Below are 136,225 nucleotides of genomic sequence, written 5' to 3'. Positions count from 1 at the left end.
CTCAGGCCTCACCAACTCTCCTTTCTCTCTCTCTCTCTCTCTTTCTCCTTGTTAGTTTTACCCAAGTTTGAGCTGTGGATCGAGCCACCACGCTACATCCGTGACCTCAGTACGTGCGAGAAGGGGATGGTCCACGCCAGGTACAGGCTGCAGTGCTGGTGTCCCCCGTGGCTTTTCCCACGTGGGCCGTTTGTCACCCCAGAGCCATCTCTGGCAAATGTCACGGTTTTCCAGCCCTGTGGGTGGAAGAGTCGTGGCCAGGACTGCCGTGGCCACCAGTGGGGAGGCCCACAGAGAAAGGACACGCCAGCCGTGGCCTCCTTGAGCTGTTTCAGTAGTCGCTGCTGTCTCCTGCCTTCTGCTTGAGGCCGTGAGGGAAGCGACGGCCATGCTTAGGATCTCTGCTGCATCCTTCTTGGCCCAGCTTTGCTGCTTTTGGGGTTCAGAAACAAGCACAAACCAGTCCTTTGATCCTCACCCAGAAGGGAAGCAAAGCAGATGTGTTCGGACAGCACTCAGGGTGAGGGAACTGTACAGTCAGCAGAAGGTTGGCAGAATTGCAGACTGTGTCTGCTCAGAGGCAGGCCACTGGTGTCGAACCTCACAAGGCTCCCAATACCTTGGGGCTGCGGGCCCAGTTATCGGAGTGGATGCTTTCCCAGCAGCAGCAGTGTGCGTAGTAACCCCTCCTTTGGTGTAGAACAGCTTTCCCAGGGCCTGGTCTGATGGAAGAGGGAGAAAAAGCTTGTGGTCCAGTTTTTCCACTGCTTTCATGGCTTCCTACCCCCTTAAGTGTCTTTTTGCCCACCCTGATTGGAAAAGGACAACTGGAAGTGTTTTTTACGGTTTACTTGCTTCTGTTTCAGATACACGTTTGGGAAACCCGTGGCAGGGAGGCTGACGGTCAACATGACAGTAAACGGGGTGGGATACTACCGGCATGAAGTAGGGACCCCTGTCCTCAAAACCAGTGAAGTGAGTGAGGGGGGTGAGCCCCCAGCGGGCACTGGGAACTTCTCACAGAGGCCTTTGGTGTCTCCTTCTGTCCTCATACTTGTCCACGTTCACCTTTGTGTCTGCTATTCGCATTCTCCTCCTCTGGTTGTCCTTCCTTCTTTTCTACTGTCTCCTTTAAAACTTTAAAAGGGGGAGAGATGGTCCCTGAGAATGAGGGTGGCCCCAGTGGGGCTTCATCTTCGTGGTTTCTGTGCAGTCCCACGTGGGATCTGTGCCTTCGCAGGCCTGCCATGGAGAAGAACTCGCTAACTTCTATACATAAAATTCTAGAAGTTCCCAAGAGTGGTCACCCCCCCCCCCCCGAAGGTGACTTTCCCCTCAGTTCTTTTCTGCCACTGCTGAGAGAGGACCGTTCAGCAAGCTAACAGACTAGTTGCCTCAGATGATGGATAAACAACTTATAATTTTATAGGTTTGCCCACAGCTGGTAAAAAAGTGGCCTTTACTTAGATAAATGATCAACTCCTTTAATAAATAAATAAAAGGAATCACTGAGTTTATATCCTCAGTCTGTCAGAGCAGGGGTACTCAGCCTGTGGTCCTCCAGATGTCCATGGACTACAATTCCCAGGGAATTGTAGTCCATGGGAATTGTAGTCCATGGACATCTGGAGGACCACAGGTTGACCACCCCTGTGTCAGAGGATCTTGATGATACTCAATCTCACTGCCAGAATTACCTCAGAGTTCGAGGGAAGAACCAGTGGCTTTCCAGCAAACTATTATGGTCTGGTGACTCTGAATCACAATAACCGAGAGCCCAAGTGGCTGTTACCCATCCAGTAGCCATTTTGGGGAACTCCCTGTCATTCCCAGAAAGGAAGCTACCCTACCATTAGAGTCCAGGGGGCACCTTTAAGACCAACAAGGTTTTTATTTAAAGCTGAGGATGCAAGAAGTATCACTGAGGGGCACTGCTGGTCTGAGGCATTGTGCATGTCTGCTGCAGAAGTGGAATGTGGACCGGGGGCCTTCCCTGAATCTCACTTCAGTCACCCATCCAGAGTATGTCAGAGTCAGGCCCTCAAGAAAGCGGAAAAGGGCCCGGATCATCCCCTCCAGAGTTAGACGTGGGGCCTGGGCCTAGTGCTTCCCACAAGTAGGAAGTGGCCATTAGCGTCAGAGACCATATGGCCAGCCCTGAGTAGGCAGAGACGGTGTGTGCCGGCCAGCACTTCCTGCTGCTTCTCTTGTCCCAGGGAAAGTGGGAGGGTCTTTGGTTCCCTGCCTTGTGGGTCACAGCAGGGCAGCTCTCCTGAGGCATATTCCCTGCCCCCCTCCCACCCCTCGTGCTTCTTACCCCCTCCCCTTAATTCTCTCTCTCTCGTGGCACCATGGCAGATTGATGGCTCTGCACGTTTTGATGTGTGCGTGGGGGACATGATGCCCGTGGACATCCCGGAGCATTTCAGAGGCGTTGTGAGCATCTGGGCCACGGTGACTGGTGCTGATGGGACCAAGCAGGCCACCTTCGATGACTCCACCCCTGTCCAGAAGCAACTGGTGGACATAAAGTACACAAAAGACACCCGCAAGCAGTTCAAGCCAGGCTTGCCCTACAAAGGGAAGGTGAGAGGGGACGTCTGCAGCCGTTGGGTCTTAGAACGCGGCAAGAGGGTTGGTTAGTTGGCCAGCCCTGGATCATGTGCAGGTCAGCAGATAGGTTTTTCCATTTGCTATTTCACCCCCCTCTACGAAAAGATCATGGGGGGGGGGGAAGTGAGCAAATTGTTTTCTGCCCAAGAGAGGCCTGGGCAGTCAGAGATGGGCCTGGGAGACATGTTGTTTTGAGTTTTTAGGCCTCAGGGATGGGCAAACTGTGGCCCTCCAGATGTCCATGGACTACAATTCCCATGAGCTGGCAGGGGCTCCTGGGAATTGTAGTCCATGGACATCTGGAGGGCCACAGTTTGCTCACCCGTGATCTAGAAGGTTTCTATTTGGGCTTTCCTCCAAGGAGATCTGGGTGTGCCTCTCCCCCGTGTTGTCTGCGTGGGAGCCCCGTGGGATGGGTGAAGCGGGGACAGGTTGGCTGGCCGCCCAGTGAATTTGCTCACCCAGAGTGAGGGCTTGAAGGTGACTTTGCCTGCTGGCGGTTTGAGGCTCTAATGGTTACACCATATGGGCAGTCCTCACGGGCCCTGTGCTCGCGTTCTTCCCATGACACTGTCCACCTCTAGCCGTGGCCCCAGCATACGGAGAGATCCTCTCCACACACACACACACACACACACACACACACACACACACACACCCCTGTTAATGAGTCCCTGTATCACCTGGCTCTTCAGGTGGAAGTCACGTATCCTGACGGGAGCCCAGCAGACGGGGTGACAGTCCGGATCAAGGCGGAGCTCACACCGCAGGACAATATATATACCAGCGAGCAAATTTCCAGCCGGGGCCTGGTGGCCTTTGAGATTCCCTCCATCCCTGCAGCGGCCCAATACGTCTGGCTGGAGGTAAGAGGGATCCCTTGAGGACCCCGGCAGGACCACCGAATGCTTGGCTCTGGCCATGCAAATAACCCTTTCACTTTGGGGCTTGTGAGGCCAGGTGGACCAGGGGGGCTGGGTCCACAGAATGGGAGAATCATAGGGGGGCAAGGGGGGGTTCTCCTTGGGAGGGAGGGGAGCCTGGACCATGGGGGGGGGGCAGAAGGGGAGGTGCCTGACCGCTGTGCTTTAGCCACTGTTCCGTTTTCCAGACTAAAGTTACTGCCTTTGGTGGGAAGCCCGTGGGAGACCAGTATCTGCCCAACTACCTGTCCATCACCAGTTGGTATTCACCCAGCAAGTGCCACCTGCAGCTCCAGATGCTGAACAAGCCTTTCCTGGTAGGGGCTCTGCTGCCAGGCTGTGCCAGAATCACAAAGGGAGAGTTGCTCTGTGTGGCCAGTCCGGGGGGTGGGGGGTGAGGCTCTCTCTGTCTGTCTGTCTGGGTCCATCCAGCAGGCAGGCTGCTGTTTGGGGGCTTGGTTTCAGGAGCGCCTGCTGGCAAAAGAGGCTGGAGTGGCCGTCTTTCTCTTCCCAGGTGGACGAAGAGGCGAGCATTGCTGTGCTGTCCACGTGTCCCTGCAATTTCTCTCTCCACTACGAGGTGGTCTCCCGCGGGAACATCGTCCTCTCCGGGCTGCAGCCCCAGAACGTGACCCAGCAGAGGAGCAGAAGAGCCGTGGCAGCTTCTTCCTCCAGCAGGAGCATCCACATGGCCCACTCCCCAGGCACAGTGTTGGGGGGCTGGGGAAGTGGTGGAGGGGCTTGGGAGGAGGGGCTGGGGGAGGCGTGACTGCCGATCTTCTGCCGTGCCACCTTTCACTTGGCCAAGCAGCTGTGCCTTCTCCTGGGGCCTGCTCCGGCAGGAGTCCGTCATGTTCTGATGCCATTAGTGTTTTGTCCCTGTGATTTTCCTTTGCACCGTTTCCCATTTAGCCCCCACCGGCTCCCCTCCTGCTGCTGAGACGAATGCCTGCATGACTTCCTTACGTTTCCGGGTGACCCACAGCATGGCCCCGCTGGGCCGCCTCCTGGTCTATTATGTGCGGGAGGACGGAGAAGGGGTGACGGACAGCTTGCAGTTTGCCATCAAGCCCTCTTTTGAAAACCAGGTGGGCAGCTGCTTGGGCCGGCATCTCTGTGGACCCTGGATCATTCCAGGAGGCTCGTGGACTGATGCCGCTCTTTTGTTTGTTTGTTTGTTTATTTTCTTGCTCTTTTCTTTCCAAATGCCAGGTTTCAGTGACGTTTAGTGCAAATGAAACCAGGCCTGGGGATTCTGTGGGCATCAGGGTCAAAGCTGCCAAGGGGAGCTGTGTTTGCTTGGCTACGGTGGATAAAACTGTTTACCTCCTTAAGCCAGGCTTCCAACTGACACCTTCACAGGTAAGCAGGCCCGGGGGGAGGGGGGAGGGGGTGCCCCTGAAGCAAATCTGCAGGCAGACTAGAGGTGGTGCCCTGATTAGTGTCCAAGAGGGACCCTGTAGGCTGGACCGGGGGCGGCTCAGACGTCCCCCTTGGAGCAGAAAGGGAAGCCTAGCCTTCCACTGCTGCTCCTGCTGTTTGCTCAGCATTTCGTCCTCTCCACCCATTGCTCCCGAGGCCTTTGGGCTTTCCCCAGCCTCCCTTCTCTTTGTCGTCTTGTGCAGATCTTCCAGGAACTGGCGGATTACGACGTATCCGACGTCTTTGGGGCTGCCAAGGAAGACGGGCACTTCTGGTGGCCGGGCATGTCTGTGCGCAGGCGCAGGCGCCGGTCCTCCATCTTCCCTTGGCACTGGGACGTCACCAAGGATGCCCGCTTTGCCTTTACGGTGAGGGTTTCCCCGGCCACCTTTCCACAGGGTGCCCTACCTCTCCCTGTGTCCAAGCAGAAGGTGTCCTCACTCGGACCCTTCACACACATTGACTCTGGCGCACCTCCTTCGTTCGTTCGTTCTTTCATTCATTATATTTATATACCATCCTCCCCGAAGGCTCAGGGCAGTTTACATCAAACAGGAACAGTACAAATAATTCAGTTCATAATGTTACAGAAATAACAATAACAACATTATGGACAATAGAACATTGGGGAGAACAATAAGTGAACACTTACCGGTGGCCCAGTGGGGTGGGCGAGTCTGCACTAAGGATTGTAGAGTTATAGGATTGTAGAGTTGGGAGGGACTGTAAATGCCATCTAGTCCCACCCCCTGTTCAACACGGGAATAGCTTGAAGCATCCCTGAGAAGGATCTGTCCAGCCACTGCTTGAAAACTACCAGCTAAGGAGGTGTCCTTAGGCAGCTGATATCATGGCTAGGCTACTCTGACTGTGAAATTTTTTTACTGACATCTAGCCAATACCGTTCGACACATAGTTTAAACCCATTACTGGGGTTCCTCTCCTCTGCTTCCAACAGGGACCACTCACTGCCCTCCTCTAAGTAACAAGCTTTCACCTATTTAAAGACAGCAACCATCTCCCCCCTCAGCCTCCTCAAGTCTCTCAGCCTTCCCTCCTAGGGCCTGGTCCCCAGTTCCCGGATCAGACTCATCTCTCTCCTCTGCACCCTCCCAATTGTGTCCATTTCCTTTTTGAATTGAGGCCTCCAGAGCTGCACACAGCACTCCAGGTGTGATCGGATCAAGGCGGTATACAGTGAGACCAGGACATCTCGCGATTTTGATGCGATGCCTCTGTTGATGCATTTGCCTTCTTTACTGCTGCTCAAGGGACTGGCTGGTTTCTTTCTGTTTCCCAGGAAACCGGGTTGGTGGTGATGACGGATCTCGTCCGCTTAAACCACAGGCAACAGGGCAGCATGTACACAGACGAGGCCGGACCGGCCTTCCAGCCCCACACAGGCACCCTCATGGCGTCCACACATCGCTCCAAGACCGTGCCAAGGTAGAGGCTGCCTTTTGGTGCTCTTAACTTCTGCCCGGACCAAGGAGAGTGGCAGGAGTTGCCTGGTGGCAGGAATAGTGTTTGGCTCGCTGGCAGGAAGCCCAGTCCTGAGCAGGCAGAGGGCCAAGCAGGGGACTTGGGATCTCCCTTGCTGGGCTGGGCTTAGATTCCCCTCGAGAAGCCAGGCTCACAGCTGGGGAGTCAGGGCAGCAGTGTGGCCTGCTTTTGTCCAGCCTTGGCTGATGCCTCAGTTGCATCCAGGCTGGGTTCCTGCAGTGGGCTCCGCTTGGGGCCGCCCCTGAAGAGCGTTCCGAGGTTGCAGCCAGTGCAGAAGCGAGAGAGCTTGCGGGGGCCAAGTGCTGGGCGCAGATAACCTTCCTGCCGCAGCAATTACACCGTCCACCGAACTGTAGTCAGATGATGTCAGAGGACTGCCAGAGTCCCCCTTGCCCCCCTTGCAGGCCAGCTGAGGGGGAAGGGGGTGGCCATCCTCGCTCTGGGGGATTCTTCCATTTGAGCCGCCGGCTAGAGCAGCCCTCTGCTGCTGGGGGGTGTGTCTCCGTCCTCCTGTCCTTTCTGTTCCTGAGCCCTTTGGGGCACGGGGCTCTTGTCTTCCACAGGGCGGAGAAGAAGAAGAGGATTTTCTTCCCGGAGACATGGCTTTGGCACTGTCTGAATGTCAGGTACCTCTGGAGTCGCTGCTTCTGCCTGCCCGGGGGAGCGGGGGTAAGGGGGGGGGAGGGACGGACGGATCCAGCCTGCTCACTCCTTGCTTTGCAGCCTGGTTTGGCTTTGCTGGGCTGTGGGGACTTGACCCTTGACCCACTGACTCCACTCTCCCTCTGAGTGGGGCTCAGGCCCCCCCCCTTCTGCAACTGTTTGAGCCTTCCTGTCTAGAGCAACCCCTGTCAACTCTGCTTTGGGGAGGGCATCCCCCCAAATGACTTGAGCTCTTGATGTAGTCATTTCTGGCACAAGAGCAGCTAAAATGCGTGACTAATCCCTCCCAGATGGGGCTCAGCCCAGGAAGGAAATTTCAAGGAAATGCTTAGAAATCCCATTTGACAGAAACTCTCTCCGAGAGTGACTTTGCACCGGCTCAGCTGAGCAGGAGAGATCCGTCTTGAAAGCCGCCCAAGGGATTCCAGCCAAGGCCCTGCAGATTGTAAGCAGGGGGAGGAAGTGGCAGATGCCGCCCGCCCTCTTGTTTTGATGCTGACTCAAGCAGCCAGCCACGTTGGGCCTGCCTTTCTTCTCGGGGGGGAATGAGTGTGCATGGGCCCTTCCACACAAAAGCGATTCCATGGGAGAGGAAATCATAGCTTTGTGTGAATTTTCTGGGTCGGCCAAGCTTGCGGTGGGGTTGTGGTTCTTGGCCCTGTGCCTGGTTGATGGGGAAGTGCCATCCTGGAAGAGAATAATAGGCTGACCCTGGCCAGAGACTGAAGTCCCAGTGGAAAGAATTTCTCCTGGAGACAGTTGACTGTCAAAGAGGTCTTCTGGAACGTTGCTTTGGGCTGGTGCTTTTGAGGCCGCTTCCTCTTGCAAGAGGCAAGCAGGGCTGGAAACAAAATCTTCCTTCCTCTCTCACTCCCCCCCCCCCCAAAAAAAATCCCCTTTTGGTTCTCTTTCTTTAAATGTTTACAGCCTTCCCTTTATCCTACAATCCAGATGGATAGCAGGTCAAATGACAAAATGACAGCTCTAGAAACAATAGTATCCATGTAAGTATAATCCTATCATTAGCCAGATCTAGGGCTGTGCGTTTGGATATCTGCTCAAGCTAAAAATTTACCTGAAAAATAACTTGCCTGGGTATATTTCAGCTTCCCAAATATATCTGGGTTCTCAGGAAAACTGGGAGGGAAAATCCTGGGCCTATTTGGGAATTCCCAAGAGATCTGAAAACCTCTCCTGCCTCTCAGCTGTTTGTTGAGCTTCTTCTACAGTCCCTTCAAATGAGTAGCCCTGTTGGTCTGAAGTAGCACAATAAAATCATATATTCCTACTATTATGATGGTCAGTTCTTAGTCTGACGAAGGGTGCTTGCACTCGAAAGCTCCCGCCCTGAATAAATCTTTGTTGGTCTTAAAGGTGCCCGGCTGGACTCTGAATCCCTTCAAAGGGACAGCCCGCGGATGAGCCATCTGGGGGGATCAGACTGTTCCCGTTGGCTTGGCTCGTTTAAACCGGACAGCAGGAGAAGCAGCACAGCAGATCCTGGGGACGGCTTTTCCTGTGGTGTCGTTTAAATGGCGCTGCAGGAGAAGCCATCCTTGCCAGGACCTGTGTGCTGCAGGGGGAGACCTCCATGGAGCTGGCGGATACTGCCGTGCCATTTAAACCATGCTGCAGGAGAAGCCAAGCCAGCCCCAGGATTGGACAGGCTTTTTTCTTTTTTTATGAAGTTTTCTCCTCTGGTCTGTTGGACCCACCCTCCAAAATTGGGATTTCTGAAAAATCTCAGATTCAAATTCCATACTAGTATTGGGATCTGGGATTTTTCAGAAATCCTGAATTTTTGGGGAGATTTATTTTAAAAATTGCACAGCCCTTAAATCCATTAAGAGAGGCTATAAATAGCGATCGGGACCAACCTTCCACAGATACACAAAACCCCACACCTACATTAGAAACCAGCAATAAGCACAGAACCAGGGTGGGCAACAACCCTAGCTAAACCGCAAAACCAAGAACTAAAACCAACAGTGTCCATGGAGCCCATCATATTTGAAAGAACGGAGGAAGGGGAGAAAGCGGGGGCCCTGAAAGGGTCAGGGATCCCAACAATAAGGGGCAGAGGCAGAGACAGCGGATGGCGGCGACCAAGGGGCCCGGAAATCAACCATACACGGGCCCCCTCCAGACTCCGCCCCATCCCTCGTGACACTAGGGTGGAGGCAAAGGTGAATAACCCGCCTCTGACACTGGTGCTGTGCAACGCCAGGTCAATAAACAACAAAACCTCTACCCTGCAAAACTATTTTGCAGAGCAAAGAGTGGACCTGGCGTTCGTGACAGAAACCTGGACCAGGAAAGGCGAAACAGTCGCCCTCAAAGATCTAGCCCCTGCCGGGTTTTCTGTCCTCCACCAGTCCCGGACAGCGGGGCGGGGAGGAGGGGTGGCAATCCTGATCCGAGAGGCTTTCTCCTTCAGGGCCCTTCCTGCGCCATCAATACCAGGCATTGAATGTGTTGGCCTCGGATGGGGATCAACCGAGAGCGTGGCCATTTGGTTAGTGTACCGCGCGCCCAATGCACCACCAGATGTCCTGCCTGCCCTGCTAGAGGCGGTGGCGGCCTGGACGCTACAGTTTCCCAGTCTATTAGTCCTGGGGGACTTTAACGTCCATGCTGAGCTGCCGTCTTCTAGAACTGGGCAGGACCTAGTGTCAACCATGGCGACACTAGGGCTCTCGCAGTTTGTTGTTGGCCCCACCCACCAAGCAGGTCACACCCTGGATCTTATTTTCGGCGTAGGTCTGAATGTGGATCTGGTCACGGCAACTGCCGTGCCATGGTCAGACCACTATGCCCTGAAGGCTCGGCTATGGCTACCACTCCCACCTCAGTTGGGCGCCGAGCAAATTTTAGCTCGCCCGCGGAGACTTATGGATCCGATTGGATTCCTGAACGCTCTGCGGGAGCCAATGCCTCCTGGCACTTCTCTCAATGGCCTGGTCAACAACTGGCATGACAGACTGCTGGCTGCCATTGATGAGATAGCCCCCCGACGCCCTCTCCGGCCCCGTCTCAAGCGGGCCCCTTGGTACACCGAGGAGCTTCGCAACAAGAAACGGGAACTGAGACGGCTAGAGCGAGTTTGGAGGAAGACTCGTGACGAAGCCTCGAGAACATCTTATAGAATGCAGATGAAGGCCTATGAGATGGCGGTGAAGTCAGTGAAACGCAATTTTTACTCGGCTACCATCGCATCCGCAGACTCACGCCCGGCTCAATTGTTTAAGGTAGTTCGGTCTCTTACTGCCCTGGCTGAAGGGCAACAAAACAGTAGCAAATTGGATATCAGCTGTGAGGCATTTGCGAGTCATTTTGCGGATAAAATCTCGACACTCCGCCATGACCTCCCTCCAACCTTAGATACAGAAAGTGAACTAGAGGCCCCTTTGGCCGTCTTTGGAGAATACCTTGAGTAACTTCAGACGACTCACGCTGACCGAAGTGGACAGGATACTAGCAACAGCGAGGCCAACCACATGCCCACTAGACCCTTGCCCATCCTGGCTCCTAAGAACAGCGGACATAAGGATAAAGGGCCCCCTCCGGGAGATAATCAATCTATCTCTCACAACGGGAGAATTCCCGGAGGAACTGAAAGAGGCTGTGGTACGCCCACTGCTGAAAAAAACATCCTTAGACCCGCGAGAGCCCAACAACTATCGACCCGTCTCGCATTTAGCGTTTCTGGGGAAGATGATTGAAAGGGCTGTCGCAAACCAACTAACAGAGTACCTGGAAGAAGCTTCGGTCCTAGACCCATCCCAGTCAGGCCTCCGGCCTGGCCATGGGGTAGAGACAGCGCTAGTCGCCCTGACGGATGACCTCCGTCGCCAGTTGGACCGAGGCGGGTCGGCACTGCTGATATTACTAGACCTCTCAGCAGCGTGCCTGCCTGCCCTGGATGGAGTACAGCTCTCTACGGCTCACTCCGCCAGGAACCTAGGCGTGATTCTGGATACTTCCCTTACAATGGAAGCCCAGATCACAAAGGTAGCGCGGCTGGCATTTTACCATCTCCGCCAAGCCAAACTACTAGCGCCCTACCTGGCCCCGGAACACCTAGCCACAGTGATCCATGCGACGGTCACCTCTAGACTGGACTTCTGTAACTCGCTCTACGCAGGCCTGCCCTTAGCCTTGAACCGGAAACTACAGCTGGTCCAAAACGCAGCGGCCAGGATCCTCACAGCAACACCGTGGAGGTCCCACATCCGGCCCATTCTCCACCAACTGCAGTGGTTGCCAGTTGAATTCCGGATCAGACTAAAGGTTCTGGTAATTACCTTCAAGGCCATTCACGGTCAGGGCCCAGTGTACCTGAGGGACCGCCTCCCTGCCTATGCCCCTAAAAGAGCTCTGCGCTCCACCGCCACCAACCGGCTAATGGTCCCTGGCCCTAAAGAAGTCCGCCTGGTCTCAACCAGGGCCAGAGCATTCTCTGTACTGGCCCCCACCTGGTGGAATGAGCTCCCGGAGGAGATCAGGGCCCTGACGGAGCTTAAACAGTTCCGCAGGGCCTGCAAAAAGGAGCTCCTCCGCCAGGCATTTGGTTGAGACCAGGCACAACCAACAGCGAATGAAGGGCCCCCGCTCCCCCCCTCCCCCCATCTCCCCCCTTCCTCCCAGAACTCCACCAGAGCGCTCTGGACCTGTTGTGGTATTGCACCGTTCCATCGTTATATTATTTTATTATACTGTTATACTGTTACATTATTCTGTTATATGGTTACAACCACTGTTATTATTTACTGTATGTTTTAACGAAGACTGTTTCATGTATCGTTGATTAGTTTTAATGTAAACCGCCCTGAGCCTTCGGGGAGGGCGGTATATAAATCTAAATAAATAAATAATAAATAAATAAATAAGATTTCAGATCAATCTGTAATTCCCAATTATATCCAGGATTTTCTTGGGGCTTTTTTCTGGTTTTCCCATGAAAAGTCATATACCTTTGGGAAGTCGAAATGAATTTGAAAAATACGGATAAGTTATTTTTGGAGTCTAGATCCAAATGTACACTCCTAGATGTAACTAATGTTTCCTTGGTCTTTACATGCTCTCAGGCAGATACATATTTCAAGTGTGACTCTTAACTTTGGGTCAAAATCTCAATTTGCTTTTTCTCTTCCGCCCTCCTTGATTTTGTAGTACTATGTCTTGCATAGTGAAAATCTTTGCAGAGGCATTTTAATTTGTGCAATAATTAATATTCCACATTGTTTTTAGCGTGTTTGTTGTAAAAATCCTGAGGATCTCCTTGTACGCCCCTGTTGCCAGGGAACCGAGGCAGTATAGGAGTGATGCGTATAAGGAGAAGCTGTGGATTTGAACCTGGAACATCCCCGTCACCCTGCACACAACTGCAGACTATCGAGTGAGAATATTTCCATGCTGCCTCTTCAGAGCCTGGCTCAAAGCAGCTTGCAGCTGAGCACCACAGCAAATACAAGTCATGCTATACATTAAAGCAATCCATCCCAACTGGTTTTTTTCTTTTCCGGAAATACTTGGACTTCTTTCCTTGGAAAGTACCGTGGTGGAGTGTAAGACTCCTATAGTCCTATAGTCATCTGGAACATACGCTTAACATATATAACCTGGGGTCCTCCCTTGAAATCTAGTCAAAAGAATCCTATTATATATTCGCTTAGAAGCAGGTGCCCTGCAGCAAAGCTACACTGTCTCCCTCTGACTACCTCATTAAACGTGGTTCTTTTCCCTTTTTAAAATGTTGCACAGCTCCTGCTGCTGCTTCTCGCCTTAATTGGCTGTTTCTAGGTCACCGGGGCACTAAATTGATCCTAGGTCAGTTCACCACGATTTGCTGTTGCTTTTTCCTTTGCAGCAGAAGCCCCCTCTTATCTCTTCTTTCCTCTTCATTTTCCAGAATGTAATTGGCATAAATATTATAAAAGACAGAAAACACTAATTTCTCATTGGCGGCATGCAGAGAAGCAGCAATTGAATTGTTGGCCCAAATGAGCATAACAGATTTCTTTCCAGGAATCTCAGGTGAACAGGAAATGGCTGCTTAAGCCGCTGTGTGGCTTTAAGTACAGCAGGAAAGGAAGTCTCTGTGTTCCTCCAGGTCAACTGGGGCAGATGGCAGCTGCGTTCTTACTTTTTTCTTTAAGTGCTGCAAATGAGATCTGGAGGGGGGGGGGGGGAAGGATGGAAAACCAAAACTGAAGGATGCCAGAGAACATGCTCAGTGGTGTCATCTGGGCAAATGAAGACCTCTGCCACAACGGGGCAATCAGTTGATGTTGCCTTTTCCACTATTGGCTCATTTGGAGGCACCTTGGCTGCGTTTGGTTGGCAGCGGGTACTGTGCAGGCATTGGGGGCAGCGGACGACCACCTTAGTTTGGATGGGGAGTCCCCTCCCCTGTGACCCTTCTCCCCCCTCTCTTGCAGCCAGGGGTCTGGGGAAGCCCAGCTGCAGGTGGAAGTCCCAGACTCCATCACCACGTGGCTGACAGAGGCCGTAGGGATGTCGGAGGAGAGGGGGATGGGCGTGGCCGGGCAGGCAAGCCTGAAAACATTCAAGGCTTTCTTCATCGAGTTCACTCTCCCGTATCGTGTCATCCGTGGGGAACAGACCAAGATCCCGCTGACAGTGAACAACTACATGGCAGTGTGCTTGGAGGTAAGCCGGGCTTATCTCGCCAGGAACGTGACTTTGGACAGAAGCAGCAGCCACCCCTTGTGGCCAGGGGCGGTGGGCGGGGCAGCCTGTCTCCCTGCTGGCTCAGCTGCACCGGCCGTCTCTCCCTGCAGGTCCACGTCAAGATAGCCGTTCCCAAAGGCATAAAGTTTGTGGGGCATCCCGGGAAGCACCACCTGACCAGGAAGAAGTGTGTGGCCCCTGGGGAAGCTAAGCCCACCTCAGTGGTCCTCTCCTTCAGCAAACTGGGGCAGAACAACATCACAGGTCAGACTTCCTCTTGCGCGCGCGTGTGTGTGCGTGTGCGCGTGTGTCTCAGCATTAGGAGAACTGAGGTCCTCCTACCCCACGCTCCCATTTCCAGCTAGAGCAGGAGTTGTTGTTGTTGTTGTCATTCAATTTATTTCCTGCCACTCCCTATAAGGCTCATGGCGGGTAACAGTAGTCTTTAAAAAATTTTTTAAAGTTCTGAACCTTCCTAATGCAGGAAAGTTCTGAACCTTCCTAACCCTTTAATACAGTTCCTCATGTTGTGGTGACCCCCAACCATAAAATTAGGCAAGGGTTCTTTTGCAGAAATTAAACCAAAACTGACCCATGGCGTGGAGATCCATTGTTCAGGATTGTATATAAATTGTTTTTTTCTGGGGCTTCTCAGTTCAGTTCTCCTCTTGGCCCACCATGCTGATCTCGCTCTTTTCTGCTGCTCTAGACAGACAAACGCTCTATCTCGATCTACCCCACAAGGCTGTTGTGTGGATGGCCCCCATGGAGCTGCTTGCCCTGCCGCAACCCCAGTGAAAGGATCATTCGACCCCCAAAGGGGTCCCGACCCCCCAGGTTGAGGACCACTGAGCTAGGGAGATTCAGTGCCTCCAGAGAGCAGGAAGGAAACCGCTCGCACAAGGGTTGTTCAGAGGTTGCTGTGAAAGGGGGCTTTGGGCCCCATTTTCTTGTCTCCCGCAAGTCCTCTAAACTCTCCTGCCTGGAAGTGTGGTTATCCAGGGGTGCCATTTGAGAAGGGCCTGAGTTCCCTGCTTACTCTGTCCTCTTGAATTTTCCTGGTGCAGCTTTTTTGTGTTCACATGCACACAAAAGACTACACCTTGAGTTAAACTGTGTGGCCTTAAAGTGTACACCTTGAGTGTTGGTCTTCAACCTTAGTTCTGCTACTTCAGACCAACATGGCAACCCAGCAGAATCTACTTTCTGAAAAGGAGACAACTCCAAAGAAAGAAAGTTGTGCCTCAAAAGGTTAAGTCGGGGCAAAGAGACTGGCGTCTTCTCCAGAGAGCTGTGGTGTAATGGGTGGCCAGGTGCAGAAGCTCAGGGCAGCCGGTTGGCTTGCGCTGGGGAAACTGAGGCACAGCAGCTGTCAGGCTGGCCCTCAGACTTCATGCTTCCTGAGCCTAAGGAAAGCCATGGGGCTTTGGCCCAAAGCAGGCCTCGTGCCAGGCAAAGGAGCCAACAGGAAATCCCCTGATGTGCCTGAACCTGGCCTGCTTGCTGGACTCCTTGAACGGAGAGCTCTGTGCTCAGTGAGGCCTTTGGCAGCCCACCAGCTTCATTCTGTTTCTTTCTTCATTGTCAAAATCTGGGCTCCCCCGTGCTTGAGGCCCCCAGATTAAGAGCATAAACAAGGAACGGTCTTAAGAGCCTTTAAGCAGCCCACCCCTTCCTTTGGTCTCCTGCCCAGCCAAAGCCTTTGCTTACGGCGGAAGCAGCTGCTGCCAGGACGGGCTGCAGTTCGCCAAGAGTGGGAAGCACGCAGACGATTTCTACCTGGATCGGCAGGCCCCCGTAGGGGTTGACTACGTCCGGAGGAGCATCCTCGTGGAGGTAAGCCCCCTCCCCTTGGTGGTCCAGCGGGCTGGTGGAGGTGGGGGGAGCCAGGCTTCCTTGGAGGGCCGGGGGCTGCAGAGGCACGGTGCATTTTCTCCCGTGGTGTCTGATGCAGCCTCTTCCGCCTTCCCTCACACGCGTGGCTTCCTGTCTTCCTGCAGCCAGAGGGGTTGACCAGAGAGTACACCTACAGCGTCTTCTTCTGCCCTAATGGTAAGAGAACCCTCAAGCGGGAGCCGATGTCTCACCTTCCGAGGGCGGGAAGGGCTGGCTTGTTGAGGGGAGCGGCAGCTCTGGTGTCACAGGCACTGGCAGATGTGTCGCTTCCACAGTAGATGCTTCGTCCAGAAGAGCCTCCTGTGGGCACTCACTTTTTCTAGAGAATCCGGCCAGCCTGGACCACTCTGTCTCTCGGTCTTCTCTTTGTCTCGGTCTTGAACAAGTTTTTACCCCATCCCCCCAACTCAGCTGTGGGGCTCTTCTCAGACAAAATAAAGTTGCGTCTGCCTTCTGCTGGACGTGGAGCAGCAGAGAGCTTCCTCCGCTCTGGGTCTTGGGTGCTGCTCTGCTTCTTAGTGGCCCGGCCCACGGTACTGTCCATAAGCGAGGGATGAAGCGGACACAGATAACAAACCAAACTGCTTCAGCGACCCCGAGGGGAATAGCCCAAAGCAGGGCTAGTCAAACTGCGGCCCTCCGGATGTCCATGGACTACAATTCCCATGAGCCCCTGCCAGCATTCGCTGGCCGTGGAAGTGTGGGGGAGATGGGCCGCTAACGGCATCGCATGTTTTGTTTTGTTTCTGACTAGAGAAAATTCATATTTCTACTCCTAACAAGTATGAGTACCAGTATGTGCAGAAACCTTCCCGAATGACACACTTCAGCGTGGCAGTGAAGGCCCACCACAGCGCCCACATCGCCTTGTCCTCCAGCCCCCACGACATGACGGCCATGACGGAAATTGTCCTTGGCGGGCATCAAAATTCCCGGACGTGGATTTCTGCTAGCAAAATGGGCGAGCCGGTGGCCAGCGCAGAGACCCCGGGGCTGCTCTCGTGGGACGAGTTCCGGACCTTTTGGATCAGCTGGACCAGCGGGCTCATCCAGGTGGGAGGATCGTCCGGGTGAAAGCGCCCCTTTGTTTGGCAGTCCTCAGACTAGCTAGTGCCTGGGTGCTTGAAGAGAGTCCCAAGCAGCGGTGCTTATTGAGCAGGAAAATATCACCAAATGTGTTTTGAAAGGATTGTTGGGAGAGGGAAGAGAGCTCCTATTCCTCCCTGAGAATATTTTCCTAGTGACTCTTTCTGAGCCTCTGGACCAGGGATCCCCAACCAGGGGCCCGCGTACCCCCCAGGGATCTTCAGGAGCTCCAGAGGGGGTCTGCGGCCTTTCCCATCCTGCTTTAATGGTCTTGGCCACAAGCTAGCTTCTGTTGCTCCCCCTCCCCCCTTCCTGAGCATGAGTGAGTTCTCTTGTGGGAGGGGGTGAAGCCTGCATGCTTTCTCCAGCTTTAAGCTGTCTCCTGCCTCTCACCCCTCAGTCCTCCTTGAACCTGCCTGTTAATAATAATAATAATCCTTTATTGGCATAAAGCTATAAGAGGCAAATACAGGGTAAAATACAGCAGGGTAAAAATATAATAGGGTGAAATAAGCTCATATTATAAACTAAAATAGAGTTATAGTGACTGATTAAAACATCTTAATTCTGGCTCGATAAACAACCATTAAAAATTCAGCTACACAAGATATAGTTTCTGCAGAGAGATTATTGAGGAGGAACTGGTGTCGCTTCGTCATTAACTGAACCCCTGGGACGAAGTAGAGGATCGAGAAGTTTTCTGTGAAGAGAGCCTGCCTGTCAATGCGGGTGGCAATGTCACTTCCAGGGAAAGGGGCAGGGAGGCGTAGCCGGCCGACATCACTTCTAGGCCTCCTTGAAGCCTGAAAAATTATTTCAGGGTTCCTCCATGGTCACAAGGATGCTCTGGACACCGGTCAATTCCCGCCAGTACCAATGCCTGGATTTTATTTGGGGGATGGGACTTCTTTCCCTGCAGGTCGGCCATGGGCCCTCAGTGCTCAACGAGTCCATCATCGTGTCGTGGGCTGCCCCACGGCCCCCCGAGGTGAAGTACGTCGGCTTCTCCACGGGCTGGGGCTCCGCTGGCGAGTACAAGATCTGGAGGAAGGAAGAGGCGGACGAGAACCACAACGAAGCTTTTACATTGGGCGTGCCGCACAACGTGATCCCGGGGTCGGAGAAAGCCACCGCCTCTGTGATCGGTATTGGGGGCTGGGGCCACGGGGACCAAAGGCAGGTGGGCCCTTAGGACAGGGTTTGGGGTGAGCCTACACCACAAGGAATATCCCGAATGGGTGGATCTGGTGAAGTGAAGAGAAATTTGGTTCTGTTTCTTGCTTGTGTCTCAGTGTGCCTAGCCAGATGCCCCAAAGGGGCAAAGCAGGGGTCATGCCCAGTGGCTGGATTCTGTGGCATGATGGCTCTGAACATGTAGGCTTCATCTGATGGTCGATGACCCATTCAAAGGCCTTACTTCCCCCAGAAATTTTTTCTCCTCCCATTCTAAAGCCAAGCATAATGATCAGTCCATGGTCCTGAGCATGCATTCTTGGGGGTGAGAATGAGCACCCCTTTGCAGAATCAGGCAAAGTCCCGTGTTCGTTGCGAGGAACCTGCAAACTGGCCCGGGAACACTCATGGAGCATGTTTGGTTTCCTGCCTGCCCTTGTTTGTAGAAGCAGGCTGCAGTTGTTCTAGAGCAGAGGTTCATCCTTGCCCTTCTGCACATGAGCAGGCCTGCTCTCAGAGAGCTTCTTACAGCTAAAAGCCTCCAGGAGGTTCTGCACACCAGAGCCAGAAGGTTGTCCCTACGCAGGGACTGTGTGCTCCCACACAACAACCGCCTCGTCTTCTTGTGCTGCCGGAGGAGAAGGTCGTTTTTGTGGCATCTCCAGTCATTTGTGTTTGTCAGGAATTGCTTCCCCGGATTGAGGGGTGGCTTTTGACTTCTGAGCAAGCTCTTTTCAAAAAGTGCACCCGTTGTGGGGAGCAAATATGTCACAAACAGATGAACATGACTTATGTCCATTTGTTTGGCTGAAGAGCATAACATCCCCACATGGAAGGCCTGCCAAGGCTTGACTGCCAAAGCTTGAGAGGACAGGGGATCAAAACTTAAGGCAGCATTGTGGGAGAAAGCCTTGAGATAAATCCCTTAGTACAGTGGTCCACAACCTTTTTAAGGCTGCGGACCGGTGGCAGCGGGGAGGGCGATTGTGCGGCGGCGCATGCCATGCACGTGCAGCGGCACATGCAGGTTTTGCGCCATGTGTGGCCGCAAACGCGCATGCGCGACACTGCTGCGCAAACGCCCATGCGCGGCCCTGCTTCCCTCCCCCCCACAAAAAGAACCACCGCCTTAGTAGACAAGACCACAAGACTCCATTCAGTCAAAAGTAATAAAGTCTTTAATAAGAGAATAAAATACAGGTTTGGTCAGGTTGCCTTGCCTGCTGAACATCCATGCTTCTTCAGCCATTTTCTCGATGGGATACCATTAACAGAGTTACCTGGTTGTCAGCAGACATGTTTATACACTACTACACTTTTCAGGCAAAGCGAGAAGCTTGAGCTGGGAACACAGTACTTCATACATTCTCCAAGTGAAAAAGAGCCCCACCGCATGGTGAGTAGCTAGAATCCCTATGTGGGACTGCATAGAAGATCAACGATGAAAACTAAGTTGCACTTACCTGTAACTATTGTTCATTGAGTACCTTCTGTGCAGGCACGCATATCCTCCCTCCTGCCCACTGCATGGTACTTAGGGTGGGGGTGCTGCTGTGCAAGAGCTGGCGATTTCTGGGCAGGAACGAGTTTCTGACTCTAGTGCACAGCACCCCCTGGAGGCTTTTAGTTGTAAGAACCCCTCTGGTGGCAGGCCTGCTTATGCACAGTCCCCACGTGTGCCCCCCTGGAAGATACTTGATGAACAGTAATTACAGGTAAGCACAATTTTGTTTTGTCCAGTCTGATGCTGGACGTCTTTCTTGTTGCCAGGGGATGTGATGGGCCCCACCTTGAACAATCTGGACAATCTCCTGCAGCTTCCCTTTGGCTGTGGGGAGCAGAACATGATCCACTTTGCACCAAATGTTTTTGTCCTCAAGTATCTGCAGAAGACCAAGCAGCTCAGCCCAGAGGTGGAAAGTGAAGCCACAGACTACCTCATTCAAGGTACAATCCATGTATCTGAAAAGGGGAGAAGAAGAGGCGAGCAGATTAGAATCCAAAACAGCTGCGAAGGAACTGACAGGCCAGCCCCTGTTCCTTCCGCTCCCTGAGTGGCTGGAAACCCCTGTGGCTGTTCTACATCTCCACTTGGCAAGGTCCACTGAATTCCAGGGGGTGGGGGGGGGGACCATGACCAAACCAAGTAGTAACTGAAAGTGTCTCCTAATGGATAGATCTGGTCATCCAGCACTCTGCAGTTACCTTGCTGGGTGTGATCCTGGATCCAATGGAAGCCCAGGTCACAAAAGTTGCACACCAGGCGATTTATCATCTTCACCAGGTGTGGCAACTAGCACCCTACCTGTCAGCACCTGACCTAGCCACAGTGATCCATGCAAAGGTCACCTCCAGGCCAAGTCACTGTGACTCTACACAGGGTTGCATCCGAGGCAGCTCCAACTGGTCCAAAATGCAACAACGCAGGGGAGAGTGCATATACAACCGATATTCTCCCAGCTCCATTGGTTCCAGATTGAAGACTGGATCACATTAAAGGTTTGGGGCATACTTTTAAAGCCCTAAGACTCGGGGGTAGTCAAACTGCAGCCCTCCAGATGTCCATGGACTACAATTCCCATCTTGTGGGAATTGTAGTCCATGGACATCTGGAGGGCCAGTTTGACTACCCCTGCGTGGTCTGGATCTGTTGTATCTACAGGCCCACTTCTCCCACTATGTCTCCCAAGGGTGTTATGGTCAAGTGATGGCCCTAAATAAAGGGCCTAAAGACATAAAATTGTCCTCAGCCTGACAAACTGCCTAATGAGATCAGAGCCCTTTATAATGTTTTGCAGGGCTTTTAAGACAGAACTGTTCTGCCAGGCTTGTGGTTGAGGCCTGAAGATTACATCTAAATTTTGCTGGCTGCTTCCTGAACCCACCCATTTACACTATTGAAGATTGTACTCTGCCACTCACCTGTTCCATCCCAATGAAACCAAGCAGACTGGCACCATTTATTTTTAAAACATCATAATTGTACTTTTAACTTTTTGTGAGCTGCCCTGAGCCATAAGGCGACATAAAAATAAAATAATATATTGAATGAATAAATGAAGGAGCCATCTAGTTGCCCTGTCTCTGAGCACGGGAACAGTCAGTCGCACTTCTGTGATTCAGGCCGTTATGCTTTCTTTCTTTCTTTCTTTCTTTCTTTCTTTCTTTCTTTCTTTCTTTCTTTCTTTCTTTCTTTCTTTATTTATTTATTTATTTATTTATTTATTTATTTATTTATTTAAATTCATTCATTCATTCATTCATTCATTCATTCATTCAATTACTGCCCTCCCTGAAGGCTCAGGGAGGTTTACAGAAAAGATACAGATAACAGATGGTAACAGATGATAACAGTAATAACATGATCATAACAATAACATTGGAAAATGGAATTGCAAGAGCCTCAGCTCAACTCTTACTGAGATCCATCCTTCCTTGGGGCCAGGGGCCACCAGGAGGTTGGAAGTAGCAGAGCGCAAGGCTCTTTGAGGAGTGCAGGTGGAGAGGTGGTCCCTCGGGTATACCGGGCCCAGACCGCATATGGCCTTAATGAGTGGCAAGCTTACTCATGGGGGGGGGGGGGGGGGCTTATCTTGCTTTTGATAGAAGGACCAAAATTAATTCAAAATAATTCGGGCCTGAACATCCGGAAGAAGTTCCTGACAGTCAGAGCGGTTCCTCAGTGGAACAGGCTTCCTCAGGAGGTGGAGGGTTCTCCTTCCTTGGAAGTTTTTATGCAGAGGCTGGAGAGCCATCTGCCGGAGAGGCTGATTTTGTGAACTTGTGCAGATTGTGAGTGGCTGGGCAGAAGGGATTGTGTCTATTCTTGGCTCTTGTGGCCCTATCATGCATACCCAGGGAAATACCAATCACCATTTTGACCAGGAGCAGAATTTCCTACATACACACTGGCCACGGGTTCTGTTTTTTGTTTGTTTGTTTGTTTGTTTTTGGGGGGGGCAGCAGCATCAAGACATGGTTTTGGTGCCACTGTGAGTGGGCAGGTAGCTGTGAATTTCCTGCATTCTATGGGGTCAGACTAGACCCTGGAAGTCCCTTCCAACTCTATGGCTCTTCTGCCAGGTCCTTGGTTGAGTTCAGGGCAAGTTAGACCTGGGCCCCTCTGTGAAGCCAGTTCATCAATATGGCCTGAGGCACCAGGCCATACTGTGGCTGTTATGGGTGGGCTGATTGGTTTATATTAAGGGATTTCAAGGGGGTTTTATTTGGGTTTTATCTGGATTGTTACCCGCCAGGAGCCACTGGGTCTTCTGTGACCCAATGACTGAATTATTGGGGTCAAGGGGAGGACATTTGTCCACAGCAGTTACCAGAGTTGCCCTATGAGAATCTATGACAAAAACAATCCAGTCCAGAGCACAGAAAGTGTCCCCCTGTCCTGATTCGTGCTGTCTAGGGTACCAGCGCCAGCTGACCTACAAGAGGCAAGACGGCTCCTACAGTGCCTTTGGGGAACGGGATTCATCAGGGAGCATGTGGTGAGTGGCCAAGAACCAGGGGAGGAGCACTGCCTGTCCTGTGCCTGTCTGAGTTGCAGCTCTGTTCGGCCGGATAAGCACGTATCGTGGACGGCCAGTCTCTGGCCAGCCTTAACGGGCTGAAGGCAGGAGGAGGTGGGGCTGGAGCTCAGCCCGTCCCTCGGGATTCTGATAACACGAGTGACTGGAGAAGATGCCCACAAATGTGAGATTCCAGGTGTGATGGGACTAATGAATCTGTCCAGCTGTCTTTAAAAGCAAGCTCCAAGGCTCCCAGGGTGGGCTCAGGAAAGAGTGGGAACGCATGGTCTGCTTCAGATGGCGGGGGTGGGGTGCCTGTCTCATGATCGGGGCTCGGGGTGCCTTTTTTGACCCCTCCTTGCCCTCTCCCTTGAAAAAGGCCACAAGTGGAGCTCTAAATTGTTCGTTCCCAAAAGGGAACGGCGCAACTAGATGCCCATGGCATGAGCTTATTTCCAGCCACTTCTGTGTGTGATGCTCTTCTTTGTGAAGCATCCCCTCTTAAGGCCGGCCTAAGGCTGGACTGGTCCTGGCAGGCCCTGCCCCCCTGGGGGAGCTGCCAGTGGTCTGCTCCTGGCTGTCGTCTTGCCCGCCGGCTTTCTGTGCCCCTTCCAGGCTGACGGCCTTCGTCCTCAAGTCCTTTGCTCAGTCGCACGGGTTCATCTTCATCGACCCCAAGGAGCTGCTGGTGGCCAAGAACTGGATCATTCAGCACCAGAAGGAGGAGGGCTCTTTCCCAGCTGTGGGCAGGATATTGAACAAGGACATCCAGGTAGGAAGGGGCATGGAGGAGGCCCTTCCGTCCCAAGCAGCTGCCTCTCTGCCAGGGGCCACACACTTTTCAGGGCTAGCTAGGGGCAGCCATTATGTTCAGTGATGTGGGGGTGGGGGGAGAGGGCTGCTGGGGCTTCTCTCTAGGCAGGCAACCCCAGTGGGTGGCTTGAGGGGCACCTGAGGCAGTCAGGCTGGCCCTGCTTTGACCCTCCGCGAGCCCCCACAAGCCTGGGTCGAAGCAAGGAAGTTCACGGAACTTGTAAATACGGGGTGCCCGGAAAAGGCGGGGGGGCGGGGAAGCTACGAGAAGCAGGGTGCCAGTGCATTTACCCCGTGTGGCTTTCCTGCCCACAGCATCCTAGTGAGGAAAAGCATATTTCACCCATTCCATCCCCAGGGCCACCCACCCATAGCCCCTTTGGGCTCCCCTTCTCACGTTTTTTTTTTCAGTCTGTGGCCCCCTTCAAATGTGCCAGGGCCCCCAGAGGGCCCCCGTTGAAAATGGTTGCTCTAGAGATCCATTTTAGCCCTATGCTGAGGCCCATTCCAGGGGTGGCCTGCAGGGGTCTTGAGGGGAACAGACCCCTTGAAGGAGACGCTGGGGGAGTGTAACAGGCAAAGGGAAGGTTTTGGGGGGAGGGGTGTCACCAGTGCTTTGTTTAGATCAGGATTTTGATTTTGGGAGTGACTCTGATTGCCCTGCTGTGGAAGGGGAGGGCTTGGCTGTGGGGTCTGGCGGGAGCTCCCTTCTGGCAGCGGTAGTGGTCTGGGAGGCGGCAGGCAAGTGCATGCCCTCCATCCCACAGCTCTGTGTGTGCTGCCCTCCAGGGAGGGATCCACGGGAAGATCTCGCTGACGGCGTATGTGGTGGCAGCTCTTCTAGAGACAGGAGTGATCTCTGAGGTAAGACAGGGGGAGATACCAGGGGATGGGGGCATGCAAGGGCAGGAGGCAGGCATCCTCTCCTCCAGAGATCTGGCAGCCCACCTCCTGCCTTCTGCCGTGGAGAAGGAGCTCCACCAGGTTGCTGCGGTCCCACAATCTCAAGCCGGCTTTCCTCCTTCAGCGGGTGAATGCAGCAATTGCTGTTGCTCTGTTTCCACAGTGGCTCTGGGGCCCCCTCGACCCAGAGACAAGCAGGCAGGGGATAGCAGGCAGCTGTGGGGCTCTGAGCTTCATGGCCATGTTCCCATAAGTGACCTGAGCAGCATCCCCGGGTGCTGCAGTCCCTGGGAAAAGAGGCAGTGGTCCTCACACAGCCGTGAGACCCTCTTCTCCTTCCTCGGGCGCGTGGCTGCTTGGCTGCAGCCTTGGCCGCATGTGGCCCTGCTCCCGAGGCCAGGCTTTCTGACTCCCCACTGCTCTACTGATTGGGCCCTCCTCCCTCTGCCTCAGGAAGAGAAGGTGTCTGTGGCCAAAGCAAAGCTCTTCTTGGAGTCCAACATGTACTCCGTGGACGACCCCTACACCACCGTCCTGATGGCCTATGCCCTCACACTCCTGCGCAGCCCCTTGGCCGGGGTGGCGCTGCGTAAGGTGAACAGCTTGGCCATCACGCAAGGTAAACCTCCGGCCCACCTTTTCCGCTGTTTGCACCTGCCTAAACGCTGGAGGGGGGGCCTCCAAGGGTCCCCTGCTCACGGACCTGGCCCCCCTTGTCTCCTCTTTGCCAGTCATACATACATTCAGATGTGCTTTCTAAGCATCGTACTTATTTTTATTTTGTGAACTGAGCTTTGGGTTCAGAGGCTAACTGCCTGTGGCCATGGAGGCTCCCTTTGCTCCTTCCTTTCCTCTTCCAGATGGCTTTACCCACTGGAGCTTAATGGGGACCCTAACTGCCAATGAGGACACCTTCATGGGATTTAGTGACGGGCTCTTTCAGTCAGGTATGCTTCCTGACAATATCTTGGGTGGTGGGCAGAGGAGGGCTGCATCCCGTTGGTCCTTTCCAGTCCAGCATCGGAATACAGAGGGACCTCTGGCCAGAGCAACAGGCTAGAAGAAGATTCTGGGTTCAGACCCCAGGTTCTCTGGCTCCGGGGATTGAATGCCTGAAAACTAACCTCACCCATAGGGGGAAAGGAGGAGGACTTGTGGGTGGCCAGTGAGAGGCAGGCACCATGTCTAAACGGTCCCCTCCACTTGCCTGCCTTCCACCTTCAGTCGTGTCTGCCGAAGTGGAAATGACGGCCTATGCCCTGCTGACCTACACGGTGCTGGGGGACGTGGCGTCGGCACTGCCCGTGGTCAAGTGGCTTTCCCAGCAGAGGAATGCTCTAGGCGGCTTCTCTTCCACCCAGGTGAGGCCGGAACAAATGCAAACAACTAAAGGATACTCCCAGACTTAAGAAAACTCCACACTTTTATTGCTTTGTACTTGAAATTACGTGCCAAATTTCCCGCCCTCTTTGTTTTTATTTAAAACTATAAATTAAATAGAGCCTCTTGTGGTGCAGAGTGGTAAGGCAGCAGACATGCTGTCTGAAAGCTCTGCCCATGAGGCTGGGAGTTCGATCCCAACAGCCAGCTCAAGGTTGACTCAGCCTTCCATCCTTCTGGTAAAATGAGTACCCAGCTTGCTGGGGGGTAAACGGTAATGACTGGGGAAGGGAATGGCAAACCACCCCGTATTGAGTCTGCCATGAAAACGCTAGAGGGCGTCACCCCAAGGGTCAGACATGACCCGGTGCTTGCACAGGGGATACCTTTACCTTTACCTATAAATTAAATAGAACGTTTTGAAAAAATGACAGATTGATGGGAACAATGATGCAGAAAACCCAGTTCCCAGTCAGTATCTTTTTAAATAGACGTCCCAGCAAACCATACTGGAAAAGAGTGAAGAGATTTTGTGACTCTCTGGGCTCTGCCCCCTTTTCAACAGTGGATTATGAAGTTTGTTTCCCATTTGTACACCCAGAGTCATACTGACATGTTTCCGCATGGACTTTGGCCGGGTGACCTTGGGCCGGTCCTTCTGTCTGCCTAATCCACCTCCTGGGTTTTCCTGGAGAGAGAATGCTTCCCTCTCCAAGGCTTCTGTTTACTCCTTATTCCGATCTAACCTTCGCTCTGAAGCGGGAGGGGAACGTTCGTGGCTTCCCCAGTTTGCCAGGGTATCTGAGTCCACGCACCATGCAAGGCCGTAGACAAGCCAACTCCCAACTGTGATTTCCAATCCAATTTGACGACTTAAATAGTGGGCGTCTAGGCCTAGCCTACAAATAGGACTGGGATAGTCCTTAAGGTGGATGCCGATCATTGCCTGGGGGAGGGGGGGGGCTTGCATTCTGACCATCCCAGGTCAAAGCCAAAGGGAGATGTGCATAGAGTGAGTTACAGTAATCAAATCTGGAGGCCTGTCTCAGGGATGACTGAGGCTAGATTTCCAGGGTCAGATGGGCCCTTGGCAGATATGGAAGATGGCCTGGTGTGCTGCCCACATGATCTGAGTTAGGGAGGCATCGATGGTCACACCCAGATTCCTGTTGGTGCTTCCTGTGCCAGAGGAAAGCCTCCAGCTCCAGGTATGCTATTGCTGGAAAGTGAAGGGCAACGATCCAGTCCTGGAGCAGACCCTGCATGACCACCACCTTCTCTTTCCGCAGGACACGTGTGTGGCCCTCCAGGCTCTGGCTGAATACGCCATCCTGTCCTACACCGGAGGAGTCAACCTGACCGTCTCCTTGGCCTCCACCAACCTGGATTACCAAGAGACCTTTGAGCTGAACAAAGCCAACAAGAAGCTCCTACAGAGTACCGTGGTGAGAGGCTCTCCGACCGCACAGGTTCTCCAGAGCCCTCCAGGAAGGGAGCTTGACTGTGGCGCCCTGTTCCCCTTTCTCCACAGATCCCCTCCATCCCCACGGGGCTGTTTGTCAGTGCCAGGGGAGAAGGCTGCTGCCTCCTGCAGGTGAGAAGTCCGTCAGGGGGGCTGGGGAGGGGCTCCTTCCCCCTCTCTCTCCCTGGCGTTCTTGCTTGGGAGAGGAGAGGAGAGGAGAGGAGAGGAGAGGAGAGGAGAGGAGAGGAGAGGAGAGGAGAGGAGAGGAGAGGAGAGGAGAGCCAGCGCTTCATTCTGCCTGCAGATCGATGTCTCCTACAATGTCCCCGACCCCGTGGCCAATCCAGCTTTCCAGCTCCTCGTGAATCTGCAGGAGCCGAAGCCGAAGCGCCACCGGCGAGCCCCACCCGCTCCCAAGTCCGTCTCCCCAGACAAGAACCGCTCGGAAGCCTTCCACCGGGAGGCCGTGTCGGGGGATGACGATGACCCCGCTTCAGACCAGGACCAGCGGGAGTACAAACTGGCCGTGGAAGCCTGCGTGAGGTGGGCCTCCGCCGTTGCTGCCCCCAAGAGGCAGAATCCGGGGGACACAAACCCAATAAGAAAAGGCTGAGAGCCACCAATGAAATCATAGTGACTTTGAAAAGAATCAGAGCGAGAGCGCCAGCTTGTCACCGCAGGAGGGCTGGGAAGTGCTGGACCAGCCAGGCGAGCCGCCAGGCCCATCACACCAGGCCTTCCTCATGGGGCCTGGCAGCTGCAGAGACTCCCTGCGGGGGTCTTCTGGGCCCAGAAGGAGAGGTAGTTTTACACTGATTTTCCCTGCCCAAAGGAGAGTCAAAATTGCTTTCCCTTCCTCTCCCCACAACAGGAACCCTGTGAGGTAGGTAGGGCTGTGGGAGCTCTGACAGAACTGTGAGAACAACTCTTGTCAGGATTGTGACAAGCCCGAGGTCACCCAGCTGGCTGCATGCGGCAGAAGAGTGGGGAATCAAACCCGGGCTCTCCAGATTAGAAGATGCCGCTCCTCATCACTACACCAAGCTGGCCATCAAGGGTGGGATGGGGTGGGCTAAGGAGGCTGCCTCCTATTTATTCTTATTATCCATGGTTCCTCCTCTATATATTTGTGAAACCGGCCTTGGGGAGGAGTGAGTTTGGCTGTCCAAGTTAGAATAGGACCAATCAGAGTGTGGCTCCCGCCTTCCCTCACCGAGCGCTGGCTGACCCCTTGCCTCACAGACACGCCTGGCTGCTGGAACCACCACGTCTGCAAGTCTCCGTCTCAGCAAGAGCACTTGGCAGGCCCCAGGGAAGCAGCCGCAGCACCGGGGAGGGAGGGAGGGAGGGAGGGAGGGGGGGAAGTTCCCTTCCCTAGGGCCCACCAAGTGCTCTCGCCACCGTGCTTGCCGGGCCCCAGGGATGCAGACGTGCTGCTGACCCCCCGGGGGCCTGGAGGGGCCTTTCAAAGCCCATTCTTTTGAACAGCCTTTGCAGCTAGTTTATTTATATTTTAACTTATATACCACCACTCTTAAAGACACGCAGCGGTTTGCCATCTTTAAATAGGACATGGTCCTATTAAATAAAAGAGTAAGGCCACCTGGGGAGGAGTTAGGGTGGGCCCTGTCCCGGATAAAAACTCAGAGGGCCCAATCGGGAGCCGCAAAGCGGCTCCCGATTGGGCCCTCCGAGTGTCCATCCAGGGCCAAGCAGCCAATGGGGAGGCGCGCAAAGTGCCTTCCTATTGGCCCCTCACCAGGACAGACCAAAATTCCATTCACCCAGCCCAGTCTGGCTGCCAGTCTGCTCCTGACCACCAAAGGGAGAGGAGGTCAGCAGGGCTGCCAAGGGGAATGAGAACAGAGGCTTGGATAGGCTACGCCAGCCCCTTTCGCCCCAAGGCTGTCCTAACTGTGGTGTCCAACTGCAAATTGCCTCAGAACCCTGACAGAGCAGGCAGGAGGCTGCAGAGTGCTCCCCTCCCTCCCTTCAGGCCTGCTGCGAAGGAGCCTCTGACAGGCCCCGACTGAGGGAAGGAGGCCTTTCCAAGAGCAACGCAGGGGAGACTGAGGGCCTTCCTTTTGAGGGGGGGGGGGACTTTCCCCTTCTGCCAAACAGCTGCCTGACAGGGAGGCTACAGAAAAGCCCCATCGCACTTAAAATACTGCTCTGGCCGGGGGTTAGACACAGCCAAGCCATGTGTCTTTCTTCTTTGCAACTCTCTGCAGATTTGAGGCCACTGCACAGCGTTATTCTGCAGAGGAAGCTGGCTCTTTTGTCTCCTGTTTCATCTGCACAACAACCCTGTGCAGTAGGCCTCAAGTCTTTCAATTCAACAACAATCTGTGTGGGAAGCCTTAAATGTTTCTTCTCTACCACAACCCTGTCCAAAGTAGCCCCTTTCTGCTTGGGGAGCTGATCTTTATACTCTGCAGGTGAGCTGTAATTCCAGGAGCTCTCCAGGCCACACCTGTAGGTTGGCTACCCCTGGGTTGGAAATATTCCTGGAGGTTTGGAGGTGGGACTTCAAAATCGTACAATGCCTCAGAGTCCAGCCTTCAAAGGAGCCATTTTTGCCTGCAGTTGGTAGGGAGTGGTGCAGGAGTGTCCCTCCTGGCCTATGGGTTATGGCCAGCCCTTACCAGCAACTGTTTGTATTCTGGGGCACAGACAGGCAGACCAGCATCAGTCCTGTGAGTCTGGAAAGTGCAGGAAGATCTAAATAAATATTTACAGCCTGAAACTAAATAGAGAACAAGTAAATGTCTGGAGACACATCGTCACTGAAATAGTAACAGTAAAAAAACAGTATTAAAAACCTTACTAAGGTCAAGACTGCTGTGCTTCCCTGTGAGGCTCGCTACCCCACCTCCCTCATGGGGAGTCTGCTATGGGGAGAGAAGGGGAAGACGATTGGAAAATGCTTTGTGACACCTGAGGCCTGCTGGGTCACTGCAGCCCATTCCCAGTTCTCTCAGATCTCTCACAGCCCTACATACCTCACAGGTTGACTTGTGGAGAGACAAATGGAAAAGGTGTTTGTAAGCCACTTTGAGACTCCTTTGGGTAGTAAGCAATAGGGTACAAAAATCCGTTCTTCTAAGGAGCAACCATGAAAGAAGCATGTGGGCATATAACATTTTACCAACAGTGAAAATATGGGAGACAAGGAACAGGGTGGACACCTGTGTACTGTGACTACCCCATGTGTAGGGCAGAGGGGCATTTCGGTGAATGTGGCCTAATTCCCACAAGAAGGGAAATGACGCAGAACTGGGGGGAATTGGTTGTCATGTAATCTTCCCCTAAGAAGAGTCTCCAGTCTGATTTTCCCTTCACATATCTGAGGACATGGCTCTGGAAAGCTCATCTGTAACCACTATGCCACAATTCCCAAAGGTCAGTCCTCTCCCACACTCAACAAACATTCCACACCACAGGTTCTTGACACCCATCTCTCCACACCCATGCCCTCATTTGCCACCACAACCTCCCACACAGCACACATGGCAACCCCATGCCCTTACAGACTGGACAACTCCTCACCTTCCTCTTCCCACTGCCACGCTCTAGTGCCCCTTGTATTCCTGGAGACAACGGGCTTTGCCCCTAGTAAAAGAATAAAACAACAACCCTTAAAAGCCCCGGTCATAAAAGATGGCAATTCAATCAAATGAACCCCCCATCCCCATCCCTAGGAGCAAAGGTCCTGATCTCATTGGTTCTAGGGGATCCCCTGATGGTAACTTTTGGGAGCCAGTGGCTTCTTATCTGAAGAACCCCACTCCTCCATATGCAGCCAGCTGGGTGACCTTGGGCCAGTCCCTGTTCTCTTAGAGCTCTCTCAGCCCCACCAACTCACAGGGTGTCTCTCAGGACAGCGGCCCCCAACCTTTTCAAGGCTGGGGACCGCTAGCAGGGGGGGAAGGGAGAGGGCGGCCCAGCAGCATCTCCGTGCAAACGCGCATGCGTGTTGGCAAGCCACTTTGGGGCTCCTCTGGGTAGTGAACGTAAAACGTAAAACCTGCAGCTCTTCTCCTGCTTTTGCTCTGCTGTGTTGGTCTCCCTGCTGCTGACTGTGCGGCCGTTGTGTCTTCAACGTTGCTTTTAAGAAAAAGGGATTTCAACAGGCTTTTTACAGCGCAATCCCATGCAGAGTTGCCCCAGTCAAAGTCCACTGAGTCCGATGGGTTTGGATGGAAGGAACTCTGCAGAGGATGGTGCTGCCAGCACTGCATTTCTGGGCTCCAGGTGGGCCTGTTTACCTGCTTCTGTTCCTGACGGGCCATTTTACTTTGCTGCGGAAAGCTGCCTTGTGTGCAGGCCGGGGGGGGGGGAAGCCCCCCTGGCCCCCAGCCCAGCTCTTGGAGCAGGGCCCCTGGCCACAGCTTCCTTAGAGGCACAAGCCCACCATGGGCAAGGCCCCGGCTTTGACCGCGGGGGCAAGGCACATCTGCAGTTCCCTGTGGCTAATGGGATTCTGGGCCAGCTGCAATTTCCGTTATTCATTCTCTCTCTCTTCCCCCATTCCCCACGCCGTGCTCCCCCCTGGCGGGAAGATGGCTGCACTCTGGCTCTTCCAACATGGCTGTCCTGGAGGTGCCGCTGCTGTCGGGGTTCCAAGCGGACATTGAGAGTCTGGAGCAGGTAAGGACTCCCTCCTGTGCTCTCCCAGGGCCATTCGGAGCTCTTGGAGCACTCTCTGGGCTTGGAGCCACGGGGGCCTTTCCCCACCTCCTCTCTGTTCCCAGGGGAGAGCCCTGTGCGGGCCAGCCCCAGCCTCCGAAGCGACGGAGAATGAGCTTGGTGTTCTTGCATGTCCCCCTGTCTCTGTGGGACTTCCTGTGGGTCTTTCCTTCTCAGTTGCTGATGAACAAACAGATTGGCCTGAAGCGCTACGAGGTGGACGGCCGGAAAGTCCTCTTCTATTTTGACGAGGTAGGTCACTCGGCAGCAGCTGTGCGACCTGCAGAAGGTCCCCTCCCTTTGGATCCACGGAACTGAAGTGGGGGCTTTGCGCTTGACTATCCCCGTCCCCCAAAGCCAAGAGGACTAAAAATGCTGCCGAATTCTCATTGAAGCTTGTCCTTACTCTTGTGGAGGTGTGATTCCTCCCTTCGGCCCCCGTGAAGACTTATGGGGACCACCCTAGAGATTTGAAGCTGGTCCCGCAGGGGTCCGGAGGTGGCGCTCCGCTGCGTGCCGTCTACTGAGCGAATCCCATTTGCAGATCCCGAGCCAGTGCATGACCTGCGTCAACTTCATGGCCTTCCGGGAGTACATTGTAGGAAAGACGGCCCCTGTGCCCATCAAGGTGTACGACTACTACGAGCCAGGTGGGAATCCTCCTTGGGGCCTCCTCCAGCTGCACGAGGCTCAGCCGCTAGCCTGACACCCCCTCCTCTCTGCTCCGCAGCCTTTGAAGCCACCCGCTTCTACAACATCAGTGAGAACAGCCCCCTGGCGCGAGAGCTGTGCGACGGACCCCTGTGCAACGAGGTGGAGAGCGCGGCCGGCCACTGGGTTGGTGAGTCCCGGGTCAGCCGAGCCTCAAGGCTGCAGGCTGCCACTTGGCCAGCTGTGGACCTTTCGGAGAGGGTCTTTCTCATTCCTTTGTGTTGAGAAAATGACTCTACCAAATCTGCCGCCTGGTCGGTCGGGGAGGGCCTCTTTTTAGCCTGTCTGAACCTTTTTGAGCCACTGATCAGCCGCAGCAGATGTCGGAGCCTGTGGCCGTGGGCCCCTGGGGTGAGCAGTTCCGGCTTTGGCCGGGCCCTGGAGGCGTGCTCTGAGTGGGTCCCCTCCCCACCCCCCGTGGTCGTTCAGGCTTCGTTCCGGCCGGGCCTTGCAACAGCGTCTTGGGCTGCCTGGAAGACGGCCACTTTGAGCAGTGCCTGTGCGCCCGGGACTGCGGCTACGACGGGGACCTGGTGTGCGGCTCGGATGGACTCCTCTACCAGAACCGCTGCCAGATGGAGGTTGCCGCCTGCAGGAACGCCACCCGCCTCACACAGGTCTCCATGGCCCAGTGCACAGGAGGGGGTAAGTCCGTTCCGCATGGGCACAGACTGGGGGCCGGCCGAGAAGATGTGACGTTTGTCTTGAGAGGCTGGTCTGTTGTTGTTGGGTGTCTTACTTCCTTTTAACCCACATGGGTTCAGAGTGTCGGACAAGAAGCTGGGGGACTCTGGTTTGTATCTGTACTCTGCCACAGAAGCCTGCTGGGTGACCTTCAGCTACTCACACTCATTCTGACCCGCCCCGCAGGGTGGTGGTTGTGAGGCCCAATTGGGAGGAGAGGAGAAGGCTGTACAGCTGCGTTTCAGTCCCCCTTGGGGAGAAATGCGATGAAGAAAGGGGCCTGCCCTACAGGATGTCGACCGTTGCACAGGATGAATCTTCAGCCTTTGACCTGCTCTGGCCATGCCCCTCGGCTCAGAGGGTGCCCCTGTGATCTGCGGCAAAAAGAAACTAGGGCGGTTCCCTCCCGCAGGGTGACTTCCTTCCAGCAGTGCTGTTTGTGGCAGCACCCACTCTCTGCCCTCTGCCCAACCCACGGCTGCGTTTTCCTCTCTCTTGCAGTGACCTTCCCCCAGTGTTATGTGGGGCCACAGTGGTGGGAAGGCAGCTGTCCGAAGCACCCTGCGGGCAGAGGGGCAGCCGTATTGGTGGGTCCCACCCACACCAGCACTGGCCCCAGCCTAGAATTAACTTTGGCAATAGGCCGATGCACAATGGGACTTCCCACTGGACGGGGGCACCCTCTTCGGGAGCCCCTAGAAGTGGGCCTCTTGGACCAAACATTTTGAAATTTGGAGGGGAGTCAGGGAAGAGCTTCCCAGAGCTACCCTGAACGTTTGGAGGCTGTAACTTAAATCTCTCCCCCCCCCCCAGGCCCTGGGAAAGGCGGAGAAGACGGAATTCCCATTATAGTCAATGGTGCCATTGACTTGAATCAACGCCGAAGCCAAACCGGCCAGATCAGGCCCTTAATGCACAAGCCTAATTGGAAATATCCAGTGGATCTGGTCCACTGACTGTCACACTTCCCTCTGGTCTTGGAAGCCTTTCCCTAGCACAGGAGCCTTTTATCTTAGCTCCCTTCTCAGTAGAAGGACACCCACAGGATCCAACATATAATTCTGTCGTCCAGCTCCAAGTTACTAATTACTAATATTGTTGCTACAACTGAGATTTTACTGCCTTCTGTTTGCACCTTACTGATCTAAGAAACACAATAAAAATACCTTTGAAATAAATGTGGGTGGGGGGAGAGGGGGCTTTACACCCCCTCTTGGCCCTTCCACTCACCTGCCCTCCTGCCGAGTCCTGGGGGGGGAAGTCATGTGCATTCCTTTCTGCAGCCAAGAACACTCCGGAGGGGAAAGAAAAGACCTTCCACACCCTCAGGCGGCCCGCCCAGCTGCAGCAGATGCTGACAGGTAAGGGCTACCTCTACAGGGGCTCCACCCTGGGCCCTCGGCCCACCTCCTCTGTGTCATAGGCCCAGAAGTGTGTGTGAACCGGCTCCATGGGAAACCTGCCCCCTTTCCAGGACTCTCGGCCAGGACGGCCCCACGGCTTGGTCTTCCACTGTGTACCTTGTTACCCAAGAGACCCATGCTGTGCTGCCCCTTCCCTGCCCCCTTCCCAATTGGGGAGAGGGCCCAGAGCCAGTTCCCCAGTGGCAGCAGAGGGTGGGGAGCTGACTGTCCATGTTTCCTCTCAGCTGTGCTCACTCAGTTGCAGTTACAGGGGGGAGGAGAAAAGGGTACTGTGGGGAAAGGGTCCGCATACACACACACAAACGCCCAAAACAGCCAGTCCTCCCCCTCCCCCACAATCTCTCTTTCATAGAATGATAAGAGTTGTAAGGGACCTCCAGGGTCATCTAGTCCAACCCCCTGCACCGTGCAGGACACTCCCCACCCTCCCGCTCATTCTTTCTCCAGACGAAGGGCCCACGCTCCAGCTTGACTTCTCTTACTACGCCTACGAGTACGAGGTGGAGCCCTACGCCTCCGAAGGCGATGCTTTTGAGCAGACGACCCCAGCGCAAGCGACGGATGATGCCGTGGGGCTGCTTTGACCTTTGTGCCGTGACCGGTGAGTAGGGGCTTGTGTGGCACAGGCTGCTCCTGCTTCCCTCCTTCCAGCACTGACCGTGTGTTTCCATCCCCCCCCCCCACTTTGATGCAGGTAGCGCTGGGTGGAGTCTGCTCTGGTGTGTTCCCGCCGCACAGAACCCCCCCTCAAGATGCCTTCTGGAGGCTTCCACCTTCCCGCTTCTGGAGCATTTGGCATGGCCCACCAGCCCCTCATCTCCCTTTGCCACATGGGGGGAGCTGGGGATCTGACCCCTCCCGGGTCCCAGAAAGACACACAGCGCAGAGAGGTCCCTGCTGCTTACCCCCAGACATCTTGAGGGAAAGGAGCCCCTTTCGGAGGTGTTCCAGCTGGTAGGGGGAGTCCCTGTTGCTCCAGCCATCCCTCCTCAGGCCCATCACTCCCTTTTGGCCTAGGAATGCCCCGTGGGAAAAGAGCAGGGAGATTCACTCAGGCCCCCTTTGCCTCTGGCCCCAAGCACTCTCCCTCCTCAACATGCTGGGGGGGAGGGTCTTCACCACCACCATACCCCCTTCTGCTTTCATGCTTGTTTCCCTCTCAGCTCTCACAGGGCACAGCTCTCCCTTCCTGGAAGGGGCTTTGAAAGGACTGACGCAGGAGCGTGGCCAGCAGGCACTTAACTGGCCAGAGCAGACACTTTCCCCAAAGGGCTCGGCTGCTGTAGCCTGCCCCAGCGAGGTGTGAGTGTGGGGATCTGTCATCTTCCTTTCGGAGGAGTGACTTCGGGCACCTCCAAACTCCCCGTCTCCAGCCCGAGGCCTGCCCCATCCAGGCGGCACTTCCAGCCCTTCCTCCGGCTTTTAGCGTTTGCTGGAGCAGCCCTTGACCCCGTCCGCCTCCCGCCTGCAGCTGCTCAAATCTGGGCTTCTCCATGCATGGTGCAGGCCCAGGGTGGAGGGGCCAAGGAAATAAGTTGGACTTAGATGCTGATAAAATATTTTTATTAAAAACTGATTTATAAAACTACGGTGGCCTCGTTTGCCTCCTTCCCATCACCCCCTAGGGGCTCCCACTGCGGCTGGACCAGTGACTCCTTGTTCCTGCAGTGCCCCCTTCAGGTCTATGTTGTTGTTGTTGTTGTTGTTGTTGTTGTTATTCGATTTAATTCCTGCCACTGCCTATAGGCTCTTGGCGGGTAACAGTAGAAATCCCCCATTCAAACCCCCACTAAAAGACTATAAAAATACCCAACACGGCGGTAAATACCCCTCTCCCCTACCCAAACAAGGGCATAAGGGGATGGAGGGTAATGATGAATACTTCACACCCCCGGGGGGGCAATGTTCTTCCTCGCCAGTCCCAGCCTCAGCCATAGACCTGGCAGAAGAGCTCCGTTTTACAGGCCCTGCAGAATGCTGACAGCTCCTGCAGGGCCCACAGCTCACCCGGGAGCTATTCCACCAGGGAGGGGCCAGGACAGAGAAAGCCCTGCCCCTGGTTGAGGCTAGGCGCGTTCTCTGGGGCCGGGAATGACCAGTCACATGGCTGGTGAGCTCAGAGCAGGATGCAGCAGAGCCAGAAAAGGGCCCTGGGCCAGGCTAGTCCCCAGCAGGAGGAGGAGGAGGAGGAGGGAGGGAGGCAGGCAGCCTGCCCAAGCCCAGTCTCTGCTCCTGCTGCAGGCAGAAGCCAACTCATTTTCCTCTGGGCAGCACAGATTTAGACCTTCTTCCTGAGGCCCAGGGCCTTGTTCTTCCCCCAAGGGCATAGAAGTGTGTGGGATAGAAGGGGAAGGCACCTCTCTTACACAAAGGAATGTGACTGGAAGTTCCCGGGGGGCAAAGTCTCTTTTGAGAACCTTGGGGAGATGGTGGAGCTCTTCTGTGGGCAGGAGAGCCTCCCTGTCACCTTGGCCTGGAACTCCTATGAAACACTGTAGCAGACAAAGTAGTTGGTGCAGTTTTTGCAGGTAGTGAGGGCCAGGTAGGCCACGTAGAACAGGCATGGTGGAGGAACAGCAGGGGGTGTAGACCACCATGGTGGAGAGGACCGGCTGAGAGACTTGGGAATGTTCAGCCTGGAGAAGGGGAGGTTGAGAGGGGCCAGGAGGGCTCTCTTGAAGTATCTGAAAGGTTGTCACTTAAGAGGAGGGCAGGGAAAGGTTCCTGTGGGCAGCAGAGGAGAGGACCCACAGTCAGGGCTTTAACAATGTATAGAAACGTGCCAGCTAGATATTGGGGGAAACTTTTTCACAGTCAAGAGTAGTTCAGTGGTGGAATGGGCTGCCTAAGGAGGTGGTGAGCTCCCCTCCCAGCTGCAATTTTGGGTTCATGGTTCCAGTTCAAATATGAAAAGATGCAGTACTGCTGGAGTGAGAAGGTTCCCCAATGAAAGACCCAAAGTTTGTAGATATAAATCCTCCTTGAACTGAAAAAATTCTGTTATCAGGTCAGAAAGATCAATTAAAATAAGTTGGAGGTTGGTACCATGTGCTATTAAGGGGTTTTCAACAAAGTTACAGGATTTCTCGTGGGGAACGTTTATTTATTCATTCATTTATTAGATTTGTTTCCCGTCACTCCCATCAAGCTGTCCCGTGGCGGGTTACATAATAAAACCCCACATGACGATAAAATCCCATTAAATCCCCATTAAAAATTAAACAACATGGCAGTAAAAACAGTCAACCCTCCCCTACAACAGTGTGGCTGCCGCTAGGGGCGCCAGGGGACTGCACCAGCCAGCCGCCACCGGACTGATATTCCAGAACGGAAGGCCGTGTATCTTCCTGAGGGAGCCCATCCGATCTTCCCCCAGCACTGGCCTCGGCCGTAAACCTAGTGGAAGAGCTCCTTCTTTCAGGCCCTGCGGAATGCAGTTTGTATGTAATGCTCTCGCATCCTTTTTTACCAATAAGGGATTCCTAATTGTTCAACAGTGTTTATAAAATTATAAAATTCCTTTAAGAGGGAAGTGGAGTCAGGAAGCACCTTTAGAAGATTAAAGTCCATAAATTCGGCAAGCGGTTCTAATTAGGGTGGCTTTAAACTTCAAGTACAACGATATAGATATCAGGAAGAAATTTTTCACAGTCAGAGTAGCTCAGCAGTGGAATAGGCTGCCTAAGGAGGTGGTGAGCTCCCCCTCACTGGCAGTCTTCAAGCAAAGGTTGGAGACACACTTTTCTTGGATGCTTTAGGATGCTTAGGGCTGATCCTGCGTTGAGCAGGGGGTTGGACTAGATGGCCTGCATGGCCCCCTCCAACTCTGGGATTCTATGATTCTAGGGGGGTGTGCTTTGGCTCAGTTAGGCTGCCTCGGTGATTACTGCAGCCCGAGGCAGCCAGCGCTGTGGCACAGCGAGGAGGGGTGGCAGCGGCACGCCAGCTGGTGGTCACGTGCAGGCGCAGAGCTCTGTGCCTGCATGCATCCGCCAGCTGGCGCACCGCTGCCGACCCTCCTCTCCGCTGGCCTCCTACGCACCACTTCAGGCTTCGGCGATTGCTGGGGCAGCCGAACTGAGCCCGATTGCACAAAAAGATTATTTTTTTTGGTCTACTGTAGGTCTGCCCACTGGGTGGCAGGTTTCCTTATGTATCTTTGGAAGGATGCAAAATTTTGGTATCCTTAGAGATTTATTTCTAGGACTTGTGCCTCTGCTTTTGATGTGATCCATACCTAAGCCTTCTTACAACCAGCTGATGGAGGTCCTGTGACTGGGTGGAAAGGGTGAAGACTTGGAAGGGCACCTACCCATCTTAGCCAGGGTACAAGGTTTTAGTATTAAAATTTAAGGCCATCTGCAGTCAGGGCCCCACACATCTGTGGGACTGTCTGCTTCCTTATGCCCCCCACGGGGCATTTTGCTGGAGATCCCTGACCCAAGAGAGGTTCGCCTGACCTCATCCCAGGCCAGGGTCTTTTCGGTCCTGGCCCCAACCTGGTGGAATGAGCTCCCAGGAGAACGGAGGGCCCTGACGGGGCTCTTGCAGTTCCGCAGGCCTGTAAGATGGGGCTCTTCCGCCGGGTCTTTGGTTGAGGGCAGGGCATTAAGATCTGGGCTCCTCCCCACATCAACAAGGTCCTCCCTATGTTGCTCCCTATTAGCCCCCCGAGGCACTGACACACTCTCTGTGAGCAGGATTGGGGGGGGGGGGTTATTCTGCACTAACCACGCCCTACTGCCCCTCTCTGGCCAAAGAGACATGGCCTCCCTTGGCATCCTTCTGCTGACTGTCCTGTGAATCGTGAGGCATGATTAGGGGGTCAACTGCAGTCCGATGCCGGCATGACACGGTCAGAGAGAATTTTCACCTAGGCTGGTGGGAGGGGCAGGTTTCTCTTTCCTCAAGACACTTTCAGCTCGGGGACTAGACTTAGAGCAGCATTGCCAAAGAATTCTCCTCAGTGATTTCTTCCAGAGCACACAGACTGAGCCAGCTTGAGGGGGAGGGGAGATGCTCTCTTGACTGCCTCGGTCAGGGTCACACCCACCCACCCACCCATTGCCAGATATCTGCAAGACATCCAGAAAGTAGAACAAGGTTGCCCCAGGCTAAGACCTTGGTGACGGTTTGCTTCCGGTTTGCACGTCAGAGCCCAGCCAGCTCTTCCAGGCAGTCTTCCAGCAAGAGGAAGTCTTTCAACAGCATGAGCCACAGAGCCGCCACAGAGGAGGAGATGGATGCAGAAGAACTGGGGGGCTGCTCTAAGCACAGGACAGCAGGCAGGACCGGCTGCAACTGCTCCCCTCCCTCCCCTCCTGTTGGCTGCAGAATTCCCACATCCACTCCTGATCCCCAGTTCTGTGGGGCTGAGCTGTGGAGCTCTGCTCTGTGCATGCAGGAAGTCCCCGGTTCAATTCCAGGGGAAGGGTCCAGGTGGGTCACAGGGGGACAGGCATGCGCAAAAACAAACAAACAAACAAAAACCCAGTATTTTTCGGGTTCCGGCATATTAGACCTGGAAAATACCAGTATTTCCTGATATTCCCAAACATTTCCTGAATCAGCTGAATATTCGGTTTCTCAACCATTTTCAGAATCCTAATACCATATTTTTTTCAGTTCTGTGGCATTTAAAAGGACCAAGATCCACCCAAACAGCAGATCCTGCAGAGAGAAATCTCCCCATAGGATGCACTTAAGGTCTGCAGGGGGGGAGGGGACAAGTTTAAACCACAACACGCTGAGCCTGACAAACTGGAATTTCTGTAGGAAGAACTCTCTTTGCAGGGTGGGCTTGGGGTCTGCTGGGGGCTCCTGGTTGAAACACCCCCCCCACACACACACACACAGAATTCAACAGACAGCTGGTCCTGTGGGGAGAGCTCTGCAGGCTTAACTGAGGTTTGCTGGGGAGGCCCTCCCCACAAAGCCCCTCGACTGGCAGCCGTTTTAGTGATCTATTTCACTTCCCTCTTTTTTGCATTGGGGGGGGGGAGAGTGCAAGAGCCATTTATAGTTAATAGCTGATGGTTAATAGCTGATGGACTAGTTGGCCTGTATGGCCCCTTCCAACTCTATGATTCGAAGACCTGTCAAGCTGGATGGATGGACGGGATGGATACATTAATAGGTTTAAATGGCCAGCAGCCATTCCAGGTATCCCCTTTGCTCCCTCCCACTTGGAAGTGGAAGCGGGGAGCAAACGTATGGCTGATCAGTATAACTGAATATGCCCAAATAAAAGCTGGAATGATTTTGGCTTTTACTCGAGTCAGCTATACCAGCAGTCAAAACAGATTAGAGAATCTACACTCAGCTTAGAAATACTGGAGAACTAAGAGTAAGGTGGGGGATTGTTCGCTTGTTTGGGTGAACTGAATGTACATGTTGAGGCCTGGAGGTCCCTCTCAGATGCACACTTGCCCAGTTGACCAGCAGCCAATTCGCAACACAAGGACCGAGAGGAGTCGCTCTGTTTCAAAATGAATATTTTATTTTACTTGATGTGCAAATAAATATATATTTTTAAAAAAACTACATTCAAATGAGTTGGCAAAGCAAATACAAGCACATACCCCCCCCCCCAAGCCAGAGATCCTCCGGAAAACGGAAGAGCCGCCTCCGGTCCTCCAGCTGCGGCCCCCGCAGCCCCCGCATCAGGGATGAGGCAGCAACATGCTTCCTTGATCTGCTCCGATTATAAACTAACTGGGGGATAAAATTAAGGACACGTAACAATGGCCCAAGGTACACTTCTAAAGAGGGGGGGGAAGGGGCCAGAAGAGGACAGAACTCACAAAAGCCACAACGCCCCCAGCCGCAAAACACAAGCCAAGCCACAAGCAAGCATGAAGTCCTTGGTGGTCAATGAGAATTTGGCACCATTGGTTCTCTTTGCTGGGGAAACGGAGGAAGAGACCGGGGGGGGGGGGGGGCAGCACAGGGTCTGAACCACATCGGATACCCAATGCCTCCCCTTCCTTCCTGAGCAGCAGGAGAACGCAGGCAGGGAGTTGTTCTGCTTGCCCCCTCCCCCAGGAGGAAAGGGCCCGCAACCCCCACAAGCTGCTTCTATGGCGGGGGGGGGAGGGGGGAGGTGTGGTGGCTGCTGCTGTCCGGACTGGCAGTCAGAGCCCCCATTAGCTGAGGACTGCTTCTCCCCGTCATAAACCGGGGGGGGGGGAGGCCGTAGTGGGGGACCGGCCCTGCTCTGGACACGTCCGACCCTGGCAGGGGATTCTCTCGTACTGCGGAAGAGGTGAGGGCAGGGAGAGGGGAAGAGCAGCTGGAGAGATGGGGGGGGAGGGAGGGGTCCCCTTGCCTTTTGGCACCCGCCGCGCATTATCATGATCTGCACCAACAACCAGCTCCTGGGCAGCAAGCAAACCCCCGCCTGCTCCCATCCCGGACAGAACGGCGCCCTCCTCTTCCTCCTGTGTGCAAAAGGCCGGACACACGGCAGGGCTGGTGGTGCCCCAAGGCAGGCCCAGTGGGAACAGCCTCCAGGATAACACAGAAACAGAGGAAAGAAAGGGCCCTCGGATGCACTGCAGACAATCACCCCACAGGAGTTGCGGGCTCTTTACGGAGGACCGTGTTCCTCCTCGCTCCCCGGGTCAGACCTTCTGGCTGGGCTCAGGGCCCATGGCACCCTGCCTCCCTCCATCCCCTCAACGCACACCAGTCACCCTTCCGCAAGCCAAGAGACCCCCCCCCCAGTACGCCCCACTGCCGCCCGGTTCCCGTTCCCGTGGCGACCGTCGCCCACCCGGGCAAATCCCACCTGTGCAGCGTGGGCCAAACAGACGCCCTCGTAGTCCCCAACAGTCACACCCCAAAGGAAAATGCTGGTCAGAGAAATGCCGGAGATACATACATGGCGGACCCGCCGAGCGCCCGGGGGCCTGGCAGTCAGGGCGAGGACGGCTGGCGGCTGTACTGCACCCGGTAGCGGTTGATGGGCACCCCGTGGACGCTCGTGGTCTCACACGTGGTCTTGCAAGGCACCAAGTCCTCGTCCTCGTCCCCCATCAGCCAGTCCTGGACCAGCTCCGCAGCTTCCGCAGCCACGTGCCTCCCCAGCCAGCGCTGGTGCCATTCCGCAAAGCGCCGGTGGTGCCGCAGCAGGACGAGAGGCTGTGCCTGCAACCCAGAGGGGGAGAAGGAGCCAGGTCAGCCCAGCTGGGACCCTCCTCCAGGGGGGGGGGAGAGAGCCCCGGCCCCGAGACGCACCCGACTGGCCCGGGAGAGGGCCCCCCGGCGGTACATGTAGTCCTCGGCGTTGGTGACAAAGAGCATCTTGTGGGAGTTCAGCTTGAACTTGCAGTCCACGTTGCAGGCGCTCTCCACCCCGACCAGCTGCCTCCAGGAGCTCTTGGCCTTGTCCCGCCAGGCCTGCACCTGCTGGCACTGCCAGCGACGGAACTTCTGCAGGTTCCTGGGGGACAGGAGAGGCCCATCTCAGCAGGGAATCCTCCCAAGAGACCGGCCTCTGTCACTATGCCCGCCCCAACCCCTCTCTGCGATCCTGCCCACCAGAGTGCTCGTCCTGCCCCAACTTCACCCAGGGGGGAGCTTCCTTCCCAAGCAAAGCAGCACCCGCAGCTGGGAGGGGAGCCCGATCTCAGCCCCAGGGCGAGAGGCCTCCCAGAGGAGGTGGCATGACGGGGGGAAAGAGGGGAGAAGAAATGCTCCCTCCACAGCACTCGCCTTTGCAGGAAGACGGGTTTCAACACGAAGCCTTCGTTCTGGCTGCTCAGGGGGCCCTCCACCCCCACGTACTGCTCCACGTAGTTGGCCAAGTGCTGGAGGAGACGCAGGGGGAAGGGTCACGTTCGTTGCCTCCCAAAGGGAGCCTTGAGGCACAAACATTCCCAGCCCGCCCCCCAAGGATGGTCATGGGGAAGTCACCTGGACCTCCACGGGGTCCTCAGTCTGGGTCTCCTCCGTGTCCAGCAGTTCAATGGTCATGATCACCTGGTCCTTCCTCTGCAGGAACATCACCTGCCACAGCAAGAAAACAGACATGGGCAGTGGCAGACGTGCGCGCCAGGGCCCCGCCCCCCAGAGGAGACGCCGAAAGACCAGGCCTGCACCAGCCGCCCGTTTCCCCCTGGCAGGGGAGGAGGGCTCGCAGGCAGGGCACAGGCAAGGAGGGGCTCTGCACCTTGAAGCAATTCTCATCCGCCATGTAGCGCTCGGCCTTCCACTGGTAGCTCGTCTCCTTGGCGGCCCGCACGCACTGCGAGGACAGGTTGCCCCCGGCTGCCCCCCGCTTCCGCTCACTCAGGTACAGCTCCACCACCTTGAGGCAGACGTCATCGCTGACCAGATGATGCAGCTGGGAAGGGAGAGGGGAAAGTGACAAGCCCTCCAACGGTGGGGGGGGGGAGCCCAAGGGCGGCTCTGTTAGCGAGAGGAGCCTTTCCAGGACCCAGGGGCCGTGCCAGGGGCCACTCTACTGAGGCAGAGCAGCTCAGTATGGCCCAGGGAGTGTCACCCAGGCAGCCCTCTGGGACAGGGGCTACAGAGTCATCCCACCCACAGACCACAGCCCGGGGCCAAACCAAAGACAACACAAGCCAGTCCCTGCTTCTGGTCTCTCTCCGAAACAGGGACACTTGGCCCACGCACTGAGGGGAAGGGAGATCCGGCTGTGCCTCCTCGGCTTCCGGCCTGCCGTTACCTGCCGGACAATGTTCTGCACCAGCTTGTCCATGGTGAAGCCAATGTAAGCGTGGATGGTGAACATCTCCCGCAAGGTGTCCTCGTACTGCGTGGGGTCTATGTTGCCATCCAGCAGGTTCCTCACCAAGTCCAGGAATGCCGGGTAATACTCCTCCAGCTCCACTTCGCCTGGGCAGGAAGAGACACGGTGACCACAGAACCAGGGGCTCCCCCCAGGGAATCCTAGAGTTGGAAGGGCCCTACTGGGTCATCTAGTCCAACCCCCTGCACTGTGCAGGACACTCACATCCCAATCGCTCCTCCACTGTCACCTGCCACCCCTTGAGACTTTACAGAATCAGCCTCTCTGTCAGATGGCTATCCAGCCTCTCTTTAAAAATTTCCAAAAATGGAGAACCCACCACCTCCCGAGGAAGCCTATTCCCCTGAGAAACCGCTCTGACTGTCAGGAACTTCTTCCGGATGTTTAGACGGAATTTCTTTTGAATTAATTTCATCCCATTCATTCTGGTCTGTCCCTCTGGGGCAAGAGAGACCAACTCTGCTCCATCCTCCATATGGCAGCCTTTTAAATACTTGAAGATGGTTCTCAGATCCCATCTCAGTCGTCTCCTCTCCAGGCTAAACAGACCAAGCTCCCCCAACCTTTCTTCATATGTCTTGGTCTCCAAGCCCCTCCCCACCTTTGTTGCCCTCCTCTGGACACACTCCAGTTTGTCTACCTCCCTCTTCAACTGGGGTGCCCAAAACTGAATGCTGAGCATGGGGCTTGTTTACAGTTGTGGGCCCCAGATGGAGAAGCCCGAGCTTGTCAGAGTCAAAAGAAGAGCTTCCACAGAACAGCTCCGCCCAGGCACTCTTCCGCCAGAGCTGGAAGTCAGAGAGGCAGGCTGCTTATGGGGCCTGTCCCCTGTCTCCTTCCTCCGCTGCTACCCACTCCCAGTCTGAATGCCCCGCCTGCACATAAATAACCATAACTGAATTTCACACGCACCAAGGCCATGCAAGATGGCTTCCCCCACCCTCTTCAGTCACGAGGGAGTCCTGCGGCTGACCCTCAGGCAAGGCGGGTGGGGAAGGGGACAGACGGCAGCTGCACGGGTCCCTTTGTCTGTCCCACCTGCCTTTTAACTAGCTCTTCCACACCAAGGACAAGAAGTCGAAAAACACATGCCTGCACTCACACATTGTCCCAAATTATTATTATTATTATTATTATTATTATTATTATTATTATTATTATTATTATTATTATTCAATTTATTCCCCAGCACTTCCGAGTCAGCTTGTGGCAGGTTACAAAGTCTATATAAAACGCCATTAAAAACTCCATAAATAGCAGAAAAGTCCCAACATGGCGGGAAACCCCCCCCCCCATCCATCCCTCACTGCAAAGAGGACCAGAGTTCCCAAATTCAGGGGCTCCTGACCCAAGAAGCCCCCACCGGAATGCCTGCAGGGCGGAGAGGAGCCCTCTCCCACGGACCCCCCCCCCCCCGCAGGGGCTCACTTGGCTGCTTCAGCCTCAGCTCCAGGGCCGGGTCGCCCGAGCGCTCCTTCCGGCCTTCGCAGAGGACCTTCTCCTTCTCCTTCTCGGCCCGGTGATCCAGCAGCTGCCTCTGGGCCTGGCGGCAGATCTTGAGCAGCCTGGCACACAGCGTCTGGTGGAGGCGCAGGAAGAAGTACCAGTTGTTGTTGGCAAAGAAGAGCGTGTAGACGTCATCCAGGGCGTGGAGGGGCCCCCGGGGACGGGGAGGGGCCCTCTTGTCCTTGGCCGGGCTGGCGGGGGCCCCCAGGGGAGGGTTCCTCTTGCGCAGCTCGTGGCCTTCGAGGGCGGGCGGCTTCTCCTCCAGGGGGCTGGGCGGGGGTCCTGGCACAGGCCTCTTCCGCAGCTCATGCATCTCCACGGTGGGCGCCTTGGCCTCCGCCTGGGGGCTGGGCTGGGGGCCGGTGGCGTTCCGCTTCCGCAAGTCACGCGTGTCCAGAGGGGCCGTCTTGAGGCCGTCCTTCTCGTCACTCGGGGGCTCTTCTGAAACCGGGTGCTCTGGCAGCTGGGAGAAGAACAGGTCGGGAACGAAGCGCTGGACAATCTGCCGGATGGTGGCCTGATCCTCCTTCTGGATGGTGGGCTGCCGTTTCACGTAGTAGGTGACGAGGGAAGCCGCGTCATCCAGGATCTGCCTGTCCTCGTAGACAAAGATGAGGTGTGGCTCATTCATCGCTCCCCTCCCCTCCGAGTGCTGCTCCTGGTGCTGAAGAGGAGGCCCAAAAGAGTGGAGATCAGCGGCTGCCCTCCCCCCGCCCTCCGCCCCCCCCCCCGGTCACGGCACGGCTCCGGCCGACCCTGCCGCGCACCTCGTCGTAGACACTCTCAATCTCATTGAGCAGACTCTTGGAGCGCAGTGCCTTGGTGTCATTCTGCTTGAAGTTCACAGCCTGGTGGTCGAGGGACTTCAGGTAGGCCTTCTCGTATTGCTCCCGCCAGATCTTGTTGAAGCCCTGCTGGGCCTCGCGCCACTCGTCCTCCTTGGCCTTCAGCCTGCCGCACAGGGGAGGGCACAGACTGAGAAGCCAGGCCACGGCCCAGGGGTAGCACAGCCCAGTGCCAGAGAGGAGAGCCAGGCATACAACTCTTCCAGGCATTTTGATGTCATGAGTAATGGGTAGGGGTTGGGTTTGCTCTCTCTCTCTCTCTCTCTCTCTCTCTCTCTCTCTCTCTCTCTCTCTCTCGTTCTGTCTCTGTCTGTCTCACACACACACAAGCCCAGAAATTTTGGGAATGGAAACACATGCAATACTTATTGTCCTGTCAAATTTAAGAGTTTTATTGCTTTTTAGCAACATTAAATGCATCATTTGTAACAGCATATAAAATTGAAATACTGGACATACCATGAAATCTAAGTTAAGCACTCTAAGTTATCTTAGTAGAACAAGCTATAGGTGGGGAAATGCTGCTTGGTTTTAAGAGCTGCCATGATGACAGCCTATCCAGCTAAAAGAAAAGATTTCATAGGATTTTGTTTTTCAGTTACCCCCCCCCCCAAAAAAAAAAAGATTTGGGCCAGTCACATCGCTCTGTGTAGTCGCTAGTCGGCAACAAGCTGCAAGAGCCTGTTTATAGGCCCTCCCCCCCCCCCCCTGCACCAGCATTTCAGGGTTGCACAGGGCCTGCAAAACGGAGCTCTTCCGCCAGCTCTACGGTTGAGGCCGGCATGGCGAGGAAGATCTGATGGCCCCCCCCCCCCCCCCGTGCTAAGAGCCATACTCCCTCCCCCACTCCTATACTAGATTTTTTGGGGGTTAGTGGCCACGTTTTTTTAAACATTTTAGGAACCTGTTGTTTTGGATAAAAAGTCCGAAAGTGTTTTAGTAGGGCTTTTAACATGGACTGTTGTAACCTGCCATGAGAGTGGCAAGCAATAAGTCAAAACAACAAACAAACAACAAACGAATAGCAACAGAAATGGTGCCCCATCCAAGCAGACGACTCCGGAGCCTCGGGGCCCTGGGCTCCAGGGAAGCAGAACCCAAAGGGAGTCCCTGAATTCTACCGAAGGAAGAGTCAAGGGCCCCGTTACCTCTTCAGGACGACCGGGACTGCAGTGAGCGGGTTCTTTTTCAGGCTCTCAATGATCTCTGGCGCTTTGTCCCCGTAGATACGGTAGATGGCCCGGCGCTGGATCACTTCCGACGTGCCCCCCAAGCAGTCGTCCAGCCGGAACTTCTCCTGGTCGTCTGGCGACATGCGGGACAGTTTCTTCTGCACGCTTTCCAACACCCGGATGGTGGCCAGGTTGGTCTCCAGGACGACATCCAGCTGTGGGAAGCGGATTGTGAAGGGCGGAAGAGGGGCAGCCGGGCACAGAGACCCAGAAGGGTTGCAGGCACAGGACTAAGTCAGACTTCCCCGCCCGAAAAGCACTCGTGCCCGACCACGGGGACAGACAGCGAGGCTGCTGGTCCAACTGAAGCGCAAGCCTGGAGGGCTGCCCCCTCTGCCGGGTCCCCTGTTCAAAAGGCAGGCCGTGGGGAAAGGAGAGCGGTGACCACCGTACCTCGAAACGCTCGTCCTCACAACGGTGCAGCTGCTCCTCATAGGGCGTCTTCTTGGAGCTCACAAAAGTGGAATCCTCAGACCAGGAGGGGAATGAAACCCAAGTGTCATTCAGCACCTGCAGAATAAGAATCAGGAGAGGTGGTTCTTCTATGTCGCTTTCCTCTCCCCGAAGGAGTCTCAAAGCAGCTTACATTCGTCTTCCCTTCCTCTCCCCACAACAGACACCCTGTGGGGTGGGTGAGGCTGAGAGAGCCCTGATATCACTGCTTGGTCAGAACAGCTTTTTCAGTGCTGTGTCGACCAAAAGGACACCCAGCTGGCTACAGGTGAGGGAGCGGGGAATCGAACCCGACTCACCAGATTAGAAGTCCGCACTTCCAACCACTCCCCCAAGCGGGCTCACAGCAATGCTCAGCAGCCAGGAGCTCCGGACCTGACTCCTCCTGGGGCAAACCCCACCCCCATCGGAGGCACGGCCAGCTGGTCGCCCTCTGACCGTAAAAGTGGATCAGGTGGGGGCAGCAGAAGCGAAGGCGAGTCATCTCTTTGGGGCATTTCCAAGGCAGGGGGCTGGCGGAAGTGGCTGGCCAGTGCCTCCTCGGGACTGCCCTGGGGGCCTCCCTTCCAAGGATCGACCCTGCTTCCCTTCCAAGACTGGGCAGGACTGGGCTGCCTACCTCCTTGCAGATGGCCGTCCTGCCGCTGCACTTGGGCTGCTGGTAGGTTTTGGGCAGGGCCCGGTAGCTGGAACCGATGCGCTTGCAGGAGGCGTAGTCGATCTCCCGGCACATGCCGTCCCCAGCGCGATCGCTCAGCGGGGAGGCAAACGAGAGCTCTTTCACCCCCAGGAAGGACTTGAACTGGGCAAAGAGCTCAGGGAATTTCCTTGAAAACAAACACACAAGTAAGCAAAGGAAAGGAAATGGTCTGCCTTGCCCAAGGTCACGTGAGGCATGAGAAATTGGGGCGGGGAGGGGCACAACCAACAAAACCATTCCATTCATCCCATTCTATCTACTACTATTTTTAACTGTTCCTGTGTTTAACTGTTATTATTCTGTTATTTCAATTACTATCACTTGGACAGTATTTTCACTGAGAGAGTAGGCTAAACTTCACACACCCACTTCTTCCGCCCTGCATTCTCAAGCAGAAGCGCCACAAGCAGAGGGTCAGGAAGACCCCCCCCCCAGGTGACTTTCCAGACCCCAAGGGAGCCTCCCACTGTCTGGCCCAAAGAGAGATCTTGTGAAAAGATCCAAGCTTTAACCAAGCCCCGAAATTGCTGCCCTTGCCAAATTTAACAGACCTTTTGCTAGCTGAAGGGAAAGAACCTGCAAAGGAAAGGAAAAAAATCATTTTCTTACCCCAAAAAAGGGGTGACCAGCTGAAGAAGTTCGGATCCCGACACCAGTTCTTGGTTGAAGAGAGCGATGCAGCGGAGGAAGTTCTCATAGACCTCCTGGCTCTTGAGCACTCTGCGCACCTGCCAACAAGACCAGAAAGCCCATGGCACCTTTGCCTGGCCAGGGAGCAGTGTAAGCCTGTGCCCAGGAAGGCTTGTGCCTCAACACCAGGCCTCTCACGCCAGTGGTGCTCATCTCAGCCAGGGACCCCACCGGGCCCCAAACCAACAATTGTGGATCCCTTTGGCCTGTGGGGCTTCCATGACCAGCAGCATCTTCCTGCTGAACCCCACCCCAGGCCTGCTTCCACTCAAGGCTCCTGCCCCACCAGGCAGTTCCTGCAGGTACAAGCCCAGGTACCACCGTGGCCCCCCTGAGGAATGCATGTCGAAGCCTCCTCAGTGTCTAACTGACCCTAATCTGCTACTCATGCTGGCAGAATCACATCCAGCAAAACGAGCCAGGGGCCCTTTGAAAGCGAACCTAGATACCTCCTCCTGTTCTTCCCCACCATGAGGAAAATGCACGTCAGTTTCATGGCTGGCTTTTTAATGGTTTGTTAATTTTAACGATGCTTTGATGAATGGAAAAGTTAAACAATTTGTTGCTGGTGGAAGCAGTGCTGGCCATGAGCACAGGTGCCCAGGAAGGTGTACAGAGGAGAAGCCCAACAGTAGCTACCAGCCATGGCAAGGGATAGACAAAAGCCAGCTTCTGAATTCCAGTGCTGGGAGGTAGCAGCAGTAAGGAAAGACCTCAGCTTCTACTGTCGGTCCTCCAGAACCATCTGACCACTGGGAGGAACAGGACGCACCATGAGGTCTCTTGTACTCTTAAGTTAACATCTTTATCTGGACATGCCAAGGCCTGAACCACGGACCTTTGGCTTCCAAAACAGGAGCTCTACCACTAAGCAGTAGTCCCCTTGTCACCTCTCGTGCCTGATCAACAGACCTTGTCAAAGAAGGAGAATTCCTGCAGAGTCCCATATTTTCCCACTGTTGCAACAGACGGGTCCTTCGTCCCTCGCAGTTTCATCTTCTTCTGCAGGGAGAAAGACAGTGTTCTCTTTATGCTTCAACTTAGTAGTGTTTTTATGTTCCACACAATGTACAAACTCAATGGACTCAAAGTCCCTCCCCAAAAACACCCAGGAGGCTCCTGGCTAGGCAATGGAACCCCCCCACCCCAGTCCCCTTTGACATCAACCCAACACAAAAAGCAGCAATGACCCCTAATGTTTCCCACTCTCTTCCCCGTCCAACCCAAAACGTTGCCTGCAGGGAAAGAGGCTTATGCGCACAGCACCAGAGGCCATGGAGCGGGGGGGGGGGGGCAGCCCTACCTCTGCAGATGCACAAAACCCTGCCTATCCAGCCTCAACCCACCAGTTCATCTTTAGGCAGCCCCCTACACAATTCATTTCTGCGACTCCCTTTCCCCCGGGATTTGCCACCAAATACTGTATTTGCTGGCGCATAAGACTACTTCCCCCCCTGAAAAACATGCCTCCAAGTGGGGGGGTCGTCCTATACGCTGGGTGCACTTCAGGTGGGATAGACAGAGCTGCCCATAGTACCGTAATGTAACAAACTCTATATTTTGACTGGAAATGTTGGGGGGGTCGTCTTATACGCTGGCAAATACGGTAATCAGTTTCATCGCCAAGATGCTGTGGCTATTTGTCCAGAGGCAGAAAACACCTGGCCAGACAAATACTCCACAAGCAGCATCCCCCCCCCCCCATCTCCAGCCCACCCGGCAGCCACAGATCAGGTACCTTTGCTGGCCCGGGAACGGGACGGAGGAGCAAGGGCCTCGACCGCTTCTTGCTGTGCTCCAGGGACTTCTCGTGCTCCGTCCTGGGAATGCTGTTTGCATCACAGGGCCCGTTTCCCATGAACTGAGATAAAGAGAAGGAGGCCAGGACATCGGTGCAGGTCCCAACTGCAGGGCACCGAGGCAGGCAGGGAGCAGCACTGGGGCCGCTTCCTTCTTGTTCAAGGCACGGCAAGTTCCACGTGAGCCACATAAGGACTTTCTGGAAAAAGTCCACCACAGAGGAGGGGTAGGGGAGATTGTGCATGCAAAATGCACCAGTGAAGCCGCCTGGAGTTTAAGGATATGCCCATAAAGGTGCAGCCTGCATCTCCCCACTCAGGCTTGCATTAAACCCGCCAGGCCTATCCTGTGCGGCTGCAAACCCTGCCCCCATACCATTCTCTCGCCAGAGACGTACCAAGGACCTCTTGGCTTCAGGAAGGAACTGCCCAAATTCAGAAAGCAGATCTTCCTGTCCCCGGAAGAGATTGGCTACTTCTGTGAACACCTCCTCTTCGGACATGCCTCGGAATGGCCGGCCTTTGGCACTCAGCTGCTCCTTCTGCAAAGTGAGTCAGCAGTGAAAACAAGGCAACCCTCTGACCCAAAGCACAACGGTCAACTGTCCACACAGCCTTGTGCTGGCTCACTAGGTCTGACGCTGGTACTACTGGCTGGGTAGGGAGGTCTGGCTTGGCTTCCTCGGGGCCCCAGCTTTCCTAGGGTGTGGGAGACAAAACCATCCCATCAGGGAGGATGAAAGGGGAACAGCTTATCGAAAACCCACCTGCATCTGAAGTCCTGCCCTACCAAGAAGGACCTCGGCTCCAGAACATTCTCCCTTTCTGTAGTTATCTCTCTCCTTGATGCATAATTATTCTGACTGCTGCTAAAACATTTAATTTCATTGACCTGCTGCCTGATGAATTTTTAAAAGGTGATTTTATGGCTCTTGATATTATTGACAGGGTTTATTGGTTTTCCTGGCTTCAACACCCTGTAATATGTCACGTTTTTTGCAGGTAACTACGAGAAGCCGATCCCGATTACTTTAAACTAGCAAAGGCGAACCTGGATGTCTTTCCCGTTTACCTAAGGCAGTAAATCAAGGCCTGCCTGATTATCCAGTTGGCTCCCTGAAAACCTCCCCAAGTTCTTCCAGCAGAGGCCATGGGAGGCAGTCTGGAGGGGGGGGGAGGAGGGGGATGGTTCAAGAGGAAAGGTAAACATCGGAGGATGAGGCATTTTCAAAGTTTAAAGAATTAAAATCTGTTTGTGAAAAAGACACAGTCTTCCTGTGCTGTGGCACACGAAATCAACACAAAGGAACACTAAGTGTATTACCAGGGAAAATGCAAAGCATGAAGTCACAAGCCCCTTAGACCCGCGCATGGTTTCCCAAAGGACCATTCCAGAACACTCCTTGGCTGCCTTCTTGAGGAGGGAAAGAAGCTCTGGTTAGCATTCCAGGATCCCATGGAAGACATCTACCTGGTAGGTATGAAGAATCTCCAGGAAGGAGCGGTAGATTTCCGGGTGGTCAAGGAAGCGGGTCTTGATCTTGTTCACATAGCTGATGGCATTGTTGAACTCCACTGAATCGGACTCCAGCGGCATCTGAAGTTTGTCATCCTTGCCAGGCAGTTGCTGCCGAAACTCCTCGGAGCAGTCCCCGTGACTGTTGGGTTTGTCCTGGCAATAGTGGAGTAAGAAGGGGTTCTGACCCGGCTCCAGAGAGACCTGGCAGGGACAGAAGGGTGGGGATCAGCGAGGTCAGATGCACCTGGGATTCAGCCCAGCCCTCCCTCACCTGCAGCCCTCTTTGTTGTCAGCCTCCCTGCCTATGCTTCCTTTACAGACTCCCCTCATCCAACCAAGCTGCTCACCTTAGAGGAGACCTGTCCGAGCAGCAGCTCTCAGGCTAAGATCAGGACTCTGTTCCCACTGACCCCAAAAATGTCACGCTGCTTCCTAATGTCCCCCCGAAGGAAGGCCTCTCCCCCAAGAGGTTGATCGAAACCAGATTGTCTCCTCCTTTGTACCTGGCCGGCCAGCGGGGACTGAATGCTGAGTTTCCCGTTCTTTGGAATCTCTATTCTGTAGCCCAAGGGCAGGAAGGCGTTGAAGCCCACAATGAGGTCGGGATGTCCGTGAAACAGCTGAGAGACACGCCGGATCACGCCGGGGGTGTCGATGCTGCAAGGGAGAGGAGGCGACTGAGGACAAGCTGGGCAGCCTCAGGGAGGCCTGCTCAGGTCTCCTGCCTGGCCCCCAACGCTGCTGGAGCCGAGGTAGCCTCTGCCGGCACTCCCCCCCCCCCCTGAGAAACCCGCCAACAGATGCAGGAGACTGCCAGCACGCTCCAGCCAGGCTACCTTTGACTCTTGAACTCTTTCATGATCTCCAGGAAGCCGTTGTAGGTGGCCGGGTCGCTGCCAAACCGGATCTTCACCTGGTCCAGGTAGGAGAGTGCGTCCTCCACCTGCAGGGAAAAGGGAGGGTGGGCAGCCTGCCCGGGTCAAGGGGCTGGGTCGGAGTGTCCCCCCCCCCGACTGGGCCTGGCTGCAGCCAAGGGGCTGCCCAGGCGACCCCTGCAGACCGGGGAGGGGGGGGGCGAGGAAGCCAGGGGGCAGCTGGGCCGGCCGTCCAGCCTGACAGGTCTGACCTCCGAGAGAGACCCCTCCCCCCCCTGGAGGAGAGGCCAGCCCCTCCCCCCTGGCCCGGTGGGGAGGGGGAGGGGCCCGAGGGGGCCACGCCCAGGGGGGAGGACATTGCCCGTAGCTTTCGGGAGGAGGGGTTAAAGGTCAGTGGGACGCCTGCAGCCGGGGGGGGGACTTACGTGAACGGGGAGCTTCTCCGGGGGGGCCGCGGCGGCCGCCCCCCCTCCGCCACCTCCTGCTTGTCCCGCGCGGCCCCCCAGCCTGGCGGCCCCGCCTCCGCCGCCCCCGCCGCCCCCCCGGCCGCCGCCGCCGCCGCCTCCCCCCCCGGCCGCCATGTTGGGACCCTCCCCTCCCCTCCCCTCCCCCGCCGGCCTCCCGCCCTCCCGCCCGCCCTCCTGCCGCGGCCGCGCGCCCCGAGCCCGCCGGCGCCTTGCGTCACCGCGCACGTCGCCCCTGGCGCCCCGGAACCTTCGCGGGAGGGGAGGGCGGGGAGGCGGCCGGGCCGGGAGGGGACCGGAAGGGGCCGCGGGAGGGCGGAAGTCGCGGGGACGGAAGCCCGGAAGGGCCCCGCGGGAGGGCGGAAGTCGCCGTTCTGGGGGCGTCTCCGCCCGGGGGGCTCCTCTCCGCCCCCGAGGAGCCGGATCCCGCGGACCTCGCCCGGCCCGCCTGCTCTTCCTCCCGCCAGGCAGTGGGCCGAGGCCCCTCCGAGGCCCCCTGGCCCTCCTGGCCCTCCTGGACGCCTGTAACTCTCCCGGAGCCAGTTCCTGGGAGTGGTGATCCCTGAATCGAATAAATGATCGGAAGAGATGGGCCCACGGAAGGAAGGGGATTTGGTGGATCCTCCGCGTTTTCAGAAGTGACCTCCAATGACCTCGGCCACCTTGTTTTCGCAGTCTGGTGTCCCCTGCGTGTGTGCACGTGATCATTCACGCCTAAATAAAACTGCTGGTCTTAAGGTGCCATGGGATTCAAATTTTCTCCAACACGGAAGCACACCTGAAACTATGGCACAGTGCAAGGATCCCCAAGCTTTTGGCACATCAGGGCTGCATTGGCATGACCAGCACCTAAAGAGGGCTAAATCTTAAACCAAAATGGAACAAAATTATTAACCTACTTATTCAGATCAAAAGTAAACATTTAAGGGTAAATGAAGAAATGTTAACTTTAATGCAATCCATTTTGGAGTTATATTTTACTGTGGAATCTTTTTATTTAGCTACACATGCTTACCTAGTCAGTGTGATTTTTGTGGCTGTTTTCTGTTAATGCCATTGATATCCAAGTTAAGGTTTGTGACAGGCATTCTTAAAATGTTCATCTTGACCTACACTTCAATTTCACAATTTTCATCTTGGAAAAGGTTTGTTCACAGATGTATGTGGTGCCAAAGACTGAACATGCCTGCAGCAAATTTCTTTAGGTTGATAAATATATCAGAATAGAAATCTGTCAGACTTTTCTTTGTAAATATCTCTGGTTTAAAAATCAATTAGTTCCATTTGAAAAAAGTTACTTGCATCTTCTGGTGCTACTTCAAATGGATTCTGAAGCATTCTTATTTCCTTTCCAGTCTCTTCTGAAATTCTACCTGCAATAGGTGCAGTACAACACTGAATTGTAAATTCCCATCCTTCTCAAATTTTAGTCTATTGCAACATGAGAAGTTTGAAAAGTTACCTTCACTAACTTGCTTCACAAGAATGTTTAGTTTAGCTTCAAAAGTGTTCAGTTCAGTATGCCACACACAAGCTTCCCTTTCCCCTGCAACCTTAGATTCAATATATTCAGATGCTCTGTGATATCCGTTAAGAAAGCCCAATCAAAAATCCATTCAGGGTCAGAAAGTTCTTGACCTTTTCCTTAAGAATAACATCAATTTTGTGATGAAGACTGAAAAAATGTTTCAGGACTTTGCCTCTGCTAAGCCACCTAACTTCTGCATGGAACAATACATCCCCATATTCTACATCTATCTCTGAGAAAAAAATTTGAAACTGACGATGAGGAAGGTTATGATGCCTCATGTAATTAATAGTGGATACAACAGTACACATCACACTTTCCCACTGAAGAATCTTACTACATAAGGCTTGCTGATGGATGTTGCAGTGAAATTGCATGGGAAGTGTACCGTTTAATTTCAATATCTCTTCATTGATTTTTGCAACTTCACCAGTTTTACTTCCCACCATATTTCTTGCACCATCTGTTGTGATGCTTTTCAATTTATCCCAACTCAGACCAAGATTTTCTACTGATTCATACACCCTCAAGAATGTTTTCGGCAATTGTGCCTTTCAAACTCTGCAGTGCACACAACTCTTCTATAATTCTGAAGTTGGAATCTATCCCCCTGATAAAAATTAATAATTGAGCAATATCTAATTGCTCTCATCTAATGCCAAAGGGAAAAAAATCAAAACTTTTTGCCTTGACAACCAGTTCTTCTAGTTCTTTAACCTGGTGATTGTAGATGCAGATAACTTGACACAACTAGCACAAGATACCTTCTTAGGCCACATTTCCTCCATTACTTAAACCATTAAGTGGATTCCCCAACCTAAAAAGTGCAAGCTACAGGAGAGCAACCAGCAAGCCACATGCTAAAGAAATGTATGGAGGTGAAGAAGCGCTATCTCCACCTCCAATGTCCCAACCTCGCACCTGCCTTCCTCTCCCTTCTCCTGGGAACAGGTTCTTTTTTTTTAAAGCAAACTGCCTGGAGCAACACAAAGCCAAAAAGAAATTTCCCCCAAATTTGTCGCACAAAACATGCCTCTCTAAAGTCCCCCCCAAAAATTAGGAATGAGATTAATTTTTTTAAGAGTCCAGACTTGTGATTTCATAAGGGGTGGCATTATAAAAAACACTATGCATCTATGATTAGATGATTAGACGTATAGGCATTTCAATGGAGAAGTTTGAATTTTAAAAAATAGGGGTCATCGTGGGCCCTTGAAAACATTGCGAAAGGGGATTGGCTGCCTGGCTTGATTGACAGGTGGAAGAGAGTTTTATGTAAAATGCGTTGCTCTCTTCCACTATTTCAAGCAGAGAGAGAACCAGGTGAGGAATGGCCAGAGGTGCGATAATTTTTAGCGCTGTGCGATTTTCCTGGCGTAATGCTATTTTTTCAATGTACATAAATTATTTCATTTTTTAACCCTAGAGTGGCTTGCAGTTATTTTCATCCTAGGCACCTTTTAGATATCTCCATGCCCTGGGTAGCAGGAACTCTGTTCATGGTATGTTTTTGGCAGTTTACTGTATCACTTTGCCTTGGCAGGTTAGAGGTGTGAATTACAGCACCTGGTTTTTGTTGCCAAAGGTTGCTTGGAGGGTGGATTTTCAGTCAGCAACATAGCTAGGAGGGCTTGTGCTAACTTTAATTTTGGCAAAGAAGTTCATGCACCTGTTTAACTGGGAGCCAGTTTGGTGCAGTGGTTAGGAGTGCGGACTTCTAATCTGGCATGCCAGGTTCGATTCTGCGCTCCCCCCCCCCCCATGCAACCAGCTGGGTGACCTTGGGCTCGCCACGGCACTGATAAAACTGTTCTGACCGGGCAGTGATATCAGTGCTCTCTCAGCCTCACCCACCCCACAGGGTGTCTGTTGTGGGGAGAGGAATGGGAAGGCGACTGTAAGCCGCTTTGAGCCTCCTTCGGGTAGGGAAAAGCGGCATATAAGAACCAACTCTTCTTCTTCTTCTAATTAACCCTTCAATAAAGAGATTTCTTCAACCAAGAATCTACTTAATGGAGAAAATTGACGGGAACCCGACAATACCTATGCAGTAATTGGAACGGCTACGGCAAAAATGAAGTAAGTTTACAGCTATTGGTTATTTGTGGAGAAATTTATTAGTGTGTTAAACAACAGTGTTTTAAAATTTGAAATCAGTTACTTGGTTCACAAGTTATTGATCAAATGGTTAAAGGTAGGAAAAACTGGCTTCAGGCATCTTGTTGGTGACTCAGCCAAGGCCCCGTGGAGCTGAGAAAGGCAGGCCTGGTTCTCCTTCTCTTAAGAGGAATTCTGTGAGGCAGGTGAGACTGAAGGAGGGGGACTGACTGGAGGGCAGAGTGGCAATGTTCATGGCAGAACAGAGACCTGAATGTGGGAATCTTGGGACAACTTTCCTGTTGTCACACCACTCTCCTTATAGGCTGGGATAAGGTTCAGGTTCTCCATCAGTAGCCTGTGTGGATCCATCCCACATCCACCCTTCACCACTTGATGAGATATTCCAAAATAATTCCATGATAATATTGAAAAAACAAGAGGTAAGGGGATTATATCAAGGTGACTCCTTCCTATCCTTTACACCAGGGGTCATCAACCCCCAGTCTGTGGCCCGGTACCGGTACTGTCAAGGGCTCAGTACCGGGCTGCCGGCAGATGCAACTACCTCTCCCCCCCTCGCAGCAAGAAGCTCACCAGGCCACGAGCAAAGCGGCCGCCAAAGTGGCCACTTCGCTCACGGCCCAGCAAGCTTCTCGCTGTGAGGGGGGGAAGAGGCAGGCGTGGCCACCGGCATGCCGGCGGATGCAAACGTGCATGCTCAGAGCTGCCGCACATGTGCGTTTGTGCCCCCGGTGGACGCAAACGCACCTGCGCAGCAGCTCAGTGCATGTGCATTTGCGCTGTGCTGCTGAGCAAGTGCGGCAGCCGGGCCACCAGCTCTCCCCCACCCCCGGAATCGGTCCTCAACCAGGGACGGGTTGGGGACCACTGCTTTACACAATCCTACAAATTTGTGAGAACTTCTTTTGGGTCTGTCTGTCCGAGGCATTCTCCTGATCTCTGGGGTGACCACCTGGGTCCCGCCACGCTCCCTCCTGGGATGTGACTCGGCATGTTGCTTTGACATTCCGAAGTTGGTCGTGAAGCGAGGTGGAGGGCTGGGGACAGTGGAATCTCTCTCGGATGAGGTAGCCGAGTCTTGTTGTTGCCACAAAGCCGTCTGCTGTTGGCACTATCCTCATAATACTCGTATGCACCAGCTGAGCTGCCAGCAGGACCCCTGTGGGAGATGCAAAGCTGTGGTCCGTGTCCCAGTGGGGAACACAAGTGCCCTCCTTAAAAAAGCGCATGGCTCAAAATTCTCTGCTATCTTACCAATGGCCACTTGATGCCACTAGTGAGCACTTAGGTGCAGTTCAAGACCATGGCTCTCCAGGTTCACTTTCTCCCTTGAAGCCTAGTCATTTCCCTACTAGGGAAATTTCCTAAACAAGAAATTGCTCACCCTGGGAAACATCCCACGCAGTGATCGACTGATCCAGCGATCCAGTGAACACATACCGGTCATCCTTGGAGAAGCAGGCACACACAACACCGTGACAGAAGGAGTCTTGCTAAAAATGAAAAACACACATTGGAAAGGCACTCGATCAACATAAAAGCTCACAACCAGATAGGGGCAAGATGGGTGGGCATGCGTTCGTGCAAATAGGCAAAAAGTTGCAGATATATCAGCCACCCTTGGGATGGCTTCTTTCCATAGAATTAATTCCCTTCAGCTACAACCCCTCTTAATTGGACTGTGCTGCCTTCCCATGTACTGTTCTGTATGTAAGTCCCTTCGTGCATTCCCCTCTTGCCCCAGAACAATTCATTTTTTTAAGCAAAATGTTTCTCAATCAAGATTTCTGCCACAGATCTCTTCTTCTTGATCCCTACCATTTTCCAGATGTGGCTTCCCCCCACCTCAAGGCACCTGTCTTCTGGGCCACAGGGCCATATTGATTGCTTCCAGAACCCCATGTAGCTTTTGGGCACAGGTGTACAAGTATCGTAACAGGAAAGGTGTTGTGTTGAGCAGAGAGAAATCCATTACAGGGCTTTGGTGCAGCTGAGCATGCTTGGCCGAATGGGCCTTATCAGTTAGTGGCTTCTGGCTGGTGCAGACTGGTCAATGAACTGCCTGCTTATGTGGTGGCCAAAGAGATATATTTTATAGGTTCGTAGGGGTGGGGAGCAGGGGTTGGAATCTGACCTCAGGTGGCTCCATTTCTGCAGCTGGCTGGCCAGAAGCAGCCTGCAAATGCGGTAGGAGCTTCACCCAGGGATTGCGGCTTGCCTAAACGTTCACCTGTCAAAGAACAACCGCTTTCTCTGCTGCTGGTGAGTTTTTTGTATCTGCTCTCCTCAGGGCTTTATTGTGTTTGTCCCACCTGGGCCTTGGCGTCCGAGGGGAAAGCAGCACCAACCTACCGGACTCACGTGTTTCCCCTCACAACCAAAGAAATATCATTCTGCCTCAATAACACCCCCCCCCCCACGCACAAGACGCATTGCAGAGGTTAACAAATTAAACCCTTGCAGGGGCGGGACGAAATGAAAGAATCATAATGAGATTATAGATTTATCAAATACAAATAGCGAGGGAACTGTACAGTTCTCCCTGAATCCCTTATCGGTACTCTCAGAAGACTGGACTAAGACTAAGATCCCCAGAAGAGGGTTTGGAAGAATCTCCCAGGTGCCTCCCTTGGCCAGTCCCTCTGTGCTCTTCCCTCAAGAGCCCCCTGGGAGAGCACGTCTCCCTCACTCTTCAGATTCAACCTAGAATTTCCTGTCTCAGCAGCTCGCAAGTCTGACCGAACCGTCTCCCAGCCTCTTCTTCCCTCCAGCTTCTGAAATGCCTCCTCCTGAATCAGCTAATCAGATCTCTTCTGTTTCTCCGACGGATTAACTCTACCCAGGATGGGTTTTACAGGCAAACACAAATGAAGGTTTTTTGTTTTTTGAGGGGGGATTCTCTTGTGTTACGGCTCCGTCACGGCTGCCCAGGAGCCCCTGCAAGACGGCTGCCCCACCTGCCTGTTCTGGGCTCACTTTGCATGTCGGATGCTCTCGTCTGTGCATGCCCAAGAGCACAGCTGGCCTAGGCCACAGCAACATAGCATCTATAGGGCGGAGGGAGGCGACAGGTTTATAATTGTTTTTAACAATTTATCTTTGTGTTATTGTTGTAAAGCAGCTCGAGCCCACTCATGGGGTGGACCGGCATTAAAATGAAATAATAAAGGAATGGATGAATAAAACCCGCGGCGGCAGCATCACCTTATGAAAGAACATCTTGTGTGTCCAGTGGCAGAGCTCCACATCCCAGAGGCACCGGAGCGAATCCGCTGAGCCGCTCACAGCCCATTTCTCTCCATGGCTGGTTTCCAAGCAGGTGATTTGGTGGCCGTGTGCTTCCAAGGGGAACACCTGGGCCTGGGCACAGTCGTAAAGGAACAGCGCCCCACTCGTCATACCGTACAGCACCCGGTATCCAGCCAGGAGGGCCAGGCTGGAGATGGTGGCACCGGGGATCTGTGTGTAAAAGGTGTAGGTGGGGCAGCTGATCAGCAGGCCGGATTCCCCCTGCTCCAAATCCAGGACCTGCACCAGGTCATCGCAAGCAGTGGCCAGCTGCTCCTCATGTTGGGTCAGCGCCAGGAGGTTGACTGGCTTTTGGTTCTCTGCAGGTGGGATGCATCCGGCATCTTGCCTCGCCTCCAAGGGGAACACGAGCACGGTTCCCGTCGCCAGCCCAGCCAAGAGGAGATTCCTCCGCTCAGCCACTTCCAAGCACTGCACTGGGGCCGACGCATCCAGAATTTCACAAGCCCTGCCTGTGGAAGAGGAGGCATCGTTATGGCCTGTTCGTGGATCTCCTGCCTTTGGGGGGTGTGGCTTCTGCTGGAACTGCAGTCAGCAAGTAATTGGGTGAAGTCAGCCATGAAGGGCTGTTGTTAAGCTGTTTAAGCAGCTGAGCTGCACCTAAGTGCTCACTAGTGGCATCAAGTGGTCATTAGTGAGGCTGCAGGGAATTCTGATCCATGTGCTCTGGGGATTCCTTTGTTTAAGGGGGGCTTCCACCCACTCCCTCTTTATTCAGGAAGAGAAAGAGCAGTGCTGTGTGCCCTTGCTGAAGTAAGGATCAGCTACCATTAAGCTCAGCTCTCTCCATCTGCTGATATGTGGGACATAGCCCTACTTGCAGCCTAGCCGTAGAGGGTTGCAATGTTCTGCTTTTGTAACTACTCTATGTTTTTGTACTTTGCTTCAGTAAAGAGACTGAAGCAGATGAATATGATACATATTTACAAATAATCTTTCCAGTAAAGATTTCTTTTAAAGGAAGTTCTACAGGGCCTGTAAAGTGGAACTCTTCTGCGTGGCATTTGTTTGCCACAACCACAAAAAGCCTCTTGCAGGAGGCGGAGACAGCCACAAAATGGCTGGCATGGGAGGGGGAGCTAGACACCCACAGAAAGCCCAAGCACGGGGAAGAAGGGGGGTAACTTTAAAAATACCCCAGGAAAGAGGAGAGAAAATAAAACCGCTCTTGTGATGATAGCCCCTACTGAAACTTTAATGTAATCTGCCCAGCAAAGCTGATTTTGAGTGGCCAATCAGAAGCCGTGCTAGGCGAGACCTCCCCCATAGCCCACCCACTCCACTTTCTGAAAACATTTGGTCTGTGCCAGGAAAGGAGTTCTCGGGCACCAGCCCCCCACCCCCACCCCCACCCCCAGTGTTTTGTTGGGGACCCTGCTGCAGGTAAAGGGCTCCCGGTGTGAACTACAGGCAGAGGTGGCTAAACTGTGGCTCTCCAGATGCCCATGGGCTCATGGGAATTGTAGTCCTTGGACCTCTGGAGAGCCACAGTTTGCCCACCCCTGCTACCGAGGAAGGGAGTTTGAAGAGCCTCTGTCCTGATCCACCGGAAGCCTAAAGGCAAGAGCAGAGGAGAGCGCACCACACCTGCGTGGGACGATGTGGCAAAATCAAGCTTTACAGGTACGGGGATTCTCTCTTACATTGGGATGCTGGATGTCGTCCGACACCCCAGGCCGGGAGAAGGAGGCTCCAGGGTTGTGTTGCACACTTACCTCCGTGTTGCCTTGGCCGTCTGTCTGCAGCATCTATAACTCACCTTCCTCTGCGTCCCAGATGACCAGTTTGCAACTCTCATGGTCTTGGGGAAAGTAGACGTATTTTGCCTGGTGGGATAGCGCTGTGCACCTTGGGCCAGCCATCGACGGAGGCAGGGGCTTGTGCCTGCGGTCGTAGTCCGGGTCCCAGACTCTGAGGCAAGGGGTGTGAAGAGAGGCGGACACCAGGTTGCTGCCCCAGAGGGCCAAGTGCATGATGGGAGCCCCGGTATCTCCCAGAACATCAGTCAGCAAACCCTGCTTGGATAGGCTCCACACCTGAGGGGAAGCAGCAGGGGTTTCGGCGAACGAAATAGGGCAAGCAGCCAGGAACAAACAGGTCTGAACGCTTGCCCAGCTGTAGCCAAGGCGATTGTTGGGTGGGCTTCTCCTCAACCCTCCGTGGCAGTTTCCCCAGGCAGTGCCCTTGAGGACCCCTGCCATTGCCGCTTACCCAGATATACTCTGCACAAGAGCTCGTGAAGAGCGTGGCGTTGTCCGCAGAGATGGCGGCTGTACGAACCTCCCCGTCGTGCATCAGGTCAGAGGCCAGGAGACAGTGGGATCCTTTCATATCCACCGAGAAAACTCTCACACGCTGCCCAAAGCCTGGGAGATCAGAGCAATCAGGCCAGAACTGGAAGGAGGGCTCACCCTTCCCTTGGAGGCCGAGGCTCCCTGCCCTGAGACAAGTGCAGTGACCGAGGTCACAGTAGTGCCTCTGAGCACACGCAGAGCACAGGCGTGGGCCAAGAATCTGCCCAGATGCAGCCGTAGCCCAGGGAGATGGGGTGGTGGGCCTGCCAGCCAAGGTGGCTCATCCGCCTGCACCAAGGCCAGCTCTCTCCCGCTGCTCCTCAGCAGCCATATTGGAAAGCTTCACCTTGTGCCAAGCCAGGGCCCCTGAATGACAGCCATGCCCTTGGCAGAACGGGCCTGCCAGAGTTGGAAGGAGGAAGAAAGGATGCACCCCCCCAGCAACCCCTTCCCACCAGCTGCCGCAGCCTCCGTGCCCAGCGGTTGGGTCCAGCACTCCTAGCTGCAGTGCCCTGCGGGAACTGGACCATGAGTTCCAGCCTGGCTTTCGGAGCACAAGGGCTGACGGGGTCCCCCTGCTCTTTGAAGGAGCCAGGGCTGGTTGCTGTTAGGTTTGGGTCTGGGGTCCAACCTGCAGCAAGAAGAGATTCGTCTTCCGAAAGCACCAGGAAGACGATCCCCTCAGGAAGCTTCTCCAGCAGGCTCTTTCCATCCGAGGAGACCTGCAGAGGACAGAGAGAGGGCTGGTCGGCTCGCCCCTCCTCCCACCCAGGCTCCTTCTTGGGTGACAGAGCCAAAGATTAGGTGGCTCTCTGGGCTCCGGACCCTGGAGCTCCCCGGAGGCCTCCCCGAAGGAGGCCGAGCCCAGTCTTCTGAGCCGGAAGCACGCACCGTCAGGAGGGACCCTCCACTGAAGCCAGCCACCATCCTGCCCAGCTTGGGGAGCAGCACGCTGCCAGTAGGGGCCTCTTCCCCCAGCCCCGCCAGCGGGCCCTTGGAGAGCAGCTGCCCCGTGCGGCTGTGCCACACACAGAGGGATCCCTGCTCGGAGACCGTCACAAGCACCAGCCGGGGCACAAGGATGGCGGTGAGGAGCCAGCCGTCCAGAGCCTCTGTGGAAATCCGGAAAGCGGGCACTGCCGCCTCCAGGTGCCAAGCGTTGACCTGGGGATGAGAAGGTAGGCCGGTTCAATGTTTCCGCTTCTTCCAGGCAAGCTGGAGGTTTGCAACAGCCCTTGTCCCTTTTGAAGGAGGGGGCCCCTGGACTTGCAAAGGGGGCTGTGCTACAGAACTCAGGGAGTTTCCAATGGAACATTCTATTTCAACCTGCATGTTCCTACTGTTAAGAACGGCTGTGAATTTGTATTTGGTATTTGTCTGCCCTCTGCTACTGTGGTTTGGAAGGGAGGGAGGGAGGGAGGCTCACAGGAAGGAAGGAAGGAAGGAAGGAAGGAAGGAAGGAAGGAAGGAAGGAAGGAAGGAAGGAAGGAAGGAAAGGAAGGAAGGAAGGAAAAAGGGGAGTAAGGAAAGGGGAGAAGGAAGGAAGGAAGGAAGGAAGGAAGGAAGGAAGGAAGGAAGGAAGGAAGGAAGGAAGGAAGGAAGGAAGGAAGGAAAAAGGGGAGTAAGGAAAGGGGAGAAGGAAGGAAGGAAGGAAGGAAGGAAGGAAGGAAGGAAGGAAGGAAGGAAGGAAGGAAGGAAGGAAGGAAGGAAGGAAGGAAGGAAGGAAGGAAGGAAGGAAGGCACCGTGTCCAGAATAGAGGAAGGAAGGAAGGAAGGAAGGAAGGAAGGAAGGAAGGGAGGAAGGACGGAAGGAAGGAAGGAAGGAAGGAAGGAAGGAAGGAAGGAAGGAAGGAAGGAAGGAAGGAAGGAAGGAAGGAAGGAAGGAAGGAAGGAAGGAAGGAAGGAAGGAAAAAGGGGAGTAAGGAAAGGGGAGAAGGAAGGAAGGAAGGAAGGAAGGAAGGAAGGAAGGAAGGAAGGAAGGAAGGAAGGAAGGAAGGAAGGAAGGAAGGAAGGAAGGAAGGAAGGAAGGAAGGAAGGAAGGAGAGTTGGTTATTATATCCCACTTTTCACTACCCAAATTAGTCTCATAGCATTTATCATTACCCTCCATTCCTCTCCACACAATAGACACCCTGCTCTTTCCAGGCTCCACTCCCAAAGACTCCACTTTTTCGCCAACCTGAGACTGCCACCCTCACGAAGAGAGCTCTAACAGAACTGCTCTGTGAGAATAGCCCTAATAGAAGACTAGTTCAAGGTCACCCAGCTGGCTGAATGTGGATGAGGAGTGGGGAACCAAACCTGGCTTTCCAGTCTGCCTCTGCTGACCATGACCCCACGCTGGTCCTTAAAGCGCTATCCTATTCCTGAATCTCTGATGACTATATTTCTGCTTGAAGACAAAAAGGTCTCTGATTCATATTCTGTTGCAAAGATTTGCTTCCTTGCCTGCAGGAAATGGACAGCTTGGATGAATGAGGAACTCATCAGCTGAGTTGTTTAATTGAATTTCCTGGAATGACTATTGGGATGTCAATTTTATTAACAATCTTAGTATTTTATGCTGGTCTGTGTTTTGTATTTGAGGCCACTCTTTCTGTATGTTAAAAATTCAAGGGGCATTCACTGATGTGCATTTTCAAGCCCAATATTCATGGAAATAAGGCAGATTGCGGGAGACGCACGAAGGTCCCTATGGAAGAGCATGCCCTGACCTGGGTGGCCCAATCTCTTCAACTGTCAGAAATTAAGCAAAGAGCAGACTACAATAAGCTCTCTGAGGATGTGTGGGCATGCAGTCTGTTTGCAGCACAGACATAGGGGCTTGCAATCTATTTTCTTTGTGACTGTTTTTTAAGTTTGTGTACTTTGCTTCAGTAAGTAGACTGAAGAAGATGGCTATATTATGTGTTTGCAAATGATCTTTCCCAGTAAAGATTCTCTCTTTTAAAGAAGCAGCAGCAGCAGCAGCAGCAACTAAGCAGGATTGATCCTTGGACAAGAGGCTACCCAGGGTTGCTGCACAGAGGCAGGCAATGGCAAACCACCTCTGTCTGCCTGTTGCCTTGAAAACCCCATAAATCAGCTGTGGCTTGACAGAGCCTTTCGCCGTCACACTGAAAGAACCCAGCCTTGTTCCTCCTCTCATCACCAGGGGGACTGTGGAGTCCCAGCATCCCAGAGCTCATGTTCCACTTGCCCCCTTCTGGTCGTGGCCCCCTACCTCTGAGCTGGACACCCAGTACACGAGGCCATTCTTTTCATCAACGTGGAGCTGGCTGCAGGGCTGGCCTCCAGCAGGGCTGTGGGGGATCACGAGCTCCTCTCTGCCGGAAGCCAGACTCCAGAGGCGCAAGGTGTGATCCAGGGCAGCTGAGGCAGCACGTGTCCCTCTCCCAAATATCCTCACGCACCTCACTTCAGCTACAGAACAGGAGGGAGCAAGAAAAGGGGATGCACAGAACCCCACTGGTATTTTTGCAGAGAAAGGGGGGTCAAGCCAGATGAGACAGGCCAGCCTCAAACTCAGAGGGAGCAGGAAAGGTAGGGAAGGAATAGTTCCGCCATATCAGATAATAATTGTGGGGTGCAGCCCGTTGCAAAAAGAAAAATGCAAGATCCTTGCAGCATTTGGTGGGGAAGCAGATTTGGTCCTTGATGCATCCAAAGCTGCCAAGGCGGAATGATATTTGGAAACTCCCTTGCTTTAAGGACGAGGCTCTGGAGATGCAGTGCTGGGAAGAGGGTTGGATAAGCAGCTTCCTACAACGCATGGTCAGAAGGGAAACACTTCTCCATTAGTAGGGAACCTCCCTCGGGCTGCACAGTGGACTTCTCCCCCAGGCACCTCCATGGACAATGCCCTAGAGTGGGAAGGGGCCATGCAGGCCATCTAGTCCCACCCCCTGATCAAGGCAGAATCAACCTCAAGCATCCAGGAGAAGGATCTGTCCAGCCATTGCTTGAAGACCCCCAGTGAGGGGGACCTCCCTACCTCCTGAGGAAGCCCCTTCCACTGCTGAACTGGACTCCTAGAATCCTAGAGTGGGAAGGGGCCATCCAGGCCATCTACTCCCACCCCCTGCTCAAGGCAGAATCAACCTCAAGCATCCAGGAGAAGGATCTGTCCAGCCATTGCTTGAAGACCCCCAGTGAGGGGGACCTCCCTACCTCCTTAGGCAGCCCCTTCCACTGCTGAACTAGACTCCTAGAATCCTAGAGTGGGAAGGGGCCATGCAGGCCATCTAGTCCCACCCCCTGATCAAGGCAGAATCAACCTCAAGCATCCAGGAGAAGGATCTGTCCAGCCATTGCTTGAAGACCCCCAGTGAGGGGGACCTCCCTACCTCCTGAGGAAGCCCCTTCCACTGCTGAACTGGACTCCTAGAATCCTAGAGTGGGAAGGGGCCATCCAGGCCATCTACTCCCACCCCCTGCTCAAGGCAGAATCAACCTCAAGCATCCAGGAGAAGGATCTGTCCAGCCATTGCTTGAAGACCCCCAGTGAGGGGGACCTCCCTACCTCCTTAGGCAGCCCCTTCCACTGCTGAACTAGACTCCTAGAATCCTAGAGTGGGAAGGGGCCATGCAGACCATCTAGTCCCACCCTCTGCTCAGTGCAGGATCAGCCTGAAGCATCCAGGAGAAGGATCTGTCCAGCCGCTGCTTGAAGACCCCCAGTGAGGGGGACCTCCCTACCTCCTTAGGCAGCCCCTTCCACTGCTGAACTAGACTCCTAGAATCCTAGAGTGGGAAGGGGCCATGCAGACCATCTAGTCCCACCCTCTGCTCAGTGCAGGATCAGCCTGAAGCATCCAGGAGAAGGATCTGTCCAGCCGCTGCTTGAAGACCCCCAGTGAGGGGGACCTCCCTACCTCCTTAGGCAGCCCCTTCCACTGCTGAACAAGACTCCTAGAATCCTAGAGTGGGAAGGGGCCATGCAGGCCATCTAGTCTAACCCCCTGCTCAATGCAGGATCAGCCTCCAGCATCCAGGAGAAGGATCTGTCCAGCCGCTGCTTGAAGACGGCCAGTGAGGGGGAGCTCCCCACCTCCTCAGGCAGCCCCTTCCCCTGCTGAACTAGACTCCTAGAATCCTAGAGTGGGAAGGGGCCATGCAGGCCATCTAGTCCCACCCCCTGCTCAGTGCAGGATCAGCCTCCAGCATCCAGGAGAAGGACCTGTCCAGACGCTGCTTGAAGACGGCCAGTGAGGGGGAGCTCCCCACCTCCTTAGGCAGCCCCTTCCACTCCTGAACTAGACTCCTAGAATCCTAGAGGGGGAAGGGGCCATGCAGGCCATCTAGTCTAACCCCCTGCTCAATGCAGGATCAGCCTCCAGCATCCAGGAGAAGGATCTGTCCAGCCCCTGCTTGAAGACGGCCAGTGAGGGGGAGCTCACCACCTCCTTAGGCAGCCCCTTCCCCCGCTGAACTACTCTGCCTGTGAAAATATTTTTCCTGATATCTAGCTGGTATATGTAATTTAAATACATGACTTTGGGTTCTCTTCTCTGCTGCCAACAGGAACCTTTCCTTGGCCTCCTCTAAGTGACAACCTTTCAATCGTGTCCCCCCTCAGGCTCCTCTTCTCCAGGCTGAACATTCCCAAGTCCCTCAGCCTCTCCTCACAGGGCTTGGTCCCTGGATCATCCTCTGCATCTCCTCCATTTTGTCTACATCCTTTCTGGAGTGAGGCCTCCAGAGCTGCACAGAGTCATCCAGGCGGGCTCTGACTGACGTGGTATCCAGCCGGACTACCCGTCTTGTGATTTCATGGGATGCCTCTGTTGATACAAGACTGCGCTTGTTTACTCTGATGGAGACGGAAAGCCGGGGCCTTTGCCTGCCCTTGCATCCTTGCCTGCACATCCCAGCTGGGCCTGGGAAGGACTGGCCGTCCTGAGGAAGAGGCAGGGCCCGCGTGGGGCTGACCCGCCCCTCGGTGGCTTTCCAGCAGGCCCTTACCAGAGTGGCCCAGGAGGAGGTGCAGCACCGAGAAGTCTGCCGAGTCCCAGGCAATCACGGAGCCGTCCTGGGATCCAGCCAGCAGCAACCTGTGATCCGGGCTCAGAGCCAGCACGGTGGTGCCTGCAGGAAGAGGAGGTGGCCGGCGTGGCACCCAGAGCCAAGCCCGGCCCCCTGGACTCCATCCCAGCTTCCCCCACGGTGGCCCCTCTCATGACCGGCGGCCGGTGCTGGACCAGCGGGGCATGGCAGTCCCGGGAGAGCCGTCCTACCGTTGGGGGATCCGGTCAGTGTTTTCCGCAGGGGTCCTCCTGGGGGGTGGAGAAATCCACAGAGAGGGACGAGGACTGGGTGGGGCCGGGCACGAAGCCAGTTCTCACACTGCTGGCACAGGCTCCCAAGGAGGCCGGGGTAGGAAGGCGCCAGGAAGCGCAGCCGGGCCAGCATCTCCGTGCAGATCAGGCTCACTCCTGGAGGACGAAGAGCCCCGGTGAGACAGGGAGGGAGGCACTGCCCTCCTACCGACTCAGGAGCAGGCAGAACGTGGCGCTAATGCAGACCAAGTACAAGGGCTCAGTCGCCGATGCCTGCCCATCTTTCTGTTTCTCCTATTTCTAGTGTCCGGGCTCTGTGCTGGTCCCTCCCAGGCCCACTGGAAAGATGGGCATCCCGCCCACTGCTGCCAACGGCATCTCTCCCTCCCACACCGGTCCGGCCTTTACCTGCCTGGCCCTCCGCGTGGCTCAAGACAGGCTGTAGGAGCAGGAAGAGCCTTTGCAGGAGTTGCAGCTCGGGGCAACGGGTGTGCGTGAGGCATGCCTCAAGGTCCCTGGCCAGGCTCTCTGGCCCAGAAGAGACGGCTTTGCAGGCCACCCAGTTCACGTTCCCTGCCAGAAAGAATCCAGGCGTGGCAGTCGCCTGCAGAGGGCCTGCCCTGGCTCCCGGCTTGCGGGGAAGAGGGATGAGGGTGGGCAGAAGGAGGGCAGCTTTCCCCATGGGACCCTTTGGGAGGGCACAGGCCGCAGGGCACGAGTCCCCCCATGGGCCCGCTGTGGCACAGGCCACATTTACTGGCCCCAAGGGGACGGGGGCCAGCATGGCCATCGCCTGCCTCACCGAAAACGTCTCTCTGCAGCTCCTCCACCCGTCCCGCCTGCAGCAAGTGGAAGGGCAGCTCGCTCAGCTTCCTCTGGTTGGCCTTGGTGCTCGAGAACCATAGAGGCTGGGGGGTGACCTACGAATGAGGGGACTGGTGTCGCTTGCTGGGGGGGAGTGCCCCCAGGCCCCTCCTGCCCCGCTTGGCTTCTGCCCAGGGACGGCCCCCTCCCGGCTCTGCGTCCAGCCCCGCGGCTTCACCTTCCGGTCAAGGCTCACAGGCTTGCTGGAGGACGGGAGCTCCACGGGCTTCTTCATGCCCCAGCTCCAGGTCCCTCGGAAGAAGTCCGCCAGGATCAGGTGGCACCGGGCCCTTTCCTCCGGGGCAAGCAAGTAGCGTCCTTGGACGACCTCCGAGAACTCCCTGGAGGGGGACGGGACCGTTTAGCGAGACCCCGTGGGGGCCGTGGAGGGAAGCTGCCACAGCCCCCTTCTCTCAGCTCTTTACCTGTGCCCGAAGCCCACCAGGAGGAAGCCGTCGGCCCACTTTTCCTCCAGCCATTGGGCCAAGTCCTGGCGCAGCTGGGCCCACGGGAGGGGTGGGACACGCAGGACTGCCCTGCTGGGAGGGGGCCGGAGCTGGTAAATCTCTGCAAGGACTTCGTTGTCAAGGGAGAGGACGTCTTTCAGCTCCGCTTCGGACAGCCCTGACCTGGGGGAATGAGAGTGGGGCGGGAAACAGCCTCTGGCTCCAGCCGCTCTGGGGGAGCCAGGCTGGACGCGTGACCCAGCCCTCCCCACCTTACTGTTTTGTGCCCCTTGCATGGGGCCTCTGGCCAGTAACCCCCAACCTCCCTCTCTGCAGCAGTGCCCTTCGCTTGGCTCGAGGGGGACCCATCCCCTACTTACCGGGAGCAGGCCAGGTAGCTCAGGGCCCGCTTCACCAAAACGGGACCATGGGCCTGTTCCAGGAACGCACAGAGGCGATGTGCCCCCTCCACGGCCGAGAGTGGAACTGCCTGTGGCGGAGTGTGGGAAGCCCACCGTCGGGCTTCGGCCAGGGCCAGGGCCAGGGCCAGCGGCAGAGCACGCCCTCCTTCCGGGAAGCTTTGCAGGAATGACGCCTGCTGGGCCGGGGTGAGTGTCCGCCCCGCAGCTGCCAGATGCTGGGCCAGGGCCTGCATGGTTTCCTCTCGGGAGAGAGGCTCCATCTCAAAGCAGTCTCCGGGCCGGGTGAGGCCCTGGGGCAGAGCGCTCCCTTCCGCCAGCAGAGTGGAGAAGACGAGGTGCACCCTGGGGGGACAGATCTTGGGCAGCCAGGAGTACGCGGGGGCCCCTCCGGGTATGCCCAGCTGCTCCACGGAGTCCAGGAGAAGAACCAGCGGCTTCGTGGTCTCCTGAGAAGCTTGTTGGAGGAGGCGGTGGAAGAGCAGGACGGCGTTCCCGGCACCCTCCGCGTGCGGCAAGGGCAGACGCAGGGCCAGGCTCACTTGCAGGCAGAGGCTGCGGAGCAGACGGTCAAGGGGACAGCTGAGCGGGGAGGCCCCCAACAGCCGCAGCACCACAACCGCCTCCAGCCCCAGGGCAGTCTGTGTGGCCTGGCACAGCTGGCACAACAAGGCCGTCTTTCCACAACCTGGCAGCCCTCGGACCACGAGTGGCCCATGGGCGTGGCCATTGTCCTGCTTCATGCGCAGGCAGATGCGGTCCAACAGGCCCTGCCGCCAACAGTGGGCCGGGCTCCTCTCGTGCCCCACAGCCTGGTGGTAGGCCAGTTCCTGGAGCAGATGACAAGGGTGGCCACCTTCTTTGGCCCCCAGGCTCGCCAGCACCTGGCGCTTGGTGGCTGCAACAAACTGTTCACAGATTTCCTTCAGGTACCTGGGCTGGGGCTTGTGGCGGAGGCCGGCAGGGTCCCAGCTGCATGGGACCCGGTGCACCGTGAGCTGCTGGGGGTGCAGGGCCGCCACCTTTGCCTTCAGGGCTACCAGCATTTGCTGGTCCTCCCCCTCCCCCACCCCCTCCCTGGGCGGGGGGCTCTCTCCTCCTGAGTGGGCCCCCCCCTGATCCTCGGTTTCTCTGAAGAAGATGAGCGCGGCTTGGTCTCCAGTGCCAAAGAGGCCTGCCTCAATTTCCCAGTGCAGCTCTGTAAAAGATGGGGTCGGGGGGAGAGGAAAGGAAAGGAAAGACACTCCAAGAGCCCCGTCAGACTCAAGTCACCTCTAGACTGGACTTCTGTAACTCGCTGTACGCAGGCCTGCCCTTAGCCTTGGCCTGGAAACTGCAGCTGGTTCAAAATGCTGCGGCCAGGATCCTCACAGCAACACTGTGGAGGTCCCACATCCAGCCCATTCTCCACCAACTGCAGTGGTTGCCAGTTGAATTCCGGATCAGACTAAAGGTTCTGGTAATTACCTTCAAGGCCATTCGCAGTCAGGGCCCAGTGTACCTGAGGGACCGCCTCCCCGCCTATGCCCCCAAAAGAGCTCTGCGCTCCACTGCCACCAACCGGCTAAGGATCCCTGGCCCTAAAGAAGTCCGCCTGGTCTCGACCAGGGCCAGAGCATTCTCCGTCTTGGCCCCCACTCGGTGGGTAAATAAACAAACAAACAAACAAACAAATAAATAAGGAGAAGTAAACACATCACTCCTCTGACCCCAGCCCCTGGTAGAGTCACCTGCAGATTTGGAGGGCAGGAATTGCGGCCCTCTAGATGTCCAGCATTCGCTGGCAGGGGCTCATGGGAATTGTAGTCCATGGACATCTGGAGGGCCGCAGTTTGACTACCCCTGGTTTAGGGAGCTCCATCTCAAAACAGTCTCCAGGCCGGGTGAGGCCCTGGGGCAGAGCGCTCTCTTCCGCCAGCAGAGTGGAGAAGACGAGGTGCTCCTTGGGGGAACAGATCTTGGGCAGCCAGGAGTACACGGGGCCCCTCCGGGCATGCCCAGCTGCTCCACGCAATCCAGGAGAAGAGACCCCTACCTTCCTCAGGGAGATGGACCTTGGCAGCCTGGAGGTCAAGTTTTATGTCAAAGAGATCTCCAGGTCCCACCTGGAGGGTGGCAACCCTATGTGGGAATGCTACCTGTGCCTCTCGGCGTTCAGTTATTAACCCAGTGGGAGTGGTGCTACTGCTGTGCTCCAGATGATCCAAGATACTTCGCCACGACTCCTGACCTGACACTTGGCCATTCCCAACTTGGACTGTGCAGGGGGGGTGGGGGGGATTCAGCCTCTGGCCTCATGCCGCTTTCACAGTCCTGCACCCAGGGAAGGCTGTGGGATGGGACTCCGCCCCTTGAAGTGGGCCTGATCTCTAGTCTATATAGACCCTGGAGAACACGGCAGCTTTGGAGGGTGGAATCTATGGCCTTAGAAAAAGGTAAAGGTATCCCCTGTGCAAGCACCGAGTCATGTCTGACCCTTGGGGTGTCGCCCTCCAGCGTTTTCATGGCAGACTCAATACGGGGTGGTTTGCCAGTGCCTTCCCCAGTCATTACCGCTTACCCCCCAGCAAGCTGGGTACTCATTTTACCGACCTCGGAAGGATGGAAGGCTGAGTCAACCTTGAGCCGGCTGCTGGGATTGAACTCCCAGCCTCATGGACAAAGCTTTCAGACGGCTGCCTTACCACTCTGCACCACAATTCCCTCCCCTCCCCAACTCCACCCTGCCCCAAATCTCCAGGAATTTCTGGACCTGCATATTCGCTAGGGGGGCAAGTAGTACCCTTTGAAACTATTTTGGGCCAGGAAAACAGTCTGGGCAGGGGAAGACCTCATTCTGCACACACTGGATAAGGTACTTTCATTGCACTTTAGAAGGAGAGTATCCTGTTCTGCACTGGAAAATCCAGCTGCAAAAGCGCATTGAAAGTGCATTATCCAATGTGTGAGGAATGGGTAATCCCAGGATTCCTTCAGCCACCACTTGGAGGTTAATTTAGGGTTCTAAACTCCTGAGCGACACTGCTTTAGCATCGCACCTGACTTGAGGAGCAGCTGGCTCTGCTCCCTGCTGAGGAGTCCTCGCTGCTCTGCCTCCCGGGCAGCCCTGCTCAGGGCCAGGCGTAAGCTCTCCTCTTGGGCAGGGTCGGCCTGGGGTGGGCGCTGCAGGACGTAGAGCGGAGGGACAACATTCTCGTCCTTCTGGTACCACCGGGCCAGAAGCTGCAAGGCGCGGGGCTCCCCCAAGAGGTGAGTCCTGAAGACCTCAAATTCCTGGCTCGTGATGGTCAGAGGGGCCAGGCAGTGGCCGTACTGACTGCCCAGCAGTGCCTGTGAGGGGGGGGGGGAGAATGTGCTCAGTCAGTGGGCCAGCCGACAGAGGGACGGACTCCTTTGCTGGACTTGACAGGAGCTTTGCGAAAGCTTTTAAGTTCTCCTCTCACCCTCCCTTTGTCCCCTGCCAAAATCACCGACCTCTCTGTCATTCTGAGACTGTGACACACCCCTCCCACCGGGAATGATTGTCACCTCCAACTTGATTTCTGGAGATTTGGGGGGTAGATCCTGGTTGCAGCTGGCATTTCCCCAGCTTTGGCATCCTCGGCCACCCCACTCGTGGGTCTCTCTCCTGCTCCCTGGGAGGACTCCCCCCCCCCCCGTGCCTCCCAGAACATCTCTTCCACTTTCTGCAACCCCCTCCTCAAGCCCACCGCCCCCATAGAGGCATTTCAGTGTGCAATGCACAGGTTGCCCCACAGTGGGCTAAATAACATCCCTCCCCATGGGGTCAGTGCCTGTCCTCCTCCCCCCTGCACTGTGATCTCAGGGATGGCCAAACTGTGGCTCTCCAGATGTCCAGGGACTGCAATACCCATGATCCCCTGCTGGCCACAGTTTGGCCACCCTTGCTTTAGAGGGATGCTGAAACCCTGCTGGACCCTTCCGGTGGGGGTCTAGATCCCTGAACACCCAGGAGCGTAGCTGTTTTTTAGGGAGCCACAGGTGGTACTTACCACAAAGGAGGGCCCCACGGAGAGTGCCTGGCAGCGCCTGATCTCCTCCAGGAGGAGCGGGGGGGTGGCCCTATGGCCAGTGTTGGCAGGCATGCCCCACCTCAGGTCAATCATCTAGAGCAGATGAGGGAGGGAACGAGGGGAAGGAGCTGCTGACTCGGTCGAGCAAGGATGCAAAACAAAACTGACCTCTCCCCCTCAACGCTCTCCTCCCCACGGGGGCTCTCCTTTCGGTGTGTCTTTGGGGCAACAGGGGTAGCTGGGTAAGAAAGGGTCAGGGCAGTGTTCAGCGTCTTGCCCAGGTAGGTTGACTTGATGCTCCACGGAAGCCTTGACTCAGGCTGCTCACTTCCCTGGGGCAACCTGGCTTCTGGTGACTCCCCTGCCCTGCGCTCGTGGCCATGCCGAGGTCACCTTCGCTATGCCATACAAGGCCAAGGGCCAGGCCAGCCTACCTGGCCCAGCACAAGGTAAGCAGGTGGAGACCTCCAGCAGGGCTGACAGCCATGAAGAGCCTCTATCATTGGGCTGCCTCTGAATGTGGCAGTTCCCTTCTCAGTTGTCTTGGCTCCTTGCTCTGCAGAGGTCTCTGCAGACACTTGCTTCTCCCAAGTAATCGGGAGGTTCAAGGGACATTCCTCACGCAGAGGGTGTGCCCAGAGGGTTCTGGGAGGCACCTGGCTTACCTCAAACATCAAGCCATGCTTTTGGCAGAAGGCTTGCACCTCTGGGTAGGCGGTCTCCATGAGAGCATCCCTCTCAGCAGCTGAATCTGCAAGGAAAAGGGCACAGTTGGGGGAAAGGGCCTCCCAGAGGTTTCCATCACCTCCCGGTGGTTTCCCTGCAAGGCTCTCCAAAGGTTGGACTTTCCTTCTGGGGATCCAGCTGCCATGCCAGGGGTGGCCAAATGGTGGCGCTCCAGATGTCCATGGACTACAATTCCCACAAGCCCCTGGGCCACTGTTTGGCCACCCCTGGTCTATAGGGATTCTCCCCTGCAGGGATTACATTGCCTCTCTTGGCTCTACAGCAGTGGTCTCCAACCCCCGGTCCGAGGACCGGTACCAGTCTGTGGATCAGTTGGAACCGGGCTGCGGCTCCTCCTCATCCTCCTCCCTGGTTGCAGCCTTGGGGGCTGCCCTGCCACTCTGCCGCCGGCTCACCTTTGGTGCTCTCCGGCGGCCGTCATGGCTGGGGCTCCCCCTAGGTGTGGCACTGCGCAGCTGCTGCTGGCAGCGCCCCCTAGTGGGTGGAAGGAAGTCAGGGGCGCCGGCGGGAAAGCAAGCAGAGCAGGGGCTCAGGCAGTGGCAACGTTCCTCAGCAAAAGACTACCCCCCCCCCCGGGCCTCAGTAAGATTGTCAAGTGTTGACCGGTCCCCAGTGATAAAAAGGTTGGGGACCACTGCTCTACAGGACTGGACACATCAATACTCTGGTCTTTACAAGAGTCATCAAGTTGATCCACCTTCCTCGATATGGTAGACCAAGTTGTGCCTCCTGCACACATGCAGTGTGGACCTGTCTTTGGGGCGGAAGCAGATTTCTGGGGAGCTTGCCTACTTTGTCAGTGGCCCCGTTATTTTTAAGGGGCATGTTGTCAGAATCCCCTGGTATTTCTGCCATGATTTTATTCTATTTATTCTGATGCTTGTTAGAATGCTGCCTTGGCCTGGCTCAATTGCTCTGAGGTAACAGAGATGCTTTGGTTGACACTCCAAGGTCTATTTCCTGCCACTATATTCCTCCTCACTCTCCATTCACATACCTTCCCCTCCCTTGTTTTAGTGACCTGTAGTTCTCAGACCTTCCTGTCCTGGATGGCCAAATGTTTATCTCTATATTTTGACTCCTTTGAACTGTGCCTCGTTCGAGTTCCCAAGGGAACTATATTGTTTGTCCTAGGCCTTGTACCTCAGTCCTGACTATGTTTTCAAAGTGGATGCTTGCATTTTCTTAAAGAAACTTTATTTCTATGAGTTTACTTATTTAGAAATCGAAGTCTCACACATGTGTGCTCGGCCCATGGCTATGGTGTGCGCAGGGCTGGGTCCCTCTCCCTAGAAATCTGTCAGTGGTTCTCCTTGCCTGTCCATGGCAACCCTGCTGTCTGTCACACTCTCTGCATGGGGATGGCCTGGTTGTGGGGGATGCGGGTGCGATTGGGACCTGTACGGCTCCACCTTGTGCTCTAGTGCAGGGGTGAGCAAGCTGCCACTCTCCAGATGTCTTCGATTCCCATACGCCTAAGGTTTATGGGAATTGTAGTCCATGGACATCTGGAGAGCCACATTTGGCCATTCCTGCTCTGTTGGCTGCCACCCAGTCTCTGCCAGGAGTGCTAGTGGCTGGCTGCTAGGCCCTCCTGCCTGCCAACCCACATCTTTTGCCGGGCTCTGCTCACCGGAGCACAGCTATTCAGGAAATAGGGATGATGGGCAGCTGCCTGCTCATGGTGATTCTCTCTGTTGGCTCCCACCTGGTGGGATGTCCTACCTAAGGAATGACCGCCTTTGCTCACACACTTGTGATCATTCTGCCAAATGTGCAAAATGGAAAGGGATTAGATCTGAGGTGGGCACAGACCTCAAGGAGGGCACGTTTGCACTGGAAGAGGACTGTAGTGGATTTGCAGTGGATTTACCACTTCACTGGCTGCGTTGTTTCTAAATGCATTAAAAAAGCAGCTTGTTGGTCAAATTGTCTTCTGGCTTTGCATTGTGTGAGGGTTTTCCGACATAATAAACATTATTCACATTATCTTCTAATTCTGTCGCTCTAGTCCCACTGCATTATTCTTTGGGTGTCTTATGCTGTATGATGTTCTCTGTCCTAAATCTCAGCAAAAAGAAAGCAGGCTAGAGGTAAACTAAATATCTAAATACATACAATTGTGCATTGTTTTTCCCCCTTCGTTTGTAACATTTGCAGCTGTTGTGCTCAGATCCCGTCTCACAATTTGGGGATTTTGTACTCTCACGGCTGTTTTGCACTTCTGGTGCCTCAGACATCGTGGAAGCTAATTGGCTGAGCTGGTGCAGTGGCACAGAATCTTCACCAACATTCCTAAAGGCTTGAGGAACATACCTGCCTTTGATTTTTTAATATGTTCAGGGATGAGGAGGAGGAGGCATTAATGTTTCCCTCAAGTTCTAGAAGCAGATAAGGGACAGGGAAAGGAGGCAGGAGAGGACAGAATCAGGTGCCTTGGGGAGGAAGAAAAGGCCAGCTCCGGCCAGCCCTCCTTGCTGTCAGCGGCTGCCCCAAGGGGACTGGGAACGAGTCCTCCCCCCTCACCTCCCCCAGCAACAGCCTGTCTGCTTTTCCATGCCCTTAAGGGCTCAGGGTCAGAAACCTGAAAGCCAAAGAGGAGCAGCCTTGTTCCGCAATGCTGCCACTGCCTCTAATTTAGGGCTGCCAAATCTGGTTGGGAAATTCTCAAAGGTTGGGGAGGAGGGGCAAGGGGCAGGTTGGGGGGGAGGGCAGGGTTAGGGAGGGGAGGAGTGGAGTGGAGCACAATGCCACTGAGCCCAAAATACCCATTTCCTGCAGGACAACCGATTTCTGTAGTTGGGAGATCATTTGCAAATCTGGGAGATTCCCAGGCCCGACCTGGAGGCTGGCAACTCTACATGCTTCCGTTGTTTTTTTGTTTTTGTTTTTTTTGGGGGGGGGCTTATTCAGGTTGCCTCTTGGCAGTCGGAATAGATTCTGAGGCTGCTTGCCAAACGCACCCAAAGCTGGTGTGAGTGTGTGGGAGGGGTGCCCACTCAGCACCTTCCCCTCCCCTGCAATACATTTGCTGGTTGCCTGCCATCCCCACACAGGGGAAAGGCTGCCCGTTTTCCGTTCCTGGGCTACAGGAATTGGTGGCTGGGGGTGGGGTGGGGGATGGCTCTGGCCTGGGCTACTCCTGGGTGTTGGGGGGGGGGGTTTGGGGAGGGATTTCATGGAACTCTTTCCTTTGGAGCAGCCCTGTTCTCCGGTGCACACGGCCCGAGAGAGCTGCAGGCCTCACCCAGAGGTTGGCAATCTACCCCAGGAGACCTGGCAGCCCCACCCCGGTAGTGCCCCGGCAAAGTTCTCCAGGGACTGGTGGAACGGCAGGAGCCTGAGGAGGGCCGGAGGCACAGGAGAGAGAGAGAGAGGGATGCGGGCATGAGGGAGGCCAGTCAAAGAAGCCACTGTGGCTGGGAAGGCCGGTGGGCAAAGAGGGCAAGGCCAGGCTGCTTCAGGCAGTCGCCAGCTGCCCCTGAATTGAGCCCCTCCAGCGCTGTTGGGAACTGCTCGCAACCTTCCTGCCTGACGGCCAGGGGTAGGGGGTGGCATGCCTTTCCGTGGGCCCAGCCGCCACAGTGGAGCTGCCCGTCTGGCAGGGGCCATGCAGCCCTGTTAGCTGCCCTGCAGGGAGCCGCCACAGAGATCCTCAATGCTGCTCTGACCCTTGCAGCCGGCCTCACTCAAAGGGCCTCTCTTCCCATCCCTATTGCTAATGGGGCTGCCCAGGAAATACGAGGCTGCTTCCCAGTGGCCAAGCCACTTCCCAGGGCAGCTGTCGCTAAGGGCTCTGCTCTCCCCCACCCATGCTGGATTTTGAGGAAGGGGCCAGTTGGCTCTAGTTGCTTCACAGAGTGCCCCCCCCCCAATCTGGGGCTTTCGAGACAGCCCTGCCTCCCCCCACTCCCACTTCGTTACCTGAAGGAGCTGAACTGATGAAGATTCGGACCAGGTTCGATGGCCTGGAGGGGAAGGCCCCCCCCTGCTCCAGGTGGGCTTCTGTGCTGAAGTCCATATGTGTGTGTGGGGGGGGGGGCTCCTCCGCTTTGTCCGGAAAACAGGGGGGAGACTTTTGCCGGGCACAGCTGTCCTTTCGCCAGTGAACCGTGCGCCTGAAGCAGCAGTGAAGCTCCAGGAGGCAACCCTCTGTGGCCAGGGGAATTAATGCTATGGCAACCCCTCCAAGCCCACTGGGGAGCTTCAGCAGGTGATCAGCACCTGGGGGAATCCTGCGGAGCTTTAGCTGAGCAGCCACCCTTGGAGCTCTTGGCTGGGGAGGGTCTCCAGAGAGAAGCCCCAGCGCGGCCCCTCCTTCCAGAGAGATTGTGACTTAACCCCGTCTCAAAGCAGTCCCATGGAAACAAGGGTCTTTGGCATGTTCCCGTGGACTCGTCATTGTTAAACAGAGATTTATCTCTGCCTGCTGACCATCGAAGTGGGAGCCTCCTGAGTTGGAGAAGAGGTGAACACCATCTTAGAACATGTGGCTGCCAGGTGAGCCCTGAGGAACTTGCCGTGAAACATAGGAACCCCTGCAAGTGCAGCACCCACTCCATATTTAACACCAGATAGGGGGGACAGAAAGAGTGCATTTCACCCAATTTCTCTCTCTAACCAATACTGAGCTCCCCATCTCAGAATTGCGAGTCAAGTGCAAGGGATCCGAGGAGGGAGATTGGCAAGGGCACCCTGCAGTAAATAGCTCCCACGGTGCCCATGTGCAGGGTGGTGGGAGGCACAGAGGCGAGGCCTCAGCAGGGGAAGGAGCAGCTGAAGTCCTGGCTCTCCCAGCAGGCGGCCCTGTACTATGAGCAGGTTGTGGTTGTTAGGTGCGAAGTCGTGTCCGACCAATCGCGACCCCATGGACAATGATCCTCCAGGCCTTCCTGTCCTCTACCATTCCCCAGAGTCCATTTAAGTTTGCGCCGACTGCTTCAGAGACTCCATCCAGCCGCCTCATTCTCTGTCGTCCCCTTCTTCTTTTGCCAGGTAGTGGAGTTCAAAACAGAAACACTCCCATGAGAGTAGCAACAAAGAAAAGGGATGATGATGGCTGAACAATAAAGTACTTTTAATCATAAGTGTTCAAAAGGTCATTCATCCCGAAGAACTGGGAGGCTTCACCAGAATGAGGTCTAGAATGTCACTCCTGTCCCTGGGAACAAGGGGGGGGGGAATCATCTCCTCTTAAAGTGCCCACGTCACTTGCTCTATGTAGGAATATCCACCAGACTGCTGAAAACCTGGACAATGCAGTGGTTCTCAACTCTGGGGTCCCGCAGGGGGACAGCGGTGGTAGCGGGCGGTAGAAGGAGGCAGCAGGCTCCGGCTGGCAGCTGTGGACCCGTGGCCCTGGCTGCCTCCATGCTGCCTCAAGGCTGTTGTGCGCCGGCATGTGCGTCCGTGTGCACACCTGTGCACCTGCTCACGCCACCCCGTGTGCGCGCTGCCCCCGCTGCCGCGGTTGAGAACCACTGTATAATGGAACATTTATCCTGCTTAAAAAATCACATTAAGGAAGCCCCCTTAATGGAGGTGCAAGGGGATGCTTGTAACGGCTCACTGGTTGATCTGTCGTTTTTTGGTTTACAGCATATTACAACTCATGCTCATAAAAAATACTACAAAGGGAATGCTGCTATTTATTTAGTCTGGGTGGTCTTAATGCTGCATGGGCCCTGTCGTGCTTTTTGTAGGATAACGGACACTTCCCCTTTAAGGTCTTTGTGAAACTTGCTGTGTCATTGCACCCGCCACTTGGGGAATGTATTTTTAAAGTGTAATACTTTGCTAGTCCCTCAAGACCCTTTTTGGATAGAGTGAAAAAGAACACGGGGTTCTCCACTTTACTCCTACTAGATACTTGGAGGTATGTACTTTGATGGTGTTTGTGGCATGATTCATTGTGTTGCAGAAGAATACAAAACATCCTTATATTCGCCGTCCATAACAAAGGTGACAAGTACCATGCCCATTTTGGGGCAGCCAGCTTCGAGCCAATGGCAAGATGGGAGCCATTTTCGGACCAATAGGAGCACAGGGAGCTGGGCTTTCACTGGAGTCAGGTGGGCTCTGGCAGCCAATGGGAGCATTCCAGGGTGGGCTTGCTTAAAAGGCTTGCGGGGTGGGGGGGGGTGTTTGCCGGCAGCGCGGGGATTTTTGTAAAGCGCTTAGGCGGTGCAAAGAGGCTGAGCTTGCCGCCAGCTGCGTACTTAAGGGCGGGTCGGCTTTTTGAAGCGCTGTCTGCAGCTATTTGTGGAGACTCTGCTTATCAGAAACTAGGGGAAACCAAACAAACAGACTCTCGCATGTTGAGCCTAGTTCTTCTCGTCTGACCCTCTTTTGCAAAAAAAAAAGAAAAAAAAGAAAAAGAGCCCCCTCCCCCCTGCTGTTTGGGTCAGAAAGGCCCCATCTGGAGGCCTTTCTCCAGCTTCCTCGGTTCAAAAAGCACGAACCTTGAAATGCCACCCTGGCGGCTTTTCCGTGCATTTATTTGCCCAAAGCAAAATGCTCGTTGCAGGCTGAAGAGGCTTTTTTCTTTCCCCCTCCAGACGTGATGCAAAGCCTTCCGGCTCCAAGGCAGGCTGCTGAAGCAAGACAATTATCTCGCAAAGCAAAAGCCCCTGGCTCCCCAGCCTGTTGCAGAGAGACATGGAAGTCTTTCCAAAAACGCTCCCTCCCCTCTCATGAGCCTCCAATAGGAGATGAAAACTGCTTGCAGCCTCCGCTCCACCGAGGTAAATTCTACAGCTAGCGATGCGAAGCAAAACTTTGCAAAGAAAAGCCAGAGACTTTTCTGCAAGCTCTCCGTGCATCCCTCTACCTGCAATATCCAGCTTTTTGCAGACTCTGGGCATGCAAAAGCCCCATTCAGAAAACAGATCTTTCCCAGCTCCCGGGTCCAGAAGCCTCAACGCCCTGCAGGCCAGCTCTTTCTGCATTCCTTTTTGCTCTAACTCCGAGGAAGAAATCTAGTTCAACCCACTCAGCAAAAAGAAAGACACTGATAAAGATATTCTCCATTGCCCCAAACGCTCTGCATACGCGCTACCAAACCAGCGAGAATTAAAATAAAATAAAATGCTTTAAAAAATTTTCTCTGCAATTCTAGAGTCCTTAAAAAAATCCAAGCGTGTAGCAAAAAAACAAAAAGGAGAGTCTGATACAAAAGCTTGATTTCATTTCTCCTCCATTCCAAGTCCTCCCAGCCTCCGAGAAACATCCGGATACTTTAGAAAAACTTTGCCTCTGACCAGCTTTTCCCAGTCCCAGGGAGCGGGCGGAGAGGGGAGGCGGGAAGTAAGGGCACCTTGCCTTCAGAACTCCTGGCAAGCCAGCCAATACGGCAGGAGCCCCGGGGCAGGAGGCGGGGCTAGCCTAAGGGCACAGGCTTCTAACTTTGGGCAAGGAATTGAGCCTGCGCACTGCCCTGGGGAGGACGGGTAACACAGAGTCCAAGAGGATAGATTCAAAAGGGTCGCCGTGTTGGTCTGAAGTAGCACGATAAAATCAGAGTCCAGGAGCACCTTTAAGACCAACAAAGATTTATTCAAGGCGTGAGCTTTCGAGTGCAAGCACCCTCAGACTGAATGAACAACAGTGGAGATATAAGGCAAAAGCAAAAAATCGTGGCCAATTAATAAATGGAGCTACCACAGTTCCGCAGGGGCTGCAAAAGGGAGCTCTTCCGCCAGGCATCTGGTTGAGCCCAGGCGACAACATCCGCAGGGGCCCTGCCCCCCCCCCCCAAAAATCCACTCGTCTTTCTGCTCTGGATGTGTTTGCATTGTTATCGTCCGTTACCTCTGTTGTAATTTCCATGTTAATATTATTGCTGTTAAGTTTCATGGACCGTTTTCTATGGTTTATGTAAACCACCGTGAGCCTCAGGGGAGGGCAGTATATAAATACAATCTTAAAACAGCCCCACGGCGCCGCGGCGCCGCGGACTAAATAAAAGAGTAAGGGCCCCGAAGGCGGGCCCTGTCCGGGATGAGGAAGGGTGCCGATAGGCCCCTTCCCCTGGACTGACAAGCGGAGGGACCAATCGGGAGGCGCGAAGTGCCTCCCGCTTGGCCCCTCCGCTGGTCAGTCCACCCCCAAGCTGCCAATCGCGCGGCTGCTGATTGGCTGCTTGCCCGGCCAACAACCAATTGGGAGGCGCAAAGCGCCTCCCAACCCGCCCCACTCCCCACCAGAGCTTTCCTTCTCTCCACTGCGGCCATTACTTTGCTGGCTGCCGAGAGCGAAGGTAGGCTCCCTGGCCCCCGCCCCTTAAAACGCTCCCCAAGCCCCGGGAAAGGCACGGATCGCCTTCCCCGGGGCTTGGAGGGCGTTTTAAAACTGCACTGTCCCCTTAAAATGCTCCCCAAGCCCCGGGGCCTGGAGAGCGTTTTCCTACATGGAAATCCAGCCATATGATGCAACAGCTGATCAGTCCTTTGAGTTCAGTTGCAGGGAATAGCTCAGAGCCTGCGGCACGGCTTCATGCCATGTGCAGGGGCTGTAAGGGCGAGCACTTTAAACTCCTGGCTACCTCTGACTAATGGGGAGCAGGCAGCCTGGGAGAGAGAGAGAGAGAGAGAGAGAGAGAGGGGGAGAATAATGGCTGCTGAGGGGAAAATGTTTTTTAAAGATTGTTTTCCAGGCTTCCCTGACCCAAGGCCCTTCACACACGCTCGCTTCCATGCCCCACAAGCCCCATTCCTTTAGGCAATGTGCCCAGCAATTGCTGGAGCGAGAGGAAGGTGTTCAGCCATCGCAGGTGCACACCAGCCCTGCGAGGTAAGACCGTCATCACTCTCTCGTTCCGGGAAGACTCTAGAGCCACCATACTGCTCGGGGAGGTTGAGTGGGGAGCAGAGAGGCATCGGCAGGTGGGTGCAGGAAGCTCCCATGTAATGTTTGGTGTGGGGTCAGGCGGGTCACATGTGGTCTATGCACTTGTCGCAATGAGGGGAACCTTTGAGGACTGTTCTCAGGGGGCTAAAATGCTCCAGCATGATGCGTGGGGGTGGGGTGGGGCGCTAGCGTTCGATTTGGGGGGTGCATGTGACCCCTTTTGTGCACATTGTTGGAGGATTACAATGCCCCTTTGAAATGTTGGGGGATTGGGGAGGGGTGGGTCGCTTCCAATTGAATTGCAGGTCCGTGGGACCGCTCTACAAGCTCGTCTGGATGAGGGGGCCTTGTGCCACACGCCCCTCCCTGCCAGGAGTCTCCCTGCATCGTTTCGGGGCCCCAGTGAGCAGCCGAGTTCTGTTGGGCTGGATGACCTCCCAGTTCTATGATTCTAACTTTCCAATCCATTTCTTTTGCACATGCTAAATTCTTGCTAGAATAACGAAGTCGTCCTTTGGCTTTACTTGTTGTTTGCAAAAAGATAGGGGGATAAAAATGTTAAGATCACTGAGTAGCGATGTGCGCTTTGCCCATTGGGGAAAGAAGTAATTACAAGAGGTTGGCCAGCCCCATCCGTCCCCAACTATGCACGGACGTTTCCCCACATCCTAAGATCAGAGAGTTAGATTCTAAATTGCTCACATCATACTAGCGTCTCATTGTCCCAAATCTAATACAAATGCGGTGGATAATGCCAAATAGCAAATTTTTGTTTTGTTTTAATGTATTTGCAACCGATGACTGTTTAATCCTGCAAGTATTTATTTATACAATCGGCTGCTCAGTGCTAGGTCATGTTGGCTCTGCCAGAATGTGCAAGCCTGAAATAACACAGTATTGCACTGAAATAACACAACAGGATTGCACTGTAATGTGGGAACAGACGATCCAGCTGCTCACAAACCTCAGAACAATCAACGAAAAGCAGGTTCCCTGCTAAGGACTGCCACACGAGCCAGACTGATGCTCCAACCATCTGTCCGTTGCTGATTCCCAAACCCCAAGAGCCCCTGAGTGGCAGCAGGGTGGGGCGAGGGGACTGGCACACGGGAAATGGCGTAAGGCAGCGGGGCTGCAGCCTTTCCTACCAAGCTGTTTGCCAAGCAGTTGTTGGAGGGAGCAGAAGATTTCTAACATGTGGTGTGGAAGTTGGAGAAACCCCCTGCTTCGCTCAAAGGCATAACTAAACTGGTCGAAGCAGTCCCCCCCCCCCCCTTCTCGTCCTTTCCCCAAAGTGAAAAGGAAGTCTCAGACGGTGCAAGGGTGGAGGCGAGCGAAGGGGAGGGAGAGGAGCCAAGGCCAGGCCTCCTGCGGGGGCTATCTTTAGCTGCCTGCTGCAAAACAGCCCTCAGATGGGCCGGGGTGGGTGGGTGGGTGGGTGGGCAGGGGGCGTTCTGCCCAGCATGACGGCCTTCCCCAAGCATGCTAGGATTTTGCAGAGGAACCAAGATGCCGAGGAACATAGGATGAGGAGGCCTCAGAGATCAAGGGAGACAGAGATGTGGGGCCAAGCAAGGGAGCCCTTCCCTCGGGGCTGGATGGGGGCAAAGCATGACTCAGAGGCTGGGCTCTGCAGACGCAAGTGCCCTCCCACAGGGTGGCAGGGAAAGCCCCCCATTGGGCAGACATGGAAAGGACCCTGCCCAACCCCCTTGCAGTGCTTGCTGGTTGGCTGACTGGCAAGGACGTCAGGAGCAAGTGGCCTGTGTGGAAAAGCCCTTGGCCACACACACAAGGGGGGAGAAGAGAAGAAGAAGAAGAAGAGTGGGTTCTTATATGCCGCTTTTCCCTACCCGAAGGAGGCTCAAAGCGGCTTCCAATCGCCTTCCCTTTCCTCTCCCCACAACAGACACCCTGTGGGGTGGGTGAGGCTGAGAGAGCCCTGATATCACTGCTCGGTCAGAACAGTTTTATCAGTGCCGTGGGGAGCCCAAGGTCACCCAGCTGGATGCATGTGGGGGAGCGCGGAATCGAACCCGGCATGCCAGATTAGAAGTCCACATTCCTAACCACTGCACCAAACTGGCTCTGGAGGGGGGGAGCTCCTCTCAGGTCTTCCCCGGGCAGGCCGCAGGGTCGCCAGGTGGGTGGTCACTGTGGCAGCAGGGAGCTTCTGATCTCAGAAGCTAAGCAGGGTCGGACCTGGTTAATTTTGGGGTGAGAGACCTCTAAGGTCACTATGCAGAGGCTGGCAAGGATAAGCATGACCTTTGAACTAGGGTTGTGTGGTTTGGCTGCCTTGGTGATCACTGAAGCCTGAGGCAGCTAGCGCCGTGGCGCGGAGAGGAGGGGCAGCGGCGGCTGGCATCTACACACAGGCGCAGAGCTCTGGACCTACATGCTGCTGCCAGCTGGTGCGCCACCGCTGCCCCTCCTCTCTGCACTGCTGGCCTCCGATGTGCCGCTTTGGGCTTTGATGATGTCCGAAGTGGCCGAACCATGCGAAAGCGCACAAGCCTACTCTGAACATCTCTTGCCCTGGGACCGCCAAGAGGGGCTGTGACTCGATGGGCCTTTCCAAGCTCACCATGTGCACCCAGTTCTGTTCCTTGCAAGCCAGTAGCAGGGGTGGCCAAAGGGTGGCTCTCCAGATGCCCCTGGACTACAATTCCCATGAGCCCCTGCCAGCAGAATTGGAGTCCCTGGACACCTGGAAAACCCCAGTTTGGTCATTGGGGCTAGTGTTGCGTGCACTTCTACACACATACAACACACACAAACACACACACTCCCCAGTTCGGTAGAGAATGAGAGAACAGTGCACAGAATTCTCCAGATGTTTCATTGCAGAGTGGCTCTTTTTTGGGGGGAAATCGTAATCAGCATTTTGCATATGGCTGGGGTGACAGGGGTCTTCAGGAAAAAAGGCACTTTGCAGCCACTCTGCTCCCACTGAGCCAGGCTGATAGCTGGGATGCCGACTGTAGTGGGGTGGAGAGTGAGGGGAAGGCCTCTCTCCCTAGGCCAGAGCCTGTGCCCCTGGGGGGCATGCCCTCCCACTCAAGGCAGTCACAGTTCCAGCAAGGCTCTGCTTTCGCCCCTGCAGTGAACTGGGCCACCCTGTGTCTCCGCCAGTGACATCCCCTGAGGTTCCACAAAGAGAACAAAAAGGAACACCGTCAAGGAACCCAGAAACAAAAAACAAAAGCACAAGAGCAAATGTCTAAAACAGGGTGTTATTTCAAGCTGCAAATGGAAAACACCTCCCAAACCCACGGAAGCACGGCATGGCAAACAGTATACAGTATTGATGCCGAAATCTAGGATGTCCCAAAAAGGACAAACAACAGACTGGCAGCCCAATTCCATTTTGTGCAGATCTTCAGACCATTTTTGTGTTGCCCTGCTCACTCAGTTTTAAAACAGCCAACAATTCAAAGTGGCTGCAGAGTGGCCGAAAAGGCCCTGGCCGTGGCTGAGGCCCGGCAGATACTCCAAGATGTTCTAGTGAGGACCCTCCCAGCCGCATTCTGCACCAGCTGCAATTTCCGGGTCAGGGACAAGGGTGGGGCCACATAGAGCAAGTTACAGTAGTCTACCGTGAAAGTGGCCATTGCGTGGATCTCTGTGGCCGAGTAATCCAAAGACATGTAGGGGGTGCCAGTAGCTGCACGTTGTGCAGATGGAAGAACACTGTCTGGGCTTCCTTCGTGACCTGAGCCTCCATAGAAGGGGAGGCATCAAAGATCACACCCGAATTCCTGGCAGCTGGTGCAGGTGTCAGTTGCCCATCCAGGCATGGGAGGCGCGCTGCCTGATCCTGCCCCTCACCACCCAGGCACCGGACCTCCGTCTTGGAGGGGTTCAGTTTCAGATGGCTCTGCCTGAGCCACGCAGCCACTGCTTAACAGCTGGCATGTCTCGGGGGTGGGGGGTGGGGTGTCTGTCCGTCTGTCTGACAAAAGGTAGAGCTGAGTGTCATCCACATATTGGGGACAAAGCCCCTGGAGTTATATCCTGCTGGTGGATCTTCTGAGGACCCCTGCGCTTTGGCCACTCTGTGACATAGAATTTTGGACTGGATGAGCCATTTGCCTGATCAAACATGGCTTCTCTTACTTTCCGACGTCTGGGTCAGTGTGCTCTGTATCCTTGGTGCTGGGGGCTGGACCTCCTGATGGTGCCTGGTTTGTTTTTTTGGCCATGTGACACAGATTGCTGAACTGGGCCAGTGGCCTGACCCATGGCTTCTCGTATGTTCTTATGCTTAGTTATATGCCTGTCTCAATGACTTTTTATCCTGTGGGTTCAAGGGTTTCCTTGCACTTCGCAAAATGGCCCTGTTTGTGATGTACCCACTTGCACACTTGCCACTGGGGCTCAAGCCAGGTTTGCAGTGGCAGGTATCTGGCTCCTCTCCGTGGGCAGGGGGAGGGAGGCAGCTTTCTGCAGCTGCACAACCTCCAATTTATGTCTTAGAATCCTAGAATCCTAGAGTTGGAAGGGGCCATCCAGGCCATCTAGTCCAACCCCCTGCTCAACGCAGGATCAGCCCTGAGCATCCTAAAGCATCCAAGAAATGTGTGTATCCAACCTTGGCTTGAAGACTGCCAGTGAAGGCAGTCTTCTAGAGATACAGCTTTCTAAATCTGGAGGTCAGCGATTGGGCGTTAAAACTGGGCACAGATGAGTTGAGGCACTGGTTTTGGGAGAAGTGGGGTAACTGTTTGCCGCCATTAGGCTGTGATTGTATTGTAAGTTGTTTTTAAGTATACTGTAGGGGATTTTTAAAATGTTTTTATGTTTTAATGTAAACTGCCACGAGCCGGCCTTGCTGAGAGTGGCAGTATATAAATTAAATAATAAATAAAATAAATAAGGTTGGATGCTAAAGGCCAGGCTTATTTGACTGTCCTCCAAGCCGGTAAGGGGGCACTTGCAGTGGGTCTGGCGAAGCCCTCTAGATCAGGGGTAGTCAACCTGTGGTCCTTCAGATGTCCACAGGTTGACTACCCTGCTCTAGATGTTCCACTGGCAGAAACAGAACTGTCCACGAGCCCAGACTCTAGTGCCCTCCAAGAAGCCCAGGGGCACCCCGCCCTGGCTGGCTTGCAATTCTCTCATCTGTTCTGTATAGCAAAGAGGTGCAGTAGGCTAAGCGGTGGGGCAGGCAGGCTTTAGGACGCAGAGATGCCGGTTAGTGGTCTGCAAATGCCTGCTTAGGGAATCCTTCAGTCATCCCCAGTGTCCTGATTCAGCAATAAATAATTCGCCCAGGTTCATGGACCTGGCAGCGTATCAAGCTTTACACAGAAACCAAGCCCTAACAAAAGATCATGCTGGCTCTAGGTCTACAGCTGCTGCTGTATACACACACACACACACACACACACACCCCACACAGCAAGAGCACAGGGCAGCAGCAGCAGCAGCAGCAGCGGAGAGGGCTTCTTGCATTTCCTTCTGACCCAGGGAGCCTTGCACCAAGCAGGTCACAGGGCGCTGTCCCTGGCTCTGTGCCCCAATGTGTGCAAAGAGGGCAGCAGGCTGGGCCGAGTCCCCCTGTGGCTGGCCGGTGCCTGGCAGCAAAAGGGCACCGAGAGGCTGTGCGGGCCTTGAGACTGCTGCTCCTTGTCCCTTGTCACCAGCAGTCATGCTCTGCTCTTGCACCGGCCAGGGCTGGGAAGGCAAAGGGAAGGATCACCCAGGACTCTGTTGTGTACTCCGAGGATGAGAGGCCAGACATCCAGGCAGACACTGGGCCCTGCAGCTCCCTCCCGCACCAGGCCCCGGGGGGTCCAGAGGGCTCGGATGGGACCCTCGGCCTGCAGCTCATTCCGCCTTCTTGGTTTTCCGCTTCCGGGTGCCTTCGTTCAGCTCATCCCGTGTTTTCGCTGGCAGCAGGGGCGTGGGGGGAGAGAACGGTTCGTGGGCCCCTTCGTGGTGGTGGTCGTGGTGGTGGTCATCGTGGCCAGAGGGCACAGAGCCAAAGAGGACTGGGCACAACACGCCTTCCACGGGCGCAAACGGTGAGCCATGAGAGTGAGTTGCTGTCATGAACACCTGTCAGGCAAGGTGAGAAAGATGTTTTGCACAACACTGTCCCCTCCTCGGTTGCCCTGAAGCCCAGGTCGGCCTGTGCCTCTGGCAGCAACCTTGCTCCCAAGAAGCAGCACTGGCGGGGCTGGAAAATGCCATCAGATTGCAGCCAACTTATGGCGACCCCTCAAAGGGGGGGAGGTTTGCAGGAGAGAGAGGAACTGAGGTGGTCTTCCATTGCCTGGTCTTCTCCGGTGGTCTCCCACCCAAGGACCACCCAAGGCCAACCCTATTCTACTTCTGAGATCAGGCTAGCCTGGGCTATCCAGGGCAGGCCGAAGCACTCTTTGGTTGCAGGAGTGTTGGAGTTGTGGGAATTGCCCCTTCTTGTTCTGCACCTCCCCTCTGGACATTTCACACCCCATTCCAGGAACTTTGGCATCTCTTAGGTTCAGCCCCCGTGGTGGGGAAAACACCCTACGGAAACAGCAGCATCACCCAATATGGCCATCTTGTTGGGCTTTGCCCATTTGCAGTGCTGTTCCAGAATATTCCGGGCCTTTGGGTTGACAGAGGGGCCTGGGCTTTCCCTTCTAGACCAAGGCCCTCTGGCTTGCAGCCTTGTAACAGGGACTTCCCTTGGGGGAGTTGTCTTCTGGCCACAGAAGTGCCTGTCTAAACTTCTCTGCCTCAGTCCTCATCTTACCAAGGCTGGTTCTGCGCTTACTTTGTTTTTTCTGTTGCTGATCCTGCTGAATTCAGATCGATTTGAACTTGGGTCTTCCCCTATCCCCCCCCCCCCCCGCAATTGAAACAAAAAGTGTTCTGCACTTGATTGGGGAAGCTCAGAACGGGGGTGGGGGAGACAAGTGCTGCAGGACTCTCTTTTCTTGAACTGGGGGGGAGGGGATTGGAGATAGGAGAGACGGAGGAATAAATCCAAGAGGCAAATCTCTGCTGAGAGAAGTTAGGGCTTCTGGAGCACACTATAAGACAAGCCTTGCAACCAGGAACCAGGAAGTCTTTGAACTGATGTCCTGGCCAATCAGGGAAGACTGCTTTGCTACGTCAGCGTTGGAAGCACAGAGCAGGAAGCTAATTTGCAAAAAGTAGAAATCTACACTTATACTGATGGTGGTTTTTCAAATATCACAACTTATATCTGCTCCTGCATATCATGTGGGAAAGGTTGGGTCACCGCAGATCTATCATGCATGTTGCAGAGGGAAAATGCCCAAATCAAAATGCAAATTGAATTCAGTGCAGATGGGAGGGATTTATTTGGGCTGGGAGTGGATAAAAAGCGAAGGGCAGACTCGACCCAGCTATGGATGGACCCCACAGATTTTATCCATGATGCTCCAGACTGAGTTGTGGAACTGCCCAACCAGTTTTTGCTTATCATGGGAAATGTCTCTTGCCTTGAAAACCACAAAGGGTGGCTGTAAGCCATCTGTGGCACAACGGCTCTTCCCACGACCACGACCACCTCTAGACCACATTGAGGCCCTGCTCGTGGATGGAAAGGGGGGCTACTCACATTTTCTGCCCATCAGTCAAGCCAGCTCACCTTCCTCCCCCAGAGAGGCTCACCTTGCAAGTGATCATGAAGAGTGTGAAGAAGAAGATGAGGCTGTCCTTGGAGATGGGCAGCCAGTGTGTCTGCTGCAGGGTGAAGAGTACAGCTCCGTACAGGCTGGCTTTGGATGGGCTTCAGGGAAAAGGGGGAATGCAAGGGAGGGTCAGAGTTGGGCTCACATCTCAACTGAGCACATCCCCTCCTCCGCACCTCCCCAACGAATCCAGCCTTTGTTCCTACCTGCCTTTCCGAGGGGAGCAGTCGACTACTGCCCCATTCACATGATCTCTCCAAGGGGGACCTGACACCCACAGTTCCCTCTCTGCTACACCTGAGGCAGCAAAGGACCATGGTCGCCCCTACCCAGATGAATTTCCAAGCAGAAAACTCCTGTCCAGAGCTGGGCATGTATGCGTCTTTGTAACTTCTTGACTCTGGAGTGCCATAGTCTTTTCAAAGTGTCGTTCCCCACCCCTCCCCAGTTTTTGGCCCAGTGTGACTGTGGGTTAATGACTCTCTCTCTCTCATTCCCTTCACAGCTGCAGGACCCATTGGCCACAGGAAGAATGTGGAAAATGCTTTCAAGGCCCCAGAGGGGGAGACTGAGTATGGGCAAGTCCAGCAGAATCAAGTGGAATATCTTTAGCGTCCTTCCCATGTGGGCAGGCTGCGGAGAAAGAGAACCCTGCTCCGTGGAGACCCCATTTCCACATTCTGCTTCCAGCCAGCTGTGGAGGAGTCACGCAGCAGGAGGCCTCTCCCAGGGGCTCCGTTTCTCTGAGTCTCAGCAAGCGTGCAGTCGGACCGGTGTAGTACCCTACTGTGGAAGGTTCTTAGAGTTCATGTGTGAAAAAAGCCCACCAAAAGGTGCTCCTTCCCTCCTGGGGGCCCTGCGCTGCCTGGGAAAGGGCTGTGGACAGACTCCTCTTTGGCCTTCCAGAGAGAGAGAAGATATAAAGACGCACCCGACTGGGGCAGACCGAGCTGCAGTCTGGAGTCTCTACTCACAAAGTCATGTGGAGAAGCTCGTTGGTTTCTGGCTTCCAGACTCCCCGCAGCAGCTGCTCAAAATTCGACATCAAGGCAACTCCAGAACCTGGGAAATGAAAGAATATTACTTCCGGCTCAGAAGCAGGGAGGCCCCCTTGCCCAGACAGGGCTGAGGCTGTTCAGGGACAGCAGTCGCCAAGGGCTCTGTCAACAATCCTGGGAGCTTCTGTGCCTTTTGCTTTTCCTATAAGAGAGTGGAGGGGCTTCTAACCCTTCTGGTAGCAAAGCCAAGTCTGAAATTGCTTGCAGTCCCAGATTTCTGCTTGCCAGCTCGGCTAATGCCAGAAGTCTGTCCAGGAGAGGACAGAGAGCTACCGTGCCCTTTCCAGTCCTTCTGGTTTAGCTCCAGAGCCACCCTCTCCTGTCCTCTGTGAAGCCTGGAGTAAAGCTGTTGGTGGCTGCTTTTGCTCCTTGGTCTTCTACGTCTCCCTGGGCCTTTGAGGGCAGCTCTCACCACAGCACGAGCCGCTCTGCAGCAGCCTGACGGCTTCATTTCAGAGTTCGATACCCTGGACCTCCGGAGAGCTGCCTGGAAAAATGTGCCCCTGGTACCGGGTTCCAAAACCACCAGCCTACCTTTGACAAACCCGATGACTACCATGATAAGCCAGCCCTGGTGATAATGGTGGTGGGCGTGGTGGACTCCAGCAGCGATCTTGCGGACTCTGACGACCTCCTTCAGAGCTACGAAGATCAGTTTCACGGGCAGGAACGCCACACACTTGTAGAAGAGGTTCAAGGGACAGTAGAAAGTCAGGTACCTGGGAGAAAAGGAAACAGACCCTTTGCTTGCCTACCTTCTCCGTCCCTTTGCTCCTTTCCCAGGTGGAGCTTTTGAGGGAGGGGACCTGCTTGAGGCTATGAGCGCCTCCCCCCCTGGTACTGTGAGGGGACGGAAGTTGATTCTGCAGGGGTGGGTGGGTGTCACAGCAGCATCCCTGGAGAGGGGGTGATGAGAGCTGTGGGAGATGGGGGAGAGGCCTGGGTTTGCTTAAGGGCTCATGTGGCTGCTTTAAGGGGACCATATTTTGCCTTCTGCTTTCCCAAAGCATGACAAGAGAAGAAGAAGGTTTTTATACCTTGTTTTTCTCTGCCAGAAGGAGGCTCAAAGCGGCTTCCAGTCGCCTTCCCTTTCCTCTCCCCACAACAGACACCCTGTGAGGGAGGGGAGGCTGAGAGAGCCCTGAGATTACTGAAGAAGAAGAAGAGTTGGTTCTTCTATGCCGCTTTTCTCTACCCGAAGGAGTCTCAAAGTGGCTTCCCTTCCTCTCCCCACAACAGACACCCTGTGAGGGAGGGGAGGCTGAGAGAGCCCTGAGATTACTGAAGAAGAAGAAGAGTTGGTTCTTCTATGCCGCTTTTCTCTACCCGAAGGAGTCTCAAAGTGGCTTCCAATCGCCTTCCCTTTCCTCTCCCCACAACAGACACCCTGTGAGGGAGAGGAGGCTGAGAGAGCCCTGAGATTACTGAAGAAGAAGAATTGGTTCTTTTATGCCGCTTTTCTCTACCCGAAGGAGTCTCAAAGTGGCTTCCAGTCGCCTTCCCTTTCCTCTCCCTACAACAGACACCCTGTGAGGGAGGGGAGGCTGAGAGAGCCCTGATATCACTGAAGAGGAAGAAGAATTGGTTCTTTTATGCCGCTTTTCTCTACCCGAAGGAGTCTCAAAGTGGCTTCCAATCGCCTTCCCTTTCCTCTCCCCACAACAGACACCCTGTGAGGGAGAGGAGGCTGAGAGAGCCCTGAGATTACTGAAGAAGAAGAAGAATTGGTTCTTTTATGCCGCTTTTCTCTACCCGAAGGAGTCTCAAAGTGGCTTCCAATCGCCTTCCCTTTCCTCTCCCCACAACAGACACCCTGTGAGGGAGAGGAGGCTGAGAGAGCCCTGAGATTACTGAAGAAGAAGAAGAATTGGTTCTTTTATGCCGCTTTTCTCTACCCGAAGGAGTCTCAAAGTGGCTTCCAATCGCCTTCCCTTTCCTCTCCCCACAACAGACACCCTGTGAGGGAGGGGAGGCTGAGAGAGCCCTGACATTACTGCTGATAAGAACAGCTCTGGCAGGACTGGGCTGAGCCTAAGGTCACCCAGCTGGCTGCCTGTGGAGGAGTGCCAGATCTGAAGTCTCCTGCCGGCTCTCTCCAGAGCCCACAGAATGCCAGGTGCCACCTAAGAAAAGCAGTGCGTCCAGCAAGTTTCTGCCCGAGGCACGGCCAAATGCCAGGCGGGTGGGCTCACCAGACTGCTGTGGCCAGGAGCACGCTGGCATTGTTGCTGAAGTAGTCGAGGGGGGCTTCTCCGAGGAGCAGGTCGGCCAGGATGTAGCTGCCAAAGCAATAGAGCATGGCCACGACCCAGGAGGCCAATGGACTCTGGCGGGACAGCTCCACGGCCCCTGTAGAAAGAGAGGAAGCGCTCTGAGGCTGGGAGACCCATCCCAGGAAACCCAGCTGCTTTCAGACTTCACGTCTCGCCTATGAGGTCTGCAGACTTCGTTTTCTTACAACAAAAACTGACTTCCGGGGAGCTAAAATTAGAAATGGAAATAGAAAAGTGGTGATAGATCATTATTGTACCATATTGTGACAGCAGTTACGGCTGCTGCTGTTTTTTAAAACCTCCAAAAAATACCTCCTCCCCCCACCAGCCCCTCCCTCCAGGGATAAAGGCACTGAGGCAGGTGGGAATTTTGCAACAGGAAAATGTGTGCCACACCTTCTATGAGGGCTAAAGACACTTAATTGGACTTTATTCTTTCCAAAAATATCTGAGGAGAGCAGCTTTTGCTGGACGGTTTCAACACAAATACTTGACACAACTGATAAAAATGTGTAGACGGACACGTGGCCCTTTAACAGGGACTTCTGTGTGAAATGATTGAAGCTTTTAATGGCATGAAGGTAAATAAAAGGGACGAAACCTTTTTCTCCAGGCAGTTGGAAACCCTCCCTTACCAGGAACGAGCCACTCCTAGTCTGCGGTGCTGCTGGGCATTGCTGTACCAGCCTTTCCCTCCAACTGAACCATTTCGGGGTTCCTAAGCATATTATGGTCTCCAGGGGGATAGTGACAAAATGCAGCCATTCAAGGTCTTGCACAGGTCTTGCATTATCGAGGCTACTTGGGAGAAATCTGGACTGTGGATGATCAGAGCTAGGATATCAGGTGGACGTTCCAAAACAACACGCCGCAGGTTGTGAGCCAGACGGAGAAGCTGTGTGTGGAGCAACTTCCAAATCCCTGATTGCGTCACCCTTCAAGGCCTAGCCTCATGTCCCTTCCTGAGCTCTCCTCCCCACCGGCATTCATCATAGAGATGCAAAGGCTTGGAAAACTATTTTTGAGGAATTTTTGGAAAAACTGGAAATTTGGGGGAAAGTCAAGAAACCCTCCTGTTGTTTCTTTTTCTTTTTAAACAAGTGAAATGCTTGCAAGATAAGTTTTGACTCACTCAGCATATGTAGCATGAATGAACTTGCAGGTGGAATGGAACCACATGCTGACTAAGGCAGGCCCAGTGCTGACCAGTAACAACCAGTAACAAGCCTTGCCTTACAATGGTTCCATCCACTTCCTAAAAAGCTTGGCAGGCATCGAGGGAAGGACTGGGAGGGCCTCGGCTTCAACAGGTGTCGCACTGAGGAAACCTACTATTAAGGTTGCCGGGTTTACCAGCCTAAGTAGAGGTCCCCCACTTTCCGGACGAACCTCCCCCCGCCCCAACTCCCTCCAGTTTGGAAGGACATTGCATGTAACGCAACCTGTTGACATCACTGTGATATTGGGACACTGGGGTTGTGAGAGGGTGTCTGTGACGCTGTGGGCTTCAGCCAAAACTTGATGGTTTGAAGCCAATTCTACCATAGAGTTTTGCCCAAAAGCCAGAGCGTTGCCCCTCCATATCTCCGAGGTATCCATGTCACTTCAGGAAGGCTCCCCCCTCTTATAGACATATACACTCCATTCATTTCTCTTGGCAGAGTTGGCAAGAGAGGAGCAGAATAAAAAGAGTTAAAAAGTTATATTATGAAGAGAAACAACTTTGTATAGAAACAGACCTATTATATGTCTCTGATTAGCACTCTGTCTGTTCAGAAGGTAACAGGTGGGCATGTGCTTAGAGGAGCAGGACGTCTCCAGTTGACCCAATAAGGACCCTGAGAAGATTACTGGAAAAACACCAGGAAGTTCCTGATCTAACTATGCTAACTGCACATTGCCTCTGATGCCCCCTGCAGGACATTCCACATTTTCTGTTCAACCATGCACACAGCAGCTATCGCCTATTTCAACAATATATTTATTGCTCAGTGTGGCTGGTTTTTGTCCACATAAAATATGCTACAAAATCACGACAATCCGATATTGAATATTTCAAACGTTTGGGCCCAGTTCAATCCTTGGCAGCCTCTCCAGTTAAAAGGACCACGATGTAGGTGCATCCGGAGGAGGTGGGCTCAGGAGCCGACAACTTCTCTTTTCAATGCCATAAAGTTTTATTCAATAATCAAATATGCTGGAAGTCCCATGTTGACTATATGAGCCTATCTAAATCCAACTCCTCCTTTGGTCTATAGCAAAATGTTTGCTTTCCTCTACCGGTCAGGGGTCACCAACCAAGAAGCAGGGAGTGTATTCTCAATTCTCATCAAAAAAAAAGGCGTCCAGACACGTATCTTTTACAAACATGCCTCCTCATTCCGCTTTTGGTGCTCTCCAAGGGATACATTTTATGGGGTTGAAGCAGCGGCCTACGTTTAGGCTTGATAAGAAAGTAGGCGTTGACCATGTTATTGCTCTTGCCCCTCTCTGCCGGGATCTGCGCAGCAAACTGCTGCTCCTTCATTAGACGGCTATTTGATGCGAGGGCTATAAAAGAGCCTGGAACTTGACAAGTCCAAATCCATAAGCGGGGCAACATTTAATACCTGAACAGCTGCTGTCCTTGCAGCATCAGAAAGCAGGAAGGCTCCGTCACTTTGCCCCCAGCCCCTGAAACTAATCTCTGCACAGAGAACTAAAAATAAAGCTGACCAAGAGGGTGTTTTTCACTGACTGCCAGGCCCACGTAGGGCCTCTCTGCAAACCCAGGTCCCTCCAGCTCAACAGCCTACGGCAGACTTTCTCAAGCAGGGTTTCTTGACGGCCCTGGAAGGGTTTCCCGAAAAAGTGGGACTGAATTATTTTAATATTTTTTAAAGTTCAACATTTATCTAGTCATGTTAACGCACTCAGCCCCCTCCCAAAATGGCCAATGATGGGCCTGAAGGGGGTGGGAAGGGGAGCTGGCTGTTGTGAGAAACAGGGCGATGGATTTCAGTGGCTGGAAAGGAGCAAGTGATGGGAGCATCACCCGTAAAGGGTATTCAGAGCTTAACTGCCTCTGCATGTGGAGGTTCCCTTTAGTCACCATGACTGGTAGCCACTGACAGTCCTGTCTTTTGTCAATCAGTCTGATACTCTTTTTAAACTACTCCTGTGGTCAGTGCTACATCCTTTATTTTTTATTTATTATAGTTATTGATTTGTTGGTTTTCTAGACTGCCCCTCCCTGCAAGCGGGCTTGGGGCAGTTTACAACATGTCAGGGGTAGTCAAACTGCTGCCCTCCAGATGTTCCATGAGCCCCTGCCAGCGAACGCGTTCACTGGCAGACGCTCAAGGGAATTGTAGTCCATGGACATCTGGAGGGCTGCAGTTTAACTACCCCTGATGTATGTCATATACATTATAAAATCAGCTAAAACCAAAGTGAAACGTTTAAAGTTCCGTTTCCGTCCCCTTCTTGATCAATCCGCTTCTTCCTGTAACGTTAACAGCGGGAATGACCTGGAGGTGAATGGAGGGAGTGCCCTAGACTTTATTGCCTGTGCTAGAAGGTGACTTGTTGTGGCCCTCTGTGTAAATGGTTATGATGTTTGCTGTGCAACTGCCCACAGAGTGTGACGTGAGGCACCGAAGATCCAGGTTTCATTGCTGTGCTCAGCCGGGCCATGACGTTTGCTGGACTACCTGGCAGAAAGCTCTTACCGGGAACCCCTGGGTTCAGATGGAAGCAGGGGAGTCATGCAGGTCCCTGGGAGCTCCGGGGGGGGGGGGGGACGACGATGGATGTCATCATCATCATATTGGTGGCGAAGTTGAATTCTCACAAATGGAAAGGAAACATAAAGGGGGCGAAACACGTCCTGTCAGCGGCTTAACTTGATAAAGAGATCTGCCTCTTGTGATTTATACAGGAACGGATAATTAGGGAAGGGAGGCCAGGCCCACTCTGCTGCCCTCCCCCACCCCCTGGCCATTCATAGCTATAACTAGAAATTACGCCCGCTGTGCTGTAAATACAGCAGGCGCTAGCTGGCTTACTGTGCGGTTTGGGGCAGCTCTAGGGGTCAGCGTGGCCACGGCCGCAGCGGAGTCTGGGCGTGGGGCTCTGGCTGGGTTCCCTGGCCCTGCAGCGGCGCCTACCTGAGAGCCTTGGCAGGGACGGAGCTCGCTGGCTCCTGATAGGTCCGCGGCAATTGTGGCGGCTTGCAGCATCTCGGGCCGCTCCCGGCGAGGGGTGGTGGTGGTGGTGACGGGGCGACAGGGACGGGAGCAGGCATTCGCCGTAGTGTAGAATCATAGAATCATAGAGTGGGAAGGGGCCATGCAGGCCATCTAGTCCAACCCCCTGCTCAACACAGGATCAGCCCTAATCATCCTAAAGCACCCAAGAAAAGTGTGCATCCAACCTTTGCTTGAAGACTGCCAGTGAGGGGGAGCTCACCACCTCCTTAGGCAGCCTATTCCACTGCTGAACTACTCTGACTATGAACATTTTCTCCTGATATCTAGCCTATATCGTTGAAGTTTAAACCCATTACTGCGTGTCCTCTCCTCTGCAGCCAACAGAAACAGCATCCTGCCCTCCTCCAAGTAACAACCTTTCAAATACTTAAAGAGGGCTATCATGTCCCCTCTCAACCTCCTTTTCTCCAGGCTGAACATTCCCAAGTCCCTCAACCTATCTTCATAGGGCTTGGTCCCTTGGCCCCAGATCATCTTCGTCGCTCTCCTCTGTACCCTTTCTATTTTATCTACGTCCTTCTTGAAGTGAAGCCTCCAGAACTGCACACAGTACTCCAGGTGTGGTCTGACCAGTGCCGTATACAATGGGACTATGACGTCTTGTGATTTTGATGTGATTCTCTAACCAATTCCCTATCCACCTAACTATCTGAAAATCCAGATTGCAGTCCTTCAACTTATCCATCAGAACATCATGGGGAACCTTGTCAAAAGCTTTACTAAAATCCAAGTAAACGACAGCAACCGAATTTCCCCGATCCAGCAAACCTGTTACTTGGTCAAAAAAGGAAACCAGGTTGGTCTGGCAGGACCTGTTGGAGACAAATCCATGCTGACTACCTTGGATCACCAAATTGTCCTCCAGATGTTTGCAGATTGCTCTCTTTAATATCTGCTTCATTATCTTCCCCACAACAGAGGTCAGACTCACTGGTCTCTAGTTTCCCGGGTCATCCTTCCTCCCTTTTTTGATGATCGGAATAATGTTTGCTCTCTTCCAGTCCTCCGGGACATCTCCAGTCCTTAAAGAGATGTCATAGTCCCATTGTATACGGCACTGGTCAGACCACACCTGGAGTACTGTGTGCAGTTCTGGAGGCCCCACTTCAAGAAGGATGTAGATAAAATTGAAAGGGTACAGAAGAGAGCGACGAGGATGATCTGGGGCCAAGGGACCAAGCCCTATGAAGATAGGTTGAGGGACTTGGGAATGTTCAGCCTGGAGAAAAGGAGGTTGAGAGGGGACATGATAGCCCTCTTTAAGTATTTGAAAGGTTGTCACTTGGAGGAGGGCAGGATGCTGTTTCTGCTGGCTGCAGAGGAGAGGACACACAGTAATGGGTTTAAACTTCAAGTACAACGATATAGGCTAGATATCAGGAAAAAGTTTTTCACAGTCAGAGTAGTACAGCAGTGGAATAGGCTGCCTAAGGAGGTGGTGAGCTCCCCCTCACTGGAAGTCTTCAAGCAAAGGTTGGATAAACACTTTTCTTGGATGCTTTAGGATGCTTAGGGCTAATCCTGCGTTGAGCAGGGGGTTGGACTAGATGGCCTGTATGGCCCCTTCCAACTCTATGATTCTATGATTCTGAAGATGATGGACAAGGGCTGTGCAAGTTCTCTGGAAAGTTCTTTGAGTACTCTCGGGTGCATTTCATCCGGCCCAGGGGATTTGAACTCATCCAGTGCAGCTAAATGCCTCTCGACAACCTCTATCCATGTTAACCTGCCACCCAGACACTATCCTTTGGCTACGGCCATCTCTAGATGTGCCTAAACACTTTGACCTGTGGGAAAAAAACAGATGTAAAATAGGCACTAAGCCTTTCTGCTTTCTCTGCATCTTCCGTTAGAGTTTGTCCATCCGCACCCAACAGTGGGCCTATTGCTTCCTTTACTTTACGTTTGCTTTACTTTAGTGGGCGCATGCCTGGTGTGTAAGTGGGGCGGGGCAGGGGGCCGGCCTTGGTGGGCAGCAACCAGGCATGTGCAGGCCTCCGTGCATGCATGGTTCAGTCGTAGCTAGTGGCTGTGGGCGTGCGGGTCGCTCGGGCGGCTGTGTTCTCCCGCGGACGGGACATCCCGTAAAGGGGTCATCCAGTGGACGGGTCAGTAGGGGCGAGGGGGCGGTCGGCCGGAGCAAAGGGAGGGGGGGTGCGGGTCAGCGACGCATGGGAATGGGTGGGGGGGCGTTTGGAGTGCGAATGCAGGGACGAGCGGAGCCATAGGGGTGGGAGTGTGGCTGCCGTGGAGGGTGGGGTGTCGCGTTGGCTTACCTTGGCGGTGGTCTGAGGGCTCCGGTCCCGTGACGGCGCGTCCTGGCACCTCCCGGCAGGCGGCTGGCGGCAGTGGTGGTGGGACGAGCGGGAAGTGCGGCCTGTGGAGGAGGCCTGTGGGGGGGGGGGAGACTCGGGAAGGGCCCCTGGCCATCACTAGCGAAGCTCCGCATTGGGTTGTTAGGTTGGTCAGCGACGTGGCGGCCCTGCTCCTTTGGCGGGCAACCTCTCAGCAGGGAAGGGTGATGTTGTGGCAGCGGGAAAGGAGCAGGGCCACTGCGTTGAAGACGTGCCGGCCCTGCTCCTTTCCCGGCAGCAAACCATCTGGGCGGCCAGTCCAGGGCGGGCCAAGTGGCCAATAGGGAGGCCACATGGCCCTCGAATGGCACTTCGCGGCTCCTGATTGGGCCCCTCCGAGTTTTTATCCCGGACAGGTCCCGCCCTAACTCCTCCCCAGGAGGCCTTACCCTTTTATTTAATCCGCTCCGCAGGAGCGGTTTAAAGATAATGATTCAGAATGCATCTGTTAATCCATCCTGCCTTTTTACTGAGGAACATAAACAAAGAAAAGGCTGCAGGGTGGACTGTGTGCAGACAAGAATATTTCCAACCAGTGAGAAGACAGGAAGTTATTTCTGGGGTTTCTGTTGGACTTGCCCTGTGCTTAGCTGGTAAGGAGCTGATTCCATACTAATTAAGCATTCTGGCCTCTGCGAGTGGGGCAAGGAACAGGGTGCAAATCTTCCCCTTACTTTGGCAGCCCCTTCCCAGAAACACAGAGGTGATGCTGCCTTGCCTCTCCGTCACGGGAGGAGGGGATTCTTTGCAGAAGAAAACTCTCAGAAAGCTGCACCCTCATTTTCATAGGTAAACAACTTTTATAGGTTTAGATTTCCTCTCTTTAGAAGAAGAGTTGTTTTTTATACGCTGCTTTTTTCTACCTGGAGAGGCTTCCAGTCACCTTCCCTTTCGTCTCCCCACAACAGACACCCTGTGAAGTAGGTAAGGGATTACTGCTTGGTCAGAACAGCTTTATCAAGACTGTGACTAGCCCAAAGTCACCCAGCTGTCTGTCTGTGGGGGAGCAGGGAATCAAACACGGCTCACCAGATTAGAAGCTCCTAATCATGAGATCAAGCTGGCAAGAAGATATTGGAGTTTATTTGCTTCTCTATATCATATTAGCGTATCACAAAGTATGCCTGCATCTCTTCCAAAACTGGCTAACATTATAGATGTAAGTGCCTGAATGGGGTGGTTGCACATTTGGCAACCCATACAGTGAGCTTCGAAAGACGGTGGGTCAAATTAATGGAGAACAGGGTCTATCATGGTGACGAAAGGGAACCTCCACATACAGAGGCAGTGAACCTCTGAATAACTCTGCTAGGAAGCACGATCAAGGGGAAGGCCTCAGCCTGTATACTATAAATGGTTGGCCACCGTTTTATAACAGGATGCTGGACTAGACAGTCCACTGTCTGGCCCAGCATGGCTCTTCTCACATTTTTATAAGCCAGACTCAGTTTTGCCTGCAGTTCATCTGAATAGTCCTGTAGTCCATGAAACGGTCACTTCCAGGCTAGACTTTGCTCTATGCAGGGCTACCCTTGAGACTGAACCGGTTCAAAATGAAGAAGCTCAGCTCTTTATGGGAACCTGGTGTACGGTGCCCATGACACCACTGATTGCCCAGATGCATTGGCTCCAGGTTCAAGGTTTTGGTATTGACCTGCAAAGCCCTAAATGGTCCGGGACCAGGTTAACTGCAGGGCCACCTCTACCATTACGTTCCCCAAAGAACACAGCAGCTGGAAGACCCTGCCCCAGCCTGGTGGAAGGCTCTGCCAACTAAGGGTCCTTATTCAGCTCTGTAGGGCCTGTGAGACACAGCTTTTCCACCAGGCCTACAGCTGAGGCTGGGAATATAAGACCCTTAACCGCAGACTGGCTGACCTTCCCAACAGAACTCAAGCATCAAAAGGGAAATACCTTCCAAAGAACGGACATCCCTTCTGTGATTGAGTTAATCGGTAGATCTACAGAGAAGTCTAAAAATCTTTTAACTGTTTTAGAATAATATTTTATTGTTATGACTGTTACCCACCCTGATACTCATGGGGAGGGTGGATTATAAAAATAAAGACCATTATTGTATTCATACTTTTGAAAAAAAATTACTAAGAGGATGTATATTCTTTACATAGTATCTTTTCAAAATGACTAGCAAGGATCCTGAAAATGTACACAAAGTTACTCAGTTGTACTTTAAACCCTTTGGCATGTCACTGGGATGGACAGCATGGCACGTCATGAGTTAGAAGCAGGACATGGCAAGATGGGAACCTCTCTGTGCCAGTGTGGAATGTGTGAACAGTTGCTGGGCATTTTATTTACTCCTTGGGTGGGGTTGTGTAATGCATCAAATTCCTGTCTTATCTGGGAGTCTCCCACGGGATAGACTGGAACTAGGAAGTGCTTTTTCTGTGCCTGGGCGTTCATTAGCAAGTCTATTAGGAAGCACTTTTCCTGCATCTTGGTGGAGTTCATTAGAAGGTCCATAAGTCATGGTCTGCAAGGTGTGTATAGAGTCTCATGATTTTTTATTCTGGACATAAATCCAAATATACAGGGAAGCTATTAACATTCACAAACACCAATAGTTTCAACAAAAAATAAGAGTCTGAAAATCAATAAGGTTGACAAGGTTCCCCATGATGTTCTGATGGATAAATTGAAGGACTGCAATCTGGATTTTCAGATAGTCAGGTGGATAGGGGTTAGAGAACCGCACTCAAAGAGTTGTTGTCAATGGTGTTTCATCAGACTGGAGAGAGGTGAGTAGCGGGGTACCTCAGGGCTCGGTGCTCGGCCCGGTACTTTTTAACATATTTATTAATGATCTAGATGAGGGGGTGGAGGGACTACTCATCAAGTTTGCAGATGACACCAAACTGGGAGGACTGGCAAATACTCCGGAAGATAGAGACAGAGTTCAACGAGATCTGAACACAATGGAAAAATGGGCAAATGAGAACAAGATGCAATTTAATAAAGATAAGTGTAAAGTTCTGCATCTGGGTCAGAAAAATGAGAAGCATGCCTACTGGATGGGCTATACGCTTCTAGGTAACACTGTGTGTGAACGAGACCTTGGGTTATTTGTGTATTGTAAGCTAAACATGAGCAGGCAGTGTGATGCAGCGGTAAAAAAGGCGAATGCCATTTTGGGCTGTATCAACAGGGGCATCACATCAAAATCACAAGACGTCATAGTCCCATTGTATACGGCACTGGTCAGACCACACCTGGAGTACTGTGTGCAGTTCTGGAGGCTTCACTTCAAGAAGGACGTAGATAAAATTGAAAGGGTAAAGAGGAGAGCGACGAAGATGATCTGGGGCCAAGGGACCAAGCCCTATGAAGATAGGTTGAGGGACTTGGGGATGTTCAGCCTGGAGAAAAGGAGGTTGAGAGGGGACATGATAGCCCTCTTTGAGTATTTGAAAGGTTGTCACTTGGAGGAGGGCAGGATGCTGATTCTGTTGGCTGCAGAGGAGAGGACACGCAGTAATGGGTTTAAAATTCAAATACAACAATATAGGCTAGATATCAGGAAAAATATTTTCACAGTCAGAGTAGCTCAGCAGTGGAATAGACTGCCTAAGGAGGTGGTGAACTCCCTCTCACTTGCAGTCTTCAAGCAAAGGTTGGATACACATTTTTCTTGGATGCTTTAGGATGCTTAGGGCTGATCCTCCATTGAGCAGGGGGTTGGACTAGATGGCCTGTATGGCCCAACTCTATGATTCTATGCCTCAGTAAAATTGTCAAGCATTGACCGGTCCCCGGTGACAAAAAGGTTGGGGACCACTGCTATCAAACACACCTTGAATAAAACTTTGTTGGTCTTAAAGGTGCCCCTGGACGCAAACTTTGTAACATAAACAAGTGAAGGGCTAAAGTTCCTCACTAAGAGTTTGAGTGACAGGCAGCCCCAAAACCTCTCCCTGGCTAGCAGCTAAGAGGGAATTAATATAACAGCTGTGTGCTGAAGGGAAGAACATCTAATTGAATTCTGGGAGGGACGCAAAGTGCATATGGACAGAATTTGCCTGTGCCCTAGCTGAACATCTACTCTGAGGAGAACTTTAGTCTGTGAACAGAGTCTTTACTAAAAGCTGAAAGCAGATCCACATCATATCTGGAGGACTGAGACGGTTATTTTGGCAGAGGGTATTTGGGCAGGAGGAAATGCTCCCCATTCAGGCCCAAGGTAAGGGGAGAATTCTTCTATGAAGAGGAGTGTCTCAATCCAATTAAAAAGGGGAAACCAAGTGTGAGAATTTCCTTAGACATGTGTAAGAGAAACAAACTCCTCAGGAAACTGGCACTTTCAGGTAGGGGCAATTTGGGGGCACCTAGCAGAAGGGCACCTGCCTTCCAGAAACCAGGGGAACTCAGATGTGTTTTGAAATAACCACCATGACCAAAACCTTGCAAAGAAAACTTAAATACAAATAACATCCAAGACTATCTAACGCCTGTAACAAAGAACAGATTTGTATGGAAAAACTTTGATTCCTCATCTCAACTACTCCTCTCACTCTGTGTAAAGTCAAATCATTTGTTGGTTAACAAATGGCAGGTTCCATGAGGGTTTTGGTTGAGGATCTTGCCCTCCTCTCTTAATGTGCCCCCCCCCACTCAGTGGATCCGGCAGACTGGGGAGAGGGGAGGGTGGGGGCTAGAGTTGTGGGGGGAGGGAGGGGGTTGCATTGTCAGATACTGCCCTTATTATATGTTTTATTGTTGTACTGTTGTTCGGCACCACAAGTCAGCCGATCTGGGAGTGGTGGCATATTAATATAATAAAACAAATAAATATTTTGGAAAACGTTTTGGGGACGGTTTTTACACCTTCCTAAAAAGTTCCAGAGGTGAGAAAGTCCGCTTCACTTTACAACAAAGAAACCAAGCCACAAGGGCAGCACAGTCTGCGACGGAAGAACATCTTCTTATGGAGGGGCGGGGGCGCCAAAACCACCGAGCAAAGACCGGCGGGACAGGAGTAAAAAACAAAAAACGCCACCTTTTATTGGCCTTTTTGACACCCACATGCAAAGTACTCAGCGAAGGGGGCCGCGCTTTGCATGCACCCCGGCATTGGGCCGACCCTGCAAGGAGGGCAGCTTGCGAGGCTGCAGGCCCGGCGCGGCCCTCCTCGTCGGCTTGCCCCCCCCCCCGCCCGCTCCCCTTGCCCTCCGCCGCCCCGGCCCGCCCCGGCCCAGCGCGCGCCACCTGCGCCCGTCCGTCAAGCCCGAGGCGCCGCCGCGTCCCGTTTCCCCGGCCAGGGCAAGGCAGGGCAGGGCAGGGCTCCGCCGCCCCGGGGCCCCCTCGTCCAGCCCGGAGCTCCCTTGGGGGGGGGGGTCGCGGCCGCGGTCAGGGGGCTCCGCCGGGGAGGGCCAGCAGCGGCTCCCGCCCGCGCGGCCAGGAGACTCCAGCCCTGCTCTCCCGGCGCGGGCGGGGGAAGGACCCAGCAGCAGGGGGGGGGGCGTCCGCCTGCCCGTCCTTGGGGCTCCCTCCCCTCCCGTCCCCTCCCCTCGGCGGGGTCTGCGGTCGGCCTGACCTTTCTCGTACTTGAGGTAGAGGAGGGAGACCACGAAGTAGCCCAGGTCGAAGACCGGGAAGACGGGCAGGTGGGCGAAGGCGGCGGCCAGCTCGGCCCCCTCCAGGGCGCCCAGCAGCTCCATGGCGCCCGCCGCCGCCGCCGCCACCACGCGCGCCCACCGCCTCCGGGAGGGAGGGAGGGAGGGAAAGCCGCGAGCCGGGCAGGGACCGCCCCGGGGAGGGAGGGAGGGAGAAGGGCACGCCCCCGGACACGCCCCCTAGCAAGCGTGGGCTGCCGGGGCCCTGCAGAGCCTCCTCCGCGCCGGCCCCCGAAGCTTTCCGAACACACTTTCCGGGCCGTTCTGCGCACGCGCAGCAGCAGCAGCGTTCGGAAGGACCCTCCTTTCCCGACCCCCGCCAAGAAGGCGCCCCGAGTGGGCGTGGCGGGTGACCCGCGCGGAGCCCCGCCCCGCGGTGAGCGCGCGCCCCCTGGCGCCTCAGAGGAGGAAGCCGGGAGGCCTCTGCTGATTGGCTGACGCGTTGCCCAGCGGGGAGTTCCGGTTCCGGGGACTGGACGCGGCAGGATGCTGGGGGACTTGCTGGTTTTCGGGTGAGGAGGAGGAAGGGGGGACGGAGTTGCTGGGCAACCGGACGCCTAAAAAAAAGTGGAGGGGGGACGATGGTGTTGTTGTTTCCACCCCCCCAGTGCTGTCCCGTGGGATGGAGCTGGGGCTGCAGGCCCGGGGTGGGGGGGGGGGGTGTTTGTGGCATCAGGGTTTGGTCTGAAGTAGGTGGCGGCCAGGCTGGGTTGTTTCCTTGTCCCTAAACAAGTAGTTGGGCGATGCCTTTTTATGGCAATTGACGAAGATACCTTAGATCAGGGATGGTCAAACTGTGGCCCTCCAGATGTCCATGGACTACAATTCCCAGCTGGCAGGGGCTCATGGGAATTGTAGTCCATGGACATCTGGAGGGCCGCAGTTTGACCACCCCTGCCTTAGATAGAAAAAAAGTATAACAGAGTCCAAGCTCACCTTTAAGACCAACAAAGATTTATTCAAGGCGTGAGCACCTCCTGGTGGTCCCTGGCCCCAAGGAAGCCCGTTTGACCTCAACCAGGGCCAGAGCTTTCTCCATCCTGGCCTCCACCTGGTGGAACGAGCTCCCAAGGGAGATCAGGGCCCTGACGGAGCTCAAACAGTTCCGCAGGGCCTGCGAAAGGGAGCTCCTCTGCCAGGCTGAGGTCGATCTGACCCACCAGTTCCCACTGGGCTTCAGTACGAATTAATCAATGTTCCTAGTATTCTACCATACTGCAATGTTTATTATGTTTATTATGTTGTTACCACATCACTATAAACTGAGTTAATTGTACTGTCCCCCGAGCCTTTGGGGAGGGTGGTATACAAAAATAATAAATTAAATGTGCTGTTCTACTGTATTTTTGATGTGACCAACACGGCAACCCACTTGAATCTAGAAAATAGCATGCAACTGTATTTGGAATTTTACCTTAAATCACAGCTGTCTGTAGTCTCTGTTTGCCTTTCAGGTATGTAAATTTCCCACGTGGGTAACAATAACTGTACTAGAAACAGAAAAAAGAACTCATTAAAAAAATTATTTTACAGGACTGGCACATTATAGAAAAAGATACCCTGCTTTTCACTACCCAAAGGAGTCTCAACACAGCTTACAATTGGTCTCCAATCCTCTCCACACAACAGACACCCTGTGGGGGAGGTGGAGCTGTGAGAGTAACTACTCTGACAGCACAGCTCTAACAAGACTGTGAGGAGTCCAAGGTCACTCAGAGCTGCGTGGGGAGGAGTGAGGAATCTAACCCAGCTGTCCAGATTAGAAGCCACTGTTCTTAACCGTGACATGAAGCTGGTATTGTATTCTGTAATGAGTTAACAGGAAAGAAAACAAGGTCATTGCAGAAGTAGTGAGCTTTTGGACCCCTCCCATCTCAAGGTTGTATAGCCATGTTCCCAACCTGATCGTTCTTTTTAAAATTAAGTTACTGTTTGGCAGCCAGTGCATCAGTGCCCTTCATGGATGGGGAGAGAGAACAGATACCTGGACTCATACCATAATCCCCAGATGCTGAAGAGTGTAGGGGGCAAGATGTGCAGCTGTGGAAAGTGCAGGAGCCATGCCAGGGCTTGGGGGAATAAAATTCCTGAGTTGGGGGTGCCAAGATACATGTAGGGAGGAGAAAGTACCCCTAAGTAGTGCCCTTTCAGCTCTTCTCCCTTTATAAAACTCATGGTTTAAGGATATTCTGGGATAGGGTGGACAGGTTAAAGGTTGAGCAAAATTAATGCCTCTTTTCTTTTGTGAGTGGACTGTAACTTCTCTAATTTTCTTTTTCTGCATAGGACACTGTTGGTCAATGCAGGAGCAGTGCTGAACTTCAGGCTGTGAGTGCTGAAATAACTAAAACTGCCTAGTGTGGGTGGGGTGGGGTTATGAGGTCAATATGCTTGGAAGCATCCAACTCTCTAATTCTATGAATTTGTGGCTGGGTTTCAGGGCTTTGCCTTACAGAGTCTGGATTGCTGGTCAGACCAACTTTTGGAATGTCCTGTTTTTGGCGTTAAATCGCATGGTTCTTACAGGCATAGCTCCCTGGTTCAGTCAAGAACAAAGAGAAAAGCCTTGTTCTGAGAATCTAGAAAGCTGCTGCCTGAACTGGGTTGACTTAACTTAAAGCAGATTTATATGTTCAACTTTTCCTTCCAGGATGCTGTTTAAAGCATCTTATGAAACAATTGTGTTTTGAACTTTGACTCTGTCTTTGTCCATTTGTCTTTTGCTGAGGGAGCTTGTGGCCTCAGTTCTGAACTATCTCCGTGTCCCTGGGATATGAATAATTCTTGTGTGTCCTTGTGCCTCAGGAAGAAAAAAGAGAGCCAGGGCTTTGGTGAAGAGGTGAAGGGACCAACAACAGGTAAAAGTCCAGAGCGCCATAGAGTCTCAATAGAGACTGTTATGCTGGAATATTTCAGGGCAGACATCATTGGCTGCTTAGGTGCCTCAGTACCGACAACAATCCTTCAAATCAGTGAAGGCAATAAGTATTGTGCTGTTGTCGTTCCTGACAAACAACCTGCAGTTGTCTTGCCAGTTCCTAACTGGCAACTCAGAATAATAAACCCTTGAAATACTGACTGAGCTCCTTGAAGCCTTCACTGAGATAATACTTACAAATGGCGTTGAACATTTCCTATATCAGTGCAGGAACTTTCCTTTCCTCTGTCACTCTTCACAGCAGTTTCCACATTCACAGTGCTGTTGGTTTAGTGTCTCCTTCAGTGGGGCAAAGTCATCCTAATTACTCCTCTTACTCCTGGCAGGGCTATGCAAATTTGTGTAGCTTCTCCTGCCTAGGGTACCAAGCACTGGAAACTGGCCAACAGCAGTACAAGTTGCTATTAGTGCTGGAAGACCTGAAGCTTCAGGTCGTTCCACAGCCAGCCCCTAACTGTACAGGAGAAGTCCAGGAAAGGATTAATGCATCCATGCTGAGATCTGCCCCCTGGAGTCTCTTATCTGGTTGGTATGGAAGATGTAAAAGCCTTGAGGAAAGGGTCCAATCGCTGGTCTAAGAAGGGGAGACCATTGAGACAGGCCTCTCCTGCCTGAGGCTGCAGGCATTGGAGACTGCCATGGGCCTCTGTCAATGCTGCCAGACCTTAGGGTTTGGTTCATTTTTGCAGCTGGCCCCCATCTTTACTGGAAAAGCCCAGCAGAGCTCTGCTAGGTCAAACAGCCATGAGGAGATCGCAAAAGGTGGCCTGCTCCATACAGTCTCTGAGGCTTCCTGGCCTACAGGGAGCCAGTGGATTGGAGCTGAAGGTCAGAACCCCCGCCCCTGAGATACATAGGAGCAGTGGGATAACAAACTCCAAGGGACTCATCCAAGCAGGACCGGTAAAGTAATCTTTGTTGGTCTTAAAGGTGCTACTGGACTCTGATTTTGTTGTGCTCCTTCAGACCAACACAGCAACCCACTTGAATCTACCTGATAATTCTAGTACAACCACAAGGAATTCACCCTGACCCCCGTGATATGCTCTGCAGGGCTCAGAAGGCAGAGGAGGTGAGTTAGGACACCAAGTCCAAGAACCAGCCTCTTCAGGCACACGGCTGCCTGATCATAAATTAAAAGTCATCTCACACCCTCCAGGGACAGTGTCTACTTAGGGGCCAGAGTTTTTCTGCATTCAAAGAAGCAGGGAAAAATTGTTGGAAGAGGTAAAAGAAACTCAGCAGAGGTCAGTGGATCTCGCGCATCAATTCAAAGTACTGGGAATCAGGATCTGATTTCTTGGGCCTGCTTCCATTATAATGGGGACACATGAACTGGCTGGCACTGATTGCTTTCCAGAACCTGAAGAACAAATCTCTGCTAGTGCACACAGTCAATACTATGACAAAAGCACACCAGTCGGCAATGAGGCACCAGATCAATGGCATTCCTGTGGGAGTTCAAATTTCATGTTCAGTTAAGCCTGGATTTTGCAACACTCTGGGGTTTTGTGATGGCCCTGGAAGGGTTTCACCATAATTAATTAAACAGTTCATTAATTGATCTTAAATATTTTCAAACAATTACAAATTTATCGAGTGATATGATCATATGACCCCCCAACAGCCAATGATGAGCTGGGAGGGGGTGGGAAAGGAGGGTCCCAGTCATGAAAATCCTTGATGGCTGAGGCTGATCACACATGGTAGCGACTGAAGTCCAGAGAGGTAAGTGCTCCCAACTTAGGTGTGTTGGGAGGGGGTCAGGGGGTGATGGAACAGCGGAAGTCTGCCGTAGCCTTCTTCCTAGCCTTGTTCCTGGCCTAGAGGAGTAGGCCGCTGAGCCGTTTCTGGCATTTGGGGTTGGAGGGGTAACAGTGCGTGCTCTCCCCCAGCCCCTCCTGCACTATAGCTGCTCCATGTTTGGGTGAGGATAGAGCTGTGCTGTGCTTTGGGTGCAATCCTGTCCCAGCCACTCTTGAGGGATTTAAAGGGGAAGCACACAAGCTACCTCCTTCCTTGCATGGCCGCAGGAGGGGAAGGGATGATGACTGGGCTGTTTTGTAAGCAAGGTGCTTCCCCTCGCTGCGTGCCCAGGTAACTTGCTGCAAGCGTGCATTTAAAAAAAATAAGAGTCATGGGAACTTGTTCGCGACAAGCCCGGCTGGCCGGGGTGTGGGGCCGTAGTGGCTCGTTTTTGCCCAAGCAGCTTTGCAATGCCTGACTTTCCACAAGCCCGACCGAGCCAGCTGGGGTGACTTCACTAAAGAGAAGAAACTGTCCAGTCACTTCCACTGTTTGTTATCTTTACGCTGTTCCCTCACTTGTTTAATGTTACTCTATTTTTAATTCCTCCCCCTCTTCTTGTGTCTTTCTTTTAAAAAAGATAATGTGTACTGCCCTGCTTCCCATTTTGGTACTTAACTATATTAATAATTGTTGTTAGTAATTATTCTTGCCAGTGTATGTGTGGATGGGAGATATTTGAGGTGTTTGTTGGCCCATTTTATTTATCTGTCCTTTCTTCCACTTAGGTGATAATATCAGAGAGTTTTTGCTGAGTCTGAGGTACTTCCGGATCTTCATTGCTTTGTGGAATATCTTTATGATGTTCTGCATGATTGTGTAAGTGTCTGTGTGAGACAGAGAAGTGGGACTCAGTTTACACCTTCTTATGTGCTTCTTAGAACTTGGATTTAGTATTTACATAACTTTTAATTTATGTGTTCTCCTATCAGTTTTTAAAAGAAAAACAAAGCTTTGTGAGAAATCATAGCCCCATCTCGTCCAGTTTATAGAAGCATCTCTTAGGATTGAAACTGGGTCACAAAATGAGAGTAACAGGACTGATCCAGCCATACTTCTGTAAATGAGTTGGAGAAAGATTTAGGCCATACCGTCTAAGGCAGGGGTAGTCAAACTGCGACCCTCCAGATGTCCATGGACTACAATTCCCAGGAGCCCCTGCCAGCAAATGCTGGCAGTGGCTCATGGGAATTGTAGTCCATGGACATCTGGAGGGCCGCAGTTTGACTACCCCTGGTAAGGTCAGAGGTTCGGGTCTCACTCCACCCCATCAAGGCATTGGGTGGTTTTCAGTGACATTCTTCTGTAAATTTGGGGTGATGAGATGGATATTCCTGGTCTATCTTACAGGCTTGTTGTAGCAATAATGGAGGTTAAAAAGTTGATCACTCATTTTCCCTCGTCTTCTTCCACTAGGTTATTTGGATCTTAAACACATCTGGCCAACTGAGGTGACACCTGTAAACTTGGAGTCCTCGGCAATGGCTTTCTGATGGAAACATGACCTTTCTGACCTTATGAAGTAAAAGATTATTGTTTTTGGTACTGGACTCTGACCTGTTCTTCCTTCCAGAATGTTCAAGAATTGCAGGATGCCTCTGTGGAAATTGCACTCACCAGCAATTAAAGTGTGCTCCTGTGGCTGGGGCAGGGTGAATTCCGTTCGGCTTCTGCCATTACTCTCAAGGAGAGTCAGATTCCAACCACGTGGCTTCCTGTAATGGGCTGGAGGGGGCCTGTGGTGCCCTTCATGCCTGAGGCAGACTCTGGCTTCATGTCAGTCTCATGCAGCTCACAACAGCAGGTTCTTGGCACATGGAGGTCCACTTTGTCAGCTTTATGGGCCAAACTGAACTAGCTTGGGAGTGGGGCATGGGGGGTAGTAGATGTATGCGGTGACTAGGGTTGCTAGGTTTCCTGGTCTGTGCCAAGATCCCCTGCTTTTCCGACTCAGCTTCCCCTCAAACTTATCTGAAGCTGGAAGGACTTCAGAAATTAACCTGATGTGCTGATATCTCTCAGAGAAGTATGTCAGGGTTGTTAGGAGGGCGATGTCCTGATCCTTGGGCGAAACGTTATGGTTAGAAGCAAATTCTACCATAGAGTTTGCCCAAACCAAGCGCGCCCCCATCCCCTGACATCATTTCTGTGTGACATCAGCACATTGGGCTTTGGGGTAAACTACCAGAACATGCCCTGCTGGTAGCATTGATGGACTTGGTACTCCTAGTGGTGACCCATTCCCAGGATCCTCAGTCTTCCAGAGTGCTGGGATGGAGTGCAGGAACTACACCCATGGGGCAGTTCAAAGAGCTAAGCAGGAGCCCTGAGACCCAGCTTAGTCCACTGTTGCCAGCTGGGCAGGAAGCCCTGAAGGATAATGCTGAAGGATATCCTTCAGGAAGCCCTGAAGGATAATGCTGGATGCAGCCACCTGGGTGACCACAGTCCAACCACAGTTCTTTCAGAAAGATCTCAGCCTCACCTACCTCATAGGGTGTCTGTTGTGGGGAGAGAAAGGGAAAGCAGTTATCAGCTGCTTTGGGACTCCTCCTAGTGAAAACCGGGGGACAAATAAACTCTTCAGATCCATAGAAGCTAGTTGCCTCGCCTTCAATGCAAATTTATTTAACATTCTTTTTAGTGTGCTGCTTTTCTCAATGAAACTGGAGGTGTATTATGCACTACCGGTCTTTGCAATCAGTTGTGTTTGATGCATCTAATACATAAGAAGAAACTCAAATACTTTGGCCACCTCATGAGAAGGAAGGACTCCCTGGAGAAGAGCCTAATGCTGGGAGTGATTAAGGGCAAAAGAAGAAGGGGACGACAGAGAATGAGGTGGCTGGATGGAGTCACTGAAGCAGTTGGTGCAAGCTTAAATGGACTCTGGGGAATGGTAGAGGACAGGAAGGCTTGGAGGATCATTGTCCATGGGTCACGATGGGTCGGTCACGACTTCACACCTAACAACAACAGCAACAACAATTCGTAAAATGGAATACAACTAGGATTGCAGAAATTTGCAGCCTACCTGTTATCTGAATAAAGTATGAATATGAAACATGAGTCTTTAAATCTTTAAATATGAAACATGAGTCTTTAAATCTACCCCCCCCCCCCGCAGAACTGTGTAAGGGCAGCACACACCACACACTCAAGAACACTCTGCTTCACAAAAGGTGAAATGATTTTGACGAATACACAATATGCATCAGTTTTACAGGTGCCTGTCTTAGGAATTTGGTTTAATTTTCACTTGGCCCCATTTCTAATCACAATTTAAGAAAGTTATTCTGGTGACTGAAATTATAGTCAAACAAGTTCAATAGCTGGGTGTCCCCAATACTCCATTTAAAGAAAACAAGGGTAAAAAACCAAAAGATCTTTTTATTCATCAGTTGAGGAATAGGCTCCATGCAGGAAAAGCGGTGCTCCAAAAGGCAGAGAACATGCAAGCTCTCTAAAACAAAGCATTTATACTTCTGATTAAAAACACAATCACACAATCCATTACATAGTAACCTCCAGTTCAACCCTCAAAAGTTGCTGGTTGGGATCCCCAGGTCCTGTCATGCCAGTTCTTATTTTATTTATTAAATTTTTATACTGCCCTCCCAAACGGCTCAGGGCAGTTCACAACAAACATTGCAGGGGCAATACATAGAACGGTCTAACCATATAACAGTCATAACATAACCATAATAATCCAACAGTGGCTTCAAATTAGGGCTGAGCACATTGGCGTGGTTCAGCCGCCATGGCGATCACGGAAGTGGCGCATAGGAGTCCAGTGCCACAGTATGGAGAGGAGGGGTGGCAGTGGCATGCCAGCCAATGCCAATGCCCCTCCTCTCCGTGCCAAGGCAGCTGAACCACGCCAAAGTGCTCAACCCTACTCCAAATAGAACGACAACTTAGGCAAAACCCCCAGGGAGGTCAGGCTTATCCTGGTCATGGAGGGGGACCCATGGGTGTTGTTGGGTCGGTGGGAGTTGAGCAAATGCCTGGTGCAGGCGCTCCCACTTGCAGGCTGTTCTTGTGCGAATGGGGTGTAAACATGGTGCTGGATGGTGTTGCTTTTATTATATAAACGGACTAAAATGCCTATTGGGTTCCCAGTGGTCTGCTCATTTGGCACGGGAACCTAAACTATGATTCTTTGTCCTTTGGATAGTTAGATTTATTCAAGTCACCATTAGCTGTGTAACTTGCCCCCAATACAAGGGCCATTTGCAAGAATTGCAACTCAGGATGATGATGATTCGATTTATTCCCCGCCACTGCCAGACTGGCTCATGCCATGAAGTAAATGGGAACATTTTTGTTCTAGGCCAGGGGTAGTCAAACTGCAGCCCTCCAGATGTCTGTGGACTACAATTCCCAGGAGCCCCTGCCAGCGAATGCAGTCCACGAACATCTGGAGGGCCGCAGTTTGACTACCCCTGTTCTAGGATGTTCTCTGCTGCCCTGACAGGCATTTCTAGAGTCTCAGCAGAAACTCTGCGAATTTAATTTCTCTTCAGAAAAGGAGTGAATTATAAAGCATGTAAGTGCAGCCATTTTGTAGGTTCATTCATTCTTATTCACCTAAGTTATCTGTACTGTTTGTTCTATGGGAACCGTCTTCGGGAGGGGCGGTATATAAATATAATAAATTAAATAAACAAATGTGTTTTTGTTGCCCCAACGATTTCCTTCAACTTCTCAAGCGGTTGCTTCTCTGAGGTTTGTGGGCTTGAAGCGAGGGCTATGACGAACTTCTCGCCTTAGTTATAAATCGAATTTGGACCCCCCCCCCCCACACACACACACACGCACGCTTTTTAGTCTTAACGAATTGTGAGCCCTCTAACAATTTTGGCCGAAATCTTATTTCCCTGGCTTCTTTAATGGCGGGCTGAGGTGATTAAACCGTCGGCGTGAGGAGAATGAGAGAAAGCGGCGGCATCCTCGTCCGCGCGCCTCCTTTCTTTCCCGCCCTTTTCGCGCTCCCTCCCTCAAGAGCCGCGGGGCCGCTTCTGCGCACGCGCGCGGGGCTCTTCCTCCTTTCCGCCTTCCGAGGCGTGGCGCGCGCGCAGCCTCGCGGGCGGCTGTTGCGTCTCCGCCCGCAGCTGGTGCGCCGTGACGCCACAGAGCCGCCGCACGGCGTGCCGCCGCCGCCGCCGTCAGGCGTGTCCCAGGGTGCACCGCGCGGGCTGGCTCCTGCCCACAGTTGAGTTCGGCCTCCGCCTCCTCCTCCGTCGCCGTCGCCGCCGCTGAGCCCAGCCGAGCCCAGGCCAGCCCGAGCCGGACCCGCTCCGCTCCCGCCGCGATCCACGCCCCTCCCCCCCGGCGGGGCGCGCGCGCAACATGCGTCCAGGCGGGCTGCCCCGCGGCGAGGCCGGCGAGTGAGGCGAGGCGGGCAGGGGCCGGAGGGGGGGGAGGGGCCGGCAGGAGGAGGAGGAGGAGAGGGAGGAGGAGGAGGAGGAGGAGGGGGGCGCCGCCGCCGCCGCCTCCCCCTCCCCCCCTCCGCCCGTCTCGGCGCCCCCTCCCCGAGCCTCCTCCCGGGGGGGCAATGACAGCGGCTCCGGGACCCTCCCCGCAGCAGATCAGGGACCGGCTGCTGCAGGCCATCGACCCCCACAGCAACGTGAGTGCCGGGCGGGGGCAGGGGAGGGCAGGGGGCGCGCCCCCGAAGGGAGGGGAGGGGAGGGGAGCGTAGCGTGCCTTCCCTCCAGGCCGGGCGCCTCATTGCACGTCTTCCTCCTCTGGCCTGGCCCGGGCGCGCTCCCGAGGGCGCGCTCCCGCCTCGCTTCTGCCCCCCCCCCGCCTGACCTGGGATCGCACCTGTCCTCTCGTGCCAGGTCTTAGGCCGAGGCCCTCCTCTCTCCCCCGCCCCCATCATGGGCATGGGTCGGGGGGGGGGCGAGTTCGCGTTTTGAGGCTGCAGGGGGGGGGGACTTTGAACTGGGGTCACAGCTGTTGTGTTTCTTAATAGGTCGCACCAGGCATGTTCCTTGAGACTCCCCCGCTCTCCTCTTCCTCCTCCCCAGCGTCCAGGGTTTGCCCCAGATTATCTTCTTTGGCTCTCTCCTGGTGGGAGGAAATGGGGGCAACCCTGTCCCTTATATTCTGGTGTAAAGTAGCCTTCCCTGTCCCGGCGAAAGCGGATCGGTCCCCCAGGGGGCCGGCACTTGCCCCTGATGCCTTCCCGTCTCTAACTTATTGCTCCCACCAACAGCGTTCTGCGTCCAGCGCACTTGCAGTTTCCTTCCTTGGCTGGCCCTGTGTCTTGGGAATAGCGCCATCCAGGTTAGAGGCTTCAAGAGCTGGTCTGCTGGTGGGCAGGAGTTTTGCCTGGCATGTCAGTGGGTTGCCTCCACTGTTCAAAGAGGGATTGTGTCAAGCTTTGGGGGCATTTCCTTTTCTGTCTTCAGGACTCTTTACCTTGTAATGCTGAACTGCTTCTCTTCTGCTGGTTGTCCTGCCAGTTTCTTTCACTGAATAGATCTGATGTCCTTAAAGCTTTCCTTGATTTTGCTGGAGTGAAGGAGTCCTGCACTGGGCTTGCACGGGGCTCTTGGATCCCAGCCCAAGCCCTTTCAGGTTCTAAACTGCTCTGTCACAGAATTAGCCATCATCTCCTTTCAAAACGTGCTACCTCTCCCATGCTTTTGCCCAGATCTAGGTACTGCCTGTGCTGCATCTTCCTTATCCAGCCACTCATGCTGCACATTTGTCTCTTTCCCAGGTGTGACACACATACTAAAGTCACAGTCATTTGTTGTAACCCCCCTCCCAAATTTGTAATTTGCTGGTTTAAGACAGTGGTGTTGACCTGCTTTTTGGAGCAGGCTGTGCTGGGAAAGCTCTTCTGGGTCAAGGGGGCCTACTTCAGCTTCACCCTTAGTATAGCCAAAGTATTTTCTTTTTCTGAGCTGCAGTCCTATTTTTGCCAAATATATTGAATAATTGGGTATTTTTGATATTGATAAGCTCAGGATGACATCTAGTTTAGAAAACTGTTGAAGAGAGGTCAGGGTAGAAGTTTAAATTATGCACAGGGTAATGAAAGTGGATAGAGAGAACTTCTTCCTTCTTCTCATAAGAAGTCAGCAACAGTTAAGTATCTTCAGAACAGACAAAAGTGTTTCTTTGCATTATAAGTAATTACATTGTGGGGATTGCTGCTAGTGTATGTAGCAATGGCCACGAACCGCCATGAACATGTAGAAGAGGATTAGCAAAATCATGGTGAGTAAAGGGAATCTCCAATTTAGAAGCAGCACTCTGGCTTTCTTGAACTTCACTAGTGCTAGGAGGCAACACCAGGAAAAGACCGCAGCCCCTATGTCCTGGTGTTGGTCCTCAAGCACAGCTAGACTGCCATGGTGTAAACTGGATGCTGGACTAGATGGACCCTCACTGGTCTGACTCAGCAGGGATCTTCTGATGTTCAGTGATGTTCAGCACCTCCATCTACAGGGTGCTCCTAGTCTGAGGAGGAATTCAGACAACAGTTGATGCAATGAACATCAGTTCCTTATATAAGTCAAGACCAAACGTTGCCTTGTTTAGGAAACCCGGGACTTGGGATGGGTTATTTATTTATTTATCTACCCTTATATATAGCCAGGGGATCCCAGCACTGTCCAGCAGCCAGTCAAGAGATGTCCGTAGGTCATTTGCCTGGTGGTGACTGAGAACATCATTGCATTCTGCATATATTTCAGGGTAATGCAAGTGGTGCTCTTAGTCCAAGTACAGCTCCTTCTCCACGTCTCCCACCCATACCTCACTCCCAAAAGTTGTAGCTTCATGTCAAGAAGATTTGGGGCTGACTTTTCTTTCACCCTTGTCAACAATTGTTCTCCCAAATGTCCTGTCACAGTGGTAGCCTTTCATGACAGTTGCATCTGTCCAGATGCTCAGCTCTTGTCCCTGTTGTGTAAGCCATTTGGGTCCTGGTCGTTTGAGGTGGGGTCTTGCTGATGCAGGTGCAAATAACCCTCACCTGGTCGAGTAGCAGTAGTGCTGACCTTCTAGGCAACTGAGTGGAATTTCTTGGCTGCCTGTCTACACTGCCACATTGTTTGCCTGTGACTTCAGGTGACAACCTCTAGGTAGTAGACATCAGGCTTCCTCAGCCATCGTGTAGCTCAGGGCTGGGCCACTGGTTCCATTGTTGATGATCCCCTCAAACATTATATCCATCATTGTGAAATTATAACTTTCTTTTCTCCTGAGCACCTCACATTTGGGCCAGGCCCACATTGTGTGTGGGTTTTTTTGTACCTCAGGTAGTTAAAGATGCTGGACTAGGATCTGAGAGGCTCGTGTGTGGATTGCCATTCTGTTGTGGAACCTCAGCGTGTTTCACAAGGTCGGGTTCTAAGGGTAAAATGAAGGAAAGGTGGACAGTGTTGTAAGCCTCCTTCTTGGGTCCCCATTAGAGACGATGCGAGGATCCTAAGGCCGAGGTCACTTGGAGCAGCCTTCCCATGTGTGCATGTGCACATGTATGCGCTCATCTGGAGCTTTCTTATTACTGGGAAGCAAGTATTCCTCTGAAGCTCTAACCAGTTTAACACTCAACCCAGCCCAGTTTGCCAAGTGCATAACCCTAGGGCCCTAGGAAATAACATCCTGCCTAAATCTCTTTGGCCAAGGACCTTCCCAATCATGGCTTTTGTGGTTTTACCTGAGGGCTGTTTTGTCTACTGGGTGATGTCCTGTGTGTCCCATCGCTAAGCCCATCAGGCTGCTTTCTGTTGGCCTTTTGAGGCTTCCTTTATGTTTCCCTGTGGCTTACCCATCAGCTGGTGGCAGATTTTACAGCGACCACAATGAAGCTGAGTCACAGCTGTGAATGTTGCTGTCACAGCGAGAGGCCTGTTCTAGTACAGGGGTAGTCAACCTGTGGTCCTCCAGATGTTCATGGACTACAATTCCCATGAGCCCCTGCCAGGATTTGCTGGCAGGGGCTCATGGGAATTGTAGTCCATGAACATCTGGAGGACCACAGGTTGACTACCCCTGCTCTAGTAGGTAGAATCTGCCCTGGGTCCTCTTTGGAAGGACTGTTGCCCTCCAGGGTCTGCATTTGAAATCACATGCCCAAGAATATCCACACAGAGACCAGTTGAGGCTGTCTTCTCAGCCGCCATGGCTGTGTATTTGAGGTTGCTGGTCGGTGTGGTGCAGCATAGAGGCCTTCAGCTTCGGAGGACCCGTTGTCTCTCTCTACTTACTGGTGGTTATATGTTCTATTCTTTCCTTTTCTCCCCAGATACATAACATGGTGGCGGTACTGGAAGTGATCTCCAGCTTGGAGAAATACCCCATTACCAAAGAGGCCCTTGAGGTATGTTTCCACATTGAGTTCTGCACTTCTTCGTTGTTTTCATATGCAGCCATCAGAAAGAGACAGACTTCAGAAAAGAGCTTACCACAGGGCCACTCTCTGCTTTTGACCGGATAAACTATTATTAATTATTTATTGACCACCACTCTCGGCCCAGCCGGCTTGTGGCAGTTTACATAAAAACATTAAAACCACATAAAACCCCAGTCCGTAGACCAATAAAGGCGGCGAAAACAATCTGTCACAATGATCTACAGCGTCCCCCATGCCATCTCTCCAAATCTGCCACAGTGGTCACTGTTGCCCCAGAGGGTTTTCTCTGGCAGTTTGCTGGCAGGGGCTCATGGGAATTGTAGTCCATGGACATCTGGAGGACCACAGGTTGACTACCCCTGCCCTTGGGGGCTATAGAGGGAGGGATGCAATCTCCCATAACACTGGCCATTTGCTTCTGACTTTTGAGTCCCTGTTTTTGGAATGCCAGGGGGGAAATAACATGGCAGGCTTCCTGTCCTCCTTCTCCTCCCCCAACACACACATACACTCGTGCTGCAGCCATCTCACCTCTTGTCTGAAAGCAATTGCTTCTTCAGAACAGATGAAGAGGAAACGTTGGCTCTGGTTGTTTCTTGTTTAACTTCGGCTTCACTCGGTGCTTAATGCAGAGGCAGGAGCTCCTTCATTGCCACTTCCCTCCACGTGAGAAGGCAGGGGCACTTCAGGAGTAGCAATGCTACTTTACTCACGTAGTGAATGGTGACTGTAGTGGCTTGGTCTGTGTGGCAGGTCAGGCAGAATGGAGGTGACTTTGGGTCCTTAATAAAAGTTCCAAGACACGGCTTCATAAGGTTTCTTTTCTTTCCCCTCATTGGCAAGAAGCACAGATTACAGCTGTAGGCATTAATGACCCCCCCCCCCCGCCCTACCCCCCAGTTCCCTGAAAATATACAGCCTTGCTGATCAGAATACTCCAAAGTGGGGAAAGTTCAGGGAACAAGTGGGGAAAGCTTAGTGGGTTGCAGCCCATGTGTAACTAAACAGGGGAATTCCACAGAAGCCTGCAGCCTCCCTTTGCCAGTGTTTGCCAGAGAAACAGATGGTCCCTTCCAGGTGACTTGAACTCAGTCCATGATTGGTGGACATTCCTTGTTCCGTGCTGCACAAATGCTCAGCCACCCTGTTTCTGATATACGCAGGAGTGGCTCACAGCTCTCTTCCCAAATCTTACTAGCTGCTTTTAGTGGCAAGCTTTGCCCTGTTCTAGTAACCTGCACTCTACAGCACACAGTTAATCTTGCAATGATTTTTTGGGAGGTAGTGGTGGTGTTTGAAAATTGTGTGTGTGTAAATAGACACCGTGTTCCTTGTGCTCCTTCTGGTTCCATCATAAATTGCTTCTTTTGGGGGTGGGGGTTGTGTAACTGCAAGAATCTCGCTGCTGAGTTTAGCTTCTCTATAAAGGAGCATTTCAGGCGTGTCCCTTTGGAGGGAGATGAGGAAGAGTTCCTCTGCCCTTGCATGTTGTGGGATGCATGAGCGGCAGTGCAACAGGTGACATCTCATGTTTTTCTTTCACTTAAATAGGAAACAAGATTGGGCAAGCTGATCAATGATGTGCGGAAGAAGACGAAGAATGAGGAGCTGGCCAAGCGGGCAAAGAAACTGCTGCGGAATTGGCAAAAGCTGATCGAGCCCGTAGCGCAGAATGAGGCAGCCTCAAGAGGGGTGTCCAATCCCCCTGGATCAGCCAATGGCGGGGCCCACAACTGCCGGGTGGAAACTCCCCACATGGCTGTGGTTGGGTCAAAGCCCGTTCATGACGTGAAGAACAGGAACGATGTCCAAAAGGTGAACTCCCCCAAATCAGAGAAGCCCGGGAGCCGGAAGCGGAGAGGGGAGCCCCACGATGGCCATCAGGGCTCTCTTCCATCAAAGGTTTCTAAAGCCAGCTGTGAAGTATTACAGAACTCTTCCCCGCCCCCCACCAATGGGATTGGGGGGAGCCCTGAGAGTTTCCCCAGCCCTCCAGAGGTGACTGCACTGCCTGGGCCAGAAGGGAGCCGAGTGGAGTTGGGTGAAAATGACAAGACCAGCAAGATTCCGGTCAACGCGGTCAGGCCCCACACCAGCTCTCCCGGGCTCTTCAAATCCACTGGATCTTCCTCGTTGCTCAAGACGGCAGTATTGCAGCAGCAGCAGCAGCAGCATGAGAAAGCAGAGGAGGCTGCCAGCCAACCCCGGAGCCCCCGTTGTCCCTCGTTCAGCCCAAGGAGTGTCAGGCTGGAAACCTTTGCTCGGCAGCAAGCCACGTGTTCTCTGAAGGGCTCCTCCACGGCCACTCCGTCGCCAAGGCCTCCTCTCCTGGATGCCACAGCGGCAGCACCCTTGTCCCCGGCTCTTTCTCTGACACAGCCGTCCACACCGCCAGCACTGGCGAGAAGGCTGGAGGCATCTCAGCAGGTGGGCCCAGAGCCCCCTTTGCATCCCCTGGAGCAGCAGGCCTCCCCCGAGAGTCAACACTGGCTCACCACAGGTGTGTCCCCCGGTGGAGGGAGCAGCCTGCACCTTTCGGAGTCCTTGGCTGGCTTCTCACCAGACCCCTCAAAGGTGGACAGCGACAGTGCTGCATCAGGGTCTGACAGCAAAAAGAAGAAAAAATACCGGCCCAAAGACTATGTGGCCAACCTGGACGGGCAGGCACTAGAAGCAGGTGTCAAGCCAGTCCGGTTAAAAAAGGAGCGGCGACTAACCTTTGACCCCAAGACGGGCGAGATTAAACCTTTGACACAGAGGGACTCTCTGCAGGCAGACCTCCCTGCTCTTGCCCAGCAGCACAGGACAGACCCAGGCAGGCAGGAGCAAGCCCCGCCCCTGCTTCAGAGTCCCTTCGAACAAACTAATTGGAAAGAATTGTCCAGGAACGAAATCATTCAGTCCTACTTGGATAGGCAGAGTACCTTGCTGTCCTCTTCAGGAGTGCAAACTCCAGGGGCCCCTTACTTCATGTCTCAATATTTAAAGCAAGAGGAGAGCACTAGGAGGGAAGCCAGAAAGACCCACGTCCTGGCTCCTGTCAGCAGCAAACCTACAAACTTGCCTGGGGTGACACGAGAGGTTATGAGGGAAGACCTCGACAGAATATCTGACCATCATTGGCCGGGTGTGAATGGTTGCTATGATACACAGGGTAACTGGTATGATTGGACGCAGTGCATCTCACTAGACCCACACGGGGATGATGGGCGCCTAAACATCCTGCCTTACGTCTGCCTAGACTGAGTACAGTTTTGCTAAGATGCTTTTTACACTGGCAGATAGTAAAATGGGCAGGTGCTACACCCCCCCCATCCCCGCCCCCGTCACGCTGAAACAGGCTCACCAAACAGAGGGGTATGTACAAGAACTGGATATTGCCAGTTCCTCCTTGTTGTGAGGGGCTGCTGCCAGTTCACTAACACAAATTGCAATGAAAGGCATAATGAAGGTTGATTTAAAATTTCCAAACTCTCTAGCAAGCCAGCCCTTAAACAGTGTTAGTCCCCCCAACCCCCCCCCCCCAAGTGAGAGGTGTTTCCAGCACTCTGAATGCCAGGATCTGAGGACAGGCGGGCATTGTGGAAGTGGAACATTAACACAGTAGGTGAGTCTATTTATTTGTCTTGATTTGGTTTTCTTTTTCTTTCTACAAACATGATATGGCAGTGAGATATCGGGGAAATCAACTGTGCAGAACTGTAGTTACCTCTTATTTGCATTGCATTACTGCACACCGGTTGTGTGCTCTTCAGCAGTCCCTCGGGGCAGAGCTTTGATTTGTCATGACACGTGTTGCGCTAGAAGTCCAGCGGGGAGGGGAGAGAATGACCTTCGGCTCAACATTCTGCCGTCTGATCTGGGTTCGAATCAGTCCAGTCTGAAAGATGCTGCAGGAAGTGTCACTGTTGTCCCTGCATCACCAGCAGCCAGCATGCATGTGTGCTCCCCAGCAGTGTGTTGCAGGGGATCGAGGGAAGGATCACTTTTTGTTTTTGTTTTTAAAAAAATCAGAAAGCAATGGGGGTGCTACTAGTTTGTAAATGTCCTGTGAAGGGGGAAATGGGAGCCTGTTTGTATGCTGGAAATCTACTTGTGACCATTCCTTTAGATATTGTTTGCCTTACGGATACCCATCACAAAATGCGATTTGCAAAAACAGAGCCTTAGTGAATGTACAGTAACTAGACTTCTGTGTTCCCGAGACGCAGAAGGAGCAACTTTGCTATTGGTCCTTTAAGTGGACACGTTGTGATATAAATGTGGAAATAAAAGAAATTTGCACAAAATGCAGTGTTGTTTTTATATTTATGTATCTGTAAAATTCGACTTGGTTGATGAGTCCCACCTGGTTGGGTTCCCTGCTGCTCTTAGGGCTGTGCTTGTCTCGGTGGATTTTAAAATGTGTAGAATTTTTCATGATGCTGGTCGAGGTCAGTTGTGGAGCTAATTATTTGGCTTCTCAGAAATTGCATTTTTGCATCAAACAACCCCCCCCCCACACACATTCCCAAACACTCCCCCCCTTAACTTGGATTAGCCTTCAGCCTAGGTTAATCTGCTCTGTCTATTAATAAGATGACAGCAGAAGCTTCCACTTGTGACTTCCAGGTCTTTCCTGTGAAAGAATCAGACAATTTGGCTTGCATTTATGACTTGGCCCCCGTCTGCTCTCTATTTCTGCAACTAGGCTGTTCTTGTGACCCTGTAGACATCTACTTGTCAGCACAAGCAAGGCTGCCTCTTTCTGACAGAGAGAAAAAGTCATGCTTCCCTGCCTCAGTGAATGTCATACTTGCTGCAGTATCGGGAGTACAGGGGAAGGGAGGAGCAGGGCCTCCAGTGCCCTGGGAAGCATTCTGCTTCTGCTCAGTGAGTTGCAGCCTGCACCAGAGTCTGACTTTGCAGAATGAATTTCTGTCAGCAAAGCTGGATTTCCCTGCATCCTACTGCAGCCCCAAATGCCACCACCTTCATAAAGCTACACTTGGTATCCCCTGGGAACCTCAGGTGGGGGGGGGGGAGCTTCAAAAATGCATGGATATTTCAGCTGGATCACCAGCCAGTACGTTTAGCTGTCAGGGTGTATTTGCTTCAGACCTCTCGTAGGATGGCCTGGTGTGTGAAGAGATCTGGGCTGAAGCTGAAGTTCTGAGTTCGCTTTCCTAGGAGTGAGTTTCCTTGAACTCAATTGCCTGACTTCTGGACACTGTCTCAATATCCTTGGTTTGGGCTGTTTTTCTTGGAATTAATTGCTGTGTGTGTATTGCTAACCAGCAGTGGGATTGTGTTTGCAGGCGCAGAAGTCACCCTCGTGCATAGGAAGACAGTAACTGATTGTGGCAGAAGCTTTTCATGCACAGGGGCATAGAGAAGGGAATTGTTCAGCAGCGGGGCCCAGTTGCTGTGCAAGGCTAAAACGTATACAAGATAAGGACAGAATGACCTATTTCGAGCGGCATTGAGCGGTGCTGTGGCATGGTTTCCCTAAGTTGGTGACGCTTGTTGACTTAGGATCTCCTTGGAGGATATAGCACTTCGAACATGGCAGAACTAGTGAACTGAATCCTGTGGGTCCATTCCACCACTCGTGTCTGTCTGTCTTAGGAGCTTCCCTTGATGCAAGCAACTGATATTCAAGGGTCACAAGGTCCCAAAGAACTTTCTGCATGTGGTGAAGTCTCCTTGCACAGGAGGGAAGTGTGCCACCACTAGGAGAATGGCTTTGTGGGATCTAGCTCTATGTTTTGTTTGGAAAGACTAGCAGATTGATTGTGGCAACGAGCCCTGGAAGCTTTTGTCCAAATGAAACTTAGTCTTAAGGGACCACAAGGAGCTCTCTTTCCTTCGTGCATGCAGTGCTGCTACAAGAGGGCTGTAATCCTCCACAGAATGCCTTGCAGCATCTTATTGGGATTCCCCTCTGAGTGTATATGCTGTGGGTCACCCTGTAAGCCTGTTTGTGTTTAAGATGTCACCAAAATAATACTCTTGAGGGCTGCAGCCCTGTCTCTATTATTTGGGTGTAGGCCACTCTCAACTCAGTGGGACTGATTTCTGAGTCAAGCTGCAGATGATGAGCTTTCGGCTGTTCTTATTATACCTTAAGCTGGGCGGAAGGGACTGGCTGCTGGCCCAGCTGACACACAAGTGCCCTTTCCCCTCCTTCCTGACAGGCTTACCTGGATGAAGAAGGGAGTGTGGATTCTTAGGGCATTATTCTGTAGTGGTGCTGACTTTTTGTTATCATTTGCCCAAGCTCAGATTTGAGAGCCCACCGGTGCCAGAGTGACTTTATGCAGCCGGATCTCCTTTCTAAGCAAGGTCTTTGGCCCCTGTGTTTGGCTGCCATTTTGTATGTAACCTTGCTGCCTGTTAAATTGCTGTTTGCTTTTGACTGTACGCTGCTTCATTGTTCTATTGGTTGTGTTTTTAGCGGGTATTGCCCTTCAATTGTAGACTGGTGGGAACTGTTCTGAGCATGAAACACATAAGAAGTCGGTTAACCAAACAGGTTTCCATGATGTAGCTTAACATGCATGGAACTCCTTTTGTTTGGTCCTGCTATGTTTTGTTTAATGAATATAGGTTATTTTAACTGTGGTCTCTGGTTTTTAAGGAGAAATGCAAATGAATACAGATTCCAAAGCTACCTGGAGCCTAGGTAGGGGCTGGGCAGCTCCCTCCCCTCCATAAAATTCCTGATAAATAAACCCTTTCCACCTTTGGCCCCCAGTTCTGGGATTCCTCCTCTTATTTGTGGGCTCAGCGTCTCCTTGCTGTGTCTGTCCTACGATTCCTGGCCTTAACACTTGGTGGCTTCTGTGTTTCTGTTGCTGTAAATCACCTCGAGTGCTCCTGAGCACGGGAAAGTAGGGCAGAAACGCCCCCATGAACTAGAGCAGGGGTAGTCAAACTGCTGGCAGGGGCTCATGGGAATTGGAGTCCATGGACATCTGGAGGGCCGCAGTTTGACCACCCCTGAACTAGAGCTATAAATGAGGGGCGGGGCGCCAAACCTGCTCGTAGCAAAGAGGCGGCATTTCTGCCTTGCAATGGGCGCGGAGTAAATCCCCGGGAGAAACAGCCGCAGCTAAAATGGGTCTAATCCGCAGGGGCCAGATCCCCTTCTGCGCATGCGCCCCGAGCACGTCGCGGCCGAGCTTCCCTCCTCCCCGTCCTCTCTATGGTCACGCGACGCGAGAGCGGCCGCCCGCACGCCCGCCTCGTGAGCTTCCGTAGTCGGGCCGGAGGTTCACTTCCGGTCGGAACTGACGTGCCGAGGCTGACGCGCGCGCTCCTGAGGCGGTGGCAGCAGCAGCGGTGGCCTGGCTGGCCGGTCGGTCGGCGGCGGGAGGGAGGGTGGGGATGGCGTCGCCGGGCCCCCCTCCGGCCGCGCCCCTGCCCCCGTCCCCGTCCCCCGCGGCGGGCTCGTCGTCGTCGGGGTCGCGCGGCGCGCTCCCTTTGCGCGTGCCCGCGCTGTGCCTGGCGTGGTACGCGCTGAGCGCGGGCGGGAACGTGGTGAACAAGGTGCTGCTGGGCGTGTTCCCGCGGCCCGTGACCGTCTCGCTCTGCCACGTCCTGGGCCTGGTGGCGCTGCTGCCCCCCCTGCTGCGCGCCTGGCGCGTCCCCGCCGCCGGCCCCGCCCAGCTGCCCCCGCGCGCCTACCCGCGCGTCATCCTCCCGCTCGCCTTCGGCAAGTACCTGGCCTCCGTCAGCGCCCACGTGTCCCTCTGGCGCGTGCCCGTCTCCTACGCCCACACCGGTGAGAGACAAGGGGTCAGGGGCAGAGGGGGTGCGCACTTGGGGCTTGCAGGTCCCAGCCTGGCCCTGTGGGCAACCAACCAACCCCGCTGCACTAGCGCTCTGGCCGAGGGTGGGCTTCCAGGGCTACACGACATTCACGCGGAGGCCCCTGCCTGCAGGCAAACCCTCTCGGATTGGTCCGCTTTCCGCAGGGCCAGTAAGACGGAGCTCTTCCGCCAGGCCGCGGTGGGTCCCGAAAGGTTGGTTAACCCAGGACCTGTGCTCCCAGTGAGAGAGAGCTCTTGACCTCCAGTTGGACAGAGAGTGGACGTTAGAACTCTTTTAACGTTTAACATTTTTAAGGGCCTTTTAGGCGGTTGTAATGGTTTTATTGTGAACCACCGTGAGTTTGAATGGAGACCAGTGGTATACAAATTTGAAAATAAAATAAATAAGCAGGAAATGAGTGGTGAAGCATGAACAGGTTTCTACTGGTGCATATCCTTGAGCAGTGTGCAGAGCGCCAGCAATGGAAGACTGTTTAGGGTCAGAGCTGTTCTGGCTAACAGGGCCTGGAAGACCCAGGTTCACGCCTCTCGCTTGACCCTGAAGCTTGCACTCTTCTGTCATATCTGCCAGGATCAACTTTCTGCTGAGTTTTCCTTGTCCTGCCTGAATCTGCTTTTTAGCTTTCCTGGTCCTTCTAACCCTTGTTCCTCCTTCACCTTTCAGTAAAGGCAACTATGCCTATCTGGGTGGTTCTACTATCAAGAATCATAATGAAGGAGAAACAGACTACAAAGGTAAGAGGAGAACTGCTCTCTCCTCCTTCCAGAAGAACAAAGTGTTGAGGAAGCTTTTGGGGGATGGGCAGCAGGGTGGATCTTGAAGCCCTTTTCTGTTGTGGAAGGGATTTCTCTGCTTGGGGAACTGCCACTTGAAGAGCCATCTTTTCCCTCTCACAGGTGTATTTGTCCCTCATCCCCATTATTGGTGGAGTCCTGCTGGCAACTGTCACAGAGCTGTCATTTGACACGTGGGGACTTGTGAGTGCCCTTGCTGCAACACTCTGTTTTTCTCTTCAGAACATTTTCTCTAAAAAGGTATGTCTCGCATCTCAGCCCTTCCTGGGTGGCTGCACTGTGCCAGTTCAGGCCGAGGGTTTTAACTCGGGTCTTTTTCCAGATCAGAATTTCTTACCTTGGCTCCTGGTGCACATGGAAGATGTGAGGAGGCATAAAGTTCTGGAAATGTTGAGTCCAAATAAAAGAACAAAATCCACATGTAGGACCAACAGAATTGACACAAAACATTGTGCGTGCTTTTAAACTTGCAGGCTGGTTGTTATAATTTTTTTTTATTGTTCTGGGGAGCAGATTCTTCAGGCCGTGGTGTTACAACATAATCTTGCAAGCATCTGGTGTGAAATACGTGCTAAAACAAAGCTATATTGCTGGTAGTCTAATAATATGAGCCTTCACAACCTTTTTTCTGCTTGGAAATGTTGAAGACGGAGGGGGGGCAGGAATGCATATGCTTTCCCTCCTGAAAAAAAGTTAAGAAAAATTGATATAATTACTTCTGTATCAAATAAAACTGTATTTTGCTACTCTCCACTTAATATTTCTGGTAAGGGCTAGGAAGAGGAGCTAATTTCATGGCTTAAGTGCCACTCAGTGCTTAACACCCACTAAGGGCGGCTGTCCTGTCCTCCTCCAACCAGGTTGCCTGTCTGTCCAGTGGCCAGCCAATCGCTTTCCGCTCCCAGCCCCTGACCACCCCCTCCTCCTTCCACTTACCTCTGAGGCTCAGAGGCTGCAGATCCCTGCTGCATGAGAGCTGCCCCTGCCAGTGAGTTCCCTGCCTGGGGGCCTCTAGCCTGCAGCCTTTCCAGGTCCTGGCGGAGGGAGAGACCATGCACAGAGTTCTTCCACCCCATCCCCCCAGTCTAGCACCCATTTTATTTCTGAATGCAACAGGCTTTGCCCCTAGTATATAATATAAATAATATAGATAAAAATATAAAACACCTCACATAATTTTGCATATAAAGTTGTTCTACATTATGTAAGACTAGTAAGCAAGCCCGTTGCAGGGGAATGAAGCGGGCGCTAGGTGCTTACTTGAGTCGGCGGCAGGCTGGTCGGCGGCAGGCTGGTCGGCGGCAGGCTGGTCGGCGGCAGGCTGGTCGGCGGCGGCGATCTTCCGGCGGCGGCGGGCTGACGCGGCGAGAGGCGCTTTGTGCCTCTCGCCGCGTCAGCCCGCCAGGCAGGGAACCCCCGGCAGCCGCACTTCGCGCGACTGCCGGGGGCTCCCTCGGGCGGTGGCCTGACGCGACGAAAGGCGCTCCGCGCCTCTCGCCGCGTCAGCCCGCCAGGCAGGGAACCCCCGGCAGCCGCACTTCGCGCGACTGCCGGGGGCTCCCTGGGTCGGCGGTTGCTGGAGCTGGGAATCGGAGGGACCAATCGGCAGGCGCTTTGCGCCTGCCAATTGGTCCCTCCGATTGTCTGTCGTGAGGAAGGGTCCAATCCGGACCCTTCCTCATCACGGACAAAGCCCACCTCAAGGGGGCTTACCGAATTATATAGTCCGTGGCGCCCGTGGCGCCACGGGCGGTTTAAAGATATTGTAGAGTGTCCTAATTCTGTACAGACAAAATTGCAAGTGTATCCAACATAAGAGAGAGGAAAGTTGCACCTTCATCCATCTTTACTCACATACCTTAGCTCTTGTCATTTGACAAATAGGAAAAATATAAACTGAGAGTTAACAAAAGAGTAAGCTTTGAACAGGAATCATGTCTATTGAGGCAAATTTGTTTATATTGGCAGCCATCAAGATATTCAGTAGTGTATTGTCATCTAGTTGTTATATTAATAGTAAATAGACACATTTATACATTATCTTTGAAAATAAATATTTTTGCAGAATACACAATTATTCTCTACTACCATTACATAGCTTCGCAGTACACATTTTGTGTGACACTAGCCTTAAAAAAAAAGTATTTAACTCATTCCAAAATCAAATAGTTCCTAGGAAACTTTTATTCTTTGCTTTCCAAAACTTTTATGGGAAAATTTGAATTGTTGGGGGGGGGGTTGAAACATCCTTAACAGGAAAGACAGGCCCCTGTCCCCTTTTCCCAAATTCTTTGTGTGTGTGTGTGTCTTCTTACAACTTCACATCTCCTATCACTTGTCTGACGGTGCTTTTTCAGAAGGGAAATTGAGGCCAAGAAAAAGAGCTAGCTGTTTTTCCTAGCTTATTCTTGCCTATTCAGCTCTTCCAGTTCTGTGGAAATGGGGACAGAAGAGTGATTTCTTGCCAGGATGCTTGGGATTTTTTAAGGGGTGGGGAGCCAACCGCTCAATTGTCCCAAGAAGGGCCGGCTGTTGTCACCCCCCTCCCTCTTTCCAGGTCCTGAGAGACTCGCGAATACACCATCTCCGGCTGCTGAACATCCTCGGGTGCCATGCTGTGTTCTTTATGATCCCAACCTGGGTCCTTGTTGATCTTTCGTCTTTCCTTGTGGAGAATGACTTGGTAAGTCTGAGGACAGCTCTGCAGCGGACTTGAGTCACATTCATCTTGCCTGAATGCTTCTGCTGGAAGTCAGTCCTGGGAGGAGGCTCTGTTGTCTGTGCTGATGTGGCTCCTTCTTCTTGCTTGCTGCGGCCTTTGATCTTTCGGCCTTGTGGCTTCTGCTTAGACTGGGCACTGAGCCCAAATCTTGGTTATCTGAATTACAAGTTATTGGAGAGATGACAGGCAGCAGGATATGCAGAGCTGTTGGCAGAAAGGGAAGCACTGCAGTTACTTAAAATCCAAATATGGATGTGAGGACCAAAAGGCTGCATTAGGCAGACACAGCTGGGATGACCGGAAACCCTGACCTCCTGCACTCCTGTGCACCCCCACCCCATTTATTTCTGTTGGAAATGTATTCAGTTTATATGCCACCCCTCACTGTGATGTCTCTGGGAGATGGAATTCTGGAAAAGATTGAAAAAGGCTCTTACAGAGTTGTATTTGCTTTGCTTAAAGATTTCTACTCTGGTTGCCTCCTTGGTGGGACACAAAATGGCTTACAACAACAAGAAGAAAGAATAAAATATAGCTAAAGCAAACAGCAAAGTATGACTTGGGCTTATCCAGAGTTATGAATGCACACCATGGCTCAGTGCAGGGGATGGCCCAGCTACATTCTCTGCCTGGATTGTGGAACAAGAGACAACTTTGGGGCCTGATGCTGGAAAAGCACTCAAAAACGTGATAGCATTAGCACTGCCTGCTTAGACATAACTTAGTTCCTTTTTTGTATGCGGTGCCCCCTTCCCCGTTTTGCCCTCCCAATAGGAATCCTGTGGGGTAGGCTAGGGTGAGACCATGCCTGGCCCAAGGTCACTCGGCAAGGTCATTGGCAGGTGGGTGTTTTCAGCTTGCACTTCCCTGGTCTCAGCCCAGCCCTCCTGATCTCTCCTCTGCTCTGGCTCTTTCTGGCAGAGTTCAATGGCACACTGGCCTTGGACCATCCTCCTCCTGACCATCAGTGGCTTCTGCAACTTTGCCCAGAATGTCATCGCCTTCAGCATCTTGAACCTCATCAGCCCGCTGAGCTACTCTGTGGCAAACGCCACCAAAAGGATCACGGTCATCACAGTCTCCTTGATCCTGCTTCGCAACCCGGTGACTTCCACCAACGTGCTGGGCATGATGACGGCCATCCTTGGGGTGTTCTTATATAACAAGGTACTGGTTGTGATGGGCAGTGAGGAATGGAGGTCCTTCCTGCAGGAGGGGGCCATGTCCTAGGCGGCTGTGAATGGGTTGGTGTGGGTCAGCGTGAAAGGTTTCCCTCTAGCTAGGAAGGGTTGCAAGGGGCTCTCCATCGGGGCTGGTGGGTTTCTTCCTGTCCTGAAACACTGAGCACTTCCCAAGTTGTTTGGGGAAGACCTGAGGGGAAGTGGGATGGTCACTCTTCCAGAAGCAGCAGTCCCAGAGAAGGGGCATGCCTGTTGCCTTTTTCTGGAGAAGAATGAGAGCGTGTTACTTGCATGTAGAACTGCCCTGGGCCATCTTGCAGGGTGCCTGATAGACTTGATGCGAAGCAGGCAGAATCCAAGGGATATCTCCCCCTCCCCCCCTCATACCTCCTGTTCATCACTTCCCATACAACGTAGCATGTGGGGGTCTTCAATGAAGCAGACCATCTCCGTCAGTGATGCTTACCCAGCCAGGCAGTGGGTCTGCAGGGTCTCGGGTAGAAGTTTCCTTGTAGCACCCGCTGCCACCTCATTTTACCTGGAACTGCCAGGTAGATGTTTTGCTAGTGAACCAAGCCCCCCCCCCCAATCTTTTGTAGCTGCCCTCGTCTTGAGTTGGTTTCTTGGTCCCTCACTCAATATCATCTCCTCTGATGAGCAGCAGTTCTCCCAGGCTCCAGGCAGGGAAGAACCTTTCCAGTGCCTGATGCCAACAAACTCTTTAACTGGAGATGCTGAGGCTTGAAGCTGGGGCCACCTCCTCACGCTGCCACCACGTTTGCTTGCCCTGCCCAAACACAAGCATTCCCTTCACTCCGGCCCTTCCAAGGCCCTCCTCTGGCACAGGTGTGCCTTCAAGACAGGGAGATGCAGCTGTCTTTGAGAAACGCTCATCACGTGCTCTCTCTGAGAAAATGAAGCTGATAAACTTTTATTCTGCAGACAAAATATGATGCAAACCAGGAAGCCAAGAAGCACTTCCTTCCGATGACAACAGGGGATGTTGTGAACTTGGAGCGTCACCGGAGTGTGCCCGAGAAGTCTCAGAATGGACTTGCCGCATTCCCACA

At 53.6% G+C, this 136,225-nt stretch overlaps 7 protein-coding genes across 12 annotated transcripts in view; 4 read left to right on the top strand and 3 right to left on the bottom strand.

Annotated features, from left to right (window-relative positions):
* Positions 1–36,146, top strand: part of CPAMD8 (C3 and PZP like alpha-2-macroglobulin domain containing 8) — a 51,781-nt gene extending 15,635 nt beyond the window's left edge. The window contains exons 9-43 of one of the 2 annotated variants that reach the window (XM_077331505.1): positions 56–140; positions 867–975; positions 2,359–2,586; positions 3,309–3,479; positions 3,725–3,853; positions 4,051–4,240; positions 4,449–4,624; positions 4,749–4,898; positions 5,162–5,326; positions 6,259–6,404; positions 7,025–7,087; positions 13,565–13,796; positions 13,928–14,081; positions 15,511–15,653; positions 15,818–15,869; positions 16,468–16,766; positions 17,719–17,944; positions 19,743–19,919; positions 22,390–22,471; positions 23,108–23,264; positions 24,095–24,169; positions 24,662–24,827; positions 25,069–25,155; positions 25,433–25,569; positions 26,878–27,033; positions 27,120–27,182; positions 27,355–27,593; positions 31,613–31,700; positions 31,917–31,991; positions 32,284–32,389; positions 32,470–32,580; positions 32,880–33,095; positions 34,418–34,495; positions 35,006–35,159; positions 35,253–36,146. In XM_077331505.1, coding sequence (XP_077187620.1) covers positions 56–140; positions 867–975; positions 2,359–2,586; positions 3,309–3,479; positions 3,725–3,853; positions 4,051–4,240; positions 4,449–4,624; positions 4,749–4,898; positions 5,162–5,326; positions 6,259–6,404; positions 7,025–7,087; positions 13,565–13,796; positions 13,928–14,081; positions 15,511–15,653; positions 15,818–15,869; positions 16,468–16,766; positions 17,719–17,944; positions 19,743–19,919; positions 22,390–22,471; positions 23,108–23,264; positions 24,095–24,169; positions 24,662–24,827; positions 25,069–25,155; positions 25,433–25,569; positions 26,878–27,033; positions 27,120–27,182; positions 27,355–27,593; positions 31,613–31,700; positions 31,917–31,991; positions 32,284–32,389; positions 32,470–32,580; positions 32,880–33,095; positions 34,418–34,495; positions 35,006–35,142 — 4,868 coding nt within the window. In that variant the 3' untranslated portion in view covers positions 35,143–35,159; positions 35,253–36,146. The remainder of the gene's footprint in view (positions 1–55; positions 141–866; positions 976–2,358; positions 2,587–3,308; positions 3,480–3,724; positions 3,854–4,050; positions 4,241–4,448; positions 4,625–4,748; positions 4,899–5,161; positions 5,327–6,258; positions 6,405–7,024; positions 7,088–13,564; positions 13,797–13,927; positions 14,082–15,510; positions 15,654–15,817; positions 15,870–16,467; positions 16,767–17,718; positions 17,945–19,742; positions 19,920–22,389; positions 22,472–23,107; positions 23,265–24,094; positions 24,170–24,661; positions 24,828–25,068; positions 25,156–25,432; positions 25,570–26,877; positions 27,034–27,119; positions 27,183–27,354; positions 27,594–31,612; positions 31,701–31,916; positions 31,992–32,283; positions 32,390–32,469; positions 32,581–32,879; positions 33,096–34,417; positions 34,496–35,005; positions 35,160–35,252) is intronic. The other variant, XM_077331506.1, reaches the window with a different exon arrangement.
* A 4,891-nt stretch (positions 36,147–41,037) lies between these two features.
* Positions 41,038–54,548, bottom strand: SIN3B (SIN3 transcription regulator family member B). 4 transcript variants are annotated; one of them, XM_077331501.1, is made up of 19 exons: positions 54,378–54,548; positions 53,914–54,020; positions 53,581–53,734; positions 53,030–53,278; positions 51,957–52,100; positions 51,498–51,620; positions 50,672–50,761; positions 49,679–49,833; positions 48,989–49,196; positions 48,310–48,426; positions 47,833–48,071; positions 46,607–46,790; positions 45,762–46,503; positions 44,250–44,419; positions 43,731–43,904; positions 43,475–43,567; positions 43,274–43,368; positions 42,797–43,001; positions 41,038–42,706 (listed from the first exon to the last, which is right to left on the bottom strand). In XM_077331501.1, exons 1-19 carry the CDS (start codon positions 54,531–54,533, stop codon positions 42,476–42,478), a joined length of 3,636 nt encoding a protein of 1,211 aa, XP_077187616.1. In that variant the 5' UTR covers positions 54,534–54,548; the 3' UTR covers positions 41,038–42,475. The 4 variants fall into 4 exon arrangements, with proteins under 4 accessions (XP_077187616.1, XP_077187617.1, XP_077187618.1 ...); XM_077331502.1 differs by having other exon boundaries at positions 49,679–49,797; XM_077331503.1 differs by having other exon boundaries at positions 53,030–53,230.
* A 3,493-nt stretch (positions 54,549–58,041) lies between these two features.
* NWD1 (NACHT and WD repeat domain containing 1) lies at positions 58,042–80,554 on the bottom strand. Its single transcript, XM_077331380.1, has 19 exons — positions 80,381–80,554; positions 76,375–76,460; positions 75,689–75,802; positions 74,714–75,005; positions 71,637–72,873; positions 71,236–71,439; positions 70,989–71,151; positions 70,749–70,866; positions 70,355–70,519; positions 69,905–70,102; positions 69,633–69,755; positions 66,892–67,091; positions 64,560–64,832; positions 64,300–64,390; positions 63,586–63,740; positions 63,134–63,410; positions 61,270–61,826; positions 59,450–59,558; positions 58,042–59,224 (listed from the first exon to the last, which is right to left on the bottom strand). The coding sequence occupies exons 1-19, from the start codon at positions 80,475–80,477 to the stop codon at positions 58,938–58,940; spliced, it is 4,746 nt and encodes a 1,581-aa protein (XP_077187495.1). The 5' UTR covers positions 80,478–80,554; the 3' UTR covers positions 58,042–58,937.
* A 7,969-nt stretch (positions 80,555–88,523) lies between these two features.
* On the bottom strand, positions 88,524–108,640 carry TMEM38A (transmembrane protein 38A). 2 transcript variants are annotated; one of them, XM_077331499.1, is made up of 6 exons: positions 108,442–108,640; positions 96,206–96,362; positions 94,548–94,732; positions 93,930–94,017; positions 92,936–93,053; positions 88,524–91,366 (listed from the first exon to the last, which is right to left on the bottom strand). In XM_077331499.1, exons 1-6 carry the CDS (start codon positions 108,563–108,565, stop codon positions 91,136–91,138), a joined length of 903 nt encoding a protein of 300 aa, XP_077187614.1. In that variant the 5' UTR covers positions 108,566–108,640; the 3' UTR covers positions 88,524–91,135. The 2 variants fall into 2 exon arrangements, with proteins under 2 accessions (XP_077187614.1, XP_077187613.1); XM_077331498.1 differs by lacking the exon at positions 108,442–108,640 and adding an exon at positions 102,813–103,072.
* Positions 108,641–108,778: 138 nt separating this feature from the next.
* SMIM7 (small integral membrane protein 7) lies at positions 108,779–114,809 on the top strand. Its single transcript, XM_077331500.1, has 5 exons — positions 108,779–109,032; positions 110,807–110,848; positions 111,326–111,378; positions 113,993–114,083; positions 114,681–114,809. Exons 1-5 carry the CDS (start codon positions 109,007–109,009, stop codon positions 114,694–114,696), a joined length of 228 nt encoding a protein of 75 aa, XP_077187615.1. The 5' UTR covers positions 108,779–109,006; the 3' UTR covers positions 114,697–114,809.
* A 3,542-nt stretch (positions 114,810–118,351) lies between these two features.
* MED26 (mediator complex subunit 26) lies at positions 118,352–127,123 on the top strand. Its single transcript, XM_077331495.1, has 3 exons — positions 118,352–118,896; positions 122,536–122,610; positions 124,195–127,123. The coding sequence occupies exons 1-3, from the start codon at positions 118,822–118,824 to the stop codon at positions 125,887–125,889; spliced, it is 1,845 nt and encodes a 614-aa protein (XP_077187610.1). The 5' UTR covers positions 118,352–118,821; the 3' UTR covers positions 125,890–127,123.
* Positions 127,124–129,988: 2,865 nt separating this feature from the next.
* SLC35E1 (solute carrier family 35 member E1) overlaps positions 129,989–136,225 on the top strand; it is a 10,278-nt gene continuing 4,041 nt past the window's right edge. The window contains exons 1-6 of the mRNA XM_077331497.1: positions 129,989–130,408; positions 131,122–131,192; positions 131,355–131,492; positions 133,810–133,935; positions 134,896–135,141; positions 136,098–136,225. The exon at positions 136,098–136,225 is cut by the window's right edge and continues 4,041 nt beyond it. Of these exons, the coding sequence (XP_077187612.1) occupies positions 130,012–130,408; positions 131,122–131,192; positions 131,355–131,492; positions 133,810–133,935; positions 134,896–135,141; positions 136,098–136,225 (1,106 nt within the window). The 5' untranslated portion in view covers positions 129,989–130,011. The remainder of the gene's footprint in view (positions 130,409–131,121; positions 131,193–131,354; positions 131,493–133,809; positions 133,936–134,895; positions 135,142–136,097) is intronic.

The sequence above is a fragment of the Paroedura picta genome, chromosome 4, assembly GCF_049243985.1.
Source record: "Paroedura picta isolate Pp20150507F chromosome 4, Ppicta_v3.0, whole genome shotgun sequence".
Lineage (NCBI taxonomy): Eukaryota > Metazoa > Chordata > Lepidosauria > Squamata > Gekkonidae > Paroedura > Paroedura picta.
Note: the sequence above shows the minus strand (reverse complement) of the source record. Positions and strands in the feature narration are given on the sequence as shown.

Coding starts and splice junctions, on each gene's coding strand:
- SIN3B (XM_077331501.1), bottom strand. CDS start 54,533: ATGGCGGCCGGGGGGGGAGGCGGCGGCGGCGGCGGCCGGGGGGGCGGC. Junction 52,101..53,029: donor AGATTCTTCATACCTACCAG/GTAGATGTCTTC, acceptor CTCACTTTGCAG/AAGGAGCAGCTGAGTGCCAA. Junction 48,072..48,309: donor GTGAGGACGAGCGTTTCGAG/GTACGGTGGTCA, acceptor CGCTTCCCACAG/CTGGATGTCGTCCTGGAGAC.
- NWD1 (XM_077331380.1), bottom strand. CDS start 80,477: ATGGACTTCAGCACAGAAGCCCACCTGGAGCAGGGGGGGGCCTTCCCC. Junction 71,440..71,636: donor AGCTACCTGGCCTGCTCCCG/GTAAGTAGGGGA, acceptor TCATTCCCCCAG/GTCAGGGCTGTCCGAAGCGG. Junction 70,520..70,748: donor GCTGCAGAGAGACGTTTTCG/GTGAGGCAGGCG, acceptor TCTTTCTGGCAG/GGAACGTGAACTGGGTGGCC.
- TMEM38A (XM_077331498.1), bottom strand. CDS start 102,966: ATGGCCAGGGGCCCTTCCCGAGTCTCCCCCCCCCCCACAGGCCTCCTC. Junction 96,363..102,812: donor GCCCTCAGACCACCGCCAAG/GTAAGCCAACGC, acceptor CTCTTTCTACAG/GGGCCGTGGAGCTGTCCCGC. Junction 94,018..94,547: donor AGTCATCGGGTTTGTCAAAG/GTAGGCTGGTGG, acceptor TTCATTTCCCAG/GTTCTGGAGTTGCCTTGATG.
- SMIM7 (XM_077331500.1), top strand. CDS start 109,007: ATGCTGGGGGACTTGCTGGTTTTCGG. Junction 109,033..110,806: donor GGGGACTTGCTGGTTTTCGG/GTGAGGAGGAGG, acceptor TTTTCTGCATAG/GACACTGTTGGTCAATGCAG. Junction 110,849..111,325: donor GCAGTGCTGAACTTCAGGCT/GTGAGTGCTGAA, acceptor CTTGTGCCTCAG/GAAGAAAAAAGAGAGCCAGG.
- MED26 (XM_077331495.1), top strand. CDS start 118,822: ATGACAGCGGCTCCGGGACCCTCCCCGCAGCAGATCAGGGACCGGCTG. Junction 118,897..122,535: donor CCATCGACCCCCACAGCAAC/GTGAGTGCCGGG, acceptor TTTTCTCCCCAG/ATACATAACATGGTGGCGGT. Junction 122,611..124,194: donor TTACCAAAGAGGCCCTTGAG/GTATGTTTCCAC, acceptor TCACTTAAATAG/GAAACAAGATTGGGCAAGCT.